This window comes from Vicugna pacos, chromosome 2 (assembly GCF_048564905.1).
Source record: "Vicugna pacos chromosome 2, VicPac4, whole genome shotgun sequence".
Lineage (NCBI taxonomy): Eukaryota > Metazoa > Chordata > Mammalia > Artiodactyla > Camelidae > Vicugna > Vicugna pacos.
In genome coordinates, this window is record NC_132988.1 from 19,274,772 (window position 1) to 19,409,041 (window position 134,270).

Sequence of the window (134,270 nt, forward strand, 5' to 3'; positions counted from 1 at the left end):
TCCAGGGTACTCTGCCAGATGCTGGAACTAGAACAAGGGACACAGGACCTACAGATTCAAGAAAAGGGACCATGCAGGATAACAAATGAACCAGTGTGTGTAAATACTGCAGGAGCTTCAAGGATGATGAATGAAGAGATTGTCCAGGAAAGCACGAGGTGTCATGAAGAAAAGTGTTCTCAGAGGTTGATCAATTCATGCTAAAGAGCATATGAAGCTGGATTTTAGGCTGAGTTTCCTTTTCTCCTTCCTGTGTTAGCAAGGACTTCCATACAGGGGGTAACCTGAAGCTAAGATATGATACAGGAGATTACCTATCTATCTATACCTAAAAAGTGGCTTCTGCTTCCCAAGACTGCCTGAGAGAGGTTACTTTCCTCTGCACTGCAATATTCACTTGGTACTTATTGATCTGACAAATATTTACTGTCAACCGTGCCCCAAGCACTCAGTGGCAAATGAGATAGCCACAGGCAGGGCAGGCCTGCTTAGCGCTTATAGTCCAGTGGGGACACAAAAATGGCTGCAATGCAATATGCTAAGTCCTATGACAAGGGAGGAACAGTGTACACTGTGAGAGCAGAGCAGGGACCTCTGATGTAGATGGAGGAAGTCAGGGAAGGCTTCCTGGAGGAAGTACTATTAAACTGAGATCCTAAGCAGAATAGAAGCAGGCCACGTACTTCACACAAGTGTGTCCCAGGCAGTGGTAACACAGCACAGAGGAAAAGATTCAAACAGGAGTTCATTTTTGTATATACAATTTTGGAGCTTGCTGTTTTCCACTTACCTATTTTCTCCTGAGTCTCCATATCAACTCTTTTTGAAAACATGATTTTAATAGCTGCCTAAAAGTCCATTGTGAGGATAATGCCTAATTTATTTACCCATTTTCAAAGGGAAATTGCATTTTTAAGGCTCATGCTAGTTGCTGTCCAGTTAAAATATAAAATCATGTGGAATATTCTTTATTGCTCATATTAATATCCCAAAGGTCTCCTTTATTTGGCTATCTGTTGAGAAAAATGAGTGCAGCCCAAGCTGATATCCCCCTGCAGCAAATACTGAATTTAAGCAAGCTATTGGTTTACTAAATATAGGTTACATTTGACTATCTGTAAATTTTGCTACAGTTACCTTGCATGCATTGGCAGGACCTTCAGAGGAGCTCCCCGATTCTGAGGCTTGAAGATCTTGCACTGTCTCTCAAAATGCCCCTCTGTGACCCCTCAGTCTCCTCCAAGTCTGCATCTCAGCTCCCCATCCAGCCTTCCATCTCAGGCTCCCCTTCTCTGAGATGTTAACCAACATTTATCTCCATCTTTTCCCCAGTAAATTTTTTTTCCTCTGTGACTCAATTTCCTAAAGCTGCAAAGATCATTTTCAGAAACAGTTCTTTTTAAAACCATATTTGGGTAAAAATGTAAATATAACATATTTCACAAATAAGCTAACGTCGCAAATTGATTTTCTGGGCCAAGCAGGGAAGACTTTCAAAAACAAGTCTTAGAGAAAGTAAGAAGTTTTAGGTGGAGTAGCCAAACACCATTTGAGCTGCTTGAGGTAGAATTCAATTGTTTTTGCTCTGCCTCCCTTTCAAACTGATCTTCCTCAGATGCCCATACCTCTCATCTTGACCTGCTTTGCAACAAGGTTTTGGGTTTGTCTGTCTGTCTGGTGTTTTGAGTGTTCACCTGTATTGCCTTGGCGTTCATTCCCACTTATGTAGTGAGGTGTGTTTCGAGAGAAACCACTCTAGCTGTGTGGGCACTAGCTGTTCAGTTCAAACTCTGTTTTGGATTAAATATTTCTTGCGTCTCATGAATTCTTACATCGCTGCATGACTTGCCATGAGGTGGAGAGTGTCTTCAGCCCTTAGAGCCCTCCGATGGTAATTACAGTTTTCACATACATTTATTTCTTACGGAGGAAGTCACGTTCACTCTGGCCCATAAGGATCTCCACGTGAAAAACGAGAAGGTTCCTAGCTCCGCAATTGCGCCCTCAGCCTGGCCCTCATCCCAGGCCTTCGGTCTGTCTCTTGGCTGTCCAGCCGGGCAGCTCCTGGCTGCTGCTGGGAGAGGTGATCAGACAGGCTGACTGGCCCTGGCTGGTTATCAACAAGGGAAAGAAGATGCCAGGCTGCTGAAAAACAGGACACTTCCTCTCATCCGGCAGCTGGCTCCTTGGTTCCCAGGACACAGCCATACAATAAGACGTTTTATCTTCCACAACGGCTGCATAATCCCAAGGACATACCCCAGTATCCCTTTCTTTCTTCTCTCTTTTCCTGCCAAAGTTTCTGTCTTAGGGCTGCGCTCCGTGGGAGGACGAGCCCATAGCAGAAGATGGCTGGCAGCATCAGAAGGGAGATCATGGTGTCAGAGCCTTCCAGTAAAAGAACCAACTGGGAGCTGGAGCTGTCTCAACCCGCTCCCTGGCTGACGGCTCCCTACTCGAGTGTTTTTGTTGTTTTGTTTTGTTGCTGTTTTTTCATCTCTTTCTGAGCAATAAAGCAGTTTTGTGTGTTTCTCTGTCTGTGTGTGTGTTTTCACTTTGTCCCTCTGCCCCTACTGAGAATTCCTTCTCAATCAGCAGGCAAGGACCCAGCTGTCTGGTGGGCTTTCCAATCTGAGGGTCCCTCTTTCTGCTAACACTACTGCCTCACTATGCCCACTTGAAGGAGATTTAGCATGAAAACTGTGGGTGTGCCTGCACGCGGGACATCTCACAGAAGTGGCCGGACTTGTCTGCAAACAGAATTTCCTGCCAAGTGACTCTGCCTGTTCCCAGGGGAAACATTGCTTGCAAACAGGGATGTTTACCAGTTCCTCAAAAGGAACAGGCCTGGGGGCGGGAGGGTCTGGATGTAGTTAAGGAAGCTTAGCACTCTTAAGATAAGGAATAAGTAAGAAGACTGTCTTAGATGTAGTGCGCATGCGTCAATTTAAAAAATGTTTACTCACTGTGCTTGACAAGGATTGCTCTTTTGTGTAGAGGATATAAAAATAAAGGAAACCGGATCTCGGGAGACATTTTGCACCACAGCAGCTCTGGGATTCATTTCATCGGCAACACCCACTGAATTTATGCAAAGTAAATTTAACATGTAGCTACCAGTTCCCTGAAGTGAAGATTGGACTGGACCCTTTCATAATCTTCATTAAGCAGATACCCACGTATCTTTATTGACAGGCGTTTCACAATTTTGCATAATTCAAAAATGCCGCCCAGCCTATCAGCTGATGCCTGGAGAAAGTGGAACTGAAAGATAACAGCGTGCAGGCTGAGGTCACAGATGCCACTTCAGTCGTCCCTGGTGGTCTTCTGGCACTGACCTTAGCAAGCCAGCTCATGAGATCAGGATGCAGAGGAAAATAATCATTGCACTACTACTGTCAGGTAAGTGGAATTTTTTTTAAGTGTGATGCTATTACATGGGATATAGGATTATAGGTCAAAAGAGCAACATTTTAGTCCTATCTTACTTAAATGAATGTATAAATGAGTAGTATCTCAGATCCCAGTTTGGTGGATGGATTTTTACTGGGACTCAGCTGGTAAGGTAGAGAAAATGACACAAGGGGGCCCAGTAACTGCGGCTGAATCACAATTTTCCAGTATGAGAAGCATGCTTCTGTTCCCTAGCTAGACTTAAAAGAATTTTATCAAATATTATGGGAAACATCTCTGCTGTGAAGGAATGTGTTGCTCTGTTGGTGTTTCAATGAGTTTAACTTGTAAATTAAAGAGTCATTAAGGAAGGTGATGGTGGATGTACAGTCCTCAGTTTTCAAGAAATTCCGCCCCCCCCAAATTATAATTTCCTCCTTCTGCCAAAAATGTACAAGCCGCAAGCATGAACTCTGAATCCACGGGGGGGTTGTTTCCCACTTTGTGGTCCACTTCGTGAGGTGTGATGCAGTAAAAAAGGAAGAAAGAAAGAAAGAGCTCTTATTGGCTTAGGTGTTATGTGGTTTGGGGAGAAATCGAAATCAATTCATTAAAATAAAGAAATAACATAGGTGCATTAAGAAGTTGTATCAGATTAGCATTATTCTTGACCTCTTCCTGAGAATGTCATGGTTAACGTCTTCTTAAATGCAGTGTTTATGTGTCAGAAATACTAGTGCCCAGCACGCAGATCAGGAGCAGGCCATTACTTGGAATGTCTCTAGCCCCGCAGACGTGGCTGTCACTCGAGTTAGAGCAAGTCTCAAGGATCTGCTGCTGGATGGGGGAGGGAGCCAGCATTTTCTAAGATACATGAGCAGGTAAAAAGAGTGTCATGGTTAAAGCACAGATGTGAAAGACAGGCAGAACTAGGGTCAAACCTGGCTTCACATCGGAGAGCCCGGGGAACAAGGAGGCAAACGACCTACCCTTTCTTTGCCTCAGTGTCCTTGTCTGTAAAATGCAGATCATGCTGGTACCTGCCTCCTAGGAATCACATAAAGACTAAAGAAAGTAATTACCGTGAAGTACTTACTCCAGCGCCCAGCACATAGTAAAGTGGTAAATGAGTATTTAGCTATGATAATAATTACAAACTAGGAAACAAACCTGGGTACGTGATAGTGATTTCTCAGAAGTCAGGGAGAATGGAAAATTATGGGAAAATAACAATGTTGCTCTAATTTTTTTTTAAGTAGCAAAATATGAAAACATTAAGTTGAAGAAAAGAAAACATGTGGAAGGAATGCAGCCTAGTAGTTAAATATAATCAAATATCTGTAGAGCTGTCACACAGAAAAGACCAGAGGCATTCGCTGTTTTGTTCCAGAGGGCAAAGGGCAAATACTCTCTCATATTAGACACATTACCTATTGGTGGTGGGGGAAGCACGATATTTGGAAAGGACTCCTGGAAAAGAAAGAAATTCGTGAAACCAGTGCTCAAGCCGATAGTGGATTAAGGCCTTAAATGAGACTCCACCAGAAGGTCGCTGAACCCAAGTGACTTTGACGCCTGCCTTAGTCTCCAGTGCCAAGGCTGTCATCGTCCTTACATCTGAAATCCTCAGAGAAACCCTCTTAATGTGACTACTTTACAGAATAACAGAAAGATGTTGGGAAACATTCCCCACCCCTCGCCCCTTACTCACTAGTTGAGGAGACGAACCTGCAAAGTATGAGGAAGGAAAAAAAAAAGATTGTTTTGCTTGCTCCAGTAATCCTTAAGGATAAAGCCACTATTTCTAATTCTACATGTATCAGATGTCATCCTCCCAATGGGCAGTAAGGTTTTCGAAATGATTTGATTCCTGCTTCCTGAATTCATTCACTCACTGGTTCATTCAGTGACTACGTGTGGAGTGCCAAGCACAGAGGCCAGCGCAGTCAGACGTGCGGGCTCCCGCTCAGGACGCGGGTGCCATCAGGGCAGGTGGGGGCAGGCAGTGCTAGGGAACACAGACGTTAAACAGGACTTTTTTTAAACAAAGGTAATAAATGCTGTTTATGACTTCTTTAAATTTTCATAGTGATCCAACATAGTAATAACTTCTGAACTTCAAAAAACCAAGTCCATTTACATTTGGTGTAGTATCGGTCACCAAAATGACGGGGGAAGGAAACCTGATGACTGTGAGAATGTGCAGAGGTTTTCATTAAGGCAATATTGACCGAGACGACCATTTGACTAGGTGACCATCTGTCACCTCAAATGCCTCACAACTCTGGAATGCTCCTTGTGACAAACGTGTCAGCGCACAGTGTTTCCTAAATTATTGATCATTAAAATGAGAACAGACAGTGAAAAATAACATGAAGAAAATTAAACCAGGGAAGGCGATGAACATAAGGCAGGAGGCTGATGGAGAGAAGGGCGGCAGGAAATTTTTCTCTGAGTTAGTGACAACGATGATGAGAGTTGAACAGTGAGAGGAGGCCAACCCTGCGAAATCAGGGGGAAGGGTGCTGGAGGGAGAGGGGAGGGAGAGGACGGAAGTTCTGAGACAGGAGAAAATATAGGGCGTTCAAGGAAAAGCAAAAGCTTTAATTTGAAAATCGGATTCTGATGCTAGGAAGTTCTTGGAGAGAGTTCTGCCTAGATAGACCATGAATTACCCTGGGGTTCTCACTACACACACCTGCAGGCACACCAGGCTGAACAGCACATGCTTAGAATGACTGAGAAAGTGGGCATCTCCTTTTTCTTCAGCGATCCAAGAAGAGAAGCTTTCTCTCCATTTAGCTGTTGCAGGAATGAGTTCTGAACTGGATTTCGGGGACCACGACACTCTAAATTTCTTAAAGTGAAACCCGTGTCTTCATGTATGCATCCCCTGCACTGCTGGGTACCTAGTCGGCACTCAATTAATAACAGTTGCAGAAATGACCAATGAGCAGAATTCTGCTGCAGACTAGTTTAACTGTGGGCAATTGACCCCCATGAGCCTCAGATTCCTCCTGCCTATTTAATAAAACACAGAATAAATAGATGGCATCGAAAATCCCTTTCATCTCTAAACTTCAGTGACACCTCAAGGTCAGCCTGAGATGATCTGTAGATTAGTTATCACACCTACAAAGCTCTAGCTTAGGGTGAAATTGGGTTTTTAGAGAGAAATGAACACTCCACTATGAACTCCTGGAGAAGAATTTCTAAGAGGGGAAAGAAGAGACTGTATCTTGAAATTGACTCACACTGATTTGAATTTGGGAAGTTGAATTTAACATTCTTGCTATGGATTTTTTTTCCTTTGCTTTCTAGAGGATTCTTGAAAACATCTATGATTCTATTGGAGATGCACATTTTAAATAATTTCCCTAAATATCTTTATAGGTTATATTTTTACTGCATCTCCTCAAAACAGCCCTAACACTGGAAGTCCAGGTAAGTTACCAACAAAAGCAGATGGATAATAGATTTCCAGCCATTATTATCATATCCATATATTTAATAAGTACTTATCTGTGTGGTTTTCTGTAATAAACGAACTAAATCAAAACTAAAGCAAAAATACAGAAGAGAAACATCCCAAGGTTATCTCTCAGTGTTGGGATTGGAGGTAATTTTTTTTTCCTGCTTTTTAATACTTTCTAAATTTTCTGTGAAAATAATCATAAAATATAATTAGGAAAAGTTTAAAAAATCTTTAAGCATACACAATCTCTGCTTTCTAAGATGTCTCTATCATTAAGCAATGCTGACAAACATTAACAGAGGAAAACCTAGATTCCAGCATATTTATTGCATTGTGCTTATTACAACTCAAATAACTTGGTTGTGATATATACTGAAACTGATTTCAGGGACCTGATAGAGAAAAGAGAATTGATAGTAAATATGTGAGATAACCCACACTTGATATTTTCCCATTTTCTGTTTTTTTTAATTGAAATATAGTTGATTTAAAATATTATGTTACTTTCAAGTGTACAACATAGTGATTCAATATTTTTACAGATTTTACTCCATTTATAGTTATTATAAAATATTGGCTATATTCCCTGTCCTGTACAATATGTCCTTGTAGCTTATTTATTTCATACAGAGTAGTTCATACTTCTTAATCCCCTACCTCTATTTTGCCCCTCCCCACTTCCCTCTCCCTACTAGTAACCACTAGTTTGCTCTCTATATCTGTGAGTCTATTTCTGTTTTGTTTTATTCATTCATTTTATTTTTCAGATTCCACATATGAGGGATAATATACAGTGTCTGTCCCTGTTTGACTTATTTCACTAAGCATACCCTTTAGGTCCATTCACATTGTTACAAATGACAGAGTTTCATTCTTTTTTATGACTGAGTAATATTCCAGTGTATGTGTATATGTGTGTGTGTGTGTGTGTGTATCTCATCTTCTTTATCCAGTCATCTGTTGATGGACACTTAGATTGCTTGCTCATCTTGGCAATTGTAAATAGTGCTGTTATGAACACTGAGGTGCATGTATCTTTTCAAATTTGTGTTTTCATTTTCTTTGGATATATACCCAGGAGTGGAATTGCTGGGTCATATGGCAATTCTATTTTTAGTTTATTAAGGAACTTCCATACTGTTTTCCACAATGGCTGCAGCACAAATTTACATTCCCACCAACGGTCTACAAGGTTTCCATTTTCTCCATAGCCTTACCAATATTTATTATTTGGGGACTGTTTTTTTAGGAATTTTATTTTATTTTTTTAATTGAAGTATAGTCCGTTTACAATGTATCAATTTGTGGTGTGCAGCATAATGTTTCAGTCATACATATACATACATATATTTCTTTTCATATTCTTTTTCATTATATGTTACTATAAGATATTGAATATAGTTCTCTGTGCTATACAGAAGAAACTTGTTGTTTATCTACTTTATAAATAGCAGTTAATATCTGCAAATCTCAAACTCTCAATTTATCCCTTCCTACCCCCTTTCCCCCCTGGTAACCATAAGTTTGTTTACTATGTCTGTGAGCCTGTTTCTGTTTTATAGATAAGTTCATTAGTGTCTTCTTTTTGCTTTTTTTGATTCCACATATGAGTGATATCATATGGTATTTTTCTTTCTTTTTCTGGCTTACTTCACTTAGAATGATGATCTCCAGGTCCATCCACGTTGCTGCAAATGGCATTATTTTATTGTTTTTTATGGCTGAGCAGTATTCCATTATTTAAATATACCACAGCTTCTATATCCAGTCAACTGTTGATGGACATTTCAGTTGTTTCCATGTCTTGGCTATTGTATATAGTGCTGCTATGAACATTGGGGTGCATGTATCTTTCAAATTAGAGTTCCCTCCAGATATATGCCCAGGAGTGGGATTGCTGGCTTGTCATACAGTAAGTCTGTTTTTACTTTTTTGAGGACTCTCCATACTGTTTTCCACATTCTTATAGATGTGAGGTAATATCTCATTGTGGTTTTGATTTGCATGTCTTTCATGATTAGCAACGTTCAGCATCTTTTCATGTGCTTATTGGCCATCAGTATGTCTTCTTTGAAAAAGGCCCATTTTCCATCTTTTAGAATACTTATTTCTGTTATGATACAGTAACTAACCCTCAAGTCCCTGGCTGCCACACTCCAGTAGCTAAGGGTATCAGAAAAGCGGCACCATCTAGGATGCTTTATTCACTGAGAGACTCCTATGACATCATGGGAGTCAGGCAGTGTTCGTCCTATATCTGTCTCAGAAAAGTAAATGACTTCAAAAACATTGCAAGCCCCAAACCATAAAACATTCTTCTGTCAGTCACCAAGCACCATACCAACTCTCAGTGCAAAAGTGCAGGAGAAGAGTTCTGACCTCATCTTGTCTAGAGCCTTGTCTCCCTTGATATTTTAGATCAGAGAGTTCTTTCATCATTTAAGGGTCTTGGCACCCGTGCCGAAAATCAGTTACCACAGATACAGGTTCATTTCTAGACTCTCAATTCTATTCCTTGATTCTTAGAGCAATACCACACTGTTTTGATTACCATTGCTTTGTAGTAAGTTTTGGAATTGTAAGGTGTAGATCATCCATCTTTGCACTTTTTTAAGGTTATTTTGGCTATTCGGGGTCCCTAGCAATTCCATATAAATTTTAAGGTCAATTTTTCTCTTCGTGTAAACATTTATATAAATAAATAAATATATATATAATTCATTTAACGCAGTCAATAACTCTGTAAGATAGACAATTATTATTCCCATTTTATGAATTATGAAACAAAGGTACAGAGGGATTAAGTAAACTGCCCAAGGTCTCAGCTCGCAGTTATGAAATTATTTTGAAGCCAGGCCGTCTGGCTCTGGAGTCCGTGCATTTCATCAACACGTTGTAATGCCTTATTTGTCCTACACGTTGATGTTCGCAGCTTGGCGCATCCTCTCTCTGCCAACATTGTCACTCAGCGTTCTGCTTGTGCTTTCACTAAAGTGCAGTCTGTAGTGAAGGCTGGTGGTCTGTCTTCTTTTGGTGCCGCTAATGAACACTAAATTTATGACTATTATGTTAACTTTTTTGCTGTTTTTTCTCTGGGCTAAATAACCTTTTCATCTAGGGCTCTCCCTTTGATATAGCCACTCATTTCTCAGTCACGGTTGTGTTTAAAAATCAAAATGAAAGAAAAGAAACCCAAAGCACAAAACATGAACGCAGTGCCTCTATAGAAGGCAGGCGAGAAGACGGATTGTGGCAGCGACATTGGGTCTTGCCAGGAAAAACACTGCACAAATTTGCCTCTCAGTGTCCTCCCTGTTCCATCAGGTACAGATCTCAAAACATCTTGTCAAGCAATTCAGCAACATCACTTCAAAATGAGTGTACAGAAATGCTGGAACACATGATAAAGTTTATCCTCACTAATTTATTACCAAAAGAACTATACATCAATCACTTGTGATTGCAAAGCAGATACTTTTCAGATTCTAATTATTTTTTTTTTTGCTTCCTTGATTTATCACAATTGGAGAAAACCATTTAAAACTTCTCACTGCTATTGTAATTCTGTCAATTTCTTCTTTTGCTTTATATTTCATTTTGCTCTATTATTGAGATATAATGGCTTGGTCAGTCCATAGTTAAATTTAAGAATTATTATGTCATGTATCCTTTAACAATATAAATTGAATTAATTGTCTGTCTTTTTATTGTCTTTGCCTTTAATTCTACTTTGTCTTATATTAAAATTGTGATTTCTGGTTTTATTTATTTTTATTTTTCAAGTATACCTTTGCACTCTTTTTTTAACATGTCACATTCTTTTGTTTTATTTGTACTCCTTGTGATCTAGTGCATTTTTGTTGGATTTTTTTTTCCTGTTTTGATTCAATCTAAATGTCCTTATCCTTTAATACAGAAATTTAATTCATAGGCATTTATGGATTCACAACTGACATTTAGTTTATTTTCTGTTATTTTCATTCCATACTTTATTAAATTTCTTATTTCTGATCTTTTAATGTACATGCTATAGTTTATTTGCCCATATCCTCTTATATGTTTGGAAGGTATATATCATACTTGTAATTATCCCATTAGCTAACTTTATGCTTTTGAAAGCATTTGTTCTTAGAACTCCCAAACCATTTTAATGGCATTGCACACATAGAAATTCGAACTGCTTTTATAGACCCTGTATAAGCTGGAAAAGGCTATTGGAGTATGAAGCTAACTGGCCAACAGCTCGTGGGTGCCTTGAATGAATTTCAGTTGTGTCATGGGGGGGGCTACTGATTCCCACACCCCTCTCGAGGCCAGGTACTCAGGTAGGGTACAGCCATGGCTGTCAAGCAGCAGGACATTCAAGGATGGTTAAGGCATAGTGAGTGTACATTGCAATTCATTGCACACAGACACAAACACACAAACAGACATATGTATGAGACAAAATTCCACAAAATAATAACTGTCCTTACTGTGTGTGATGCACTTTGATGTAGTCTCTTCTATTGTATACAATTTGATTTTTTAACACCAGTGACAACTGTGTGACTGATTTCATAGCCCATTAATGCAGGAACTCACTATCTTGACTACATGCTGGAATCATCTGAAGGACTCTAAAAAGTACTGATGACTGAGTTCCACATCCAGAGATTCCAAATATACCCAATCAGGGGCCAAATCCAACCCACCACCTGGCTCTGTATAGCCTGAAAATTAAGAATGCTTTTTACAATTCTAAGTGCGTAAAAAAATCAAAAGAGTAATAATGGTTTGTGACATGTGGATAGTCTATGAAATTAAAATTTGAGTGTCCATAAATAACTATTGGAATACAGCTGTACTCATTCACTAGTACGTTGGCTGACGTATTGTCTATGGCTGCTGTGGCACTGTGACAATGGAATTAGAGAGCTGTAACAGAGACTGTCCTGCAAAGCCTAAATTTTTATTCATTCTCCCTTTCCAGAAAAAAAAAAGTTGACCAACTCTTGCATTAAGGGATCTCAAACCCAGATTTCCACCAGAGCCACTCCACTTTGCTTCATACACTGAGGAGCTCACCCTTGGAAAATGCATGGAGGGAAAACAAATGTGGGGGAGATGGGGCTTTCTAAGACAAAACCCCAAGAAATAGCATCATTTCGTATGGAAAATTGTGACTGTTATTATTTCTCAAGCAAATCAGGCTAATACCCATTTGTTTCACGAATAAGTTTCAACTCAAGATAAGGGTGATATAAGAACCTTTGAAAATGAAAAAAAAAAGATCTTAAAAGCCACGAAAATGAAGTTTCTACATGTTTATCTAGTCTGGAGCAATGGTTCTTGTTGCTGGCAGCACATTAGACACCAGTGCCTGGGAACTGCAGATGGTTCGAATGGGCAGTCAAGAGTGAGGACCCTGATTTAGCTCCTGTTGTTCCTATTTGTCATGGTCCAGCCAGTGATGGGAAGTATCAGTGGTGTGAGAACTTTGGGATAAAGCTTTCATTTTTAATTAGAATTTTTCTCATCCACTCTAACTTCCTTAACTCCAAATCTAATGTGTACAGGAAGTTTAGCTGCAGAAATGTCAATATCTTAAAATAAAGCCGGCACACCTAAAGTATGTGAAATCCCCTTTAGTTCTGAGGATTTATGGTAAGCAAGAGTAACTGGATTGGAAGATGCTTGGCTGGAAAAAGTGAGATTTCAGTTCACAAACTGTTACTAACCGGAAACATCTGTTCTTCCATAACCTAGATCTGACACTACAGGTCACTTTACCACTGTATGTTAGAGAAATAACCCTCCCACCATCAGGTTATGTACAAGATGGATTATTATTTTTGCATCTCTGCAGTTGGCCAAAATTCCTGTTAGTGAAGGCTTGCTTGAGAGTTAGTTTCATAATTTGGTGAGAATTTAATCTTCTCTTAGTGAAACTTACTTGATGCTCTCAGTCTTTTTATTCTGCATAGATTGTGGTAGGACTTGACAGTTCTGCAGTCAGAGAGATGGGAATTCAGAATCAGCTCTGCCATTTATCAGCTGCGTGATCTTAGGCAAGTGAGGCAATGTTTCTCATCTTTGTTTTTCACATGATAATTAATATTTAATAATATTCCCTTGGGTAACTGTTTTGAAGGTGTCAAGAGAGAATGCCTAGAGTTAGTAGATACACATGTTAACTAGGAATATTATTACCTTCAACATAGAAATGGCTATGATTTGGGGAGAGTAAGTACCTTAGAGGACATCTGTTCCATTACTCTCATATTAGAAGCAAGAAACTTCTAATGACTTACTCAGATTCCTAACCAGTTAGCGGCTAAACCAGGACTAGAACTCTGATCACCTTTCTCATTGGAACAATAGACAACAATATCCCTTGCTTTCCATCTGTCCAGGCTGAAGAATGCACAGTGGCTGGGGTTATGGGCTGGTTCTTCTCTCTCTTACTGCTGGCTCAGTGATGGTTTGGATGAGGATGACTGGAAGCTGGGCAGTACAGAGCCAGGCTATAAAGTTCAGGGTTCCATGTCCTTCTAGGCCAAAGCAGCTCCAAAGCAGACTCATCAAGGAGCAGTTCTCTACCAAGTTAAGGAAGGCAGAGGTGTGACCAACTGGCTGCTGGGAACTGCCGAAGCATGCAACTTGTGAGCAGAAACGGGTCATCACATTTGACATCTGGCCCACGAACCGCACCAGCTAATATGCTGTGTCCTTCTTTAAGAGCTATTGATGGGACTTCACACAAAGTGTTGAGGGCTATTCAAAACACTGAACTCAAATGTTATCCCATCAACTGCTTTATCCTTAGAAAGTTCAACTTTTCTAAATTCCAACTGGCTACTCTGGCTTACTAAAACCTTCCCAAAAAGGAAAAGTGAATGACAACAGATGGGATGGACATCTAACTATACTATTATAAATTGACCCAGATGGAATCTGTGAGTCCTTTGGTTCAAGGGCAAAACTGAGTATTTCTTTTAATGTATTGCTTTTTAACAGTAACTTTCTCTAAACATCTTTTGGAATAGGCAAGAGCCCTGTTTATACAGTCATTCTGTAGAAAACAATACAGGCTGACAGAAAAGAAATTGAGTTGGAAGTCAGCATATGTGAGGTTTTTCCCAGTTTTCCCACAAATTAGCAGTGCAGAACTTCCACACATGCATTTATTGATCAGTTTTCACTGGTCATCACAACGCCAAAAAACTATTGCACTTATCTGTGAAATTCCTTCTATTTTAAAGAATGGTCTTGCCAGATAGAAACTAAAAGAGTTCAGCAATAGTAAACCTATGCTAAAAGAAATATTGAAAGATCTGTTCTAAATAGACAAGAAGCAGAGAGCTATACAAATGAGAAAACCATAAGTGGAAATGGGATAACTATAATGAGTTACAAGAGAATAAACATGAAAATGTTAAAAAAAAAAGGACATCAAAATTATAAAAGGTGAGACAGGGGAGCAAGAAAATACAGATTTTTTTCCTCTCTCTTCTTTTTTTTTCTTTTTTCTTTTTTCTTTCTTTTCTTTTTTTTTTTTTCTCATTCTTTTTAGGATGTGTTTGAGCCTACATGACTACCAGTCTAAAGCAAACAGATATAGTAAGGGGTTAACATACCTGAAAAACAAGGTAACCACAAATCAAAAACACACAGTAGAGTCACACACACAAAAAAGAAACCAAGCTAATACAAAAGAAAACTATCAAACCAGAAAAATACCATATGATATCACTTATATGTGGAATCTAAAAAAAAAAAAAAAGACAAACGAATTTATTTACAAAACAGAAACAGACTCACAGACAAAGAAAACAAACTTATGGTTACCGGGGGTGGGGAAGGGAGTGGGAAGGGATAAATTGGGAGTTTAAGATTTGCAGATACTAATTAACATATATAAAATAGGTAAACAACAAGCTCATACTGTATAGCACAGGGAATGATATTCAGTATCTTGTAGTAACCTACGGTGAAAAAGAATATGAAAGTGAATATATGTATGTTCATGTATGACTGAAGAATTGTGCTGTACACCAGAAATTGACACAGCATTGTAAACTGACTCTAGCTCAATAAAAATATATATTTAAGAGTTAAAAAAAACAATTTACACTTAGAAAATTTAGTTTTCTGACCTGGAAACTATGAAGGCTTTTCCTATGCAGAGTGTACCCTCGTAAGAGTTTGCTTTTGTAAGATAAGACTTCTATCAACTGCAAGTCAGGAGGGAACCGAACTGAAACTCACAGCTGCGTGAGCTGACCTTATCACAGCGTGACAGGAGCTCGGCTAATGGGAATTTGGGCAATTTCCAAAAACTGCAGGGTATTTGTCCAACACTGCATCTTGCATTCATCCTAATGACACTCCCCGTAAGAAATGCCAGCTGTTTGGGAGAGCCATGTGGTTTAGTGGCTAGAGCACAGAGGAGAGTGCTAGGAGACTGGACCTCTACTCCCTATTGTGTCCCTATCATGTCCTCACCCACAAGTCACCCCGCCTCCTCCGAACACCGGGAACAGCGGCAGGGGCCCTGTCGTGCTCCCTCTTACAACGCCCAGGCATCTCAGGCTGGTAGCGTTTCCGTGAGCTCCTGTGAGGTCAGAGCAGTGAGGATGAGAGACCAAAGAGGTGAATGTTCTGAAACAATTCATGTTACACAAGTATGAGATGATACACCATGCAAATTTGGAATATTTAATATTCTGGGCGGTGTATTGACTAATTTGTTCCCCATTCCCAAATCTAAAATTATGGGATTCAGTTCAAGTCACAAATACGTACTTTGCCAAGTACCAAAGCAAATGCCATTTCAGTATCTTGGGACTGAAAACAATTTTTTAACCAGGAGTCTGAGGCCTTCCCAAACCTTCCCTTCCATTCCATTTTGTGTTAATTTGCCACCTGAACATTAAACTCTTGTCAGTTAGCTGCCCCTCAGCCTCCACATAAATGCACACTCTCTTTCTTTCTCCGTATTTTATCCCATGCTATTCCTTTACCTTAATTCCTCCTCCTCCACATTTCCACCAAAAACTCTACCTATCCTTCAAGTTTCAGCCAGTGATTCACCGCAAGAAGGTGTGGGGTAGGGACTCCAGTGTAAGTTTTCAGAGCCCAGTGCAGCTAAGGAAATGTGCAGGGTTGGCTCAAGGCCCATCTCTGTTCCAGGCTGGTCAGATGCTGGATACATCTTCCATGATATCTCAAGTTAAATGTGCGTCTCTTGGGCAGAGAGGTGGAGTTTTTCAGGTATAGTCTGGATGTGTTCCCACAAGAGAAGTGGGGAATTAAGAAAAGGACCCTCATATCAGTATTGCTAGAGCAGAAAACAGTTTTTCTCGGTGGTTACAGCAAGAAGACACTGAGGGCTAAGAGATAATGGAAGAACTGCAATAAATTGTAAAAATTTGTGTAAAAAGTCATCAAAATGAAGACTGCATTATTATTATAAAAATTCTAGTTCACAGGATGTTTGGGAGTCTCAAGGAATTTAGTTGTCTTTTTTGTGTGTACCATGCACCCTAATGTTCACCAACTAATATGCTAAAACACGAAGGAAATCTTGCTGACAAGATCTCAACCAGGCAGAAACTTAGGAAGTGGGCATATTATTGCAAGGCAGCAGAATTAGGTTTCAGTCTGTCTCATACCAGCTGTGTTAAACTGAGCGAATCATCCAATTTTCACAATATCAAATTTCTTCTTTGTAAAGTAAGGAAGTTGGAGTAGATGTTCCAAGAGACCTTGTATGGTAATATGTAAAATTCAAAATACATTTTGAATTAATTAGGATAATATTTAGATTGACCTTTACTCAGGGAACAATGCAGACAAGCTGAAAGCTGATTTAGCTACAGAAAGGGAGGGGCCCAGAGCATAAGAGGACAGAAAGCAGAAGAGAGACCCCTCTGTAATCCAGGCCCTAAGAGGTTCAGGAAAACTGCGTCCATTGCTTAATGGTAACATATTTGCTCAGATGGCCCAGTGGAAGATTCTGTTGTAAAAAGCCCTGTTTAAAATAAGCTTAGTCACAGAAATTTTGCAACTCTGCATTACTGAACATGTCCCCAGATGTCTATTAGCTGATTAGGGTCTTAGGAACCTGGGAGCGTCAGATAGACATGAGGGCTATCAATGTAGCATTAGAACATTCTTGGTGCTTGCTAGGGATATGTTTTGTGGAGCTTGGGGTTCCTTACCTTGGATTTTGAAAGTAGCTTAAGCATCTGAGGATGTAGAAAGAGACATTTCTTTTGTTTTTCCTGAGTGACATCTTCCAACCAGGGGTTGGTTTATTTAATTTGAGGTGCTCGATAAGCTTCTTTAAATTCTTTAATTGTGAATCTATTTTAGAATAACCAGCATGTTCTTTAAATGCAATTAAATCCTAGAAAATATAAAAGCTTATCTGAGTGATCAGAGCCTGTGTCCTTTCAAACTGACACTGGGAACTCTGAAGCCTCTGAGCATTCCTCATACCACTCACCAAGCACAGGTATTAATCCCTATTGAAATACTTCTACAAGGTTATGTATTTTTTCAGAATATGGAAGAAAAACTAACTATGACAAAGGCCATTTTACAGATTAGCTACCGAAATTAGATGGTTAAGGAAATGATGTTAAAAATATTTTTTATCAAGTTATTCTTAGATCATTTATTTACTTACTATAAATAAGTATTTATTTACTTACTGTGCTGGTGGTTTTAGGTGACCGTGTTATGAAATTGTATCAGACAATTAAATCTGGAGAATTAAAGCAAGTATTTCTAAGATCATAAGTGGAAAATTTCAGCCTCAAATCAGTTTGGCAACCAACCATTTTTTACAGAATATGCCGCTCACAGATGGGACTTGGCTAAAGTCTGCACAATTTGTTTGAAATTGCAAGGACTGTGACTGTGTTACTCTAAACAACGCATTGCCTTCAATATTAGATATTCCTGAGTTCTGACTTCAATTTAGAGCCTTGGGACTTCTGCCTCTACTTCTTCGGAACAAAATTTCCACTACATGCTCCTCCCCACTGAGGAATAGCGGCTGGAAAAGAAAGAATTCTATCTATTTGCTAGAGGGTTAAAATTATTTTGATAAAGTTCGAAACTCTTTTTAATGAGCTCTCTCTACCTAAGCATTTTCTCCTTTCGATAGCAAAAAAGTTACATAGATTTTGCTTATCCCTTGAAAATACTGTTTTCCCCCTTCTCTGACCTTGTTTGAAATTAAAAGCATTAAAGTGCCAGTTTTAAGAGATGTTAGATCCTACTGTTGGGTCTTTGCCGTCTTTTTTACAACTTGCTATAATTTTCTGTCCCTTTAAGCCCTTAATCTACAGGCCTTCTGCACCAAAGGCAAGGCCTACAAGTGATAAGGACTCTCTAAGGAGGAGTGCCTCGTGTGCCAAAGGACTGCTTATCTTGGTCTCTGTCGAACACAAGATGGGATCCTCTTATTAAGAGTTCTGGGCATGTCTCCCCCACCCCTCCACATCATCCTTCATGCTATTGACAGTGATCTTCCCAAAATGAAAATCTGGCTCAAACCCTTCATTGTCCTTCTACCACCTTAAAGTCCAAAGTCCACACCATGGCCCCATAACACATCATTTCACTATTTCCTCTGCTTCTCACATCACATGCTGCAACCACATAGATAGTTGCAATTCCCCCAACTTGTGATGATACCTCAAGTTCCAGGACATCGCTGACCCTGCTGACTCTGTACCTAAATGTCCACAGAGTTGGTGGGATGAAATCCTAGACTTCTTTCAAGGTGAGTTCAGAGAACCCCTCCATGAGGTCTTTCCACCTCCTTCCTTTTCAGATAGAATTGACCACTGTCTCCTCTGTGCCCCTACTCCCCTAAAGTACTTCGTTACACTTAGATTACATTTTCTCCCTCTTTACTAAGCTGGAATCTCTTCGATGGAAAGACCATGAATTATTTATTAATTTATTGTATTCCTAGTACAAAGTAGGCATGCCAAAACACTCTTTTGTAAATGAACACACAAGTGAATAAATACCCAAGGTGCCAAGTAACCATCAAGGCCTACAGAACACATCTGGATTCTAAATGGTCAGTCATTAAGATTTCATTGAGACTTTGCCACCATGCCAAGCACTGGGGACTTTGTGGAGTGTTTAGTCTAACTCTAAGTTAGGGAGGTCAGAGAAGACCTCCCAATTAAAATGGCTTTGAACTGAGACCTAAATAGCAGATAGTGAGCCAAGATGGGGCCACAGGAGGATATTCCTGCCTAAACAATTCGAGGGTAAACTGAGTAGGTGACAGCTGGTAGAAAGACACAGGTCTCGGTACACTGTCCTTAAGTAGACTGATCAGATGTGCCCAAGACATTTTCCGTTCTTTGTGGATTCTCCAGGAAACCGTGTTTAGCCGAGGAGTCAAGGTTATGCAGTCCCTGGGAAGTGTCTGCAGGTGCCCTTCTACTCTCATGCCATCATACTTGGATGCCAGTTCCTTCACTAGAAGGTCTCAAAGGAATAAGCAGAGACACATCCAGAGAGTTTAGTGCACTGATGTTTATGTCAGAATGGTTTATAACTCTCATAAAAATAAAGTAACATGAATGCTGAAGAGGTTGATAAACTACAATATTCATATAATGGAATACTATGCAGCCATCAAAAATCTTGTAATAGAAGAGTATTCAAAATATAGGATGTATGTTCATGGTGTATATTTTTAAACACTATTTACATATTGATACATATTTAAACACAATGATTCCATATTTAGATGCAACAGCTAAAAGTTCAGATCGCTATATACCAAAATGTTTAAAGTGTCTGTCTCTGAAGGGGGTGGGTCTAGCTCAGTGGTAGAGTGCATATCTAGCATGCACAAGGTCCTAAGTTCAATCCCCAGTACTTACATTAGAAAAATTAAAAAAGAATCTAAGGGATATATTCTACAATGTCTTTCTCTGGGTAGTGGAATGAAAGATGGTTTTTATATTTTTATTTGACCTTTCTTATATTTCCCAATTTTAATTTGTTGAATCTATATTGCTTTCACAATTAAAAAATCTTATTTAGTTGATAAAATTTTATAAAGTAATTTATAAATTTTAAATGTATAAAACTTATTTTAAAATAAATACATAATTGCTTAATCATAAAAATCAATATATTATATATTGAGTTTTTTTAAATACAGGAGAATACATATCCAGTATTCATATTTGTGTGCATATATATTTGTGGTAAAGAATAATCATGACCTAGAATTCATTACATCACTTGCTTATCTGGATCCTCAGCCAGTAATCAGAGACCGGAGCCAGCATTTCCTACAATTCTATTACAACTCTGAAATTCTACTTTTGAAAGAGAGAAAAGAAGTACACTGGGGGGACCTTAGAATTGACTCACCCTCTATCCAGCTAGAAGAAAATCGAATCTAATAGTGTCTTTGTTTTCATTTTTCCTGTGGAAGTAAGACTGTACCCAGGAGGTGGAGGCAGGGAGGCATGGGGCAGAACTTTAGTGTTTGTGTAACGGCCGTGAGTTTCCATCTTTCTTTAACATGGACAGATTTCCAGTTATATAAAATGCAATGCAAATACAGCTTCAAGTCTCCCCCTTTATGCAAATGACTACAGCCAACGTGAATGTAATATTCATTACATGCCAAGTACTATACTAACCGGAATGTGTGTGGGTGAATATATCCACACATGTATACTTATTAAACTCATTCAGTCCTCACAGTGACATTTTGAGGCAGGTAGTACCTTTTTATAAATGAGGAAATCAAGGCCCACTTTCCTCATCTGTCGGGCCCTGCAATGTAGAATTTCTGGACCTGCCACTGGAAGAGAGGTGAGATCACTGTGTCTTTTGTTAGATGCTCTTTTATCCACTCATCACCTCATTCTTAATCCCTTTCTTAATTTCTCTTTTATACCATTTCGCTTTCCGGGAACTTCTCAACAGCAACCACTCCTACTGGAGGTCCTGCAGCTCCAACTCCAACTCCAGGCCTGACACAAGTGCCCCAAGGTTTGTTCAAATTTTAAAATAGTTGCTCTGGAGTCATTGTTATGATGCAAATCTATTGAATGCGACCTGTCACTGTTGGGAAACTGTGACAAAGACTGAGAAATGGAAGTGAAGTAGACAAGAGTCCCTCCTCTAGAGGAATTCTCACTTCTGGAAAGGCTCACAGAAATAATACTGTAGGTTAAAGAAATTAAAACAATCCAGCAGACCACAAAAATGATGAATGTAACCATGAAATGGTGGCAGATAAAAGGGACCTGGTAGAGCAGTGGTGAGGAGAGCCTGTGGTCAAATCCAGCTGGACTCAGCCCTGGGCTTAGCCCTGCCCCCGCTGCTGACTCCGCATGAGCTGAACCCTGAGTTCCCCAAAGGGCATCTGTCTTCTTAATTTGAAAATGGGGCTCATTATACTTATCCCGTAGTGTTTCTCTAAAGATTAAATGAGAAATTGTGTGTAAAATTGCTTGGCTCCAAGCCTGACACATCAGAAGTGCCTATTAAAGTACAAGCCAAGCTGAGTGCTGAGATAAGGGTGGTCAGGCAGCATCTCTTTCTCTGGTTATTTTTCTAGGGAAAAGAAGATGGCTTTATTAGAGCTGCTTAAATGTAGAAGGGAGAGGGTCTTTTGTCAGTGGGGTTTAAGCAGAAGGATCCTCTGGATTTAAAATAAAGCCTCAAAGAAGACTAAGCGTGCTACTGGATCATTAGCTAATAGAAACACTGAGAAAATGCCCTGAGGTAAATGGAAGCGATGGATTTTAAGAACAGAGACCAAGGGAGGGAAATCAGCCTAAGTGCTTAGAACTCATTATTAGGCTTCTGGGTCCAATTACACAATCTAATTTTCAAAGTGATTTCAGTGTGAAGCCGACATGACAGTGTCAAACCAGAAAGCATTTATGGGCCAACTACAAACACACATGCCCTGAATCTCATAAATGATCACGGGCATGGTGGACCACTGTAGTAAGTGTTTTCATGCATTATTGAATTTTATCCTCGTAGAGACAGAATCATCTTCATTTGCCCAAGAGAATACTAAAGCACAGAGAAATTAAGTCACTTGTCCAAGGCCACACAACTAGTAAGAGGCAGACAAGTGCCTGAAGCCGATTCTGTCTTGATCCAGAGCTCGTACACCAGCCGCAACTATCACCTGCCACAAAGATCAAGAAGACAAGCCCAATTCACGTCTGTGCATACCTGCTGAAGAACGACCAAACATAACGGAGTCCTTGACTGTGTCATGCAATATACTGTAACATGTTATTTGTAATCATTAAATTCAAGAAAATTGTGTAGCAATAGTAGTAACGGGGCTTCTTGACATAAATGGCATTCAGAGACAGCAGAAAAAGAAATGTAAGATGTGACTGATAAGGGAGAAGTTAACTCTAGCAGAGCATTAAGGCAATGGTACTAGAAACTTCTGCAGGATGGGAACCTAGTGGGACTGCTGGCAAACACTCCGCTAAGACACAGTGAGGGCTTGAATTCTGATAGTGGCTGTGGCATAGATTTGGAAAATTGACAGCAACAGGACCTCTTTTGGGGTTGGACTGATGTCCATGTGGAGTGATGGCTCAGTCTGTCTCCTTTCTGCTCACCATTTTATGTTTTTGAAAAAATGCACAGCTTCTAGTGGAAGTCAACAGCTCTTCCAACCTTCTCATACCCTTCCCTTTAGTTAGTGAGATGGTTTGCTAATTTCTGATTCATGAGAACTCGCTGGATAGTTGAAAGTAGATACTGGAATTACTAAAGTTAAGACTGACACATTCCCCCCATAATTTTTACCGGCTAACTGTTGAATGCTGAACAACAGCGCTCCAAACACAGTTAAGGAAAAGAAACCCACTGAGCAGTCTAATGCCAAAACGGTATTTTTAAAAATATGACTTATGTTTTCTGACTTTATTTTGAAATTTTGTCTTTTTAGAAGCAGGGCCACAATATGAACCCCCATTCTCAGCACCAGGTATGTTAGTATTTGACATGGAATGATGATCATTGCATTTTAAATTGCGTATTGCTAGTTTCAAATGCCTATGTAAATAAGAAGCACCAATTTTATTTTTTATGTTTATTTTCTTTCTTTTTTTGCTGTTTTTTTCATTTTTATTGAGGTATAGTTAATGTATAATATTATATAATGTACAATATTATATAAGTTACAATATTATATATAGTGAGTCACAAGTTTAAAGGTTATACTCCATTTATAGTTTTTGTGAACTATTGGCTATATTCCCATGCTGTACAATATATCCTTGTAGTCTCTTTCACACAAAATAGTTTGTACCTCTTATCCCCTAGCCCTGTATTACACCCTCTCTTCCTTCTCCCCACTGGTAACCACCAGTTTATTTTAAAAACAAAAGAGTACATGTTATTGACTTTTGTCATACAAAATTGTAAAAGTAAACAAAATATGTTCTTTTTAAAATTACAATAGGTATTTCTAATTTCCTTAAACATTTGAAAACACCAACACATAACTTAATTCTCATTTTTTTAAAAATTAGATATTTTTTAGCTTGCTAACCAACCGTGGGTACATGGGAAAAGTCTAAGAGCTTATAAAACAATTGAACGTCTCCCTTCGCTACTATAAAGAAAGCAATTAATTGGCAGCACATCCAGAATAAATATAGACCATTCATGCCTCAATCCAGATTCATTTTTGGCCCCATACTATCACTTTGGGGCTATCTTCTCAACCTGCTATAACTGGGGGCTGTGGCTCCCTTCTTAGGTGTTGCGCTGGTTCATTTACACGCTTCTTTACTCTTCCGTATTTCTAAGCCTCCCCTCACACTTGGCCTGTGCCCATACTTCATACCATAATAAATGAATTGTACAACTGAATCATTATCTCACAAATTAAAGCTAAGTGGAGAGAAAGGTTGGGCAATACGAGTGAGAGGAAAAGCTACTTTTACTTTTTTGTATCAGTAAAAAGGCTTTTAAATATAAATCAGTCAAATAAATATGCTACTAATATGTGAGAGGGTCTCTAATTTAAATTGTGTTTCACTCCCAACATGGAAAAGATTTTTAGTGATTTTATTATAGACTATGTGTAAAGATACGGTGGAAGGAGCAGAGGCTTAGACTACAGGTGACCTGGACAGTAGTTACCAGTGTGCTTCTAACTAGTTGTCCCACCTCGGATAAGTAACTCAAACCCATTAGGCTTCCTCATTTCTGAACTGCTTATACCAGTTTCCTTCCAAATTGCTGATTCTACGATCTGTCCAATACCCCTTTACACATCGAGACATTATTTTCTCCCATACCTTTGAAACACTGAAAGAGTTCGTGGTTTTTCTCACGTTGGCGTAAAAGGTCCACACAGCTCTCATCCGTAATTACACTTGGGAGACCCTGTAAAGAACATGGGGGTTGGAACTGAAGCCCCTGGGTCTTGGTTCTGTCAGTAGTTTTGTAGCCTCGGACAAAAGATTTTACCACTTTAAGTTCCAGTTTCCCACATGGTTACTGTGAAAAATCTAATTTTTAAAAAGATAAAATATACATAAAAGTTTACTAATGTACTTTCTATTAAAAAGGCAAAGCGATATTACCCTGACTTTGCCTGTTTTATTTGTCAACTGTTATGCAGTCCTTTATTTCACATTTTTATATTTTGCTGCTTTCTTTTTCTCCCGCAGTAATAACAGTCATTGTTTTTGCGGTGATGGCTGGTATCATTGGAATTATCCTCCTAAGTTTTTACTTATCGGTAAACATAAAGGTGAGGATTCAGCTTTTAATTCTGCTGTAAGTACTGGTGTGAGTAGCTCTAGGAGGGTTTACTCCTCTGGGTTTAACTAAACTCAAACAGAAACAAAACTGCATGAAACTACATCATTGCCCATGAGCCCATGGCATATGCAGAGATGCTTACAACATTTCAGGGTTGGTTTCTCTGTTCATACCCAATTCTGGTGCTTAGGAACAGGGACCTGTGCTGATGCCCAAGGACAAAAGCCCCCCTTCCTGTAAGGAAGAGGGCAGGTCTGACCCTGAAGCCCAGTAAGGGGCAACCTTAGGCTTTTTGTTTTTCTTGCTTTTATTCCCCTTTTTTTGTTGGCCTTGTGCTGGGTTTGTTTACAAAAGATGTATTTTGTTTAACCAAATATTAAAAATGTAAAATTCTGTACATAAAAACAAACCTTCCACCTTTTTCTGCTGGACACACAGAAGTGACTGAGTTACTCCAGCAGAAATTTTTCTTTTTAGCATTTGCCCTATTAAAAAACCACAAATAAAAATCGATCCCCATTTTCCAGTGAAAGGTCCTTCAAAAGCTTTGTCTAACTTAATTTAGTATTTTTTAAAGGATATGGATGAAATGGCCAAGTTTCTAGTTATAGTATCTAGTTTATTTAATTTGTATATGAAAAATTACTTAAAATAACATATTTATGCATGTTTAAAACATTTGCCTTATTCTCATATTTCCTAAGACAAATTTTTCAAACTCCACCTATGAACTTTCCAGCATTAACGATTTTTTTAATCACTAAAGCTAATTTCAAGTCTGTATGATAGCATTCCAAAGCACACAACCTTCACTATAACCTATTTAAGACAATTCAGATGCCACATTTGTGTGTTTATAATGCTAATAATTGGAACTATTGTTATAGATCATTAGGTGCCTCGTCTCAAAAGAATGATGTGGTTCTCACCCACCCTCTACTGTTTCTCTCTCTTTGTGCTCTCCACATTGTAACCACTGTATGTATTCTTTTAAAAAGGCTTGTTTAGAGAGGCAACACTGTAATGGCAGGTCTATAACAAGTTGATAGTAAACCTACATTAAGTTCTTCTGTCCTTTTCGTTTTTAACTATTTCTATTAGGTGAGTTTTATGAACATCCAAACCTGTGTTTGGTTAGCATTACTCCATGTAAATGTATTTTCTCTAAGTAATACTTTCTTAATAGAAGTAATTGACAGTGTCTTCTCTAATATGAGAGATTCTGTAAGGACTTGAATAAAAGATGACTCCTCTTGTTGGCAATTTGAACATTGGGGAAAAAGTTATCTCCTTGTATTTGGTATAGATGGCAAACTGTTGTCTTCTCCCTTGGTTGATGACCTAAAATCTAAAAAAGTCAATGACATCTCTTGGTAAAAGTCAGAGAAAATCTTCTATATGGACATAGAAGAATTGGGTCATGGTCAATATGACTAAGAAAATGTATCTTTAAAAAAAAATTCTATTTGAGCTTTCCACTACAGCAGGGAAATATGACAGAGTCAATGTCTAGGGGAATAATATACCTATGGAAATAAGAAATACTATTAGAAATACAAATAAAAGTTTAAATTAAAGTTTGTAAATATCTGTGAAATAGTCATTTCTTCCACAAAAGACCTCTACAAAGTGAATTTTAATCAAAACAAACTTAAGCCAAAAAAAATTTTTTCTTAATTTGAGGAATTTTTATTTACTGTCTAAGTTTAGAAAATTGTAGCATTAACATTTTTTCTGGTTTTAATTCGTAGCGAAGAGCATCTGTCAGACCATCTCAACCCTCCCGGATATAGGTGTGCTTCTTTTAACTTCTGTAGAGACAGACAGACCAGGTCAGTGTTAATATTTTTACTGCCTTTTGCCTTTTTGGAAGGGAAATAAATTAACAATTTATTTCTTTCTGAGTTGGGAAGGGTGCACTTAGTTAGAATTCATTTATATTCTATTTCATCAATGCCTCCTCTGTAAGATTTTATTCTTTATATGAATGTTTATCTGCAGCATAATGAAACTCCCCCTTAGGCATAAAATATCTTTTAAAAAAGAAAAAGTAAAACAAATACCATAAGTAAAAGCAAAAACTAAGTTCTTTTATGTACTTTTTATTTTCCCAAGTGCAAAGTTGTGTACAGGAGACCCTACAGTGGATAGAGTTAAACAGCCCCAAATCTGGAGCTAGACCCAGATTTGAATCCACACTCCAACACTTAGCAGCTGTGTAACTTGACCAGCTCTTCATGTGGAGATAACAATGGTTAATGTGGAGAGAATTTCACGTGGACACAATGATGGTGTTCACTTCATCGAGTTTCATGAGGATTAAATGAAGCACCAGCATCTAGAGCAGTTTCATCCCATAGCAAGTGCTCCTGCCTGTCAGCTGTCACAGATACGACAGGCCCTGCACAAACGGCCAGTTGCTTGGCTCCGTTTTCGTTTCCTCTCCCAGGCGCGAAGTGGGTAAGACAACATGGGGAAAACAGCAGATACGTTCTGTTCATCGAAAACAGGACTGACTCACTATTTTTCAAAAAGAGCACTCACTGCCACCTTGAAGTGAGAGGGTTTTTTTTTACATTTAAAAACATCTGGATGTTAGGGCTCTCTTGCAGAAAACAAATGTAAACTCGAACAATGCTGCATCGCAACCGCTAGCGTGACAGCAATTCGTAAGAGCTAGTAGCAGTTGCTGTCTCTGCTATGTGTTTAAATACCTAGCCAATTTCATTACCTATGGCCTCTGGTATAATCTCACTGATCAAGTATACAGTTCCTTTAAACTCTGCATGAGGCATAAAACCCAAGTGACGTCTAATTTGGGAGATGTCCGCCAAGAACAAGTCTCTGTGGAATGGGCTTTAAATGCTCAAGCAAAATGGAACTGATCCTGCCTTGTACAAAATCGATTAAAGTTCTTCCCATGGTCATCAAAAACCATGACAGATCTCAGGTGCTGTAAATTTCCATATTCCAGTTTTAACCCTAGACTTAGCACCCATCTTCAAAGGACTTGCTAGGTTTTTTAGACTTTGGGATCACAAAAAATAGAGTTTCAAATATCCGCCTCGGTTACGTAAGCTATATACATAGAACTAGCCCCATCACAGTATCTTGTGGGTTCTTAAATCTCAATGATGATGATTCTGTAATTGTTTAGTCCTAGGAAGTAAATGCTCTATAGAGTGAATGGCATACATGTCATTCTCAGCTAAAGGGATTAATAAAACCCAATCTGCAGATACTTAAAACAATAAAAGTTTTGAGTCATTTACCAGATTCACTTCACTTACTAAGGTTACCTTGGCATAGGACTTGCAGCTGGAATAAATATCTGTTAAGTATTTATCTACATTCTGCATCATTTCAAAAAAAAATGTGTTGAAGCTGTTTTTAAAATGGAGCAATTACCAGCTGAAGCCTAATTTTTTGTTACTTAAATTTCTATATGCTTTTAACTACTGATTTATTTTGATGACAAATTTAGTGCTTAGTTTGGTTTGGTTTTTTTTATACAATCTTGAGCCTCTCTGTGGCATAACCCACAAAAGTTTGAGACAATTTAACCCATTAAAATATCCTTGTTAGTTGAAGTACAGCAAACATTTACCAAATGCTTACTTTAAGCTGGGTACCACACTCACATTAGATACACCGATTGGAATCTCTGTCCTTTAGAAGCTGAGAGTCTAGTCGCAGAACAGACAGACTGTGGTCATTGCAGGGAACAAGTTTTAAGGTAGTAGAGACATCTGCATCTAAAAAAGACTGGGGCAGGTAGCAAAGGCTTCTGGAGATGAAATCACCGGAGGTCAGTCTTACAGGACAGATGGAGGTTTCTGGGGGCGAGCCAGTTCCAGGCAAAAGAGCAGCTTGAACAAAAGGATAAAAGAAGACAGAATACGATGCACTCAAGAAACTGGGTGCATTTCCACATTCACAAGATTAACGCCTCAGTTCTCTGTTCACATCTCAAATATATGTCAAGGCAGTGAAAAGTCAGATGAACCAAATTTTAAGCTCATTTCATGTCTCCATATTTGTGCCAATGAAGTTATTAAATGTGACTTAGTAAATTAGTGAAATGGGTTATAAAATCCGGCCCCACCTCACAGGAAATTTTGGGAAACACATATGATTGCTATAACATGCTTTAGCCCTAGTTTTGTAGAATACTGCTCTAAAGTAATTTACAAGTCAAAAGCAGTCAGAGATTAGAGTGATCTGCCCCTTCAACAAGAACCAGAGATGTGAGGGTATAAAGAACGGATCGCTTTAACCTCCTTGAACTTGCACATGATTCATGGTTGGGGGGAAATGAGAAAAAGGGGGTCTGAGTCAGCTGCCCACAGTGGCAGCCACATGTGACCCCTGCCAGCCCACTTCTTATGGGAGAATTTGAGGATGCACGGCTCCTGTAATTCCCCAGCAGAAGAATGCTGTGGGGAATGTTCTGCTTCTATAACAGCAAAGGCTCTCCCCATCCCTTCACGCACCCTTGGCAGTAACATAAACCTAACCTACTGGCCAAGAAAGGTAGAGCATCGGATTTGGTCGGAAAGACCAGCCCCTGCCCTTCCATCCCATGCTAGAATCAGAGAGGATTCTCGCAGGGAGTTTCTGCACAGACTTGCCCTTGCTTATGTCCAAGGGAAAAAAAAAAGTTATTCCTGAAAGAGATTACGGACTAAGAAGCTTGTCTTAAATTCAAACACACATATGTAATAACTCAACTGACTTATCACTGACTGCCTCCCCTACAAAATTCTCTGTTAGTTTCTCATGTTTGCAGAAACTAGAAACAGAGGAATTATGTTTGTTCCCTACCTAAGGCTTTTGGAATAGATTTCTAAGACATTTTTTCATTACACATAACTCTAATAGAGCTAACCTGAAAAGAAATTCCTTTCAGTTCCTAATAATTGTATTCAAGGACAACTCTTAAGAATGTAGAATCCTGAAATTTATTTTATGCATTAATTTCCTGTGGTATTTAAATATAACTATGTTTTATACTACAGTTTTGTATTTTTTTCTCTCTCTCTCTATAATCCTTCTACAGAATTGATGAGAATCTGCTCACCAAACCAAGTTTTGGAAAAACTCAAAGACAAAAGACTTCAGTCAAATATGTGAAATTCAGTCAAGTGAAAAATGAACACATAAAAAACCAACAAATTGTTTACTTTCCTACGTTGTATGAGTTCAGGATAAAAATTTCATCATAATGAGTCTGGTGATAAATACTTCCTTTTACGCTTACTTTTGTGTGTTAGCATAATTTTCATAATCCATTGATTTAGAATTCTGATACAAAACTTTAGTTGGCTTCATCTGCCATTCTTTAAGACTGACTTATTCTACTGTATTTTAATGATTCTGCTGTCAAATGAAAGGCTCATAATATCTACATAAAATCTAAGTTCTCTTCTCGTTCTAAACTTCTGAGTCTATTTTCATTGTTTTGATTAAATTAGGGGCACAGCAAAATGCTATTATTTCCCTCATTGCTGAACAGGCAAGGTATGGTATTACACGAATGATGACGATGTTTTAGTCACACTAATAAAGCTTGTGCTTGGAAATGCCTTGCATACATACATACATATGTACACATACATACATACATACATACATGTATGTGTACATATATGGAAAGACTAGGACATAGATATAAATATATAAAATGATACCCACATTCATACTTTAGTGCAAAAATCAAGTTTTTCGCATTAAAAAAGTGAGATGTTACCTACATATAAATGGCTTATTTAAATGAACCTATCTAACAGAAGGGCATTAACTTGCCCAAGGCACTGACCGATGCACTGTACTCCACTGGAAGAGTTATTTATGTCAGTAGGCAGAGTATCCTGAGAAAGAATTGATAACTTTTCCTTGCGAAAGAAACTTCTTCATAACTTTGTAAATGCAACAAGATGTGCAAATTTGCCATGCAGGTAAATATGTTAAAAGGCTACTCTTCATTCTCAATTAAATTCCTTAATCCGTCCAGTTCTTGTTTCTCTTATTAATAAAGTTTTGGAAATTGGTTTAAATAATCCAAAACTCTGGATACAAGACACTAAGGCTTTGTGACTATACAGTTATCACTCATTTATAGTAAAACTTGAAAAGCAATATAAAAACAAACCACCTTCTTGCGATGTTCTATTTCCAAATGAATAAAAATCCATATGGCTTTCCATTGCTGTGTGATAAGTAAGTAACGTTGTGTACATAATGGGCTTGGCAATTTAAATTTATTTTTAATAAATATTTTAAAAATCTAAACTTTAACTTACTTGTATGTTCAGAGTATTCTTGTACTAAACTGATTATTTAAAAGTAAAGAATAAGAACAATATACTTCTGTTTGTATATATTTTTTAAAAGTAGCTTTAACAGTATTATTGGGTTAATTTAATCAAATGAATAACCCAAGCATCAAGGCAATTTTAAATGTACTTTTTCGATAGAAATAAAAGGTTGAACCAAGAGAGAAGATGAGACAAGCTTTGTCTCCAAAGTAATTTACAAGTCAAAAACAGTAAGCGATTAGAGTGACTGTCTCATCTCTACCAAAGCAAGAGAGGTCAGAGAATAACTAAAATATGAATGGCTTTAACCTCCCTGAACTTGTCCTCAATTTCTCTGTACTTCTATCAATGGACTTTTCACATTTAAATTTAATGTTTGTGGGAAGAATGGATCTTCACTCTTAACATTTTTACAATTAAATCATCATAAGATCAAAGTAAAGAAATCTTACTGATGAGGCCAACATGACCCTATGAATGGTTCACTTTGAATTTCTTAAACTTTCGGACTAGAGCAGGGAGTTAGGAGCGAAGCTGATTAGAAAGTATGTTTGTGTAGGTGTGAGCAAAGGGTCTACACCTGGGAGAAAATGATGGTGGCAGGGGAGAGACGTGCAAAGGGAGAACGTGGGGCGGCAAGGAAGGACGCGGTGAGAGGGGTACTTTAGTGATATCCATAATAGTATCTGAGGGAGAACTTCCGATTTATTAGAAACATTTGTCTTGGCAAATGTCACACAAGAAATGTCGCAAATTTCACACAAGAAACTCCTAACAGCCTAAGGTCATTTAAGCAAAGATCAGTACAAAACTCTACCCAACATCATGCATAGGCCTTTCATTGTGTCAACTCACTTCTAACATGTTTGCACCCTCAGCTGTATTTAGCTGGAATACGTCCACCGGCAACTGATAAAGAGATTTTCAGTCTCCAGCCTTAAACAAGTCCTCTGATTCTCACAGCGCTGGTACACAACTTCTTGCGTGTACTATGACCTAAGTTCCATCCCCGCCTTAACAGTGATTCACTAAGAGCAGGGACTTCCATTCATTTTTGTAATTCCTACGAGGCTCTGCAAAACCTGCTTCTTATTTCATGAAGCTTTTCTTCATATTTAACATGACATTATACAGTGATGTCATAAAGCTTTCATGTGGCATGGGATGGAAAGAGAATCAATTCTGGAGCCAGAGTCTGAACTCTTGCTTATTTATTCACATAACTACAGTTTCCTTATCTGTAATATGAGAATAAGAATAACTACCTTGTGAAAATGTCTTGAGATTTATTCGAAATGAGGTATGAGGGGTGCCCAGCACCAAGAGAGTGTTTGAAAAATAGAAGCTCTGATTAATATCACCTGTGACAGTTTTCTTCCTTGCTATCAGCAAGGCAGCAGAGTTCTGTAGCCAATCTGCTTTAAACATTCTGTGGAAATGTTTAGACTTTAAAGTAAAGGCTGTTCCTAGGTTTCTTTCTGCCATCTCATGTTTTGTTGTGCAAAGCAGAAAAGCCAATATTCCTTCTCTTTTGTACCTGGAATATTACAATATGCTTTTTCACTAAGTAGATGTACAAAAAAAGTCAGTTCCTTTTCAACATTTCAGTTCTCATTAGTAGCTTACAAATGTCCTTGAGATTAAACTGGAAAAGCAAGTCTGTTCTGAAGACAATAGGGTTAGAAAAATTTGATCTCAATGACAAAAGGAAGTAATCTACTGATTTTCATCCTTTTTTTTTTTTAAATATCCAACACAATGACTCATTGTGGGTACTTGTAGTTTGAAAAAGGCCCTCCCCTTTCATAATTCTGACTTGCCCTCTTTCCTCTCAGACAATTAGTTAGCAAGCATTTTGGAGATTCGGGGTGTTATGAAAGAAATTCTTGCCATTTGTGCTTAACAGCTAATAATGGAACCAATGTACAAATTAAGTATCGTGTAACTTTTAAGTGCCAGCTAAGAAGTATACAATCTACTGGAGAAATTTTCTTTAAAGTAAGACATCACTTTTTTTTTTTTCAATATCAAACGCTTTTAACCAACAGAAGTAACATAGCCTCTCTTCAGAATCACTAATTCCACTGACTTTTAAACCCAGAAAGTTTTGACCATTCTATGACATCTTCTCTTCAAAACGTTTTCCTCTAATTCCAGGTGCTTTCTGGAGTCATAAACCTTCCTAGACTGTCTCTTCTACTTAAGTGGCGTGGTTGTGATTGTAACAATTGTCTCATACTGTTGCCTGTATAAATGTAGATATTAGCATTATGCCTTCGATTTTACTGTCTTAGCAGAAACAAGGTTGAAATCTTCTTTTTTATTACTACAGCACCATAGGACAATTATGCATTCAATGAGTACTTTACTATTTAAATTTATTTTAAGCACAAATATCATGGATAATGATATGTTAATACGATATTTATTGAGCAATTACCACATGTCAGACATTGTTTTAAATGCTTTATCTTTACAAAACTCTTAAAAGGTAGGTACTAGTTTATTCTTACATTAAGCTGAAGAAACTAATGGACGGAGGGAATAAATGGCATTCCCAGCAGAATTCAGCATGTGAGTGGTAGAGGAAGTGTGGTCCCAGGGGACCAGTCCTGGAGTCCATTTTCCTAACTATGCAATGCTGCCTCTTAGGACTACTACTTCTGGAAACCGTGAGTATCCTGCTTCAGGTGAACTCTCTCTAGGAAAGACAGATAAAAGATTTGTTTCAATCTGATTGAAGGCATCAGAGAACTATCAAGGCAGTGAGGACTTAAGGATCCAAAGTCCCAAAAAGAAAGGAGGCTCTGAAATTTGAGACCTATGTTCAACATGATGTTTTCCCTCCATGCATCTGCCAATCCCAAAGTAGGATGTGAAATGCTAAGAAACTAAGCAGAACTTGTTGGTCTCCTGGGATTAGAGGTACAAACATTGCAATTCAAGACCCATCAAAGAGGGCCCTGGTCAACACAGGCTTTCTGTTATAGTCCCCAATTTATAGCCCAAGAGTAGGACAAACCAGAAGTAGACAAACCCTGACAAAGACTGATGGTTTGCTTTGTATCATCTCAATCCCAGATAAACTGAAGGTTATCTTCCTTACCTTAATTACCTGATAAACACTAATGTAAATCTTTTCTAGAGGACAATAACAAAATGCAGATCCTCAAATTATCGTCATGATTTTCACACACAATGCCCAACACTTAGTATTAAGAATAACCAGGTGTACAAAAAAGATAGAAAGGATTGAAGACCCAGACAAAAGCAAGACATAGATATGAGGCCATTGGAGATCTAGATATTAGAGTTCTCAGAAGACTTTAAAATAACTCTGACTGACTTATTCAAGAAGTCACATAACAAGATGGAGACTTTCAGAAGAGATCTTGAATATATATTTTTAAAATCACATGGAAATTTCAGAACTAAAAAAGTAATTAACTGAAATGATTAACTTGATAGAAAGGTTTAGTAGCATGTTAGCCTCAGCTGAATAGAGAAAACAGAAAACTGGATGGTAGATAGGAAGAAAATACTCGGACTGGAGTGTAGAGAGGCCAAAGTATGCAAGATGCAGGAAGGAATATAAGGAGCAGACAGCACACAGAGAAAACATCTCATGTACGTATAGCAGGAATCCTCGGAGGACTGGAGAGTGATAACGGGCAGAATTAATACTTAAATAGATAAAGGCTGAGAATTTTTTCAAAACTCTCAAGAGACATCAAGCCACACTTTCATGAAGTGCTATATCCACAAGAAGAAAAAATGCAATTATAAAAAAAATGAGAAACAAGAAGAAAAGTCTTAATAGTAGTCAGCAGGGGAAAAAATACACTACCTCTTACATGATCCTCATGTCAGTCAGGTACAGACTTGACATACTCTCTGATATCAGTACATACTTAAATCTGAATAATGTCTGGTTTATTTATCAGTTATTGTAATGTGTAGTCTCTGATACTCTCCATAACCATTTCCCTTGCATTAAAGCCTCTGGGTTTTTTTCTTCTGTATAGAAACTAACTCTAGGTTAACACATATGGATTTTTTTTTGATGGAATAAATAATGTTGCAATAGCAGATCACTCAAACATGATTGTGTATGTAGGTATTATCACCTGCTTTTATATGAGCAAAGAGGCAGCCTTTCAGAACTAGTCCTAATTTATCCTCTCAAAATGTAAAATATGTCATGTTGAAATTTGTATAATACAGAAGAGGAAAGATAAAGAGACCATTGTAACTATATTTTATAGGTTTATCTGCAAGGTACTATATTACTTATGTGCAAAAGACATAGCAGGTCCTGAAAACAGAAAATAAATCCAATTATGGGAAAAATAAATATAGTTAAATTTTTGTACCCTAGGTTATGACTATTAAATTTTACCAATATATTTATTATTTCCCAGTAACTTTTTTATGCTTGAAAAGAAATTAACAATAAAGAAGATTTCTTCTTCAATCTGCACTTAAAAGGTTAAAGAATAGGGGACCTTAAAATTGACAACTGGCTGAGTGGTCTTGAGTGAGATAAGAATGGTATAAAATGCTTGTGCACTGGGATCATAGCCAGGGAAGAAGTGAGAAGGAACTGAATGGGGCTAAGCCGGGAGTGACTGTGATACTAAACATGCACACAGACCTAAGAAGGAGCACTGGAAAGTGATACGGACCATCTAGCAGATCAAAAGCAGGGTAGCCTGGATGCACTGGGAGGCCCCATAATAAACATAAAGCCAGCACAAGGACAGCTGGAGAGAGAGAGAGAGACAGTGAGGAAGCCTTGGTCCTGATAAGCTCTGAATCCAGTTACGTCTAAGCCAACGCCATCTCTTCTTAGTAATGTGAGTTAAGCAATCAACTTTTTGCTTAAGCTAGTTTTGTATCGGGGTTTTCATCATGTATAATAGAAAGAGTCTTAGCTGACTAACAGAATATTAAAATAGATGATTAGACTGACACCCTACACCAACAAAGACCATAATCTGGGCTGACGTATGAGGCTTGAAACAGAATTTGCAAAGGAGACACCTTAAGATTACACGATTCTAAAGCTCTCAATGACAGCCAAGGGATAAAAGTGTGAGGAGGTGATTAAAGAGAATGGAGTGTGGAAAAGAGCTGTGGGCATGTCATCAACCCGACTCCTAAGGAGAAGGGGTGGGGAGTCTCTCCCTCCACTTCAAGACAAGAGCTTCAGAGGGTCTTGAGAGAGCCGGGATATGCCCTCAGAACATTACAGAAGTCTGACTCTCCCTTGGGAAATCCAAACAACAGATGCCCCCAGTCCTGCTCGGACAGTGCAGCAAGGAGAGGCAGTGAAGTGGGTACGACAAACATTCCTAGAATTGGTGGGGAGGGGGCAATGGGAGAATAGTAGATGAGGGCAAGTTTTGCAGAAGCCACAAAAGCACCTCCAAGAAAAAGATCCAAAGAGAAATCTCTGCCAAGAGTAGAATGCTTGGCCACTGTGAAGATGCTGGTCTAGTCAGAACTCTCCTACTCCCTTACCTAATTTTTCCCTGCCCGTGTTCCAGTGCGAGAGGGGTCAGAAACGCTGGGCAGCAAGAAGGAGGAAGAGGAGTAAAGCTCGAGGTGGGGTGGGGGAAAGGAGCTGACCGTCCCTTTTTCCTGATCCTAGGTGGGAGGAAGAGTAAAACCACCAATTTAAAATCAGAATAGAAATTTTGATTATTGCACTGGTATCAAAATTTTAACTACTAACTGGAGGACAGTTTGTATTATCTAATAGTGACCAGAAAGGTAATGGCGTCTACCCAGATTTTGACAGAGGAACAGTGGAAGAACCAGTTTCATAGAATACAGTTTAAAGGATACAGGAGAAATAACTAACCTTATTTTTAATTGTATCCTGTGAGTCTTGGTCATTCAATATGACCATTTTACTGACAGAATTATTAACGTGGCAAAGCCATTTGTTGATGAAAAGCAGATAAGGCATAATGAAAAAAAAAAACACCTATACATTGTCAGTTACTCTGTAAATTGACTCAGAAACAGTAGAAAAATGTATCCCCAAATTTACAAATTTGCCCATACATTTTGTTTCAGTATGTCCATTTTGAAGAAAGTACTCCAATAAAAAAAAAAAAGACTCAACCATAAAAAAGAATGGAATAATGCCATTCACAGCAACATGGATAGACCTAGAGATTATCATACTAGTGAAGCAAAGTAAGTTAGACAGAAAAAGACAAATGTATCATATGATATCATTTATATGTGGAATCTAAAAAAAAGACGATACAAATGAACTTATTTACAAAACAGAAAGAGACTCACAGACACAGAAAACAAACATACAGTTACCAAAGTGGAAAAGGAGGAGGGATAAATTAAGAGTTTGAGTTTAACAGATATACACTACTATATATAACATAGATAAACAACGAGGCCCTACTGTATAGCATGGGGAACTATATTCAATATCTTAGTAATAATCTATAATGAAAAATAATCTGAAAAAATATATATGTATAACTTTGCTGTACACTTGAACCTAACACAACACTGTAAATCAATCATACTTCAATAAATAAACCAAAAAAAGAGGAATCCATAATTTATTATTTTATAATTTATTTTATATACTCACAGCAGTGGCTAATAACAGAAAGAAAAAAGAAACTAAATGTCCAACAACTCAATATTGTCTATGTGTCACTTATAATTTACTTGTTAATATAGCAACAAAATAGACTGTCACATAGTCATGAAAAATTACAAGTATGTGGACTTTGTTCAACATGTCAAAATGTGTGTATAAATTACTTTTAAGTTAAAAGGTAGAAAACGTAGCATGTTTAAACTAAACAAAAGTATAAGTACATAAATTAACAAGTTCAGAAAAAAATGGGCAGCAACGTTCAATAGTTTCTTCCCTCTTCTTGTTGTTTAAGAACCAATGCCGCTAATTTAAAATGAAGTGGTACCAACACTACAGGTTCCTGCTGAGTATCTCTAAGCTAGAGCTCAATTTCAAAACTGAACACCAGAGACATTTTGGTACACATTCATTATCCATATCTCATGAAACATGTTTTTAGGGTGTGTTCAAAATGTACCATAACTGTACAAACAGTCCTTGAAAGCTGAAGGATAAATGCTTCAAAGAAAAGGCAAAACAGAAAGACTTCTGTTTCCCAATTCATCAATAGCTTAGTCTTTACACCTCAGGAGGAAGGTGATCTTATTTTTTTAATATGCTGTAGTCTTAAAAACTTTTTTTTTCATATTAAGACATATTACCAGTTTGTTGTAATGTTAGCAGCAGGTGTGTGTATGATCTTTCATCAGCTCAGCAAATTTTATATCATTCCAATCTTAGTTTAAAAGAATCAGGCTAATTTTCCCTCTTAGAAACAACAGCAATGTCCCCCAGCAGCAGAAAGTTGGGCGTCTTCAAACAAATCTGCTCCAGAACAGTGTTTATTTCTAGGTATCTAATGGCTACCTTGTATAGCAGTGATCATGGTTCTCACAGAGGCTTATAAAGAAAACCCAAGAGGAAAGCAAATGAAGCCCTCGTCTCTCTCCTGGGACAAAAGGTAGAGGAGTTTTCATTGTCCATTCCTGCTGAGATGTAATAGTTTCTGTTCACATCTAAAGCTAAACATGATCTCCTAAGAAGTAATAACCATGTAATAATTTTTAAAACCCTTTAATAATTTATTTTGATCTACTTACCTCGAGGTTTTCACAAAACTTCCAATATACTGGAGCCACCCTTTCCCAGGCGTTCTTCCCTTCCTCCTGTGTAAAACAGCTAGATGGCATGACGCTCCAGCATCCTGTGATTTGTCTCCATTCTCTTTCCAGTGTGTCAAGAGTGTCAAGGCCATGACAGAGCATTTTCACAAGCTCACTCCTTCATTGTGTCTAGAACAGAGCCCACCAAAATGACACGTTATGACATAGATGCCTCGTACCTCTTCTTGAAATCGAAACTAGAACAGATCAGGAGCTCACGTATTTTTTTTTCCTCAAGAATTCTACAGGGAGAAAGGGAAGTGAAAATAGTACTGTTTCCTGGTAGTTTAAAAACATCTCTTAAAGCAAAGTGATCAATGTTGATTGATAAAAATGGCTTCTCCCACAATTCCTCTATCAGGAATGGAAAATGAACTTGAATCCAAACTCTTTCTTTTGGTTTCTGACCCCATGGATAGCCCTCTTCTTGTGACTAGATGCATCTCTGTATCCTCAGGCCCTGATGTCATCATGATTCCAAACCAACCTAGCCTGTTCGCTGCCACCCATCTGAGTTTGAGTATTGTCACTGCTTGAGATTACTGCCACATTAGCCCATCCACTTGATCATACATGGTATTAATCAGTGCAGCTTAAGACCCAAAGGGTAGTGATGCTAACACATAGGAAGTGTATTTCTTGCTCAGGTAATGGTACAGAAATACTCCAGGTCTGTGGGGGAACAGAGCTTATCCTTCACAAAGTCATTCTGAAATGGAGCAGGACTCTATGGGGCCTTCCCAGGACAGACCCTCCCACCTCCACCATGTCCTCCACCTGACTCCTGTCCGTAGAAAAACTTCAGTCAAAGAATAAATTTAATCAGAGAAGTAAGAAGATACAGAAACAAAGGGAAATAGTCAAGCAAAACAAAATAATAATAGTTTGACCAGCAAGCAAAGCCAAAGACCTTTAGTTCCTCCTCAAGGGCTGTAGCTAGTGTTCTGGGCCACACCCTGAGCTGTCCTATAGATACCGAAGCTCCCACCAGGTGCAAGAAGTAACTACATGACGGCCACACTGCAGCCGTGACATGAGCTGCCACGATTCCAAGAGCTGGCCGCAAAGAAGTGAAAACAAACGGGCCCTGGAACTGAAGATTAACTGTACTTAAAACAATCAAGATGATGCTGATCAGATCGCTGCATGAGCAATTTCAAGGTGACTGTGAGAGCTAACTGTGCTGTTCTGCATGTAGCCACCCCCCCCCCGCTCTGCCTGTCACCCCTGAAACTACCCCTTAAAAGCTCTTGCCCACTGATCAACAGTGGTGCAGGGGGGAGGTAGGTAGCCTTTGGACAGGAGTCCGCCCCCACCCCCCTTCTCACCCCTGGTTGCTGGCCTCCAGAATAAAGCAAACTTTCCTTCCTACCAACATGTGCCTCTCTTTGTGTTGGCTTTCGAGCAGCGAGTGGCTGGAACTGTGGTTTCAGTAACAATTCATGAATCTAAGCCTAACGCACCTTTGTCACCTGCAACACATGGTTTTCAAAGTTGCCCTGGGCATCACTAGTCTAGTTCACCAGAAGAGGGAAACAGTAAAAAGGACCACAAACGGGAAGTTTAATCAGTAAGAACTAAAAGGGGGGGCATATCATCCCCACTCACATTCTGTTGATCAGTACTCACACGGCTCACTTAACTGCAAGGGAGTCTGGGAAAAGCCCAGTGCCCAGGACTAAGGGTACAATGGGTTTTACTGGACAGCTGACAGTCTCTGCCACAACCTCAGGCTTCTGGCCACGAGAACGCATGTACATCCTTATTCCCACACACAGAGCACACTTTCCTCTTCTCCACATTGTCACTGCATGTAGCTCAGTTTCCTCACCAGGTTGAAATGTAGTTCTTCACGGTCAGACAATCAAGGAACTAAGAAGACAAGTTACCTGCCCCTGCCGTGCCCCATACACGACGGTGGAGCTGGGCTAGGATATTAGCAATAAAAACCACCATCCAAAAAAGAAAAGAGATGAATGTGAAACAAATGTCAGTCACTGGTCCACAGCAATGAGAATTTGATGGGCAAGGACTGTGAAGTCCAGGCCGGAGAACACATGTCTGTTGTTCTCTGTGTACCTGGCTTCGCACTTGGAAAGGTTCTTCCTGGTGATGACATATCACAGCCACATTTGACGTGAGCGCTGAGATGTGTGCCCTCCTTGAGAGCTATGCAGACTTTGTAACACATTTTCTAATGGTCCCAGGTTGTTTCATAGAGGAAACGGGCAAAGGCTTTTTCAAGCCAGGCTCAGGGTTACTTTGGTAACAAAAATCCCTTAGAAACTTAAGTGACTTCTAGTTAATGCACTTTCAGTCAGCTCCATTTGTAACTGCACCCAAAGTTATTTTTGAGACATGATTCTAAATTTCTTAATTCCTTTGTGTACTTGCATTAATCCTTGCCTCTAACTTAGTGACAGCTCCTCTGAGATATCTTAAATCATGGGCTAAGATGAACAATACTCTTGATATAATCTTAGCCATAGGGCTGGATCCTTTTGGCTAATGAGAAGCATTGAGATGTCTTTTTCTTCTTTTCCAGTCTTATCTCCTATTGTTTCAGGTCCAGAAGCATTTGGTTTCTCCAACACAATGAGATCCTTAATTTCTTCTTAGAAATAAGCCAGTTCTTTCCTGAACTTATTCTTTTCTTATAACACATTGCTAAAAGCAATGTTTGATGGCAGAGGGAACAAAAAGTACCCACTGAGCTGAGAAGGCATCTTGAGACCGAAAAATGAGGCAGGCAGCTCCGTAGAATCAATGGATCAGTTTGTCACAGGGTTACTTACTCATGGGGTAGGACCAGGTGGACAATGATCTAGAATCGTTTGCAGCTGCACTCCACACTGCTGAGGGGCCATGGGGACAATTTACAGTTAACCTAGGGTATAGGGGGCAGGTGCTTGGAAACAGGATGTGAATTACTTAGTCAAGATTCATGAATGGGTAACTAGTCTTGTGGGAACCAGGAACAAGTCAGCAAAGGTTCTCATCATTGGGGACTAACAGAGTACAGAGGCCACTTGATCCTAAGGATTACTGACCAGTATCCATTAACCACAAGGCACCTGATGACAGAGAACTGATTTACCACACAGTACAGCTCTGGGGGAGGTCAGCAGAAGGACAGGAGAAACTGTAAGGGCTTGAGATGGCATCAGTTATGCTAAGAGCCATGCAAGCAGTAACAAACGGCAAATATCAAAACTTGGGCTCCTTCTAAACTACAGGTGCAGAAGGCACATTCCCTCTAAGTTTCTGTAGACAACACTCACCAAATAATCATCTCCTGACACGTAAACACTAATCCAATGCCATTTATTTCAGAGTTTTGCTATGGTAGCATCCCTACTTCTGTATTAGATAGCCGAAATGCTATAGCAGATGAGCCCAAAATTGAAGGGTTCAGCACTATTAAAGTTGGCAGTTTTGCTCATAGAAGTGTTCAGTGTGCTTTGGGGAGGGGAGAGGAGAGATTTCTGTTCCACACAGTCATGCAGGGATCTAGGCTTATAGTGCCTCTTCAGTCTGCAAAGTCATCTTTCCAATCACCTGGTGGCCAGGAAAAAGAATGGAGAGATGTTCATATGAGGTTTTTTGGGCCAGACTGGCAAATGGTACAAGGGGTAACCTTCACACACATGCCATTGGCCAGACTTAGTTGCATGACCAAAACTAAATGCCAGAGACTAAGGCCAGTTGTTTTAGCCACTATGTTCAGTAATACAGCATCTAATGCCAGTGATGGTTGGCATTCTTCTTGCTCCTTTTCTCACAGGGACTATGTCTGAACTTACATGTCTCCATTAAGAATGATGTTTCATTTCCTATAAGGTTTTAGTCTATAACCACCATTGTTTAAGAAAGCTCTTTTCTAGCTGTTACAAGATTTTTTTTTTCATCATCAGTAGTTACTGAACCCTACCAAGTACTTTTTCTTTTTCTGTGGCTCTTGAGAATTTGTAAATTTAAATCTTCCTTTGTCTTGGAATTATTATTTGAATACAACTGTCCTTGATTTCAAGCCCAAGTTTCTTCCACTACAAAAGGACCTGCCAACTACTAAGAAGAAGCTTCTGTGCAACACAGAAATGAGATTATGAATAGGAATGATTACACTAAAAGAGAAACCATGATGCACAGCACTAGTGAAGTACCACAAGTATTCCAGGAATTGAGACGGGGGAGAGCGATCATGTTCACTGCTGGGTTTCAGGGAAGACTCAAATGGTCAGAGATGAGACACCAAGTCAGGAAAACATGAGGCATACACACAAAAAAATAAGTTAGAACATACGGAGCATAAAATTAGGAGCCCTGGTTGGGAAAGTAGGCTGGGGACAGATCATAAGGCACACCTGATGAACCCTAATGCAAATCACACTTTCCAGGGCTAGAGTAAAAGTAGCCTTAGAGTTCAAGAAGGCATGCTGAACATGTGAGTTGATATTTTCTCCATCTGATAATGGTAAGGGATGAAAAACAAAATGAAAAGAACAGAAGAAAGAGTAACAGTAATGATAACAACAGATGGATATGTCAATAAGGACCTAGAAAGCGGAAAGCAAATTAGAGTGTTGACCCATGAAGTATGAAAGAGGGGAAATGTGATCAGTGCAGTAGGGTTGCCCCCTCCCCTTCCCCAGAGTGAATGAGCTCCGTGGGGGAGACCCAGACTGCCTGTGAGTGCTGCTTCCTAGGCCCGGAGATGAGCAGTGGGGAGAGGCTGGAAGAGAGAACTGCTGCAGAACAGCACAGTGGTTAAAAGCACAGGTCTACTGGCCAGGGCACATGGGTTTAAAGCCAGGTTCTGCCACTTACCAGTTGTGAGGCCTTGGATATGTTCTTCAATGTCTCTGGGACTCAGTTGTTCTTTTTCACAAAATGGGTTGATAATAAGAGGAGTATCTCCTCAAAAGACTGAGGTGAGGAATGGATGAGTTAATACATCGGAAACATTTTGAAGAGTGCCAGGTGCAATGTTTGCGATCAACTAATGTTGGCTGCCATGATTTTTATTATAGTCCAATGAAAAAACATTTGACTTCAAAAATTTTACATGTATTACCATGATGATTTGTTCTTTTCAGCCTTTTTTTTTTTTAATGTCAAACCCATTGCAGTGGGATAGTTGAGACAGAATGAAGGTATGAACATAGCCAAGAGCAGAGAATTTGCAAAATGGGAATGACGACTTCAGGCTGGACTCCGGGTGGCTGCCTAGAGGCAAATGAAATCACATACGAGGGGATGCAAACGAAATGTTGGAGAAAAACTAAGATTCACTCAGGAGGTGGGAAGGAATAAATTGGGAGTTCAAGATTTGCAGACACTAACTACTATATATAAGATAGACAAACAACAAGTTTCTACTGTACAGCACAGGGAATTATATTCAGTATCTTTTAGTAACCTATAATGAAAAGGAATATATGTATGTTCATGTATGACTGAAGCATTATGCTGTACACCAGAAACTGGCACACTGTAAACTGACTATACTTCAATCAAAAAAAATTAAAAAAAAAAAGTTACCACAGAGGGGGAAAAAAAAGATTCACTCAAATACCCCAGGTGCCTAGTGGCTAAAACTGCCCTGTGATTTAAAACAAGCAAAAGAGGAAGTTTTTCTACTGTGATCTCTTTGAGAGCAGGGACTAAGTTTAACTCAGATCTTTGTCTCTAACCAGAGTTTCTGACGGGCTTCCATTGGTATGAGTGGATCTTGATTATAAAGCACCTGCCAGGAGTGCAGAGTCTTCCAACAGTGAAGAGAATGGCAGGCAGAGGGGTGGGCACACACAGAGAAGGGCCTGACTTTTCAGTGACCTCCGGGGACGATGGCGCGTCCTGCTGAGAATGCTGGGTCACAAATCTCCCAGGGATACCATAAGGCCCACACTCCCAAGAAGGAAAGTCAAAACCACAGGCTCTAGTGTCACCATGTGCAGAACGCCCTCCCACCCCACACAGCAGCCGCCTTGACTGCCTTACTGAGGAGCTGGGGGAGGGGCATCCCAGGCTTCTTCTCTCCTGTCCTGAAAGGCAAGGGGTGGCAGGCCCTGGCCACCGGCCACATGCCTTTCTTTGATCAAGGGGAAGAAGACAGACACAAATCTGTGTTGTTCAGCATCAGCATACGAATAACTGTATACATACTGTGACCTCCCCAAGTGACCACCTCAAATGTCTAAAATCCAGAGCGCTCTGGAAGCCTCAGGATGCTGCTTAACAGTCACATCATGTTGTAATCTGTCAGGTTTGGTAACAAGGAATGGTGTTTGTTGTTATGTTTAAAAGATTACAGATAGACCCCATGATAAGAACTCCTGGTGTGTGTGTCAGTCTGTCTGTCTAGCTGAAGGTGTCATAACTAATTTTAGTTGTCTTCTTTTCACATTTTCCTACCTTCTAACTTTTCTATAATAAGCCTGTATTATATTTTTAAAGAAAAAGATACAATAAAAAGTCATTAACTTTTTCAAATTAAAAAAAAAATCAGGAGAGGGTATAGCTAAAGTGGCAGACTGCATGCCTAGCATGCATGAAGTCCTGGGTTCAACCCTCAGTACCTCCATGAAAAAAATAAATAAGTGAACCTAATTACCCACCTCTGCAAAAAAAAAAAAAAAAAGAAAAGAAAAGAAAAGAAAAGAAATCATGTCAAGACTGATGCTAAAACACATTTCCCTAGTGGAGAGAATACATTAATCTACATGGGGTTTTACTTAAGACTGATAAAAACAGTCTTCCAAATCTACAAGTTCCTTCATTCTGTTGCATATCTAACATGTTTCAGAGACTGTTTAATTGTGTCTCACTGAGAACTGTGACTCCCAGTTCAAATCAGAGACAAGAATTTCACTTCCACAGCAGAGATCCAAAAAGTTCCTCCCTACAGATGGGTTTTGGGAATAGAATTTGAGATGATGAACTTTGTTGAGTGGTTCCTATTTTTCTGAGCTTGGCTTTGAACTTATCTGCCCCTTACAGTCATTCTTAGAATTGATCTCATGCTTAGGTCAATCATTCTGCAATGAAGAATACAATTTCCCAAAGTCCATTTTTCCAAGTTTTATGACCTGAGTTCAACTTGAGTTCACATTATTAGTTGATGAACATCTCTCAATGGAGCTTATTAACTAGCACTGCTGTCTCAGTTTGGGTCTCTTCCAAATGGTTTTGCCAAATGCTATCAGGGCACCATACGTTAGGGAATTTGTTATTTCAGCCTCTACTTAAGTTACTCAGAGGACGTCCTTGACCTTTCTCATGGCTCTTCTCTCTTGCGGGTGATGTGCTCTGAGGAAAACAAAGTAATTTTTAGACCTTTTCTTTCAACTGAAGTTGAGTAATTATTTCAAATATTGCCAACCATACGAAAATTAGTTCCATTCTCAGCTAAAAGGTATTATCTTTAAATCAAAAGCAATCAGTTTAATGTCTTACTTAACCTAAATCAATTAAATTATTTCTAGTTCTACTAAAGAGTAAAGGTGCTGAATATTTTAATTTCTTTACGTCAAAGTACCCCCATCCACAGGCATTTTGAAATTAAGGAAAAGGGGCACTGAAAAGTGAACAACATCATTTATAACTTACTGAAAAGCATAGGTGAGATTATCTGTATCAGCCTCATGTTTTGTCTTCCAGCCTCTACTCACATTTCTTGTACTCTCTCCGTCACAAAGCAATGAGAGTAATCTTTCTAAAACATAAGTTAGATCATATACTCTCCCTACTTAAAATCTCCAATGGGCCTCCCATCACACCAGAGTAAAACCCCCACTTCTTAGCACGCTTTCAAGGACCTAACCTGTCTACATGGCCAGCCTTACCTTCCCTCCCTCACCCACTCTCCAACCCTCTTTCTTGTTTATGAGGCTCCAGCCAAATCCTGTTCCTGAAACTCCAACACACTTCACTTGCTCCTTTCTCAGGAACTTTATTCTTTTTTTTTTTTCTCCTTTTTCTCTCTTACCTTTGTTGGGCTGCCTCTTATAATCATTCCTGTCTCACATCTTCAAAGAAGATTGTTGGTGATTTTGTTTGTTTGTTTGCTTTGTTTACAACGATATCCCCAAACCTGAGTACAGTGAGTGGAATATGGAAAAACTCAGTAAAATGTTGTTGAATGAAATAGGTCTCCCAGCCTAGCCGAGGTAAAGCAGTTTCCTCTCTCTCCCGGACTCCACTCAACTCCATCTCATTTCTTTCCTTTATTTTCTTCCTAGCACTCAGTTCCTAGGACTATGCTCTTCATTTGTTAACTGGTTACTGAGAAGTCTCACTTCAATAGGGTAAAAAAGATTCCATCTTTTATTCACATACACTATATGGAATATGCCTTTCTTATTCCTTAATGTCATCACGGAGAGATAAACGTTCTAGTCTCTTTTGCTATCAAAACTCTTCCAGTTTCAAAATGCTAATCTTGTTCCTAATTCGAAGCTCTGTGGCTACCCTCCTCCTTCTAGGCTTTAACTCCTCTGGGGTTGGAAGTAGAGATCAGAAAGCAGGAAGAGGACATCTTTTGACTTAAAGTAGGTGGTCGTGGTCATGTGCTTAACGGTGGCAGTGGCTGAGCTGGCTTACACAGTCTGGCCACCAGTGGACTCTGGGAGTCAAAGTTCAATTCTGGGCTTCTCAAAGTCAGAGAGGGGGATTCATGCCAGCTTTGCCTCTTCTATTCTTGTTCAATTCTCATCACCAAGTTCTTAAACCAAGGCTCTTACTCTTGGTGTCCCCTGGCTTGGAGGCTAGTACCTTACACCTTCTTGTGTAAGGTACTAGCAGGGTAATTCTTCAGCCACTTTCCACTTGATATTTTGGATATTCTAGCATCTTTACACACCAAATGAATGGTGTTCAGATGCTCAACTACTGCCTTCTCTGACCCCACTGTTCAGCCTCAATTCTCCTCCCCCACTCATGTAGGAATAGGAGCACACTGGTGAAATGCTGCCCAAACAGCCTTCCAGCGTTAAACAGAATGTTAGTCTCACCCACATTTTTGCAAGCATCCCCAATTTTTCTTTCAGTTTCCCTTTCTCTTTTCCCACTTAGATTTCTGCGAATGGAGAGCACCCTTCTCCCATCCACCATGGGGTGAAGTGGGAATCACGGCTGGCCATACATTCCCACCAGGTCCCTGACAAGGAATTCCTAGTGAATCTCTCCCATCCACTTTCCTCACTTGTATACCCCGATCTGGTAGAAGGTCTGGTTCTATAAACTCTATGAAAGCGCTGAGAGGAGGTCCACCACCAACAGTGAGCAGCAACTCAATAGTTCTCTGAAGAGTGAGGTGATCCTCAGTTTTTCTTATTCTTGGTTGTGGATCTGAGTGCACAACTACAAGAAAATAGGGATAGTCTCAGCGAACCTCTTAGCATTAGCTTACCCACTTATTACATGCCACTTACACGCCCACAGATACCAGCATGTACACTTTTGAGGGAAATTACTCTGGGGGCCTCTATGTGCCTAGAAGAATGAGACAGAGGGAGATATCACTTAAAAATATCTGTAGCATGACTGACAGACTGACTAGAAAGTTTCAAATACTTTCTTAATACATATAAAATGTGCTAGAGCAATGATCACGTCTTATAAAAACATTTAATACTTCAATGTTGCATTTCAAAGCATCTAAATTGGCCAAAACTCATTATACCTTCTGACCAACAAACTTCTATTCAAATTTTTAGGCACATATATTTCAAAATTGCACTAATTTACTTTCAGCCTCATTCATGTTTTAAAATGCAAATGAAAACAACAGTATCGTCCAGACGCTCCAAAATGCCCATTCATTTACCCTCTTTATAAATTCTAATAAGTATTAAAACCTTAAAAGGCAGACATATGCTGTTATATATTGATTACTTCTTCCTATCTTATACCCTACACACACACATCTATAGGAACTTTTTTCTGTAAGACTGATATATTTCCTCTATCATTTATACTGTTTGTACTAGTATCATTTATACAAGAGAATTGCAGACAAGCTGGAAATAAAGTTACACAAAGAAAAGCAAGAAAAACATTTGGGTAGGTCAATGGTAGAATAAAAGAAAATAAATGACTGCAGACAATACAAAGAAAAATTACTAAGAGCAAAATGACTCTGAAAGACAATTTCTAAAGGGATGAGTAGCAAGACCTCAGCGTTTGCCTGTGTCATCCCACCACAGGAACACTGATTAAAGCAATTGATGGGAGGTGGAGATGGAGTTTTATGGCAGATAGAGGGGACCCCGTGGTGTACACACTGTCCCCAAGCAAGAAAGCATCATCCTAACAGATTCATCCTCCTCAGATACCATGAAATGTTTAGTGATTTATTCTATCACCTTCACAAGTGTGAAAAAAAAAGGCAATTAGTGTGTTTATATATCAAGTACATGGGACTGTTTGCTAGAGGCAACCACAGTTCTTCTTTTTTTGTAAAGAGCTATTTCTATGTCTCTGAGTCTGTTTTTGTTTTGTAAATAATTCAATAGCATTATTTTTTAGATTCCACAGGCAAGTGGTATTGTGTAATATGTCTTTCTCTGTCTGAATTACTTTACTTAGTAAGATATTCTCTAGGTCCATCCATGTTGCAGCAAATGAACTATATATAAAGTAAATGAACAATAAGGACCTGCTGTACAGCACAGGGAACTATAGTCAATATCTTGTAATAACCTATAATGGAAAAGAATCTGAAAAAATATATATATGTATAACTGAATCACTCTGCTATATACCTGAAACTAACACAATATTGTAAATCAACTACACTTCAATTTAAAAGAAGAGCTACGTGCAGTTTAGTGAAAGGAAGGGAATGGCAGTTATTATACCATTTTACTTGTTTAGTGGTAAATACTAAAGAAAGTGCCATGAGCTTGTAAGAAGCCAAAACAATTGCATAAAAGGTAAAAATCACAGTCCATTTTTGTATCAGTTCCTGGTTGATTTCCAACAAAACAGTTGCTCCCAATCCCAAATTCACTATTCACATCACTCACCTAATAAAAAGGGGTAAAATGATACATCATTTGGAAACACCAAACATAAGCAGACTATTTAAAAACAGATGAACAAAAAGAATAATTTTAAGGAGTTCTTCAAAAAGTCAAGCATGTCAAGAGAAGCTGGCAGTTTAAGAAAACATTCACAAATTCCTTCTATTTGAAATATGTTTAAATGAACCAAAAGAATAAATAAAAGTATTTTTTAAAAGTTAATAGCGTCCTAAATTAGAAAATAACCCCAATTTCACACTAGAAATCTGTAGAATATCTGCTTTGGACCAAATGGAGAGAGGGCACTGGAGTTGGCATAACATATCTACCTAAGGGCACAGGGCAGAGCTGCAAGAAGTACACAGAGGAATTTGGAAGGGTCCTACTTCTATATTTTATTCACTTGTGCTGCTTAAGAAAGAAGCATGACCTTGTGAAGAAAACTGTGAAGCTACTCAGGAATCTAGGGGAGAGCTCTTAAATCATGGCAGGGCTATGTCTGGTCCTTGGAAAGGAGGCTGTAATGTCACAAAGAGATTGATTCTCCTCCAGATCAACCTATAAATGCAATGCAGTTAAAATATCAGTGATATTGGGAGGGAAGGGTATAAATAGCTCAGCGGTAGAGCCCATGCTTAGCATGCATGAGGTCCCCCAGGTTCAATCCCCAGTACCTCCATTAAATAAATAAATAAATAACCCTAATTACCTCCCCCTTCCCCCTAAAAATTAATGATATATTTTGGAACATGACAAGCAATAACCATTGACATTTGTTGAAAACTACTATATGCCAGGCAGGGTTCTGTGCATTTTACAAAACAATTCAATTAATTCTCACAATAACTCTGCCAGGTATATTAATTCCCATTTTACAGATGACAAAACAGGCACATGGAGCCTACGTAATTTTCCAAGAATATAAGTATGCAGCAGAGTCAGAATTTAAATCAGAGCAGCCTGACTCCACAGCCTGCACAGATAACCACTGTGTTCTACTGTCCCTCTGACAAAATTACTATAAAGTTTAGTAGGCAGTGGTTCTCAAAGAGGCCAATTTCCCCTCAGCCCTGGAGACTTTCAGCAATGTTTGGAGACATTCTTGGTTGTCTCAGCTGATGGGGTGGTGTTACTGGCATTTAGTGGGTTGAGGTCAGGGATGCTGCTAAACATCTACAGTGCACAGGACAGGCCCCCTCAACAAATAATCATCCAGCCCAAAATGCCAGCAGTGCTGAGGGTAAGAAACCCCAATCTAGAAGAATGAATGTGTGGAAATAGCCAGGAAAATCCTGAAAATGAAAACTAACGAATGGGAACTTCTCTGGCCAGGTATCATAACATAATAAAAAGCTATGTTAACTAAATGTTAATCAAAAGAGCATAGTGTAGGTAAAGAAACAGATATTCAGATAAATGGAATGTAACAGAGACTATAACTCATGTATAGACCCAAATGTATGTAATAATTCAGTGCATAAGGAGAATGGCTTTCAACAATAAGAGATAGATTGTTTTTTATATTCAGAAAACTTGTTAGAATCCCCAGGAAGGAAAATAATGGATCTCTATTAATTATTCTTTACCACATAATACATTTAATATGATTAAGATGTAAAAAAGAAACCAGAAAAACACTAAAAGAAAACATGGATTGAGTCTTTCAGTATGAGCAATAAAAGACACCGTTTTGCAAACACACAGAAATTCTCTATAAATATAGCAAACCTACTTTTACTGGGGTTGGGGGAGACTAAGGATGGAGGATGTTGATACCTAGTGACTTAGATTTTAATATAACTTTATATAAATAAATACATTTTATTTGTTGAATATAAACACATATATATACTATAACTTTGGAAAATGTCACATACTGTTTAAAAGAAAAATCTTCCAAACAAAAGGACATAAAGAAGTTGAAAGTAAAGGGACACAACTGAAAAAAAAGCTGGTGACTCTCTGGGACACTGGAAAATTCTCTCTTGATCCAGGTGGTGGGCGCATACATGGCTGTGTACTTAAGAAAAATTTCATTGAGCTCAATCCTTAAGATTAGCGCCCTCCAGGCTCTTTGCTGTATGCATATTAAATCTCAATAAAAAAGTAAACAGACTGTAAAAAATATAAAAAGCTGGTGCAGCTATATCAATATCAGACAAAATCGACTTGTGGATAAAGCTTTTTCAGAGATAAAGAGGACCATCACATGATGATAAAATGAATTCTCTAGGAAGTTATAACAATGATTAAATAGCTTCCTAGAATATAAAGCAACAAATAGGAAAACATTGAACACCTGAAAACATTCATCACTTTAGAAAGACTAAAAGTTAATTAAATACGAACTCAAGAAAGTTAGAAAAACAGAAAGAAAAAGCAAAAGAAAGTAGAAGGAAGAAATAATAAAGAGCAGAACTTATTAAATAGAAGGTGAAGTGAGCTGCCTCACACAGCTGGAGGGAAGATGGAGAAACAGAGGTGAGATTTATTCTCCTGCATGAGACAACAATACTAAACAAACAAGCCAACAAACAAAATATAGGAAACAATGATTTTCAGACCCTGGACACAGGGTGGCATCAAGATACTGACCCCCAAGCGAGAGGAAACCTGAAGAGCTTCCAGACATCCTGCAGGGTCTCCCAGAGATTAGGAGACAGAGCTGAGTCCAAGGAAAGCTGAGGGGGCTGGAGTTCTCAGGGCAGAGGGTCTTGAAGAAAAACCTGCACAAAGAGCTCTAGAAATGTGCAGAGTGATCTTCATTTAAGCACTGATCAGCACGTGCATTTGAGAACACTGTGCATATGTTAAAAACTTTTCTAACATAATGACCAATTTAAAAGTCTGGAGCCTCCTCTGGGTCTTAATTTTGTCATTTAGAATATAAGGTGGGAGTGGGGTGACTCTAAGTGTCACCACTAAAATGCCATGACCTTTCTGGAAGCTGTTTCTTTAAATGGATCCCTTTTTGTCCTTTGGGGGGGCATATACATTAGTATTTTTTGCTCCTAATTCAGGGGAAAGAAGTAGAAGCTCAGCCTCTCCCAGGATGCCTTTCATGGCCATCCTGCAGCTCCCTCCACCACCATAGGTAATTCTGGATACCATTAAATTCTTCCAGTCCTGAGAGGAAAAGTGAGCCTTAGCAGAGCATTGGCAAAGCTTTGTTTCTCCTGGAAACAAAAGTGTTTAAAGCAGGAGGCATAAATGAAAGGGCACAGTAAACGTAGATAGCATTTTCAATAACTTAACTTTCTTTTGCCCTGTTTTTCACTCAGAGCAGTAAACCCAGAGGTCACAATGCAGACTTTTTCTAAGTATTTTTCTTCAGAAAAGTAAGAAAACACAGGAACAAGGGAGAAATTTCGGATGGTAAGATACTAATTCATTTTGCCTTTAATTAATTTTGTCACTATCATCAGTGGCAAATGTGAAAATCTCAAGAATACATGAGAATATGGATGAAGAAAAACTCAAGAGTTTTATTTCATTTTCCTGACTCTGATTTCCAGCCTGTTTAAAAGTGACCCTATCAAAGAAAAGGAAAAGTTGTTCATGTAGATACAGTATTTTTATAGATGAAACTTTGAAAAAATTGCTGTGAACATGAAGAGTAGACAAAAATTTAGAAAGATCTCTTTAGAAAGCTGACTTTTTGAGTGCATTTTTATATTTCAAATACCACCCCTGAGCCAAGGGATGGACATGGAAATAGGGAAGCCAGCAGAATTTCCATTTTCCTGCCCACAATGACACATTACTGTTTATATCCCAGTGTTCTTGGAACAGTGTTAACCAAAAAAAGAGTGGAATTGCGTCTAAAGAACATGTAGAGTCAAACCTGCTTTAGAGGCAGCTTTTTAAGTAAGTCATCTTGGGGAGAAGGGAAAGAGATGGACTTGAGAACTGAAGCAGTACCTTAGCTCAGGATCTGTGATGCTAGAGGAAAGAGCTGTGCCCTCCCAGGTGACGAGTCAGCCCTTTCAGAGAGTCCCCATTGTTACACCTCAAACTTGCAGCTGCTCTCATCAAAGATCACTCTGTGGGGCAGGTTTCACCTGTATCTCTTTTATGCTCAGAGCCCATCTTTAGCCAAGAAAACCTCTCCCATGACTGATTTGCTGTAGAAATGTGTGTTTTCTGCTTAGGAGGCTGATTTTTGTAGACCCTCCTAGATTTAACCCATCTTACAATTGAAAAGGTCGCTGAACGCAACGAGCCTTCCTTTGCAGAATCACTTAACTTAGCTCACCTGTTTTGACCAGCTGAGTTCTAACACATCGCCATTCTGCCCCAATTCAAAGTGAGCTTCGTTTTGACTTTGCTTCACATACCCATCCTTCCCCATCTAGCTGGTTTCGTGATGGTCTGGTTTAGTGACTTTGCTTTCACACTTTCTTTCCCTGTGCTTTGACTACACCAGACCACAGCTCACACTGTATTTTAGTAGCCTGTTTTATTTGTCAGTCTCCTCAACGCAACAGCTTTGAAACCAGAGACTGATTCACCTTCTCACCTCTGTATGCACAGCATCTCCCACGGTAATGGGCATACATTGGGCACTTACAGATACTCACTGTGTGATTGAATGAATATATGAATTGGTTAATTAGTTAATTAATACTGTAGTAAAATGTTATGAAAGACATTTGTATTGCTTTCTAAAAGTAAAGCTTGCAGGTACCTGGTGAAAAATACTATTGCTATCATTACTACTAATTATGATAACTGTAAGTGGAAAAGCAATAAATGGGCATAGGAATTAACTGAGAATAATCTAAACATGAAGGCCCAAATTCTTTCCCCCAGGAATACTCTTCCCCCAGATATGTACTTGGTTTCTCCTCCATGTTTTCAAATGTACCCTCAGTGAATATTCCATGATTACCTTTAAAGAACATAGAACAAAAGAATGAATTGATTTTTCACTGAATGTTTTCAATCAATCCATGTCAGCTGGTAACTTAAAAGGGCTGCTGAGTAATAATCACCAAAAAATATTCTGAAATTGAATGAGTGGGATATGGTCTGACAGATTATTAAGTTAATAAAACCTTTATCTCTAAAGTAGCCCTACAAGTAACTGAAATTCTAGAATGCTTGAAATAAAAAGATTTTGAAAGGACTTTCAATATCCAGGCAAAACCATACCTAAATCAAGCTAGTGGTATGGCCTGCTTATTAATTTGGGCCAGGGATAATATTCAAAACATTTAATTACTGGGACCACACAGTACCGATCAATCAGAACGAATACTGGCCAACAACATAACAGTGCAGGCCCGCTAAGTATCAACACTGGTTCTAGATAAAATTATAAAATGAGTTAGACAATAAGAGGCCATTTTCTTATCTTCCCCCCCAAACCCTAAATATAAATGCTTGAAAAGGCAAGATCACATGTTCTTTAACTGGTCACACTAAGTAATGTTCTAATATCAATGCTGTAAACCACTGGGGCATTTCTGGTCTGAGGGCAAGTTTTGCTTGGACTGAAGAGCATCTGTTTAATGTGAAGTAACTGACAATTTTGCAATAAGTAGACTTCCCGGAAAATGATTTGGTTTCTCCTGAGATATCAAAGATCTATAAATAACAACCCCACAACCCCTCTGGACAACAGTGATGAGCAGCTGCTCCCTTCAGAAAGGGCATCCTCCCATGTGGATGCAGTCAGCACCAGCTTTGGTTTACACTTTTAAGTAACCTGCTCTGTGCCTTGAGTGTGACGCTTGAGTCTGGAAGCTGTTTCGAGTTCAGTTAGCCAAACAGCAGAGAGCAGCCTCAAGCTTCCTGTGAGTGTTAGTCACCTAATTAGAGTTCCTCTACCCTATGTTTCCTGCCACAAAGCAAACAAATGGTTGTCATAAGAACAGTTTCAAAGATAAATGACTTGGAAATGAATATAAATAGTATGGACAGGCTGTCCACAAAAGTGGGATAGAGAGTATTGTATAATTTACCAAAGAATAATGTTTTCTGTGTCATCTCCTTACAATTTATCACAACGCCTTTTTGCAAGGAGTTATTATTCCAAACATAGTACCCTTAAATTGCAGTAAGAATTGGGTTTCAGATGAATGATTTCATGTCTCCTAAAATTTCAATAAAAATTCAGACTTGCTTTATCTTGTTAATAAAGACCTTGGTTTAGCTGTATTTAACTAGAGTGTTACAGAGACAAAGCAATTAGTGTGCTTTGAATCCTTTTTTTGTCTCAGAAACACACATTTGTAAAATCCTCAAACTGTAATCCAAACTATTTCTCTCAACAATAAGTTTAAAAAACTCCAACTGCAAGTGCTTAAGCACAGTCGATTAATATTGACCAAAGAATGTACGGAAGAGGAATGCAAAGTCTAGTCAATATCTAGTCATGTCAAATAAAACTCATTTTCTTTTTTCCAATAGGATCACAAGGTTGGTGGATCAGGGGAACGTGACCACGAAGTACATCTATGAATAACAGGTCTATTTTCCTTTATCTTCTTGTAGACAGATGGAGGAATATGGGCTAAACAAAATCACTGTTAGAAGGATTTTTATCTTTTTCTTAAAACTGGCTCTTTCTCCAAGGATTTCTTTCTTATTTTGTCGTACCATCATTTACCACCAAACATCCAAGCTAGAAATTTTGGCATCATCCTGATTCCTTTTTCTCCTTCTTCACCCACATTCAATATTCTACTGTTTCTCAAACCCAATCTCTTTTCCTCATCCTCATTGCTGCTTCTCTGACAAGTCCTCCTACTGCAATAGCTTTCTAAGTGTTCTTGCCCTCCCAACTCTTCCTTTTAAGGCCACCAGTTTGATTATTTAAAATAACAGTCACACCATGGCACTACTCCACATAAAACTCACTGATGACTCCCCATCCGAAGCCCTCACGATCTTAGGTTGTAATATAATGAAATTCAAGATCTAGGATGTAGGCAGTGAAAGTGCCACTCTGTTCTTCAGGGAAAGATCACACAAGATATGGGAAAACTAGACAGAAACTAGAATCACCAAGAACCACATAACCCATTCATATGAATCTGGAGATGTTTTATGTGGAAAAGTCTCTGAGTGTATTGAGCAATATGGAAATAATCAGAAGACAGTAGATTTGTTCTTCAAGGCTGAAGAAATGGAAATGAAGATCTGAATACAATAGAGAATCAAATTTTGATAATTACAAGAAACAACTTTTAATGCTTTGAATTAAACAAGATTATCCAAAGAAAGTGATGCATTTCCCACCCCTGAAAGTATTCCAACATAGACTGGACAATTTACTTGTCTGATCACGGTATTGTAAAAACGGTCCATGTCTCTAATAATTCAACTATGTGAACTTCAAAGTCCTTCAAATCCCAATATGCTGTGATTAACTTTCCAAAATTATAAGGTAGAAAATACTTTTCTATTATAAGATTTACTGTATCAAAATACTGGCAACCACTGGCTTACCTGTAATAAAACAATTTCTCTCTGATCCTTTTTGGCCAACCACACCCATCTTCCAATTACCTGCATCAATATTTTTAACAATCATTTTTTTCTTTTTTCTTTTGTCAAAGTGTAACTGACATACAATATTATATTATTTTCAGGTGTACAACATAGTGATTCAACATTTATATACACTCTAGTAACCATCTGTCACCAAAGTTATTACAGTATTGTTTGGGAATATTCCATATGTTGTAGGTTACATCCCCATGACTTACTTACTTTATAACTGGAAGCTTGTCCCTATTAATCACTTTCACCTATTTTGTCTAATCCCCAATTCCCCTCCCTTCGTCTATCACCACCTTGTTCTCTGTAACTGAAGGTCTGTTTCTGTTTTGTTTTGCTTGTTCATTTGTTTCTGTTTTTTTTTTAGGTTCCACATGTAAGTGAAATCATACAGTATTTGTCTTTCTCTGATTTATTTCATTTAACATAATACTCTCTAGATCCATCCATGTTGTTGTAAATGGCAAGATTTTATTCTTTTTTACGACAATATTCCACTCTCTCTCTATATATATAAATATATATAAATTTTATGACTAATACTCCACTCTCTATATATACATATACCTCTCACATCTTCTTTGTCCATTCATTTATCAGTGGACACTTGGGTTGCTTCTGTATCTTGCCAATTGTAAATAATACTGCTACGAAGCTAGATGTGTATATATCTTTTTGAATTAATGTTTTCATTTTCTTCAGATAAATACTCGGAGTGGAATTACTGGATTATATGGTAGTTCTATTTTTAATTTTTTGAGGAACCTCCATATTGTCTTCCATAGTAGCTGTACCAATTTACATTCCCACTGACAGTGTTTGAGGGTTCCCTTTCCTCCACATCTCCCCAATGCTTACTTGTCTTTTTGATAACAGCCATTCAGACAGATGTGAGGTGATATCTCATTGTCGTTTTGATCTGTATTTCCCTGGTGGTTAGTGATGGTTGAGCCCCTTTTCACGTGCCTGTTGGCCATCTGTATCTCTTCCTTGGAAAAAGGTCTATTCAGTTTCTTTGCTTATTTTTTAATCAAATTGCTTTTTTGATATTGAATTGCATGAGCCTTCACTTCAGAAATTTAGACAGAGGGGAGTTTCTTCTCACTACACTTAAGGATGAAATATCAATAAATTACCCTCAGTGTTTTTCCCAAAACGCTCGATTACATATGGACTCTGATGGAATGTTAATATCAGGTAAAGTCAGGGGGAAAAAGTTCAGTGATGGTCACAGAGCATGAAGAAATATCATTAATCTATTCTCCACTCTAAGTTCTGTTAATCAGCTTCCCTTGAATCTTGGATGCATAATAACTGTCATTTCCATCTCTTCTGGAAATGGCTAGGTATGTTTTAAAATTGTATGGCTCATTTCGTGGTCTTTCTAACAGCAGTGACAATATTCTGTGGAATATCAAAGTGTTCACTGAAACCCTTCAGTGATTATGCCCATCAGTTATAAATGAAATACCCTACTAGGCACCCTGACTATGTAAGGCCACTAAAGCTTCTCCAGCCAGCCCCACAAGAAAGCTCTCCCTCTCGGAGTGGAGGGTAAGTTTGAGTACCTTTCTTGAGGCCTCTGGAAGAAGCTGTACTCGGCAAACTGAAAAGAAAAAAAAAAAACCAATTGTATCATTTGTTTTTAAATACTGATGTCCCGAGGGGTTAAAAAATACCAGTCTCCAAGCCACATTTTCCCTGCGGTAAATTTTATCTACTGCCCTGCAGAGTTCTCTCCTCTTGCTAATGCATCACTTTAAATAACTTCCACAGCTCACAGCTTGCTGAGGCCATGCTTTTAAGCCATCTGTTGTTCCATTGTAGATGGACTCTTGTGATTATTTAAAATTAGTTTAAATTATACTTTCAATAGCATTTATAGAGACCCAGGATTAGAAGAATTCATTTCTGTCTTGTTCCTCTTGCCTACATCCTACATTATTCACCCTGAACAGATGGAGCAGGAGGCAGAGCAGGAAAGCAGAAGGAGAATCCGCAGTTCTCTTGAGCCAAGCCATCCATGGGTAAAAAGCACCTGGTTTTGATTCTCCACTAGGACAAGCTGCCTGCCAATCATTCTCATTCTCACTTTCTACCTGTGATCCTATTCCACAGTTTCTGTATTTCCTGGAAAAACGACACACAAAAGAAATTTGCCCAAACCTAACATGTTTTCAGTGTCCACAAGCTGGAGTTCTGTGCTCAAGTCACCACCACAGGTTTTCTCTCAGACACTGACCTCAGAGGACAGGGCCTGGGTCTACCTCATCCATCACCATCTCCTGGTTCTTACTTAACTACAGACACAAATGCTTCCAAACTGCAATTTCCCTTTTATGTTTTTTTTTTTTCATTTTAATTCTCTGTTCTTGTTACTTCTATTCTAAACGGGAACCAAGTGGCCAAAAATAATAAAATTTAATTTTAAAATGAAATAATTTTTTAAATCAAAAGTTATAAAAAGAAAAAAAGTAAGAAAAGAAGTAACAGTTAACATCAAGGAAGACTTCTTAAGCACCTCTAAGCGCTTCAGGAATTCTAAAGGTCAGTATATATGCAAATGTCTGGCTCATTAACAAGAAGGCACAGGAGTAGCAAAACCAAGAATTTGACCAATGAGTGAAGCAATGGGCAGTGGTTGGCTATTGTGGTCTCTACTAAATTCTCAAGAACTCCACCGCATCCTCGTTCATCAGCATGGCACGTATCTGTCCCGGACCGATGGCCACGGCTCCAGAAAGCTGGCCAAAGCTTTTTAAATTCTGAGACCTCTGATAAAACCGTGACCAGATAGTATTTTTAAGATTCAACCTATGTTTATTTTTCTCCCTTCCATTCAGGCAGACATGCATGCAGTCATGTATTTCTTGCCTCCAAGGAGTAAACTAATAGAAAAAAAGAGCAGAATTTAACCCAAATTTCTCTGCCCTTTGGATTCCAAACATACCAGTTCCAGGGAAGGAAGGCTACATCATGACAATAAAATATTTTTAAGAAGCAGGAGGGAGAGTGCCAACAGCCCCATCAGAAAAGTTCTCCAGGGCTGCAGGAAGTGAGAAGATGGGGGACTGCTGCTTGCTTTCTGCAGACAAGGAAGTGGGGAGATCACAGGGGAAATGGCTCTGGTGCCCCTTGGAAACTGAGACCACATCATGGGTGTAGCAGAGAGCCAGCGCACCTTGAGGGCTGTGCTGAGACACAGATGAGGTGTCTAACTGCTCGCCCGTGTGGGTAAATGACTCAATGACCAGAAGGCATGCCCTGAATTCTTAGCACTGTACCAGTTTTTTACAACTGTGACATGAATTCCTGGGAGATAGGAAAACCACTCAAAGACTGCCATTAAAACTTCTTGCCTTCCTGAATGTACAGAGGCCCAAATAAGACTTATGCTGAATTACAGAAAAATAAAGAAGCTCTTCCTCTCCACCTGCAGTGTTCCTCAAGCCGGGTAGATGGGGATTCGTGATTTTGCTTTAATCAGCACATAGCCATGTGAGGCTGCACCACAGTTCCTGAAGTTTCAAGACCTCTTTGCTTCCCATCTGAAAATCCATCCCTGCCACTCATGTTTCTCCCTAGCTCCACAAAGAATAGAGGCAGTTCTACATTTTTCAGCTATTTAATCACAAGGCACCTTTTCCATTTGGGATTTGCAAACACTTAACCTGTTTTAATGAGACCTTTTGGACAACGATCCCCATCTCAGCTGTGGGGCCTTGATTTTTTCCTTAGAATGTGGTTCCTGCAAAACACACAGTGAGCTACTTTCATTATCCTCTATTTTATACCCTTCACATTCCCACATGCTTCACAAATTACTGTCCAAACTACATCTGCAACTTTGAATAGGTGAGAAAAATATCTTCTAAGGCAAGTTCTCTGTAGACATTTCTGTACAGCAACCAGAGGTTAATTTCAGCATGTGACTTAGCCACATGAGTGAGTGACTACAGCATAAAGAGAATTAATCTTAGTCTGCTTTTATTGTTTGAGAGCAAGGCTGGTCAATACCTACTGTAGAGTTTCATGGGTTCAATCAATGTCTCCATGTTTTCCTCTCCCTCTTACAATGGGACCTGATGTTTTTACTTTATCAATTACTGAACAAATTCTGACAACAAGGAATTTTACTCCAAACCACAACTGACCATCCATTTTAGTTCTTCCCCCACTCAGAGACTCAGAGCAAGTTAAGATCACTGCCTCTTGCCTGTGCCATTGCCTTGTTGATGGCATCTTCACAATGGAAAGTCATCTACTTGCCTGGCACACAGTATGTGCTCCATAAATGTGCATTAATAACAGTAGGCTTTGTTGGTATGAGAGTAATGGAAAGTCAGAACAAGGATAGAAGGGTTGATCCCGGAGTCTGGGTCAGGAAATAGATTGCCGCCATGAGGCAAGACAAGACTAAGACGAGATGAGACGGCATAGATTCTGCAGAAGTAAATGGCAGGATGGAAAGGAAAAGCTGGTGAGAGGAAGGGAGCCAGATACACAAGGACAGGAGCCCCAGGAGAAGATCTAGAGGGTGATAAAGATCCCCTGCATACAGCAAATATGTAGAAGGGGACAAATCTAAAAAGAAGAAATGGGAGCAATGAAATTAAACAAAAAGCAGAGAGCAGGGGGCGCAGGAAGCTCAGCATTGCTTTAGCTGGCATATTGGTTTCAGAGGAAATTATCATCTATTATTTCTGTCCTTTGAAACTTTAATCTATTAACCAATTATTCAGTTTTTATTTTTGTGAAGTCTTAAGTGGGTCCACACTGAAGGCATAATGCCTTCCCATTGGTGGACAGAGGAAGGGAAATAGTTATTTTATGACTGGCAGAAGTGGCGAAGGCAATGCTGTCTCCAAGACCACCTACTGCAGCTGAAAATTGCATCTGGTAGCCAAATAGTTCCTCACCCTCTGTGTTAATCTTTTGAACAAGTTCAACTCAAAGACTGAATTATGCTACCCCTAGGAGTGTTAAAAAGATTAATGACCTTAATATCTGTAGAGTTCTTTGAAGGTTAAAAAGTACAAGTACAGTTTTTTAAAGCCAGCATTTAATTTGTGTAACTAAAATATACTGTAATGTTTCATTCAGACAAGCCTTTGAGGAAGAAAGAAACATGCACAAATTACACTGATTTATGTCCCTGTGCTGCTCCTGATTGGGAAAGTGATTTGTTACATGACCTTGAAAAGACAGAAGACGCCAGAAAGGGGGTGGTGAGGAGAGAGAGCAAGTAAGGAAAGTGACATATTTTGAAATCACAGCTCTCCCAGGAGCACAGCCAGGGACTGTAAGACAGATTCGGACAGTTTGCCTCTGTGAACACTTTTGCCTCTTTTTAAGGCATCACGTCCTCACGTACCCCCATCCCTGGCAACCTGGAAACACTCCATTTTCTGTACCCCAGACCCTGGGTCAACTATCTGGAACTGCTCCAACTCCAACTACTTAAAATTCAAAAGTCCCACTTTTTTACCAACACCTCCTGTCCTGCCATTTCTTTCTTCCCGTTCCTGCCATCGTATCTGTTCTTCCACCAGGGAGATGTTTGCTTTCTCACTGTCAGCCCTCCTGGTATCAACTCCTTTTTTCCTGCCTGGTCAGTCAGTCTCTTCAACTGCACCATAAGCTCCCGCACTACCCCCCCCCCCCGCCCTCATCCAGTCAACCCAGTCCTGGGTGAATCTAGTCACTTCTTAGTCTGTGTCCACAAGACACCCCACTTTGCTTCTACCAATTAAATCAAATAAGATAAAGTAAAATAAAATAAGTAAGATAGCATAAGATAAAACAGAATAGGATGAAGTAAAACAGCACTGTATTTATTGGCCTCGGATATAAATAGTGGCTTCACTTGGACTCTTGGTCTAATTGTACTCAGAACTCTCTCCGTCTGGCTGACATTTGTATTCTTTGGGTTAACGGTTCCAACACTTCACCCCTCTTAAATTCTCTGCTCCATTCCCGCTTTTAATTTTCCTCCAATGATCTTGCTCACACTTCACACAGAAAAGAGACCGGGAGTCAAGCCCTTCTCCAATTTCTCTTTCCTTCTCCTCTAGATTTAACATATACAGATTCATGACCTTTTCTCTTAAAGACAAAGTGGCTCCCCCACTTCCTAGACTATCCACAATATTTAATCCTACGTCTACATTTCTGACTTCACGATACTACGAGCTCTTCTTTCCCTGGGTAATATTGACCCTTCTCTCTTTTAGAGAAAAAAAATTGCACTGGAACACCACTGACTAAATCATATTACCAAGAAGGGAAAACATATCACGGGGAATTTTTTTAAAATATGAGACCTACTGCACTTTAAGAATAACAGCGAGCATTTGCTGAGCAGTTACTATGTTTCAGGTGGTCTAGTAAGTGCTTATATTCATATCTCACTTGATCCCCCCACAACTCTTTCCAGAAAAATTCTGTCAATACTATTATTTAAAAATGACTTAGTAATGAACCACCACAACAATATCTGGGGGACTATTGCTGCAAAGTGATAATGTCAGATCGATAGCATTGGAATTATCTCCAAAGTATACATACTCATTACTCATATCTTCATCCAGTCATTGGTTAAACTGCAAGGCCAAAAAGCATATGTGAGTATATTTTAGGTGTTCACTTCCACTGTTTTAAAAATATTAAATATATTACTAATTCTGATATTTTCTGTACAGATCTATACTGGACAGAAGAACTCTGAAAATACCTAGAGACAGAAGGCTGTCTCTGAAAGCTACATTGTAAGTCCCAGGAGCTTGTCACAGAGAAGCTGCCTGTCTTCTGGCTATGGTGGGACCGGGACTTGCATCTTGATGGTGTCCTTTTGACACGTGGTGTACAAGTCAAAAAGTTACCTGAAATCTCCCTCTTACCCACACAAAAGCAATCTCTTTGTCATACAGAATGAGGAGCTGGGAGGATTTCTGCGGTTTCCCTGTTCTAATAAACCTGAAAAGTTCTAAAAAGAGCCACGTTGTATCTGGGTGTTGTTATGGATTGAAGTGTGTCCCATCACCCAAATTCCTATGTTGAAGCCCCTACTCCCAGTATCTTAGAATGTGATCTTATTTAGAAATAAGGTTATTGCAGATGCACTTAGTTAAAAGAAGGTCACAGTAGGGTAGGATGGGCCCCATCCAACATGAACTGTGTCTTTATAAGACTTGGACACAGACAGCAGATACACACAGGGAGAACACATGTGAAGGTGAAAGTAGAGATTCTGGTCACACAGCAGAAGCTAAGGAACACCAAAGATGGCCAACAGGTCACCAGAAACTAGGAGAGAGGCATGGAATAGATTCTCCCTCATATGCCGCAGAGTAACCAACCTTGATCTTAGACTTCAAGCCTCCAGAACTGTGAGACAATAGATCTCTGTTGTCTAAATCATTTGGTCTGTGGCAACTCATTACAGCAGCTCTTGTAAATAGATGCAGGTGTCTTTAAGGGTCAAAGATACCTGTTGATGCAAAGAGCTTCAATATCCAAAGTGGAATGCTTCTTAAAAATGAAGTAGAGAAAACATAAAGATGTCTTCCCTAATGTTTCTTTCTTTCATTGTAGTTTTATATTTTTTTTCAAAATACTTAATATGTAGCCTCTTTCAGATTACTCCACTATCTGCCGCTCTTGGAGTGCTTTTCTAAGAGGAAATATTTGTGGACTTGCTGATTCTTCCTTATGGTGTTCTTTTCACTGTCTCGTTCATAATGTTTTTTTATGAGTTCATGTCCAGGGGGTTTATGTTGGTCTCCAGGAATCCAGTTTGCCCTGAGATGTGGAAGTTCTCCTACAAAAAGTCTCTTTCAGAGCCCATCCTGACTCTGAGTTCCTTCTATGCTTATGGCATCCAAGGATTTCTCTTTCTTTTTGTCGTTTGTCCGTGATCATTTTTGTTGATGTTGTTTGCTATTTTATCCAGCATTTTCAAATGGTTTCAGCAGGTGTGGGCCCCTTCTGCATCAGCTTATTCGGCCAATTGCCCAGAATTTCAATTTCATAGACTCTCAAGAACATGCAGATAATAATATTAATAAAAATAATAAAAGAATAATCATTTGTCTTCCATTTTATCACTTATCCCAAATATTTTTGTCTCTTTCTCACACCTACCAAAAGTAAAGTGATAGAAGCTCTTTGACACTTCAACTGGACCAAGCCTTTTGTATCTCTTGATATCATAAAAAAAAACAGAAAATTATATAGCAGTTCCTGAAAATCATCCTAGAAAAATTCATATATTTATAAGTTTGCTAAAATGCAAACTTTGCAAGACCAAAAAAGGGGATTGTAGTAGTGTCAGATGCTTTGAAACACTTGGCATATATTTCCAACTCAAACTTCCAAGACTGAAGGAAACTCTGCCTTTCATTTGTCCTACCGAGTGTCAAGAAGATTAGCGATCACTATTCTGACAAAGGCTTGTGTAACAGGAACGCTAGTTTGAAACTGGACAGTGATATCTGCTCCTGACACAAGGCTGTGTTCACTGTTGGCCTTCAGGATTGGCTTTAGTCACACAGAGCAAACAGTCAGCTGTTTGAAACAAAAAAATTTGCAAAAGCTTATTTGTATAAGGAGTCTGGTTTTGGATAAAAGAAGGTGGTGAAGATTTTAGAAAAGGACTGGAAATGCAAGCAGGGGAAATAGAAGAAGATTCTGCTGAGGCTGACTGGAAGGACTATGTGCGAGTCAGGGTATAAGCTTAGTTAGGCTCCCAAAGGATACAGTGGGAAACCCAATCGAGAAGGTAAAACAAGCACCTGCGCACCTTGAGGGCTGATGGCTTTGGGAACCTCAGACAACAGTCTGCATAGTGCTGATCCTGTTATCCCAAGGCGAGCACAGGAAACACAGCAGCAATGAGGTCATGCAGTTTCTCAGCCAGAGCATCAGCAAGGAGGTGGAAGCAAAGATTGGAGCAAACAAACCACCTATGGTGACCGAGGCCGGCAGACCAGTTTGTGCTAGAGGGCTCTCTTGGTGACACTGTGTCCCCTCCTTCTGACTGAGGCCTTATTCTCAGACCAAGAGTATGTGCCTATAGCTTCTTTTAAAATAAACCCTTTCTCAGGAGACCTCTCATCCTTCAAGAAGACAGTAGACTATCTCCTCCAGACTATGTCTGCATCCTGAGATAAGCACAGCTTCAACTCAAGCTGAAATCACATCATTTATATTTAATCTATATTTCCTTATAATTAATGTTCCACATCTTTCTAGACTCTGTTACAAAAATCATATTCAGGAATTCCTAGGAATGGGAACCAAAGAATTCAACGATTCTGTTCTAGGCCCTAGTAAAGGGTTGGTGGCTCTGGCCATCAGCATTTATGACCCAGCCAGGGATGAGAAAAATCACAAAATTCCTAGGTCTTACTTTTCCCTGAGGAGAAAGACTGTTCTGAGCTTGCTGAAGTCTCCCTTGACTACTTTCACCTCCACCCTAGACATTACTCCTCCCCCGACATTAACTACTTCCAGGAAAACTTTTCCCTAAGTCTGTCAGACCAATCACACTATGCCCCAGCCCCCCAACCTTGGTCTTCTGCCTAAAATACTAACAGTATAAGGATCTGCCTGATTTGGATCAGTTTTGCCTTCTTCTGACAGACAAGGCACCTAGGAAAGCCTGGAGAACCATCCAGTGCATTCCAACCTTTCCTTAGCTCTCACTTTCTGAGCTAGACTGTGGGAAACAAAAAAAGCAGAAGAGTCTGGCCTCAATGCCACGTGTCACTTACCCAAGATACAGAGATAAGATACGTACAATGGGGAGATTTTCTTGAGGTTGTCACCTCCCTGCAGCCCAAATCACCTCCTTCACCTCTGACTGCTCACCAAGAGAGCCTTTCCTGTGGCTGCAGGTTTAACACAGGCACTGGCACGGCAGCCCTCTCACTTGTGCTTTTGTATTAAGCCTCTGAAAGCATCTTTCCTGAGAATGAAAGCTAAAATTTCCTTTTTGTTTGCTTTGATACCAGTAAGTGTTTGATGTAAGATGAAAGATGCTGAAAAGCTAGAAGGACTTGGTCAATGCTTTCAAGGAAAGACCAAGGAAAAATTTCTTTTCTTGATAGGGTGACTTTTACATAATGAAGAATGTAGTCTGTGAAGTTGTTCTGGGACCATGTGACATTAGTAGCTGCAACCCAACCACATTTCAACATCCTAGTGAAAGACATGGTCTCCTGTTGCTACAGGTGGTCTTGACTTATTAGATTTGAAAGTAATAAACTGTATAATAAATCCACAAAAAGCCTCATGACTTTAAACCAAATATGCAAATTCTGTAATATAAACGTTAGACTCTTAAACCTTATAAAATCGTTAAGTGTAAGGGTGTAAAGGAATATTCAACAACTAGAACATTGAAAAATATTCTTCACAAAGAGAGTTTTAAATTTTAGGTAAGAAAATATAAAGAAGGAATCATACATATAAAAACCTGAGTGACTACTATATGGCTCATTTTACAATGTTAAAGGTAGTTCTGTTTAATATATTGCAGTTGGAATAAAGAGGTATTTTTCTTTTAGTAGTCAGATTAAATATCGTAATACAGAAATGGTGCAATGCAGCTATTCCTGACAGTTCACAAATGATTACTGTGACATTCTGAAAGGTTGTACCTGCAAAAATTTCTCAGGTAACAAAAAACCTGACTTTCTTGCTTAGGATAAAGTGATGGATTCTGATAAGAACCAGGAATCCTTGTGTTTCCTAGTATTTAAACATATTCTTTTAACTATCATGGAAACAAACTGAGGATTCTTGAGTCTGTCCTGTGGGTAAAAAAAACCTCAATAGTGAATACACAGAGGCTGTGGTATTTCAATTGTCTACAGTTTCACAAAACAAATAATAAAATATGAAATATGTAAAAAATATTTATCTCAATATGAAATGTTTTTAGTACACCACTCATCACATAACAGAAATTCAATAAATATTCATCCTTTCCTTCATTTCTATTTTTATTCCTCAGATGTTCTAGTATTAGGAAAAATCAAAGATATCATTTCAACCCAAAGGATAAAATAAGAAATTCAACAAAGCAGGATAAGGAAATGACCAGCATTTTTCCACTACCTGGAATAGATTTGCGCAAACCAATCCTCCCATGGAAAACAACTGTAAAATCAGATACTCCATTAGGAATATCCATGTGAAAGCATCAGAGAATTAATAGGGCAGCAGGACTGTGGGGCCAAGATCCTGGAAGAAAAGGGGTACAGAGAGGTGAGGCTGACATTTAATTCCACTTTTCCTTAAGGCATTTTCCAGCTCCTAAAGAGCAGACTAAAGATGAAGACACTGAGCAAATGTTCTAGGAGTTTTATGAGGCTGGGGAATAAAATTGAAGTCAGGCACAATATGAAGCAGACAAAATATCCCAGGATGTCCACTGGAACCTGAGTGAGTTTCATCTTAGGAGTAAAGAGTGAACCAGAAACAAAATGACTGTCAAAAAGATTCAAGCCCTTCTAATCAATTCAATTCCAGATTGGATTACATTATCTGCCCCTACCCTTTCAACTAGAAGAAAATTAAACCCTCTAGAAGTAACACCATTTAGAGCCTGAAAGTATCTCTAAAATGTTTCACACACAGTATCCTGAATTCAACAACAACAAAAAAATGGTCAGGCAAACCAAAAAACAAAACCAAATCCCACCCCTCTCCAAAAAAAATTCAAACAAAAGAAACAACCTATAGGAGATCTAGATCTTGAAAAAAATCAGACAGGGACTTTTAAATTACCGTGATTAATATGCTCAAGAACTTTGTAGATAGCATGAAAAATTTGAGGGGAACTGAATATTTTAGAAAAGAATCAAATAGAACTGAAAATTATAATAAGTGCAATTTAGACATCAATAGATGGGATTAACAGCTAAGGAAGAGGTTAGAAAATAAATCAGAAAAAAAATATTCCAGAATAAAGTACAAGAAGAAAACAAACAAACAAAAAGATGAGAAATCACAGAATATAGCATACAGGATATTGTGAAAAGATCTAAAGTACACGTACTTGGAGTCCCAGAAGGACAGGTAATAGAGAATGGAGCAAAAGCAGTATGTAAAGAGTAGCTGAAAAATTTTCCAAAATGATAAATAAAAGACACCAAGTCACAGATTCATGAAATGTTATAGTGCCCAACTAGGAAACGTCAAAGAAAACCACATTTAGATATATAAAAGGGAAGATACTGAAGAAGACAAAGAAATAATAGACAGTGGAAGGAAGGGGAAAAATTACTTGTAAGGGAATAAACTGATTTCACAATGGAAATACTGGAAGCCAGATGACAACAAATGACATTCTCAAAATGATAAAAAAAAATAACTGGTAGCCTAGAAGTCTGTATCTGACAAAAATATTCCCCAAAACACAGGTTAAATTAAAACATTTTCATACAAGTAAAAACTAAGAGTATGTTACCAGTAGGTCTGCACCAAAAGAAATGCTAAAAGTTCTTTAAGCAGAAAAAATGACTCCAAACAAAAGCATGGGAATACAAAATGAATAAATAAATGCACAAACAGCAATAGAAAGAATTAATCTAGATAAATAGTAAGTGTACAAAATGATAATATATTAAGGAATTTATAGAACAAAATACATACAGGACTAACACATATGACAACAATAAAAGAAAAATGGACAGGAGGTGGAAAACTAAGTTAAATCTTTCTACATTCCTTAGATTGTCCAAAATTAGTAAAATCACTGATTTATTTTAGACATCAATAAGCCAGGAATGCATGTATAATCTCTGGGTTAATAACTAAAATAATAATAAAAGAATGTTTAGGAAAATGAAAAGAAAAATACATAAGCTAAAAGAAGGCAAGAAAGGAGAGAAAAAGATACATACAATGACAAATTTTGAAGGACTGAAATGGGCAAAATCAGTTAGAAACCAATAAAAAATATAATTTGAAAATCTCTCAAATATTTATAAATTAAGCAATATTCTTCTAAAAATCCCAGAGCTAAAGGAAGAAATTCCAGTGAATGTTAGGATATATATTGAACTGAATGATAATAAAAGAACTACATATCTAAACCTGTAAAATGCAACTACAGATGTACTTTGAAGGAAAACAATAAACTTTAATGTATACAAGAAAACAAAAAGGCTAAAAATTAATGATTTACATACCTACCTAAAGAAGGTTAAGAAAATAATAGGATATTAGACCCCAATAAATTAGAAAGAAAGAATAACAAAGGCACAAAGAGAAATTAACAAACTGGAAAAAAAAAACATGCAATGAAGAGCAATAAAAGCCAAAATTGTTCCTTGAAAATACAAATGAAATGTATGACCCTTGGCAAAATTCATTTTAAAAACCCAGGAATGGTACAGATTATCTATACAAAGAATAATAAAGGAACACTTCTATAAATTCTACACATATTAAAAAGATAAAGAAGAGCTGATGAACAATTTTGTGCTAATAAATTTGGAAACTTTAATAAAATGGATCAATTACTAGAAAAATACATCTTATCAAAACTGACCCATACAAAGAATAGATAATTGGAATAATCCTAAACTATTAATGATTTAGAATTTGTAGTTAAAATTTTGCCACAAAGAAAACTCCAGGGCCATATATGTTCACCAGTGAATTTTTCCAAAGATTAAAGACAGAAATAACACCAAATGTACACAATCTGTTCCAAAGAATAGAAGAGGGAACACTCTCCAATTCATTTCATGAATCCAAGACACTGATGAGTATGTTATAAAAAAGGAAACTTTTACTCAAATGTTCTAAACAAGTATTAGCAACCTACTCCATTGATACATAAAAAGAATAATTTGTCACAACCAAGAAGGTTTTATTCTACATATAGAACTTTAAATTTCAATCAATATACATTATTCACTATTTTCACAAAGTAAAGGGTAAAATACCATTATCTCGATGCAGAAAAAATATTTTTGATAATTCAACAAACATTTTCCATAAAAATAACTCCTAACTAGTAGTAGAAAGGAACTTCATTAATATGATAAAGAGTCTTTTAAAAAACCTATGATAAATATGTTCCATGGTGAAATACTGAAAGCTTTCTCCCTGACATTGGAAAAGAGATAGGTGCTCTTTATCAAGACTTTTATTTAACATTAACAGGAAGTAGATCCCAACAAGTATAATATGACAAGAAAAACAAAATTTATAAGAATTAGGAAGAAAAGCTGTCATTCTTCAGAGATGATATTATCAACCAATGCAAATTAATCTCTAGATAAATATTAGAATTAATAAGTGAATTTAGAAAAGTCACAGAGTTTAAGCTCTAAACATAAAAATCTACTGTATATCTGTATGCCAACAATAAGCAATTAAAAATTAAAATTTTCAATTATTCCATTAAATATCTAACAATAAATTAATAAACATGTGTAAACCTCTACACAGAAAACTATGAAACATTATTTAGAGACATTTTAAAAAACCTAAATAAATGGAGGGCATGTAATATTATAAAGATGTCCGTTATCTTTCAGTTGCTTTATAGAATCCATGCAATCCCGATTATAGTCCCAGGAGGATTTTTCATAGAAATCAATAAATTGACTATAAAATTTAAATGAAAATTCAAATAGCCAAAAACAACCCAGACAATATTGAAGAAGAAAAACAAACTCAGAGGACCTACATTACCAGATATCAAGATGTACCATAAAGGTACAGTAATTAAGACAGTGTGGAATCAAAGTAAAGATGGACACGTAAACCAATGTATTAGAAAAGAATTAAGAAACAGACTCATACATATAAGAACACTTGATTTATGGAAAGGTACTACTCTAAGCAATGGAAAAATGGAGCAACTGGAACTCTCATTCATTGCTAACGGGAATATAAATTGGTAGAATCACTTCAGACAATTGTTTGCCAGTATCTACTAACGCTGTACATGTGTATATCTTACAGCAATTCCATTTGCAGATATAAACCTGACAAAAGTACTTACAGCTGTGAACCAAAGAACATTTACAAGAATGCTTATAACAGTATTATTCTCGGTAGTTCCAAGCTGAGGACAATCCAACTGTCTATCAGTACAGTACATAAATTGTGGTATATTTATTCAATGAAATACTATATGGCAATGAAAATTAATGGCTTACTTACTATTACACACAATATGGATGAATCTCTCAAAAGTATTAAATTAAAGAAGCCAGAAACAAAACAATATATTCCATTCCAGTAAGATTCCATTTATTAGAAAGTATAAAGTCAAAAGTAATTTATAGAGATAAACTTCAAGAGAAGGGTCACTCTGGGTGAAGGAAGGAGCACTAACTGGCAGGAGGCATGAGGAGGTTTCCAGGGGTGTGTGAATGTTTTTGTCCTGAGTGATGGTTATACAGGTGTGTACATTCTGCATTAATGCAGTGATTTGTACAACTGGGACTTTTGCACTTTACTGCATGTAGATTATATTTCAATAAAACAATATTAGTAAAAAATAAAAAGAAATGACTCACATAGAAGGTATAACATAAAGTCTTTTAAATAATCAGGTTACTAAGATAAACTTAATGCTTCATCCACTTTTGAAAAGTTTTCCAACATGAGCTGGAACTTTTGTATTGACTGAGTTGAGGCTTTATATTAGAGCATTACACTAGAGCATTGTTTCATCACTTCTTTGCTATCCCCAAGGAAACAGGAGTGTGGAGTTATAGAACAAACTGCATTCATCAGCCAATAAACTGTTTCAGTGATTTTTAGTGCAGTTAGGGCACAAATGGACTCACATATTCCCTGTTGTTTTTTCATTTTCCATGGATGGAATTTGTCAAGAAATTTCTTCTGCTCTCTAATGCTAGCCAGAAAATGCAGCCATTGTAAAGGTGGTCAGAATTTTAAAAGAATGTGCTCAGAAATATACAGATTTTTCAAAAGGACAAGTCAATATTAAGGAAGTATAATTTGAAAAATTGTTTTGGAAAGACACTGTGGATAAATTCTCTAAACCTTTCAGGACTTTTTAAAGTTAGGGTGGGGAAATTGAATACATTCTAAATTATTCCCTGGAACAGATAAATTCTTTGGGGGGAAAAAAACAAGCACACACAAAAACCACCATGTCGTCCCTTCAGTTTTATTCTACACCTGAAACAGGGTAGTCATCAGTTAGATCCATTAAACTTTAACTTGCTTATTAAATAATGAACTGTAACTTGCCTTCACTGATCAAACTCAAGCTTGTTTAGTTTTCACAAAAACTTACACGTCCTCCAAGCATCAGTAGCCTAAAATAGTAATGATGTTTGCCCCAGTAATTCTTCAGAAACATGGAGAAAGCTGTGTTCAGTTTGAGCCCAAGCCCGTTAAGACTAGTGAGGACCACTGACCCTCCCACTAGGCATGCGCAGTCCGATTGGTGACCTTTTGACATTAGAGGGTCCAAAACTCTACGCTGGTGCCGCCATTTTCTAAACACACATATAGCTTAGTTGCGCCTGCACACAACAACAATGACATCACCTTTTCTTATTTCCAATCACCATTTCCCACGCTCCCTACACCTCAGACTCTGCTTATCCCATAAATATCTCAGCCTCTCGCCTTCCAGGAGGTGGATTTAATACTTCTTCTCCCGTCTTGCTTTGGCTGCCTCCTGAATAAATCTTTACTCTGCTGCAAACCTAGGCATCTCAGGGTTTGACAAATGAACCCCGGTTGGTAACAGACCTACTTTGGCGCTTAATTTTTTTTATTAATAAAAAAATTTTTTTTAAATTTAATGCCAGCTTCCAAGGAAGTAAGAATATGTGTGTCACTGTTACACACTGGTTCTGTTTAAAACCCTTCCAGATGGGCGCTTAGCTGACTGATTTATCTCAGATCCAAGCTTTCTGAGAGGCCCACATGCTCACTTCTTCGTGTGGCCTCCAGAAACCTTCCTGCAACCTAGAAAGATTGATTTGTGGCTGATGAGCTTTCCCATTCTCAAGAGTCACCTGACGGATTTCACAGTTAGGTGAATAAATTCAGAAGTGGGGATACCCAGGCACCTAAGAAAACGGCGCATCCAGCCTGCTCCTTGCCATCCAAGTCCACACCCACGCTAACCAGAAGCCACCCCCATGGCGAGGGACCAGAATGGAACCTGGGAGATGGGGAGTCACGACAACTTTGAAGGCTACATGAAGCCCTGGGTACTGATTTTGCCACCCACAAGATCGCCGTCCGTCTGACTCGGACGAAGATCACCGAGCCAGACCGCGGTAAGTTCAAGGCGAAAACCAACAGCACGTTCTGCAACTATGACTTGTATTTCACGGTCAGGGTGGAGTTTGGCAAGTACACAAAGGGCCTGGACAACCGGAATATTAAGACGCTGGGCATCTGGGAAGGTGACGCCCTCGTGTGCGCTCAGAAGGGGGAAAGGAGAGCCGCGGGGGGAAGCAGCGGGTCGCGTGGGACAAGCCGTACCTGGAGCTGACGTGCGGCAGGGATCCGTCAGGTGTTCAAGAAGCAATGGCGGCGAGGGCGCCTAGTGAGCATGCGCCGCGCCCTCCGCGCCAGCCGTTCGCTGGCTTTGGGACGCCGCCGCCGGGACCCTCCCGCTCCTGACAGAGCCCGTTAAGGCATCCGGATGGGTTTTAAACCGAACGGGTGAGTAACAGTGACATAGTCTTCCTTCCTTGGAAGCTAGTAGCATTGAACAAAAAAACCCAAAATGTTTTAAAATTTATTTTTAAAGGGAAGTTTGTAATGTTTATAGAATTATTCATTTAGCAATTGCAAAATCAGGTACGATAGAATCAACTAAAGGCATAGTAAATGTATTCTCAGCCTGTCAGTATATGAAGTCTGTTAGTTTTTTTGTTGTTGTTGTTGTTGTTGTTTTGCTTCAGCTAGGTTTTGGGGGACACATATTTTATGTAGCCTCGCTCACAGGAGTCTCCTGGAGCTAAAATATATAATGATTTGTGACCTTTTCCGTTGGTTTGTGGAACAAGATTACAAAGCCAACTCTTCAGAATTTTTTGTCAGCACAAGTCAGTTCTATGTTAGAAAAACATAATGGATTCAATTCCTTCCACTATGGCAATGAAGGAAATTTAACAGAGTGTAAACGTGATTGTCTACCCGACACAAATAGAAGAAAACCCTCTTTGACCGCTTTCTTGAATCTCCCGTCAAAATAGCTTTAAATGCTACACAAAGCTGCAAGAATTGATGCTCCCAGGACTCTAATCCTGTCGGAGTCATTGTTTCTTTACAGAGGGTTCAGAAAAGTAAAGATGGTTGAATTTCCACCGCAGGCCCTACCCATCTCTTTACTCTTCGTTTGCTGTGTATCTGAATTTGCCCTTGAACCCAGGGCTGCTCTGTCACAGCACCTGGGCTGGAGCCGGAAGGTCTTCCCCAGTTATTTCAAATTTTCTGCATACTTTGTTGGAGTTAATGATAACCACAGATATCATCCTAGTCCTAAGGAGCTGCTTCTTACTGTATTTACACATGAACCCAGCTCATGGAGATTTGGAAGAACTGCTTAATATCCTTAAGCCTCGGTTTCTTCCTCTATAATATGGGCATAATATTACATATTTCATAATGCCGGAGAATTAAATGAGCTAATGCTATACTTATTACACCCCTTTGTCTCAATAGTTTAATAAAATAAATGTTCAAAGAATTGAAAACTGCTTCCCTAAAAGACTACAGTTCTCCCACTATGGAATTTTTTTTTTTTCAGTGACTTTCTAGGACGCTGCCAATTAGTGTGTCCTTTGTCACATGACCATTTTGTTTCCAATTCTCTAGTAGTTGTCCGTACAAAATCCTGAATTTCCAAAGCTTCAGAAGTATAGTGTTGAGATGATTGGAGTGATTATGAAAAGAGAGTTACAGGGCCACTAATAAAAAGTTCAAAATAAATAACTAGAAAAAAAAGGTACATAATTAGAATTTTCCTCTTTCTCCTAACCTGTATTTCTAACTTCTAGATATTCCCTTTTAGTTATCATACTGTTAATGAAGTGAACTTTCAGATAATCAGAGAGTTTACCTCATTTTACAAAAAATAAATTTTAATAAAAATGACAAACTATTTTGCTGCTAGGAATAATTTACATATTAATTAGCAAGTATTATATTCAAGTCTTTTGCCATCATTCATGCTACAAAACATTTTTAACTCAATGCACACAATATACAACGCTTTACAATAATTATCCAATTTTAATAGGGAATAAATGATGTGTAAGTTTCTGAACTATTACCCTTAAAGCAAAACTGTATCAATAGCCAAACTATGCAAGAGTTAGCTCAGCTTCAACACTGCACCCACTGACTGTGGTGGTTTTAAGAAGAGATTCAGACAGTGAGCTAATTTCACTCTTCACCTCAGTGTCACTTGATTGGTCCCAAGCTTGCCTAATTAATGATAACTCACACTGAATCCCATCGCTCATTCGGGACCCTTCATTAACTTCAATCTCCTATTCAACCTCAACTTCCTTTGGTTTTCTCTATATAATTTCTTCATCATCTACTTTCCTAATCCCTCTCTCATTTTTTCATCAGCTGCCCGTTATCCATGGAAGGGACCTAATTTCCCTTGCATTCAAATTCTCTTCAAAAGGCCCCAAAGAACCAGTATTCCCTGTCTCATTCTTGAAGTTTCATGTGGATCACTGGACAATAGAACTCTGAGGCTGGAGCATTCATAATCCTAGTTGTTCTTGCAGAGTGACTAAGGTGTGTGATACTCGTGGAGGAGGATCCTTTTATTTTTCAGAGTTTTCAGAAAAGACCATCTAGCAATATCAGTACCAAATTGATATTTTGGAACGTGATAGTTGAAATAAAAGCATCTCTGCTGCCAGAGACACTAGTTCGAATCCTCACTTGGCCATTGGTTATTTTATTTTTCAGATTTTAGTTGCCCTATTTGTAAAGTAAGGAAACTAGAATATGTGGTCTCTTTTAGCTTTAAAATTCTGTGCTCAAAATTTGAATTTATGGATTGACTATAAATCAAAATGATTTAATGTTTTAAATATTATTCAAGCCCTGTTAAATTTCTCAAAGTCTTTATTCTTTTATTAATCCCATCTCTGCCCATATCAATATGGAAAAGCCATGCCTACACTAGATGTATAATTTCATCATGCCTATTTCAAAACATATTTCTCCTACACAAGTCAGAGCACACAATATTCAGTCTGAATTCCTGGTTCACAGAGCACATACTGTAGTCATTTCATAGTCTTTTAAAATAATTGTGCTCTGAAACAATCAAGCACAGCCATGGCAAGGTTAACGTAAAATCTTAAAGCAAAACAGCCCATTTCCTTTGTAAATAAGTCTATTGTGGAATTGGTAGTCAAAACAAGGAAGTGTGAAGATTGATTTAGGTGTTTCCCAGGCCAGCGGTTTGCTAAGTGTAATCAATAATCAACCAGTATATACTTCTAAACATTCTTCAAGCAATAGGTTTACAAGCACCTGCCAAGAGGCAAAACTGGAGTTAAATTTTCACTCCTATCAAAGATGTAAAACCAAAAGCCTCACAATAAGATCTGACTTATAGTCTGAAATCAGAAACACCAGAATACCATGTTTGACATTTAGGTAAAGTAAGATTCTAGGTTGGCTAAGAAGATAATGAACATACAGAGAAGAAAATGTGCATTAAAATAATACTTGTTTTTTGTTTGAAATGGTGAGATCCTGTGGTTCTTAGATGAGATTAAGAATTTATCTTTGCATCTCAAACTCTAAGTCTGTTTCCTAGATGGTCTTAACTTTAAGGAAACATCTCCTGTTGTAAGGAAACAAATTTGTAGTGAGAAACCACAGTTTATAAAGATCCAAACTTTAGGCAAAACCATGGAGACAGTGAAAAGATGAATGGTTGCCAGGGGTCAAAGGGGAGGAAGCAGTGGAGCACAGGTTTTAGGGCCATATAACTAACTACTCTGTAGGATACTATAATGGTGGATCCATGTCATTATACATTTGCCCAAACCCACAGAACTTAAAATGCAAAGACCAAATCCTAATGTAAACTGTGGTCTGTGGGTGATAATAATGTCTCAGTGTAGGCTCATCAGTTGTAGCAAATGGAGCAAATTCTGGTGGAGGATATTGATAATGGGGGAGGCTATGTGCCTTGGCATTTATCTCTGTACCTTCCTCTCAATTTTATTGTGAACCTAAAACTGCTCTGAAAATTAAAGTCTATTAAAAATAAAAAATAAAAATTCAAACTTAAATCACTTTAACAAAACCTCTGAACTTCTTTATCTCACTCTCTTGAGCTGGTAAGTGACTTGATTGCATTAAAAACATATATAACAACTGAAATTTTAATGCAGAGCAACCAATATAGCTAAAGAATGAGTTTTATTAATTGGTGTGGCTTCCTTTGTGTGACATTATAACTGTAAATAAAGATATCTTCAGATGTAAGTAAAATCTTTATAAGTATTAAAATATTAAATATAAAAAGGAAAATAAGATAAACGTTACTCCTTCAAAAATTTTTAAACTGCAATTTTAATTCTTCTTGGTGAGTAACCCTCTAGAATCATCAAATTAATTTCAGATACATTCAATGCTTGATAGATTGTATTTGACAGTTTATTCAGAGAAAGTCAAGGTCTTGACGTTTCAGTTTTTTATCCATTTACATACAGCCTGAAATGTCTTTTTAGAGTGAAACATTGATTAAAAATAACCAAAGCGTAAGGATTCAATTCCATTCATTCATATCAAGAGCTACAGCTTCTCTCATTTGTAAAATTAAGTCAGGCACTCAACAGATCCATTTGGCTTGTATTGTATGTAACATCGTGAGCACAACGTAAGAATGTGTTCATTAACTGGCTCTTTCAAATATTTAATTCTCTGAGCAGAGAAGGATTCTACATCATGTCTTCCAAGAACACTTGAAGAAAAGATGTATGCTAATAAATAAATAATAGCAAAACTTCAAGATACACTTAAAAGTCAAATACAAGTAAAACTTTCTGAACAGGTAGAGAATTGCCAAAGACTGTAGTCCTGCCATAGCAAATGGATAATTGTCCGTGTTGGCTGAAATCTCTTACTACATAATTGGCCCTTAGGGAATTCTATTCATGCTGTTTTGTTGTCTTGCTTTTGATGTCATGTCCAAGAAATCATTGACAAATCATTGTCAAACTTCACAAATACTGTGAAATTTTTTCCTTGTTTTCTTCTAGGAGTTTTATAGTTTTAGGTTTTACATTTAAGTCTTTTCATCCATTTTGAGGTAATTTTTGTAAATGGTGTCAGTTTCGTTACTTTGCATGTAGGTAAGTGTTGGTGAGGATGTAAAGAAATTGGAAATCTGTGCACTGTTGATGGAAAAGGAAAATGGTGCAGTCACTGTGGAAAACAGTATTGAGGTTCCTCAAAAAATAAAAAATAGAATTAGCATATGATCCAGCAATTCCACTTCTGGGTGTATATCCAAAAGAATTGAAAGCAAGGCCTCAAGGAAATACTTACACACTCAAGTTCATAGCAGCGCTATTCACAACAGCTCAGAAGTAGAAGCAACCCAGGTGCCCATCAACAAAGGAATAAATACACAAAATGTGGTGCATACATGCAATGGGATATATTCAGCCTTAATAGGGAAAGAAATATTGTCACTTGCTACAACATGGGTAAACCTTGAGGTGAAATAAATCAGTTACAAAAAGACAAATACTGTGTGACTCTACTTACATGTGGTGTATAAAGTAGCCATATCCACTGAGACAGAAAATAGGTTGGTTATTGCCAGGGGCTGAGGAGGGATGGGAGAAATGGGGATTTTGTTTGTTTGTTTGTTTAATAAGTACAGAATTTAATATAGTTTTGCAAGATGATGTACTAGAGGTCTGTTGCACAACAGTGTGAATAAACCTAACTACTGTACCCTTTAAGTGGTTAAGATGATAAATTTTATATGTTTTTTACAACAATTAAAATTAATTTTAAATGTATCATATAGAAATACAAGTAATTGTGTAATGTAGCTACTCAAATTTTAAAAGATCAAAACAAAACTTATTACCATAGTGTATCAATTTGTGATTTTTGAAAAGGAAGAGTATATTTTAGAAAATTTAGTAAGGAATAAAGAAAAAGTTCTGTCACTTTACAAGATTTAGAAACTCAAACTTTTCTTGAATCTCCTTGAATTGTCTGTTTCAAATTGTGTGCTACCATCTATTTCAGTTACTAACAAAGTAATAGTATGATGTTAATGATGCATTGGGTAGCTTTTGGAAAGGTCTTATTCTTCCATACAGCATATTAAACATTTGATAATTATTTCATTGGATTTCTTTATACAAGAATAAACCAGAATCATACTAGCTCCTAGGAATGATTAGGCTAATTTTCCTGGTTCAAAGTCATGGATGCTGGCCTTGGATAGCCTGAGTTAGGGTCCCTCCTTAGTGGTAAGATTTTAAGTATATTAATTTTGCTTCACCTCACCTTCATTATCTGTACAGGGGGGATAGCTTTCTTAGTATTAAAGTAAATAAGATAATGCATGGGATGCTCTTAGCAGAGTGATTTGGATTATATTAAGAGATATTTTGGGAAATGGGAAATTACTGGCTGAAACTGATGGGTTTCAGATACACACTTGCATGAATGGCAGATGATAAGCACCCGCAAGTATAGCAACATGACAGTGATTCAACTGTAATTCACTTTTGGGGGGCTGCTTTCAACTGTGCCTTAAAACATGGTGGTCATCTACAGCAATGAGATCACAAAGGAACGCTTGATACAGAAGAACTCTCAAAACCGAGGTTGTATTATTAGTGAGGACATGTGAGGTTCTGAATTCCCAGTGAGATGATTGCTTCTCCTGATTTGGTCGATTTTGTCATGTAGATGTAACAGGCATCAGGACGTAACAGGAGGTTGATATGGTTTGGGAAAATTGCGTTCAAAGTGTTATTTTCATATAAAAGGATGACAAATACTAGATGCCAATGTAACCTTAAATGTCTTTTGGAATCTAAGTGTCTGCTTTTACATGCCCTTCAAATTGGGTAGAGGGGGTTGCATTTTTGCAGGATTTTATTTCTCTGATGGGAGAGAAAGTATAAAACTGGGTTGCTTTGTGGTGTGAAACTCACCCAGGTGGGTGAGGGTGGGAATAGCCAGTTAAGTGCTTACACTAGTTTGCTGCTCTTTACTAAAATGGCAGTCAATGAGGATATTGGTGGAAAGAACTAAGGTCACTGTCGTATGTCACAGGAATTTTTTTAAATGTATTGTTAACATATATATTTAAGCAGTATTCCCAGCAGGATAGTGATAAAAGCAGTGCAGTTCCTTTGACTTGGCTCTGATGAGGATCTATATCCAAGGATTACAGGAACTGATGTATCTGGGATTTGGGGCATTCCCTCAGTCCGTATCAATTGTTTTACCATGATCAGAAGGCCAGATATAAAATACACATAATGATTTTGAGCCTTTGCATGATTTATTCTTCTGGTGAATGTGGTTTTATTTCTACAGCATAGAGATTTAAATACTCTATGACATCCATCATTTGATCTTCCATTATCATTATAATTTATTATTCTTAGTCATGAGGTAGTCAGTGGCGAGTCACTTTTCAAAGTAATGAATGAGAACTTCCAGTTCTTTGGGTTATTTTGAAACTTTAGGTCTTTATACATTGTTAATTCAAAAACCATGGGTTGATTAGAAAAACAGATGACTCGGCAAAGCTGATTTTTTCTGACCTTGTTCACTCAGTCGATCAATGTTTGTGAAGTACACCTACACTCACACTCTCCCTTAAAGGTCTCTGTGTCCTCATCCCTAGGATCTGTGACTATGTTATGCGACGTGGCAGAAGGGAAAAGGTTGCATGATGGAATGAAGTGAGCTGACTCTGAGGTGGGAAGATCAGCCTGGATTACCAGGTAAGCCCAGTATCATCACAAGGGTCCTTAAACGGGGACAAGGGAGGCAGAAGAGGGAGAATCAGAGAGACAGCTGCATGAGAAGAACTTGGCTTAAATAAAGGAAGGGGCCACAAGCCAAGCTATGTGAGTGGCCTCCAAAACCTACAAAAGACAAGAAATTAATCTCCCCTAGATCCTCCAGAAGGAGTCCTGCCAACACCTTAATTTCAGCACAGGGAGACCCATTTTGGATTTCTGGCCTCCAGATATGTAAGATAATAAATTCGTACATTTTGTTTGTGTTAATCTGTTACAGCAATAGGAGAAAATGAGTACAGTCAACAAATATTTATTGAGCACCTGCTATGGACGCAGGGATGTAGGGTCGGCCCCTTGGTGTTTCAGCAAAAACAATAAGGGCCGTTTTCAGAGTGGGATCTTTCAGGAGGGGCTGAGGAGACTGAGAGGAAATGTGAGGCATCTCTAGGGGATACCACGTAGGTCTGGGACCCAGTGTCTTTAAGGTTCTTTCCATCTCCTTTTATCTTTCTCGCGCTTTCAGGAGTTGCTTTTCTCTCTCAGGAAACTCGCATTTTCTGCCAAGAAATGTGTTTCATGGAAATAGTTGTCTTTACAAAAGTAAATGAAGTCAAAAGTAAGGAATGTAGGCATCCAAGTGATTAGATGTGGTCTTCGGTTGTCTAGCATCTTTCAAATAAATGGAAAATGGATTTCCTGTCATTCGACAGCATTTTATTTTCACTCTGAAGGATCAGAGAAAGTGAGTTCCACAGACTTTTACTCAAGCTGCTCCCTGGGAGTATGAGATGGACCCATCTGACTGCTCGTAGGTCCTCCAGTGAATAAGGAATGCTCCCGCGCTTGGCCAAGGAAAATGTTTGTGGAAACTGCAGGAAAGACTGAAGGTTCACAGGAAGCTCCCTGAAATGGGACTTTATTAAATAGACGACAAGGGAAAGCTGAAAACCACCTTCTACTCATCACGCAACACCATCCGTCACACTCTTCCATAAGCTGTATCTTTATGTCCTACTATAAACCTGGCTTTACACGCCTTTATTTTTGGTTATCCTTGTCTGCAACTTCAAGTTTTGGGTTGACTGGTTTGTTTTTCTTTTTCTGTCCTTTTGGGGTTTGTTTTTAAAGGGTAGAACTCTTAGTGATATTTTGTTTGGTTTTTTTTTTTTTTGGTCTCCTACCTTTTTTTTTATTGAAGTACAGTTGATTTACAATGTTGTGTTAGTTCCAAGTGTACAGCAGAGTGATTCAGTTATATATATATATAACTTCTCTTATTCTTTTCCATTATGGGTTATTACAAGATGTTGAATATAGTTCCACGTGCTATACAGTAGGTCCTTGTTGTTTATATGTTTTATATGAAATAATCTTATGCACGATGTAAAAAAATATAAATCTCTCCCTCTGCTGTAGGGCACTAATTTTTCTTGTGTATGCATGTGTGTGTGTTCCCATTAGTCTTCCTTTACCTTCTGTTAAATGCTGATATAAATGTGTCTTCCAATTTGTGGTGACAGCATTAATCCAGATTTCCTCTTTCGTGGCTCTGAAAAGGAGTTAGGTCTTGCTTTTTCACTTAATGCAAAGTAAAACTCAAATATTGAGCAGTAATTCTTTATTTTTCTCATCCTCCTTCTGGGAAAATAGGAAATTAAGGGTATCCCAGTAGAGCAACTTGGTACTGATGAGTGGCACTTTGTCTTATCAAGAGGTAGTTTGAGGCTCACTTGATTTTACTCGAGGACCACAGCTGATGAACTGAAGGTAAATGCCAGCACATCCACAGGCTGCTGTTCAGAACACACGACCCAGACACCTTGCTGCTTCTCAGATGCCTAAAGGAGATGAACCACAGGCCTGTGACGCCTTCATCATTTATACTGAGAATATGTCAAGCCTTATCTGCAACTGCCAGCCTGTTTCCTTGTTTTAAATCAAGCTCTCAGGCCTTTGGGGAAAACATTCAACCTTGACATAACTGGCCTGAAGAATTGTCACTTCCATTTTAACAGCCAGACTGCTTTTTGTAGTCTGTGTGTATTCTCAATATCTGCTTTGAGTGAAAAAAGAGAAATGGGGCCTTTATTTAAGAGATAAACAAACATAGTTCATTTGGGTCAGAATGCTGTTTTAAGAACAACTGCCCTTGCAACGTGATTCCACAAAACTGCCCAAACCACGGCATTCAACCCCAGAAAGGAAGTGTGTCCTGCTGATGCATTACATATAAACCTGTAGATAAAGAAACGCATCTCAAACAACAAGGACCTACTATGCAGCACTATATTCAATATCTTGTAATAATCTGTAATGGAAAAGAATCTGAAAATATATGTATGTATAACTGAATCACTTTGCTGTACACCTGAAACTAACACAATATTGTAAATGGACCATACTTCAATTTAAAAAAGAAAAAAGAACTCATCTCAGTTTCGGACTGTGCATAACCTGCCTGTGGTTTCTCTGCATGCCCTACTGCAACAACCAGCCTGAAAACAGAAGGCAGCAACAGAACGCAGAAACATTTTTAAGGGAAGTCTGCAATTTGGGGGAAAATTTAGGATAAGTAAAGCATAAGGACAAAGTCAGAGGAATTGGGAGAAACGTTGCAACATCGACTATACTAGACGTGAACCCTCAGGCCCCTTCAAATTCCAGCCTCGCACAAGTGCTCGCACTGTGATTCAATATTCATTCAGTTACTTTAAACTTCAATTTCACAGCCCATAGAAGCTTCTGTGTCAATCTGTGAACTTTGGCATAACTAGAGGGAGGCTTCTGAGCTCTGCCCAGCTCCCCCACTTTTCACTCCTTACACTCCCACCTTCCACACTCCCACCTCCCACTCTCCTACCCCATTGGTCAGGCAGTCTTAGGAAAATTCACTGTAGGTTCCCAGGGCCACAGAAATCCCTACTTCAATGTAGAGTGACCAGTGCTATTTACAAGAGCCAAGACATGGAAGCAACCTAAATGTCCATCACTACTCAGCCATAAAAAAGAATAAAGATAATGCCATTTGCAGCAATGTGGATGGATCTGGAAATGATCATGCTAAGTGAAGTAAGTCAGACAGAGAAAGACAAATGTCATAGATATCACTTATATGTGAATCTAAAAAAAGTGATACAAATGAACTTATTTATGAAACAGAAACAGACTCACAGACATAGAAAACAAACTCATGGTTACCAGGGGGTAAGCGGGGAGGGATAGATTGGGAGTTTGGAATTAGCAGATACACACTACTATGTAAAAAATAAACAACAAGATCCTGCTGTAAAGCACAGGGAACTATATTCAGTACCTTGTAACAACCTATAATAAATAAAAAAGACTCTGAAAAAGAATATATATATAAATGTATAACTGAATCACTATGCTGTACACAAGAAACTAACCCAACATTGTAAATCAATTATACTTCAATTTAAAAAAAAAAACAGAGTGACCAGGGCTTATCATTCATTTATTCAGCAAATATTTGTCAAGAGTCTGCTCTGTGGCAGACCCTATTTCAGATTCTGGGGATCCAGATTTAAAAGTCAAAATTCTTAGTCAAAAATTCTTCCCTTTCAGAGTTTGCATCTAGTGAGGTAGTTTGTATATACTATGTTAGATGGTCATGAGTGCACCAGAAAATAGTAAGAGAAGTGAGAAAAAGGTTGTCTTGGGCTGGTTACAAGTAAAATGCCACTGAAAGAGTGATGTTTGATGTCTTAAAAGAGGCATGAACGAAAAAATTATGGAGGGAGAAAGCTTTCCAGGTGGAATGAGCATCAAGGTGCAAAGATTCCGAGGTCTGACTTGTTTAAGGAGCAGCAAAAAGGTAGAATGAGTGCAGGGAGGAGTTGAAGAAACAAGATCAAAGAGGTAAGAAGGACTAGTCATGTGGGTTCTTGTTGGCTGGTTTTCTTAGTAAGATGGATAACTATTAAAGGACTCCAGGCAAAGAACTGTTTTTTTTTTAAACTGGAGTATACAAATATGGTTTACAATGTTGTGTTAATTTCTGGTGTACAGCATAGTGACTCAGTTATACATATACATACATATATTTACTGACTGACTATATACTTGGCTCTGTTTTTTGATTTGATTGTGTGCTTTCAAATCAACCAATCTGATCTGATTGATACTTAGAAAACACTAGACAGTGATTGCAGAAGACATTTTCTACAAGTATACATGCAACATTTACCAAAATGGAGCATATACTGAGCCATATTATAAATCTTAATGAATTTAAAAAATCAATATCTAAGAAAATTAAAAGGCAAACCACAGAAACCAAGAAAATTAAAAGGCAGAGCAGTAGAAATAAATGCCATTTGGCATAACTAAACAAGTGCAAAGTGGATACTGCCAAGGAAGAGGACTCAGGGAAGGAAAGAGATGTGGCAGGAGACATATGTATCTATATATCTATGTATCTATTATGTCCTTATATACAAATATGTAATTGTGTTATTTTATGTGTATTATTTTGATAAAGATAAAAGTTAAATATAAACTATATCAAAAGTAAAATCTATTAATGTTTTAATAGATAAAGTAGGAAAATATAACTCTCAATCAATACTAATATCTTCTGCTTCAAAAATAATCTTTTTTCCCCCCACTTTGGCAATTCTTTTTTTTTTTATTGAGGTCTAGTCAGTTTACAATGTTGTGTCAATTTCTGGTGTACAGCATAATTTTTTAGTCATACATGAATATACATATATTCATTTTCATATTCTTTTTCACCGTGAGCTACTACAAGATATTGAATATATTTCCCTGTGCTATAGAGTATAAACTTCTTTATTTATTTTATATATACCTGTCAGTATCTGCAAATCTCGAACTCCTAGCTTATCCCTTTCCACCCTCCTCCCCCCTGGCAGCCACAAGTCTGTATTCTATGTCTGTGGGTCTGTTTCTGTTTTATATATAAGTTCATTTGTCTTTTTTTTTTTTTTAGATTCCACATATGAGTGATATCATATGGTATTTTTCTTTCTCTTTCTGGCTTACTTCATTTAAAATGACATTCTCCAGGGACATTCATGTTGCTGCAAATAGCATTATGCTGTCATTTTTATGGCTGAATAGTATTCCATTGTATAAATATACCACATCTTCTTTATCCAGTCATCTGTTGATGGACATTTAGGTTGTTTCCATGTCTTGACTATTGTGAATAGTGCTGATATGAACATTGGGGTGCAGATGTCTTTTTGAATTAGAGTTCTTTCTGGATATATGCCCAGGAGTGGGATTGCTGGGTCATATGGTAAGTCTGTTTTTAGTCATTTGAGGAATCGCCGTACTCTTCTCCACAGTGGCTGCACCAAACTGCATTCCCACCAACAATGTAGGAGGGTTCCCTTTTCTCTACACCCTCTCCAGCATTTATCATTTGTGGGCTTTTGAATGATGGCCATTCTGACTAGTGTGAGGTGATACCTCATAGTATTGATTTACATTTCTCTGATAATTAGTGATATTGAGCATTTTTTCATGTGCCTATTGGTTATTTGTATGTCTTCACTGGAGAATTGCTTGCTTAGGTCTTCTGCCCATTTTTGGATTGGGTTGTTTGTTTTTTTCTTATTAAGTTGTATGAGCTGTTTATATATTCTGGAGATCAAGCACTTGTCAGTTTCATCTTTTTCAAAATTTTCTCCCATTCCGCAGGTTGTCATTTTGTTTTGCTTATGGTTTCCTTTGCTGTGCAAAAGCTTATAAGTTTAATTAGGCCCCTTTTATTTCTGTTACTTGGGTAGACTGCCCTAGGAGAATATTGCTGAGATGTATGTCAGATAATGTTTTGCCTATGTTTTCTTTTAAGAGGTTTATTGTGTCTTGCCTTATGTTTAAGTTTTTGATCCATTTTGAGTTTATTTTTGTGTATGATGTGAGGAAGTGTTCTAACTTCATTGATTTACATGCTGCTGTCCAGTTTTCCCAAGACAATTTGCTGAAGAGACTTCTTTATTCCATTGTAATAATCTTAATAAATTAGAGAAGAAAACACATTAACTTGTTAAAGAATCTTTACATTACTTTAATCATTGACACTGTGCTTCAAGGTAAAATGTTAGAGGCAGTATTATTAAAGCAAGATACTATATCCACTATCATTAACATTTAACATTGTTCTATAAATTCTAACTAATGTTCTATGGAAATGAAATATTAAAGAAACATGCATAATTCTCATTATTTTAGTTGATATAATCACCTACATGCAAAATTTACAATCTTAAATGAAAAATAGCAGTTTTAAGATTTCTCTGAAGGGAAGAGTACAGATTTTTTTTAAACTTTTGGTATCTGTATTCTAAATGTTTATAATGAAAAGCATTCTTATATAATTTAAAGTATGTTAAAAATATAAATATCAAATATTTGCCTGAAGCACAAAAGTGAGAACATCTCTGTGTATACATTTAGAATTTAAATTTTTTCATATTCTACTCAAGTGTAAGTTCTAAGGATAAAAATGTTAAAGAAGTATTTACCAGAAGTATGTGTTTTACCCATTTTCTGGAACAAAACAACTGTTACATACATAAATATTAAATTCCACTCATAAGTTGAAAACTGATTGTAATTTTAGAGAATCTCCCCATGATGGCAAAACACTAAAATATAAATTAGTCATAGATAAGTGAAGATAATCACCTTATATTTTAAGGACACAATCAATCTTAAAAGATTACAGAGGTAAGATGCTCCAAGTATATCTTAAGTTCAGTGAATTTTGCCTCTGTAGTTCAATGTATGTTATTCTGCATTCCTTCAAAATTCATCCTCATTTAGACATCTGAATTAATGTGAGTAAAAGAGACATTTGTTATTCTGATTCCTTCTATTTCCCTTTCACCCCACGAACATAATATAACCATCTTTCATTCCCTTCAGACAAAGCAGTTTAACAAATTAATAATGTGTCCTTAGTGACATCAAATTTAAAGTAGTTGGCAGTACTTGAGGAACTTTGAGCCAGTGTGGCAAGGCTAATGAGTGATGCCATGCTGGTGTTCAATGACATCTTTTATCTATAATAATTAGTCTGTCAGGGCATACTATGACCTTTATAATTCTACCCCGTGAAAATAAATCAGACTATTGTCCAATTTAGAAAAAATCTATAAAAAGTTTCATAGAAGTGTATCTTGTAAGGTGGTGGTATAGTGATAAGATTAGCTGCCTTCCAAGTATATCTTGCCACTGTAATAGTGATCAATTGTATTTTAAAAACAATATTCAAGAAACAAATTAAATGACCAGCTATGTAATATTTCTCTAGAAACTGGAGATCAGGTTTCAAGACATGGATGTTTTGTCTCTGGATCAATTTTTTTTTAACCTCTTTTAAAATCTTCCATTAGAAAATCCTTAATGGAATTTTTTTTCCTGTTAGTCCATTTCAAATCCTCTTTGTAACTCAAATGATTATCATTTAGTTATTGAGCTGTATGGTAACTTCTAACACAGGACTATTGTCTTATTCTTTGTAATGCATCTTTCTGAAACAAACAGAAATTTACACAAGCCTTCAGTAAGCTTTTATTAAAGTCTTTTTTCATATATTTATTATTTATTTTTAATTTTAAGACACCATATTGATAATAAAGCTAACCATTAGAAAAACTCTTACAGAAGTATTTTATAGCATTTCCCTTCAAACCTTATGTCTCCACTCCGTAGACCTCGGGTCTTTTAGTGTAGATTCATGGATATACCTCAGAAGGCTCAAGATCACTCTGAAAATTTGGAGCAGTAGGCATATTTATGAACAAACAAGTCCCTAATTTTCTTCAGTTCTAAAAATACAGTTGATCTTGAAATGTGAAGATAAATTTTTTTTTGCCAAAGGGATGGGCTTTATTTTTATTTATTCTGTATTGACATTTTCTGACTCCCTAGAATTATAATTTTGATCATTTCTATAATTTTACTATTATTCTTTTACAAGGACAATTTGATTGTATGCTCAGTAATTTCCTATAATGTACGATAGTCTTTTAGATAAAATGACATAGTGTTTTTATAACTCTTTCTTTACAACTGTTAAGCTGTTTGTTTATATTTATCTGTATTTACATGAGACTTTCTAATTAAGCAAAACTTTTGGTTATTACCATGTACAATACATATTCAAATCAGAGCGTACTACAATGGTTAGTCGTTTTAGTAGACATTGGTTTGTACCTTTCATTCAAAGCATGAATACTGCTCATATCACCCTTGAAAGATGATCATTTTTAACCTCTATCTAGATGTTTCTAGTGAAGGGAACTCCTACATTTTAAATTGATCCAATATATTGTTGGTAGTTATTAGGAAGTTATCCCCTCTATAGAATTCACATTAAGGAATTTAAATTTTATCCAAAGAGTGAAAGGAAAGCATTAAAAGGATTTGTGTTTTAAAATACTCACTAAAGTGCAAAGAATGAAATAGAGCTTTAAAAAATCAGTTAAGAAGCTGTTACAGATACTCAGGGAAAATTTCTTGATGGTGAGCTAGATAAGGTTGGCATAGAAATAAAAATTTTAGAGGTTTTTTAGGAGGTAAAAAGAAACAGTACTTAGTGGCTGTTTGGATTAGAGGGAAAGACAGATGAGAAGAATGACACCCAGGCTTCCAACCGGACAGTGAGACCTTTCAATGAAATAAGAACTCAGAAAGATGAGTAGATTTGGAGGATCATGTTGCATTTGTGGTGGCTTTAGGACACTATGAAGCTCAGGCAAGGAATCCAGACTAAAAGATATATTTTCAGACTCTTGAGAATAAAGCTGTATTATAAGGATATAAATAAAAAGCCATAAAAATGGATGAGATTGTCAAAAACAAAAGGACAAGTGACCCAACTTTAAAAAGGATGAAGAACGTGAATAGACATTTCCCCAAAGATGAAAGACAAATGATCAATAGTCACATGGAAAGATGTTCAATATCGTTAGCCATCAGGAAAAAGCAAATCAAAATGACAAAGAGATACCATTTCACACTCACTAAGCTGGTTATAATCATAAAGACAGAAAATGACAAGTGTTGGCAAGAGTGAAGAGGAATTGGACTCCTTGTACACTACCAGTGAAATTGTATAGCCTCTTTGGAAAACAGTTTTGGCTGGGCCTCAAAAAGTCAAACATAGATTTACCGTTGAGCATAGCAATGCCACTTCTAGATACATACTCAAGAGAAACAATAATATGCCAACACAAAAACATATACGCCAGGGTTCATAGCAGCATCATTCCTAATAGCCAAAAAGTAGAAACAACCTGAAGAAGGGATAAATAAAATGTGGCACATAATTACAATGAAATATCATTCAGCAATAAAAAGGAATGAAATACTGATACAAGCTACAACATAGCTGAACCTTGAAAACATCCTGCCGAGTGAAAGAAGATGGTCACAAAGGACCACGTTATTATATGATTCCACTTATATGAAATATCCAAAATAGGCAAGTTTTTAGAGACAGAAAGTGGTTAATAGTTGGGTATGGTGATGAGGAGGAGTAACTGACTGCTAATAGAGACTGAGTTTCTTTGGAAAGTGATGAAAAGTGTTTTGAAATTGATGGTGGTGATGGTTGTACCATGTTGTGAATGTACAAAACCACTGAGCTGTACACTTTAAGTGGATGAATTGTATAATATGTAAACTATATATCGACTTTTTAAAACTGGATGAGATTGCTTTGAGAAAATGTACACAGTAAAACAATAGGAAAGCCTAGCACAGAACACCAAAGAGCAAAGGTGTTTCAGAATGGAAGGAAGGGGAGCCCACAGTAGAGACCAAGCAGAGGAGATTAAAAAGCCAAGGACAGAGGCAGCTGTCAGGAGAGCGCAGAAGCCAGTTCCTGGGAAGCCAATTGCTAAATAGTCAGGAATGGTGGGTGTATTTAAGGCCGTGGAAGGCATTTATACAAAAGAAATTGGTAACACTACAAATCAGGGCTTTACTTTCCGGAGAGCTGGTTTACCAGCACACCACACACTGCTGATTTAAGTGGTGCAGAAGTGCCAAGTATTATTTGAATCATTTTATGCAGGATTTTACATAAGTCCTCACACCTACCCTAAGAGATAGGTACTGTTATTATTATTAACTACAAGAAAACTGAATCCCAAAGATGTTGAGTGTCTTACTCAAGGTCATGCAGCTAATCAGTGTCTGAGCCAAGAGCTGAGCCCAGACAGTCTGGCTTCAGAGACCTGAAACACATGGAGAGTGCAGTGTCTTGGATGCCAAGGAATGACAGTGCTTCCAGAAAAGGGTAATCATCAGTAATGCCAAATACTGCTGAAAGGTCAAATAATTAAATAAAAACTTGTAAGTGTTCACTGGATTTAGCAAAAAATGAGTCACCGGTGACCTTGGCAAGAGCATTTTCAGTGGAATAAAAAAATGTCTATTTCTATTAAATGAGAAAGAACAAAGGATTCACAAATTGTGCTACCTCTTCAATGACTTCTTTCAGCAATGTTGGGAGCTACCAATACTCTCGATTGGAGTGGAGGCAGTCAAGAAAGACGAGAGAGGCATGAAGCCCACAGCAACACCAGGGAGGTCACTGTTATTGGAAAAAATCTGAAATGAGTAGAAACAAAAACAGGCTACAGACGTAGTTTTCATGAGGAATGCACTTATAATGAGGAACTAGCAGTGTTAAAGACTCAGATAAACAATCTGAACCCACATTTAAAGCCATGATCATCATGTCTTTAAAGGGAGACTACTCATCATATGTTTGTGAAAACAAATGTTATCCATTATCTTTGAAAAAATCTGTATTTATATCAATAGATATGTAGATAGACACATTTAATTTACTCATTTTTTAAAATGGAAAAATAAACTGACCCTTGTTTTTAATGTGTACCTGACCCCTTGCATCATATACACTCTTGTTCCCAAATTAAATTAAAATTTCCATGTGCCAATAATGAAAGAAATACTGAATACCTATGGAAATATATAAAATTATGTATTATATATGTTACATATAACACATGTAATAAAGTATATATTCATTAGTTATAAATACCAAAAATGATGCTGAAACAGAGAAATCATAAGCTCTTAGAACCATGATAGGCAAAATTTTAGATATCCTTTATGTGGTATGTACAAGCAAATCAGCAGCCTTCAAAAATTTTCATCTTCTTTGGTCTAGTAATACCAGTATTGGAAATATATCCAAGAGGAAGTAATCTGAAATGCCAAAAGTAAATTTTGGGGGAAAACAATTGTAAAAATTTGCAGGAATGTAAATGCTAGGCATTTTCATTTGACCCATAAGACATCGTCAACTTCTTTCCAGCCTACTCTGTGCAAGGAGCAGTTGACCTGTTCAGATCGCATCAAAGGAGTCCTGCTCTGGTTTCCAGTTAGGTCTGGTCAATGGGAGGCACAGACAGGGAAACAATCAGGAGATGGGAGAAGAGTAAAATTGGGATAGTCTCTACCATGAATCTCTGCTCTTTGGATCTCCAAGAGTTGGCTGGTTTTCTGTACCCCTCTCCCCAAAGCCTTAACTCCAAAGAGGCAGCTCACTCCATACTACATCTGCTCTCTCCAGTTCTCTTTCCCTCCACACGCATTATTGCTAATACTCCAGGGTATTATGCCATCCCTTCCTTGCTTCCCTAAACCCTGCCCATACTACTGTAAATTATTCCTCTATAAAAGTCTTCAGATGGGGATATAGAGCAACAGAACTCTCATTCATTTGGCAGTTTCATACAAAGCTAAGCATAACCTTACCACACAATCCAGCAATCACACTTCTAGGTGTTTACTCAACTAATTTGAAATTTTGTGTCTAGATAAAAACCAGCACATAAATGTTTATGGCAGCTTTCTTTACACAGTTGACCTTTGAACAACATGGGTTAAAGGCACCAATTCCACGTATGGTAGAAAATCTCTAACTTTTGATTTCCCTCAAACTTACATGTATTATATACTGTATTCTTTTTAAGTTATATTTATATATATATTATTGAAGTTTAGTCAGTTTACAATGTTGTGCAATTTCTGGTGTACAGCACAACAGTTCAATCATATAGGAACATACTTTTTTCTTCATAATCTCTTTCACCATAAGTTACTACAAGATATTGAATATAGTTCCCTGTGCTATACAGTATAAACTTGTTTATACTGTATTCTTACAATAAAGTTAGCTAGAGGTAAGAAAATGTTACTAAGAAAATCATAAGGAAGAGAAAATACATTTATAATACTGCATTGATTGATACTGTAAGTTTATGTCATCGGTTTACAAGATGAATCATCTATCAGTACCTACATAAATATTGTCTTATATGATACAAAACACTATACATATTACACATATTACTAACACTAAACATCAGAAGCGAAAAGATAATGTAAAAAAGAAATTCATTTTTATTTATAAATATAACACATCACGCATTGGTCGCCTACTGTCTTACCTGTTATTCTAGTTTTACGATTTCAGAATTCTGGGATAGCTGAGGAAAGCTACGTTTATTCAGGAGGAAGCACCCCTGCCAACCCCTTGATTTGGGATTTCCCAGCCTCCAGAACTGTGAGAAAATGAATTTCTGTTGTTTCAGCCTTCTGTCTGTGGTATTTTGTCACGGCAGCCCTATCTAATCAATACACTGCATCACTGTTAAGATTTAAGTCTCATTTCTCGCTGCATCTTTTTCAATCTTATTCTCTACATTGTGTGATTTTATAGTTTCTACTAATAATTATTTGTTCCTGAAAATGGTACCACTGTGAAAATAATTTATGTCTTAATCTGATATTACCTCAATTAAAAACATCGAAAAAATTGGTTTTAATTGAAATTTATTGATGCTAAAAAATAATTGAATTTGTTCCACAGATAAATTTATGTGGATAAATGTGAAAATTTACACATAATCTCAAAACAGATAAACAAACAAACAAAATACCACATAGAGAAAGAATGCACATTAGAATCACCTGGGAAATTCTCAAAATGATTGATACCTAAGTCTAACCCCAAAGTACTGGTTTAAAAGTCTGGCATGCAGTCTGGTCACCAGAATGATAAAATCTCAGCCAAGTAATTCTAAGGCCCAGCATGTGGCAGAATAAACTATTCGTTAAATCTGCAAAAAGCTTTAAAGATGTCAGTTGAATCCTTTCTTTGATAATTTAATCTACATTTTATGTGACACTATAAATGTAACATGATTCTGTGACTGCTTCCCTCTGTCTCATCTGTTTGTTGAAATAAAGATGTTCCAGAGTAATTCTTTAAGTTTTACCTTAATAAGACTAATTTTAATAAACATTCTAGCTGTTTGGTGTAAAAATTTTAATGCTGATGCACTATAAGAAAAATGAATTTTTCACTCTTGAAATGCTAGTCTCTCATGTAGATAATTTAGGATGTTCATATAAAAATATGTTTAGAAAGGTGAAATACATTCACCTTCTCAGTTGCTGGTAGATCTTTTTGAATTGAATACTAGAAAACATGATTTGGGTGGAAATATATCTCAGAATTACATTCTGTTTTACCTGCAGAACCTGGGGGTGGAAATATTAACATTTACCATATAATCCTGAAATAGATATGGTTATTTAATGCTATCAAAGTCTATATTATTAGTGTTTTTGTTTTTGTATGTTAAATATGATCATTTAAGTTACTGGTTTTGCTTTATAAAATTTTAATATGTCAAACTGTTTCTAATCAGATACTTTTAACTTACTGTGATGTTCTGGGTTTTTGTTATTAAATAGTGATTTTATTGCCAATTTATTAAACAAATGTAGCAAGTTTATCATTCTTGGAGACAAATAAGTATAATTTAGATTCTTTTTTACCTCTCTAACTTCATTCCTTACATTTTGGTTTCATGTTTTAGTGTAGCTCCATGTCTTTAGCATTATAGTTAACGATTAATTGATGCATGTAAGTTCAGAGAAATGTTGAGGTGATTTAAAAGGATTAAATAAGGAACATTCAGGACCTGATCATATATACTTAAAATCTGATATAAAAAATGTGAATTAAGTAGAAATATCCATGCTAGAAGGGCTTCTGTTGTTGTTTTGTTTTGTCTTGCTTTGTTTTTAAGTGTATGTTTTATTTTGGGGGTCAAAAGGGAGGCAATTATTTATATGGAAGGAAATTATACCTTTGGGATAAATAAGTAGATATCAAGTATCAAAAATTACTGTGTCGAGTTTAGTAGTCATAGTTAACTTTGCTTTAAAAATTAGCCTGACAAGCTTTGCGTTTTGGTCATAAAACTGCCCGTGTACAAAATTAGCTTAATGGATCCACATATTCAGAATATGCAGCCACAGATTTATTCTCTGAGAAATCTTATGGGAAGTTTCATGTATTATTCCAGATGAATTATATTATCAGACAAGTGCTTTAAAATACTTGGATTATTTCAAGATGTTTAAAGCTAATAATATAAGTTAAAACAGTCAAAGGCCGTTTTTAATGGCAAATTCTTGTTACATAAATAGAATATTAAAGGCTGTTTGTATCTATATCAATGTGAGACCAAGATTTGTTTTCTATCTCCCCAATTTTATAAACATCCAGTTTTTCTTTTATAAACTATATTACTCTGAAGTCAATTGAATTTTGCCTAATCAATTAGATGAATAAAACCCTAAGCAATTAATATATTTTACAGTGTTAGGGTAAAACTGAAATGTGTTCTTGGTACAATTTTCACATATGGTTGGAATATTTTTATAGAACCATCAAGAGTATGTAATACTCTAGGTTTTTTAGCTTACCAACTTCTTAAAGTACAACAATTGTATCTTGGAGAACTGTGGGAGGAAAGATCTTTTTAAAATCTTACTCCGTAGTCTTACCTCAGATCATTTGAATAGAGATTCACTGAGCCATTGCTGGTAGACTATGCACAGCTGTAGAGAGATTTGTGTAAAAGTGAATGTAACAGGGAATTAGTGCTCTCACTTTTTATTTTTATTTTGGATATAGTGATGCCTTTTTTTATTGAAGTATAGTCAGTTTACAATGTTGTGTTAATTTCTGGTGTTCAGCATCATGTTTCAGTCATACATGGACATACGTATATTCCCTTTCATATTCTTTTTCATTGTAGGTTACTACAAGATACTAAATACAGTTGCCTGTGCTATTTACTGTAAACTTGTTGTTTATCTATTTTATGTATAGTAGTTAGTTTCTACAAATCTATTGCCCTTACTGTTCGAGATTTGGGGTGTTTTTGGTGTTGAGATGTTGTTACTTTCTTTACAGGTTTTGGGATTGTGGTGTAAGTTTGTAATAGGATTCCAAATTGCTTCTCTTTATATTGACCATTTAAGAGATTCTAAAGGAAGGGAAGTCTCAGCAGTGTTTTTAAAATAGCCTTCTAGGTTGTCTGCTGGCTTGCTGAGGTATCTGTTGCCTTTTTATGTTAAGCAAAAGAACTTGAAAGTTTTATCTAATAATTCAACTGCCAGTATGCCAAATTTGTAAATACGAAAATGGCTATTAGAAGTGTCATTCATGCATATTCAGTGGTAGTCAGCAGTAGATGTTTTAACAAGCAAAATTCAACAATTTTTTTCTCTTTTTTCCTTACATACTTGTCTGCTCTTACCTGAGTAGTGATATTTGATTTTTTTTTTCTCCTAACCCCAAGCTTCACCATTTGCTGGTGGCAAATCAGAGAGATGTGGTAGCAAGTAATTATCTGAGATCAATATTAGCACATTACTCATCCCCTAGGTCTCCCTGGAATGTATATAAAAGTATAGATTAAAATGTGTAAATTAGTGTTAATTTTACCTTGCATGTGAGAGGGTGCTGAGAGGGTGTATTGTTTCACATTCTCTTTCCTCCTGTAGAAATTTGTGTGTCAGGAAATGTTCTCGCTCTTTGGTTTTGGACTGGTCGTGATGTTGTATGTTGTACTCTGTAGTTTAGCTCTATTTGCGTGAAGCACATTTCTAGCTGATCTCTTCTTAAAAGAATACACTGCTACCTTCTGGATTTTTCTGAACAAGTGTAATAGGGAAGAACAAATCTAACTCCATGTTAATCTGTTCCTTTAGCTCTGAACCTGTGCTCTGTTTCCAGTGGTGAGTCGTGCTGGTTCTTCATCTTTTGTGATAGAATGTTGCCTATGGCCTAAAACTTACAGAAGAGCCCATTCTCAAGGCTCTGACCTTTAAGGGTGTAACACTTCCCCATTTGTATAGAGATAAAAAGTTGCACGTCTTGCTGGAGGTTTACAGGAACATCATAACCTGACCTAGGTGGGCAGCTGCAAGAACAAAGGAGTCTGACACCAAGAAGTTTGCAACAACTAACCACACTCCTTCTCTTTTTAGTAGAAAAGGAGTCTGAATTCTGACGTGGGTAAGATGGTTCTTTAGGATGCTATTACCCTGTCTTCTCTGTCTGCTGGTTTTCCCAATAAAGTCATTATTCCTTGCCACAACAGCTCATCTCCCAATTTATTGATGTGGCGGGGTGAGCAATTTGGACTCAATCACACCAGTGCTTTCATTTTCTCATCCTGCAAATTGCAGTTCTTTTCTGGGATCATGAAAGTCTTAGTTCTTCTGGGAGCCTTGGATTTCAAGGTCGGAGATTTAGTCCACTGGCTGGACAGGAAGTGAACAGACGGTTTGGAGCCAGATAGAGTCTGACCTGAATGTGCTCCTCACTGGCTGGCAATTCATGCTTGTTCTCCCGGGCTTTGCTTCCTCCTGATCTTTCCACGTATCTAGAAACAACTTCCTGTGGCCTAACCTGTTAGACACCAGATGGGTTTAGGACTGTATGCTCAGATCAGAAGAGGCATTCAATACATATTTGTTGAATATAGCCTATTCAACAAATTATCTTAAAAATTTCAACTTCTTGCTCAGGTGGAATTCTAACACGTGAGGAATAACTGCTGCTAGAAAACTTTTTTTTTCACTTGCCCCAACTTTATTAAAGAAAAAGCAACGACGGTAATCTCTGGAACATAGTCAGTTTTCTGGGATTCTTCCCTCAAAAACATGACATTTCCAAACACATGCCAAAGTGTCCCTGGTTCCCAGCTGTACTAAGTAGGTGAGAAGCTGAAATCTTAAAACATTCATCTGCAACTTTCCCCAGTCTGTGGTCTGTCTTTGGATTGGCAATAATCACCTGAACAGCTACTATGGCTTTGTTAATTTTTGTCTGTAGTTCTCTGAGCTCTTTTATATGCGGCAATCGCAGAATCTGAGCAGCATCGTTAAGAACTGCATCTCCTGTGTCAAAACCAAGAATATGCTTATCTAAAGCAACAGACAGGCCGCCTTTTGTTTGATTTGCTTTAGCAACTGCATCCTGTGTCAGGCACTCCTGGACCAAAATGCGAATTGCCTTAAGCATTACCAGGTAATCATGACTCTAATCTGAGGGTTAGCCAAAGCAGTTACACCAGCCTTAAAATCAGGATTATTTATATCCAAATTGATCAATGGCTCTGCATTTTTAGCTGCACTGTCAGCATTTTTTGTATTATCAGGTACCAAGTCCTTGTATTTTTCAGCATTGCCTCCATATTCAAGTCTAACAGCTAAACCAAGAAGCCAGTCGATTGCTTCTTGTCAATCTTAAATCTTGAAAGGACAGTTAACAGCTCTGAGATACTTTTCAAAGAACTTAGGCCAGTCACTGCTATGGATGTTTCGTAGATTACCTCTGCCTTCAATCTTGTAGTGTCTGATTTTCTGGTCTTCAAGTCAAACAATAAAGTTTTAAATTCTGCTTCATCTTTGCAGTTTAAGCCGGCAGGGTTGTGGTAGTCGAGGGCCGTCAGCTTGCGACCGAACATGGTCCCGGCAGCTCTGTCTTCGGCCGGGAGAGGAGAGGCCTAGAAAACTTTAAAAAGCAAAAAAGAAGCCAAAGCCAAATCCTATATTAAACTTTTAAATGTTTAATATTTAATAATATTTCTTATCCGGGTGCCATACTGTATTATAATGGCATAGTTTCCCCCCTTCAAGAAATATGTGGGGAAAATAAGACAACCTAATTATCATCAGTTCTCCTTTTAGTTTTGTGATTATATAATATTCACCATTCTAATTTAGCATACATTATCACCTCTTTCAATTCTAGTCATGAATAAACATATTTCAAGGTGTACCATGGAATGTAGGACAGATTTTAATATGCTATTTTAAGGTATACATATATATCCACTTGGCATTGCATTGTGTTTCTCTCCTTTCAAATTCTTTGGTGCTAACATTTCTTTCTTAGTTAGGGACTGTTTGTTCAGTTACTGTCAATCAACAGAACTCGACTTCCGGGCAAGATGGCGGAGTAGAAGGACGCTTGTAAGTCACCCTCTCCCACAAATACACCAAGACCCACATCTACAGACCCACTCAGCCAACCAGAGCACCTGCGGAACTCCAACAGATCATCGCCCTCTTCAAAAGATAAAGACGCCAAAAATCTGGTAGGAGAAAAGGAAAAAAGAAAGAACAAAAGGCAAAGCAGCGCGGGTCGGGTCCCGCGGGGAGGGAGCGGCAAAGGAGGACTGGCGCTCGCTCGCTGGGTCTCCCCTCTCCAACTGAGAGGCCAGCGGGACGGAGGGGGAGCCTCCGAGGCTCGGATCTGTACAGAGCAGCCCTTGTCTGACAGAACTAAGTTAAACGGGCACAGAGCGTCCCCCCGACACCCAGCCTGAGACGCGGGCCGGCAGCGGCGGGCAGGGCCAGGCTGCACAAGCCGGGTGGAGGACGGGGGCGGCTGCACGGAGGCAGCTCCGGGGGACTGCAAGGGGCTGGGCGCTGTGGCTGTGGGTGTACAGGACAGAACAACCTGGGCCCTCCATAAAACAGCAAGGTTGATGTGCTCTCGGGGGAAGGGTGCATACCCCCATCTCTGAAAACCCGCGGAAACTTTTCAGGGGAAGAGGGGCGGGGCCCAGGCAGAACCGCCATATTCTCCGGCGCTTAACACCCAGGCGGGGGCAGAGGCGAAACCTGCGTCCGCACCAAAGGGCTTAGCAGCCTCAAGGGCCAGACTGAGACGGGCCTACAGCCTGGGGAAGATAGGATCCTTCCATTCTGGTCCCCCAGAGAACTTGCTCCACAAAGACAAACAAGCAGCTGGGTCTTGGCTCGGAGCAGGGACGAGGCTGCCCCTCGGTCTTCCCCGAGCCCACCCGCGGAGCGCGACCAGGGCGGAGCGCCGGCGCAGAGCGCGGAGCCACACAGAACAGTGAAGCTACCAGCGGCGCAGGCAGGGGGAGAGGCCCCTCGCCTGACGGGCAGGAACACAACCCGTGACCGAGGTGCTGGGAAGGGGCACGACCCGCCCTCCTGCCTGGCCAGTCTGCAACATCTGACTGCGGCATCCGGAGGGGCAGTGACCCGCCCGCCCGCAGCAGAGGAGAGCTGCATCTGACCCCGTGTTAGGAGGAGGCGCGATCTGCTTGCCGACAGGTGCTGGGAGCAGCACAGAAGAGGGCGCCAACGGAGGGCCTATGAAAACAAGCTGAGCTTCCAAAACAGGACGAAGACAGGAGGACATCACATTAAAAGCACACACACTCCAGGAGAACACCGACAACCCCCTTTTTTTGTTTGTTTGTTTGTTTTTTTGTTTTTGTTTTTTTTTTAATCTGTTTTTACCTGTTCTATTTTCAATTACTCTCTTAATTTTTACTTCTTAATTCATTTCTATTTCTCTTGGGTTTTGATGTCCTGTTATTGATTAGACACAGGCTTCAAACACATATATTCATCTCCCCACCCCCCCTTTTTTTTTTTTAAGGTTTTAAAAGGACGTCTCCACCCGATTAATACTCTGCTTCAACCCGCTCTTCTATTATTCATTATACATTGTTTTCAAACTCTCTTTCTCCCTTCTTTTAAAAATCTTTCTCTCTCTCTTATTTTTTCTTTTTTTCTTTTTTTTCTTTTTTCTTTTTTTTCCTAAGTTCTATTCCTAAATAGGCATTAGATAGATAAAATCCTTAAGATCCAAAATAGACAACTGATACTCCATAAACCACAGTGCCAGAGAGGTATGAGCAAGATGAAGAAGCAGAGAAACCTTTCCCAATTAAAAGAACAAGAGGAATCCCCTGAAAGAAAGCTCAATGAAATAGACATCGATAGCCTACTAGATCAAGATTTCAAAAATGGAGTGATCAAATTGCTGAAGGAATTAAAAGAGATAATGCTTAGAGAAATAAAATATGTCAAAAATGAAATTGAAGCTATAAAGAAGAGCCAAGCAAAATGGGAAAACTCATTGACAGAGATGAGGAATGATCTAACAGCTGTGCAAAGCCGACTAGTTAATGCAGAGGAACAAATTAGTGATCTAGAAGACAGGGCAACAGAAAGCACCCATTCAGAAGAAATACAAGATAAGCAAATAAAAAATAATGATAATAGCATAAGGGATCTATGGGATAATATAAAGCGTCCCAATCTTCGCATAATAGGGGTCCCAGAAGGGGAAGAAGGATCAAAGGGGATTGAAAAGGTTTTTGAAGAAATCATGACTGAAAACTTCCCAAACTTAAAGAAGGAATCAGATTTACAAGTACAGGAAGCTTAGAGGGTCCCAAACAGGAAGAACCCAAATAGACCCACAACAAGACATATCATAATCAAGATGGCCAGAGTCAAGGATAAAGAAATGATTCTAAAGGCAGCAAGAGAAAAGCAAAGAGTGAATTACAAGGGAACCCCCATAAGGCGCTCAGCTGATTTCTCTACACAAACACTACAGGCCAGAAGGGAGTGGCAAGATATATTCAAAGCCCTGAATGAAAAAAAGATGCAGCCTAGGATACTTTATCCAGCAAAGCTATCCTTTAGGATAGAAGGAGAAATAAAGAGTTTCACAGACAAAAAAAAAGCTGCAGGAGTTTAGCAACTCTAAGCCCATGCTAAAAGAAATGTTGAAAGGGCTATTCTAAATAGAAAAGCAGCAGGATGCTACAGAAATGAGAAACGTACAACTGGAAAGGTGATAACTCATGAATTACAAATAAAGAAAACACGAAATTATAAAAGAAGACATACAAATCACTGAGAGTGGGAGAGGGAGGCAGGGAAATATAGAATTTTTTTTTCTTTCTTTTTTTAAATTTTTTTTAACAGTAGGATGGGTTTGAGATCAGGTTATTTATTAAAAACGGGTATAGGTTAATAGATTTACAAAAAAGGGTAACCACAAGTCAAAAATTTACAAGGGAGTCACAAAAATTAAATAAAATCCATGATAATACAAAGGAAAATTACCAAACCACAAAAGGAAGAAGAAAGGAACAAAGAGGATATACCAATTCAACTGCAAAGATAAGTTCAAAATGGCAATAAACACACATCTATCATTAATTACTGTAAATGTTAATGGACTAAATGCTCCAGTCAAAAGACATAGAGTGGCAGAGTGGATAATAAAGCAAGAACCTTCAATATGCTGCATACAAGAGACCCACTTTAGGGAGAAGGACACATATAGATTGAGAGTGAAAGGATGGAAAAGGATATTCCATGCAAATGGAAAAGCCAAAAAAGCAGGTGTTGCAGTACTGATTTCAGACAAAACAGACTTTAAAACAAAGGCCATAAAGAAAGATAAAGAGGGACATTTTATAATGATTAAAGGAGTGATACAAGATGAAGACATTACACTCGTTAATATATATGCACCCAATATAGGAGCACCTAAGTACATACAAGAATTACTAACAGAGATAAAGGGCGATATTGATGGGAATACAATCATAGTTGGAGATTTTAACACTGCATTAACATCACTAGACAGATCTTCCAGACAGAAAATAAACAAGGCAACAGAGAAATTAAATACTACAATAGAAAAACTAGACTTGCTGGATATTTTCAGAGCATTACACCCCCCAAAAATAGAATTTACATTCTTTTCAAGTGCACATGGAACATTTTCCAGGATCGATCATGTACTTGGACACAAAAGAAACCTCAACAAATTTAAGAAAATAGAAATTATCTCAAGCGTCTTTACTGACCACAATGCCATGAAACTGGAAATCAACAACAGAGAAACAAAGGAGAAAAAAAGAAAAGCAGGGAGATTAAACAATATGTTATTGAAAAAACAATGGCTCAATGAGGAAATCAAAGCTGAAATTAAAAAATACCTTAAGACAAATGATAATGAAAGCACAACCACTCAAAACCTATGGGACACAGCAAAGGCAGTGCTAAGAGGGAAGTTTATAGCGATACAGGCCTTCCTCAAAAAAGAAGAACAATCTCAAATAAACAAGTTAACCCACCACCTGAATCAATTAGAAAAAGAACAACAAAAAGCCCCAAAAAGCAGCAGAAAGAAGGAAATAATAAAGATCAGAGAGGAATTAAATACAATAGAGATTAACAAGACTATAGAAAAAATCAACCAAACCAAAAGCTGTTTTTTTGAAAAAGTAAATAAAATCGACAAACCTCTGGCCAAACTCACAAAGAAGAAAAAAGAGAGAGCACAAATTAGCAAAATAAGAAAGGAAAATGGAGAAATTACAACAAACAAAATAGAAATACAGAATATCATACGAGAATATTATGAAAAACTATATGGAACCAAACTGGATAACCTAGAGGAGATGGACAAGTTTCTGGAAACATACTGTCCACCAAAACTGAATCAAGAAGAAACTGAACACTTGAACAATCAGATCACTAGAAAGGAAATAGAAATAGCAATTAAAAACCTCCCTACAAATAAAAGTCCAGGACCGGATGGCTTCACCGGGGAATACTACCAAACATACAAAGAAGAACTCATACCAGTCCTTCTCAAACTCTTCCAGACGATTGAAAAGGAGGGAATACTCCCAAACTCATTCTATGAAGCCACCATCACCCTGATATCAAAACCAGGCAAGGACACTACAAAAAAAGAGAATTATAGGCCAATATCACTGATGAACATAGAAGCCAAAATCCTCACCAAAATTTTAGCAAATAGAATCCAACAACACATAAAAAAGATTATACATCATGACCAAGTGGGGTTCATCCCAGGGGCACAAGGCTGGTTCAACATACGCAAATCAATCAATGTAATACATCACATCAACAAGAGAAAGGACAAAAACCACATGATCATCTCAATCGATGCAGAAAAAGCATTTGATAAAATTCAACACCCATTTATGATAAAAACTCTCGCCAAAGTGGGTATAGAGGGAACATATCTCCACATAATAAAAGCTATATATGACAAACCTATAGCCAGCATAGTTCTCAATGGTGAAAAACTCAAAAGCTTCCCACTAAAATCTGGGACAAGACAAGGATGCCCACTATCACCACTCCTATTCAATATAGTCCTGGAAGTCCTAGCCACAGCAATCAGGCAAGAGAAAGAAATAAAAGGGATCCAAATTGAAAAAGAAGAGGTAAAAGTGTCATTATATGCTGACGACATGTTACTATATATAGAAAACCCTGAAAGGTCCACAAAAAAGCTACTAGAGCTGATCGAAGAATTCAGCAAGGTAGCAGGTTACAAAATTAATGTTCAAAAATCAGTTGCCTTTCTTTACACTAACGATAAATCAACAGAAAAAGAAAGTAAAGAAACAATCCCCTTTAAAATAGCACCCAAAGTAATAAAATATCTGGGAATAAATCTAACCAAGGAGGTGAAAGAATTATACACAGAAAACTATAAACCATTGATGAAGGAAATTAAAGAAGACTTTAAAAAATGGAAAGATATTCCATGCTCTTGGATTGGAAGAATCAATATTGTTAAAATGGTCACACTGCCCAAGGCAATCTACAGATTTAATGCAATCCCTATCCAATTACCCAGGACATATTTCACAGAACTAGAACAAATCATACTAAAATTTATATGGAACCATCAAAGACCTAGAATTGCTAAAGCATTACTGAAGAGAAAGAAAGAGGCTGGAGGAATAACTCTCCCAGACTTCAGACAATACTATAGAGCTACAGTCATCAAGACAGCATGGTATTGGTACCAAAACAGACATATAGAGCAATGGAACAGAATAGAGAGCCCAGAAGTGAACCCACAAACTTTTGGTCAACTCATCTTCGACAAAGGAGGCAAGAACATACAATGGAATAAAGACAGTCTCTTCAGCAAATGGTGTTGGGAAAACTGGACAGCAGCATGTAAAACAATGAAGCTAGAACACACCCTTACACCATATACAAAAATCAACTCAAAATGGATTAAGGACTTAAACATAAGACAAGATACAATAAACCTCCTAGAGGAAAACATAGGCAAAACATTATCTGACATACATTTCAAAAATTTTCTCCTAGAAGAAGTAAAAGCAAGAATAAACAAATGGGGCCTAATGAAACTTACAAGCTTCTGCAGAGCAAAGGAAACCAGAAATAAAACAAGAAGAAAACCTACGGAATGGGAGAAAATTTTTGCAAGTGAAACCGACAAAGGCTTGATCTCCAAAATATATAAGCAGCTCATACAACTCAATAAGAAAAAAATAAACAACCCAATCCAAAAATGGGCAGAAGACCTAAACAAGCAACTCTCCAAGGAAGACATACAAATGATCAAAAAGCACATGAAAAAATGTTCAATATCACTAATTATCAGAGAAATGCAAATCAAAACTACAATGAGGTATCACCTCACACCAGTCAGAATGGCCGTCATTCAAAAATCCAAAAATGGCAAATGCTGGAGAGGCTGTGGAGAAAGGGGAACCCTCCTACACTGCTGGTGGGAATGCAGTTTGGTGCAGCCACTATGGAAAACAGTGTGGAGATTCCTCAAAAGACTAGGAATAGACTTACCATATGACCCAGGAATCCCACTCCTGGGCTTGTACCCAGAAGGAAATCTACTTCAGGATGACACCTGCACCCCAATGTTCATAGCAGCACTATTTACAATAGCCAAAACATGGAAACAACCTAAATGTCCATCAACAGGTGACTGGATAAAGAAGAGGTGGTATATTTATACAATGGAATACTACTCAGCCATAAAAACCGACAACATAATGCCATTTGCAGCAACATGGATGATCCTGGAGAATGTCATTCTAAGTGAAGTAAGCCAGAAAGAGAAAGAAAAATACCATATGAGATCGCTCATATGTGGAATCTAAAAAACAAAAACAAACAAAAACAAAGCATAAATACAGGACAGAAATAGACTCATGGACAGAGAATACAGACTTGTGGTTACCGGGGGGGGGGGGGGGTAGAGGGTAGGAAGGGATAGACTGGGATTTCAAAATTGTAGAATAGATAAACAAGATTACACTGTATAGCACAGGGAAATATACACAAAATGTTATGATAAATCACAGAGAAAAAAATGTGACAATGAGTGTGTATATGTCCATGAATGACTGAAAAATTGTGCTGAACACTGGAATTTGACACAACACTGTAAAATGATTATGAATCAATAAAAAATGTAAAAAAAATCAACAGAACTCAATGAATTAAATTTAAGCAAAAGAAAAAAACGTAAGACTGTCTCATGAAACTCAATGGTAGGAGAAACAATCAGGTCTCACAAAAAACTGGAACCAGGGACTGAAAGTTAATAAACGAGGTTATTTTCTCTCTCTCTCCTGGGGTCACAGAACCCTCGATTTCTATTGACACTTCATATATGCCACATTTCTCTCTCTCCCTCTCCGTCTCTCCCTCTCTCCCTCTCTCTCACTTTCTTTGTTTTAGTGTGCTCATGATTGCCGAGACCCAGTTTTAAATAGTCTCTCTAATTAAAAGTCCAACAGAAATTAACTGAAGTCCCTGTCTTCCAACTCCTAGGAAAGAGATCTTTACTGACCTACTTTGAATGTGATGTCCATACCTGTTCCAATAAGCTGCAGCCAGTGTGAATGAACTCAGATGACCTAGGATGAAGGGAGTGTGTGCAGGTCATCTAGGAGGGTGTTATTATGTTGATTTTAAAAGAGCATACCCCTATTTGTAATACAGATATAAGCCTGCAAGCATGTGTGTCCTCTCTCTTTCTGTGATTACCCGTAAAGAAGCCAGCATACTGCTGCTTCTTGACCACTTGTCCAAGTACTGATTCTTGACTTTTTTAGAAGTGAAGAAATCTGGGAGGGGGATATAAGATGATATAAGAAAAGTCCAGTTGTCTGGGATGCAATGAGGAAGGTCAGTATTGTATCTGACCCTCCACCTAGCCCCAGTGACTCATCTATCAGTGGTGAGTCACACACAGAGCATATGAACAACCCTGCCTCATTTTTGCCATCTTTCTGTCTCCAGACTTTCCTTGCAAACTTATCCGTGCCTGTTAAGCAATTCCTAGTATTAAACAAAGGCAAATTCTCTTCTTCACAAGCCAGCAGAGAGAGATGCATTAGTGCTTTGTTTGGTATGTAAAAAATTAATTTGGACTAATCAGAGATCAGAGCTGAGACAAATCTTAGCAGATGCCCTGCTTCCCATATTCATAGAGACCTTTGATGGCTGGCTGACTTGGAAAAGTACGTTCTTTGTTTCAGTGTTGTTGTTACTGTTGTCTGTTTCCTCAGGGCTGTTTCTTCACTGATAAATGGTGGTGATAATAATCATAACTACTTAACGGTGCTGCTGAAAAATTTTAGAACAGTCCCTAAAATATGTTAAGCACTTAATAAATGTTAGCTGTTATTATCTTTGACACAGATAAAGCAGTACTGAAAAAGCAGTACTGAAAAGAAAAATCCATTACCTTAAAGACTTGTATTAATAAGCAAAAAAATGATTCAGTTTCATTACTGGTAATTGGTCTGTTCATATTTTCTATTTCTTCCTGGTTCAGTCTTGGGAGATTGTGCCTTTCTAAGAATTTGTCCTTTTCTTCTAGGTTATCCATTTTATTGACGTGTAGTTGTAGTGGTCTCCTATGATCCTTTGTACTTCTGTGGTGTCCGTTGTAACTTCTCCTTTTTCATTTCTCATTTTATTAATTTGGGCCCTCTCCTTTTTATTCTTGATAGTTCTGATTAAAGGTTTATCAATTTTGTTTATCTTATCAAGGAACCAGCTTTTCGTTTCATTGATCTTTTCTATTTTGTTTTTAGTCTCAGTTTCATTTATTTCTGCTCTGATCTTTATGATTTCTTTCCTTCTGCTAACTTTGGGTTTTGTTTGTTCTTTCTTCTTCCATTGCTTTAGGTGTAAGGAGGTTAGGTTGTTTATTTGAGATTTTTATTTTTTCTTGAGATAATGCTCTAAACTTCCCTCTTAGAACTGTTTTTGCTGCATCTCATAGGTTTTGGATCATCATGTTTTCATTTAAAAAAAATTTTTTAAAGGGCCACATTATGGACACTGAAAAAAATAATAATAAATTTTATACTTAAAAAAATAAGCTACAAAAAATTAAAAACAAATTAAAAATTGAACTCAAAAGGTTAGAAAAACTTAAAAAATGAATTTAAGGACAGGAATTAGAAAATCAAAGGGAGAAAACAGGAAAAGGTAGAGCCAATTAAATATATCCAACAACTGATTTCTTGGAGAGGAAGTTAACAAAATAGATAAACTATTAGATAATCTAATCAAGAAAAGGGAGCACAAAATTAAAAAGACAAGATATCAAAAACAATAGGTATAAACAAAATTACAATATTATTGAAAATAATGTTCTCAATTCTAAGAAAAAAAAATTGAAAACCTGCATGCATGACTATTTTCTGAGAAAATATAAATTACCAAAATTAATTCCAGAAATATAAAAAATCTAAACAGATAAATTACCATCAAAAATAGAGAAATTTGTCAGAGCAGCCATTCCCTCAAATAAAGCAATATAATTAAATAATTTCATAGTAGTATTTTACCAGATATTTTAGAAACTAAAATCCCAATGTTCTTAAACTATTCTAGAGTACAGAAAAAGGATCCTTTTAGATTATTGTTACAAAATGATAACACTGATACTAAAAACCATCATGATCACATAAAAAATTATAAACTACACTCACTTATGAATATAGAAGCAAAATTCCAAATAAAATATTACCAAATATATTCCATCAGAAATTCAAGGTGATCCACTGTAAGAAAATCTTATAACTAAGAGTAGTTGATTAAAAGAGAAAAATCGTATTATCAACTCTATAGATGCTGAAAAAGAACTTGATAAATTCAATATCCAGTATTGTTAAAAAAGCAAAGGTACAGATCTTAAAATAGGAACAAATGGATTCTTCCTAAACATGATAGCATTGGTCAGCACCTTGCTCAATGGAAAACATTTAAAACTGTAGTTAGGAATAAGACAAAGAGCCTCACTATCACCAATAACATGACAATGCGATAAACACAGAAAATACATAATCAGCATAAAAATTGGAGGGGAGCAGATAAAATTATCATTTGTGTAGATAATATGATAGTACATGTAGAAAATATCAGAAATTCATCTAAGAAAACTATTCCAAATAATAAGACAAGTTGGTACAGTGGCGGAGAAAAAGTAAATATACAGAAGTTAATTGCCTGTACATACATAAACAGCCACCAGATATATGATGTAAAATAGGTTAAGATACACTGTATTCAATAACAACAACAAAAATACCTGGGAAAGTAGTTAACAAGGAAAATACAAAATTTATATCAAGAGTACTTCATAATGTAAGGGACAAAAATAAGAAAAACAAAACAAATGGAAAGAAGAATACATGGAAATTCAAATCACATGCTAGCAAAACAAACTAGTGAATATAAGAAAAAAGAAACAGACTTATAACAGAGAAGAACAAACCCGACTCCATCTTGGATCCATTCCTTTAGCTCTAACCTCTATGCTCCGTTGTCTGTGCTTAGTCATGTTGGCTCTGCCCCTTTTATAAAAGAATGTCGCCTATAGCCTGAAAAATACAGGATAGCCCATTCTCAGGTCTCTGACCTTTAAAGCTATGACACTTCTCCATTCATGTAGAGATTAATTAAGAGTTGCAGAACAGAAAATAACAACTGTCTTGTTAGAGGTTTACAGGAACATTGTGACCAGATCTATGTGGACAGCTGGAAAAATAAAGAAGGGATTCTGGCACCAAGAAGTGTGCAACAACCAGCCACATCCCTGCCCTTTTTAGTATAAAAGAAGCCTAAATTCTAGCTTGGGTAAGATGGTTCTTTCAGACACTAGTTCACCATCTTCTCAGTCTGCTGGTTTTCCAAATAAAGTCACTATTCCTTGCCCCAGTGCCTCATCTCTTAATTTATTGGCCTGTCGTGCAGCAAGCAGTATGAGCTTGGACTCAGCAACCGACTCACAGATGGTAGAGAACAAACTAGTGGTAACATATAGGAAGAAGGAAGTGGGAGGGGCAAGATAGGGATAGGGAATTAAGAGGTGCAACCTATAATGCATAAAATCAATAATCTGCAAGGATATATTGTATACCACAGGGGCTATAGCCAGTATTTTATCCTAACTGTAGATGGAATAGAACCTTTAAAAATTATAAATCACTATGTTGTACACCTAAAACTAATTTAATATTGTACATCAGCTATACTCAATGGAAAAATCACATGCTTGTGTCAGAAGGCCTAATGTCGTATATATAAATTAATAATAATTCAACATTATCTCAATAACAAATAGCATCATGATTCTTTTGGAAAGTGAGTGCGTGATTATGCCATGCATATAAAAATAAACAAAGAAGAATAGCCAAATACTGGAATGCATTATGACCCAATCAGATATTAAAATACACAATAAAGATGCTATAATTAAAGCAGTGCAGTGATGTAAAATGGTGATACAGGCACAGATGGAGCAATGGAAGAGAACTAACAGTCCAGATACAGATCCGAAGGGATAGGGAAGTTTAGGAGATGCTAAAAGTCGCCTTTTAAATTAAGCTATTCAACAAGTGGTGTTTGAACAACTGAATGGCCACCTTGAAAAAAACAATTAACTTTTATTTCTATTTTATATACACCACCAAAATAAATGCCAGACTGATGGAAGATCTAAATGAATAAAATATGGAATTATAAAAACACAAGGAACAAATGGGAGAATTTTTTTTAACCTCAGAGCGGAGTACTTTAAATTCAATCTTAAGATCAAATTGTATCATCAGATGTCATGTTACCTACTTGGAGCAAGTTGCTTAGCCCCTTAACGGAGTCCATATTAATGCTGCTGTAAAATACCGTTATGGAGACTGTCTGCCACATCTCTCACTGTAACTCCGCTGTGAAAAAATTCCTTCTAAGTTTTTCCTTCTAAGAAGAGCTCTGCTTCTTCTGAGGAACTCATGCATCAAGCTTTCCACATAAGAAACATCAATTCTGTGTCACTTTTTCTTTTGGCTACCTTGAAACTCCCAGTTAAATTTGAAACCCAAATCATTGTTATGACTAAGATTCTTACTGTCTTTTTCTTTGTCCCAATTTTCTCTTTATAGTTCATTATTATATATCCTTGAGTCATTACTGTGAGCCACCTCACATCCACTATTAATATCCCAAAAGGCAAGGTATTAATAAATACAAATAGCACATCAAAGTATCTCATCTGATCCTCAGAAATGCCTGGTGTGGGGTGGATAGTATTGCAACTTTTTATCTCTGTTTGAATGGAAAAGTGTTATACCCTAAAGGTCAGAGCCTTGAAAAAGGGCTGTCCTGTATATTTCAGGATATAGGTAACACTCTATTACAAAAGGTGCAGAACCAGCATGACTAAGCACAGGAAACTGTGCACAGGATTAGCACTAAAGGGACAGATCTAATATGGAGTCAGATTTGTTCTTCCCTATTACATAGACTGTTCTTTTTTCTCGAAGTGAGCTTTCTCTCCCCTCCAGGCAAATGTCTGCAGAGCTTTAAAACCTTTCTTCATGCTTCCAGGGAGAACCAGAGGTCCTCTTAGGGGTCCGGGCAGGACAGCAGTCACCCCTCAGTCACAACGCTCCTCCCTGTGGGTTATGTTTGTTTCTTTTAGTAGAACAATGACAGATGGATAAAGTGAGTTCCCACATATACATTATTTTCATATAATATATTTATTCTTTGTCCATAATCTTTTTCCTTCCAATAGGGAGCTAGAGTCAATTATTATGTGTTCTCAGAGTTAACTGCTGAGTTCTGCAGTTTATGATGAAAAAGTCAGATCTGGGAAGATCTGACTATCCAGTGGTATTTAAAAACAAACACTAAGGGAGGAGAGTATGGTTCAAGTGGTAGAGCGCAGGCTTATCACGCACAAGGTCCTAGGTTAGATCCTCGGTACCTCCTCTAAAAAATAAATAAATAAACCTAATTACCTCCCCACTCCCCCACCAAAAAAAAAAAAGCCAACTATAAAGTTAAACTTGGATTTAAATAAAATAAAAACAAACAAACACTAGTTTTAACACTGAAGAATGATAAAGTAGTGCTTACTGCTAAATTGTCAGTACCGTGTGAGGAGGGACCTTTGACTTAGCTGGCATTATTTTTTGTCTTCTCATTTCCTGCTGGTATATCTCAAATACATAGAACCACAGGGTAAGGACTCAATGAATCCTTGTTGAATTAACAAATGTTGATGAGAAAGTGGATTATTACTTCTTGATTCAACCTGAATGACTACTGTTTCCGAAAGATTTAAATGTTTTCCTATTGAGTGGAACCCCCTTGCTAATGACAGATTTTAAAACCATTGCCTTTTATACACAAAATGAATCATTGAATTTATATCTTGATGTTGAATAGTGTAATTGTGATTTACATACTTGAGTGTTCAGAAATTTAATTCTTGGTCTAAATAACTCGGTAAAATACTGCTTGATTACTTTCACATGTGTTTGCAGGACCGTTTCATTCAACCAACAAATATATATTGAAGCCTGATCTGAGTCAGGTGTTGTTCTGGGAGTTGCACGTGTAAGCATAAAGGTTAAGAGCACAGACTGAATTGAGACTGTCTGATTCCAGTACTGACTCTGCCATTAACTAGCTGTGTAACCTGGGGCACGTTAAGTTCTCTACACCTCAGTTTCCTCATCAAAAAAATGGGAATAAAAATAGAATAGACATCTTAGAATTGTTATAAGGTTTAAATGAGTTCATCTTTACAGAGTCCTTGGAACAATCCCTGGCAAATAGTAGGTACTATGTAAGTGCTTGTTAAATACAACATTAAAAATCAAAAGCTCTGCTACAGTATAGCTTCCATCATAGTGGGGATGAAACGTCTGGGAAAGTCAATAAATGGATAAGCAAGTAAATACACATTTTGTCCAGTGATGGTAAATGTTATATAATAAAATAAAGTGGGGAACGGAGAGTGATAGGGTCAGCCTAGGAACTGCTTTTTCAGGTGGAGTAGACAGATAGTCTCTCTGATAAGATGAGGGATGAGTAAGGTGAAGAACTGAGCCATGAGGAGTTTAAGAACAATCACCCTTAAACAATTCCAGGTTCCATTCTTTGAAGGTCATTATTAGTCATGTTCTCAGTCTGATTTGTGCGTGGTGCAATCTATCATTACAAGAGAGATACTCATTATAATGCTTTACTCAAAGTCTAAATATAGGAATTAATTTGGAAACACTAAAAACAATCACCCTAACATCTATTCTCAGATTTGTATTGTCTTAAAAGTCGGGTATAGATTCTTCTGTTCCACAAGTATCAGAGGTGTCACATTACTGTAATGACATCTTGGCTGCCAGGGAACCAAACCTCACAACTTCGTTTTGGGGAGGTTATTTTCTTTTAAGCTCTTGGTGAGGGGGGAAACACTTTTTCCATCATTGTAGATTCCTCTGGCTTCTGAATAATTACCAGAAATAGTTCTTCTTTCCTAAATGACACCCACGAGTACTCTCATGTTCAACAAAAGCTTACAGATAGAACAGCAGCGCCTGGTAAGAGTCGCCTCCATCACGCTGATTCAGTCGGGGTCCTGGGGCTCCCTTGTGGCTGAAAGAACCATTTTGGGAAGAGTGCATATGCTGCCTCATTTCCTACCAGAAAATGATCCAGCCTCAAGGAGAACAGGACTCACCTTCTCTCCCATTCTGCTTTTCAATTTTGTGAATTAATATTTAAGAATTTTAGTCGTGGGATTATGGAGAGTGGTAAAAATAAAAGGAAAAAAGGGGTGGGGGGCCGAGAAAAGTAAATAGAAAATTCCTTTTTATATCAGCTAAGTGTTCATCCTCTAAACCAGGGTTTCTCAGTCTCAGCACTGTTGCCATTTTGAGTCAGTAATCTTTGGTGTGGGAGCTGTCCTATGCATTGTGGGATGTTCAGCAGCACTCTGGGCTTTTACACTAAATGCCAGTAGCATCCCCTCCCATCCCCTCATCCCCACCCATGTGATAACCAGAAATGTCTCTAGACACTGCCAAATGTCCCATTGGAGGAAAATCGTCCCTGCTTAAGAACCACTGCTCTAAACCTACTCTAATAGCACTTTTTGAACAAATTATTAATAATTTAAATTTAATCGTGTAGATATATATATATATGTAAGCATTCATGTATGTATGAGAATTATCTCAGAGAACTTTAAGCCAGTAATCCTAATTAACTAAACCAGTAGATTTCAAAATTTTTCCTCAAATTGTATTTTATTTATTTACTTATACTCCTATCTCTCCCTTCCACGATTAGTTCCCCAAATCCCTGTGTCCCACAGTAAATCACAAACAGAGTCTATGACAACCAATAAACAGCTGAACTCTTACCATGACTCTTGTTTTGACTAATTCTAATGTGAAAGTAAAAGAAATGATGCATAAAGTACCCAAAATATTTTAACTGATTTTAGTCAATAGCATCAATTTCTACCAGCACCTTAATGAAAGTGTTTTTAAAATTGCTAGGTTGAAAGATTTTCACATCATGTACTATGAGACTTTTATTGTGATTTGTTTCAGGTACTGAATCGAAAACTAAAGGATATATGAGCTGGGAAGTGGGGAGTCAAGGGCATAAATAATCAGCCGCTGAATCATACATACAAGCTTTTCTTTCCAGGAATAGGCAATAAATAAAAGCTAGAGAAACACAATAATGCATCCATAAATACTGTGTGTGTTCTCTGTGTTCTGTTCTCTTCCCTGTGAATCGTAAAATTTGTTCTGAGGAGCCCAGGTTGTGTGGACATAATCACACCCTTTAGACTAAGAGACGTGTGAGGACAGAGAAAAATATTTCAGCAGCCTGAGAGAAAAAAATCCAAAACTTTAGGGCTCAGTCCCCTGCCCAGGAGGCTGGCAAACCTCATGCAAAAGAGAGGCTACAAATTGCAAAAAGTAATTCTGCTTTTGTAAAGTTTGTGCCGGAGCTGACCCTGCTTCATACCTCCCCTACCTCTCTGCCCACTCTGTGTCTAACCCCAGCTTGTGAAGGAATCCTGCTGTTTATTTTAGCTTGGAAATTTCCAGCATCGATTTCTTGGTTGAGCTGCTTCTCCAGTCTTCAGCCCACAACTTTGCCTCTTAGCTCACAGTCATTCTTCCCAGAAGTGCTCTTATTATCTCAAATAATGGGGATCCAATGAGAAAGGGAAGAAGGGTCTACCTGGGAAGGTTAACATTGAATAATTACAATACAGAGGGACGAGTATTGTGAAAAGGAAATTATGGGAGGTCTTGTGGCTTGAACTATCCCCCCCAAAAGATATATTGAACTTCTAACCCCCAGTACCTATGAATGCCACCTTATTTGGAAATAGTCTTTCCAGATATAATCAAATTCCTTGTAGTCATTAAGGTGAGCGCTAATCCAATATGATCGGCATCCTTATAAGAAAAGGAAAACACTATCTAAACACAGAGATGCAGAGACACAGAGAGAAGGCCACCTGATGACAGAGGCAGAGGTTGGAGTGATGCAGCAAAAGCCAAGGAACGCCAGTGATGCTGGCCACTTCTAGAAGACAGGACGAGGCAAGGAAGGACTCCACCCAGAGCCTCAGAGAGAGCCCTGCTGACACCTTGGTTTTGACTTTCTAGCTTCCAGAACTGTGAGAAAATAAATTTCTGTTGTTTTAAGTCACCCAGTTTGTGGTGTGCTGTTATGGCAGCCCCAGGACACTAGGACAGGGGTTACAGGAGCATAGAGCACTGGGGGTGACTCTCATCTGCAGTTCAGGCAAAAATCCCAAAGAATTTATATTTAAGCTGAAATCTGAAGAATGAGTAAGCATCTACTAGGAGAGAAGAGGAGGGGGAACTCTTCAGACAATAGGCATGGTGTGTGGAAAGGCCTGAAGGCAAGAAAACCAAGATCTCATTAAATGACGAAAAAAAATTAACATGACTGATGGCCAAATGTGACTGGAAGGATGGGCAGAGATGAGTCTGGAAATGGCACTGGATCCAAGTCAGGGAAGCCTCCAAATGACGTGTTGAAGAATTTCCACTTTATCCTGAAGAAGATGAGAAAGCATTGAAAATATCTGAGTAGAGAAGTGGTATCCTGAGGAATTGTGTTTGATTTAATCAAATAGTCCAGCCACAGCATGAAGAACAGACTGGATGGGAGCAAGACCCCAGGAGAGGAGGACAGTTAGCTACAGCAGTATTTATGTGAGCTATGGTGGTGGCCCAAGCTAGGGTGGTAGTTACAGGATGAAAATGAATGGCCAAGTTTAAAGAATTAAGAGATATCTGGAGGACTGAGTCCATAAGAGTTGATGACTGACTGATATATGGAAATGAAGAAAAGGGAAGAGGACTTATTGATGAATCCAGACTTTCTGCCTGGTTGAGACAGTGGATGATGGCACCATTTACTGAGAAAGAAAGAACACAAAAGGGGGAGCATGATGTCCTTACTGACTTTGATGTGCTTGTGGAAATTCTAAGAGGAGGTGTCTATAACGCAGTTTAGATGAATTGGGCTCAGGAAAGGGGGTTAGAGTGTAAATATAGATTTGGGACTCATTAGCATCGAGCTGAGAACTGCAGCTATGGAAAAGGATAAAGTAGACGAGAGAGAAGATGTAGTGTGAGAAGAAAAGAATACCAAGAACAGACACAGAAGACACCAACTTTTAGTGGCATGCAAATAAATATGGAACTGAGAAAGGACTCGGCGGTGCTGTACACCTGAAACTAACATTCTAAATCAACTACACTTCAATTAAAAAATTTTTTTAATAATTCATATTGGTTGGTCAAAGGGCAAGAGGAGAAGAGGTTAGAACATGATGTCCTAGAAGATAAAGAAGCATTTCCAGAATGAGTCACAGTGTCAAATAATTCACAGATCAAGATTGTCAAAGTCACTAAAATTGTCAATGTGGCGCTAAAGAGTTTTCAGAGGCAGAATGGAGGCTAAGATTTCAGTGGATGGAGGAATCAGAGAGAAGTGAAATACATGAATTCTTTTTAAAAATTTGTAGTGGTGGCAGAAGGCTACTGATGGAGCTTAGCTCAGAAAAGATGCAGGATTGATACACACTTTCAACGTAAAAGAGGTGGTAGAGTCTTTGCTGGTAGGAAGGAGAGAACAGTATTGATGGGGCATCACTGATAACAGGAGATACAAAGTAGAAGTGATGGTTTAGGAAGGAAATTTTCAGAGAAGAGAGAGTTGGGGATTTAGACCGCATGCAGAACAATCATCCCATCCTCTGAGACAAGAGGAAAGGAGGTGAGGGAGCTAAGGGAGGTTTGGGATAAGATTTCCAGATTTATAATAAAGGGAAACTACTTAGTGTTCCTAGACTCTGAGCCGGTTGAGGAAACTTGATGGGAACTTGGATTCTCTCCCTCGGGGACAGGGTGCAGGTGTTCTAGGAGTGAAAAGTAGTATGTAGATAAATACTTAGTCAGAAGAGCTGCTTGTCCCCTAGTATCCATTTTCTTCTTCCTTTTAGTAATAGAAGCTGGAAATAGGTATACCATCTAGAGATTACTTTTCTCTCTTTTCTTTCCATATAACCAGGTTCAAATTAATGAGGTATGAGAGGAACTACTGTGTGCAACTTCTGAGTCATCTATTTAACTAAAATGCTTCTTGCTCTGAACTCTCTCTTTCGCCTTCCTAAGGTCAGGAGGATGTACGGAGAGGTGAATTAGTCTAAAATATTCAGACAAGGACACACTATAGTGAATGGCAAAGCAATAAGGTGAGACATTGTGTCCATGGAGCTTGGCTGTGGATGAAACTCTTGTTTTTCTTAGTAAGATGGGTGGACGTGGTTCAATTCTATTTGGACATTTTAAGTAATTCAGAGGAACAGAACTCATGAACAAATAGCTGAGAAAGGAAATAGTTTTTGTTTAAGTTAGGGTTAGACTTACCGCTATAACAAACAGATCTCAATATTCCACACTTTATATGATAAAACTATGTTTCCTGATCACATAACAGTCTGATCTCTGGGTATGTCTGATCAGATAACTCTCCTCCCTGCAGCAGCAGGGACACAGAGTCCTTTTCATCTTGTGTTCTCTTCTTCAACATTGGGTTTTCAGGGTCACTATGGGGATCATTTCCATTCCTGCCACCTAGAAGTGGAAAGAGCACGGAGGATTGTGTTTCAGAAGTGTCAGTGACTCAGCCAGGACACAGCACATTCACTTCCGTGCACATCCGATTGGCAGAACTGAGTCAAAGAGCCTTACCTGACTGCAAGGAAAGCTGTGGAAGAGGCCCAGGGGGAGAGAACAAGCATGGTGATCTCTTCTACCAAGTGAGCATAAAGTAACTATTGAAACCCTGTAGCCTTGTATCTATCTCCTGGAATCTAGATCTTTTCGTCCCTGTTGCCCCGCAGGTGCTTTGCATCCTCCACCCCTTTTAATGACAGGCATTAAAAAAAGCAGATGCAAAGAATTGTTTTTATTAATAGAGCTTTAAATTTTCTCATGAGATCTGTATAAAAATGTCATGATCATTTTACCACATATTCTCCCAAACCCGTGTCCTTTCCTATTCTGTGTCACCAGTCATCCCCAACCGGTTTCATTGCCCTCAGAATTTAAAGTTACAGCAGTAGCCAGGAAGCCACTCTATTCATGTTACCAGATTTTGTGATAATCCCAGAAATTTTAAGACTTACTCCCAATGTAGGGTATGAGACAGGCATGTAAGCAGACTGTACAATGTGATAAATGCTACAATAGAATTATGTGCAAGGTGAAACAATAAAGTAGAAGGAGGAACTCCTAAATTAGGCAAAGAGGTGAGATGAATTCACAGATGAGAAAAAGGCTTTAGCTAAGCTTCAGAGGATGAAGATAGCTCACTAAGAGAGAAAGAATGTGTGAAGGGATGGAGACACGGTCAGATAATAGCAAGAAGTTCAGTTTGTCTGGACCAAAGAGTAAATGGGATGCATTACAGTAGAAGAGACAGTCGAGAGGTCACATTCGGATTATGAAAATGGTATGCATAGACTGAAGATCTTTGTTTTCTTCCTTTGTAAATTTGGGATGCTCTTAAAGGATAATTGCATAAATAGTTAGCATATGGTGGCTAAGCTGGACAGTCTGAGACCGGAGACAGGAAGACAACCCAGAAATTTCTTCAACTGTCTAATTGAGAAATCATGGTGGATTGCATTAAGGTGGTGCCAGAGAGGAAGAAATAGGAAATATACTGAGTATGTAGAGTATGAAACATGGTGAGAATTGGTGATAAGTCTTAAGAAAGAGGACTTTGACATTGAGCCCGGGGTGTCTGGCTTAGGTTCCTAGAAGAGAATGTAATGAAAGGAATATAATGAAGGAAGCAGCTATCCCATCTTCCAAGGAGAAGAGCAGGTATGATGGCTTCAACATGGCTAGACTGAGTTTGAGGTGTGTAGAAGAATATCACCATCTGGAGATTCTCAGAGGAGATTTTATAGAATAGATCCATTCAAATATTCCCATTTCTCTGAGCCTTTGAGTCCTTCCTCAACACTGTGCCAAGGCAACTGTGGCATCTCCACCTCGTTTAATGTGGGCTGTTGTTTCTTCCAAACTCAGGAGCCATACTAGCAATGTAAGAATGGTTCCAGGAGCCCTTGCCAGAGCGTCATAATCTAAGTCATTGGAGGATGACATATATCAATGAATTCATCCTTATCCAGCCTTACCTTCTGCCTCCACGCCCCAGTCCAGCTTCCTCAATATCCATTTCCACACCCCTGTCTGGGGATTACTGTTCTCCAGCACATCTCCCCTGATGTTTCTATCCCAAGTCTCAGAGTCCCATCACTTTCCCATCAGGGTCTAGCTTTGGCTTAGGAGACTTGTCAAGGCTACAAATTCAGTTCATCCTTTCTGATATTCTCAGTTTTTCCTTTCTGAATTCAGGTCCAAGGCCAGGGTTTATAAGAAACTTAAGAGACATAAGAACCAAATGCAACGAGTAGTTCTTGATTGGATTCTGAAGAAAACAGTTGTAAAAGACATTTTGGAAAAAAAATATAAAAATACAAATAAGGACTGTGTGCTAAGTAGTACATATGATGGGGTTCTCGGCGGGGGTTTGTTTGGTGTGATGGCAGTGGTGTGACTGTGCAAGAAGGAGTCCTTGTCTTTGAAGATGCAGGCTGTGGCATTCAGAGGTAGAGCATGGTGACGTATGTGGTTTCCTTTGGAATGCTTCAGGAAAAAAAATAATGAAGCAAGTATGGCAGAACATCAACTTTTGTTATATCCAAGTGTTGTAGATATGGGTGTCCATTATAGTATTCTCTCCACATTTCTGCATCTTTGAAATTTTTTATAATAATAAGTAAGAAAAAGTTTTATAGAGGAAGGAGAAGCTTATACAGGTGTGATGAGTCAAGATGAGGAAACGACCAGGAATCTCACAGTAGAAACCTTTAGGATGGAATGCTCCCAGAAGTGGTCCCAGAAGTGATGCCAAAACTGTCTCTCCGCTTCTTGGAGGATGACATACTGGGCAGCCTGCAAAGGGCTCTCCCCACTTACATGCAGAGGGAGGAAAGATTCCCTACTATAGGAGTCAATGCTCTGAAATGCTGTTTCAAAAGAAAATCAAACAAAATAAGAATATATCTGCTCCTAAAATATAACACTTGCTTTCTCCCCTCCTACACAAATATTTCATTTTAAATGAGCAATTAACTCTACAAACTACCAAAATACCACACAAACTCTTTCTACAATTCCTCCTTGTATCTTAGAATACTTTTAATCCTTGGAATGAAGTCCAAAACAGAATCACTTCATACTAAATTCAATTTTGAGATTCTACTGTACAGAGAGAAAAGTATTGCTCACATTGCTATTAGGACGCATAATTTGTTCCAGGAGTCCCACCTCTGGGTATACATCCAAAGGAAACAAAGTCATTATCTTGAAGAGATATCTGTACTCCCATATTCACTGCCGCATTATTCTCAATAGCCAAGGTATAGAAACAATGTAAGTCTCCATCAACAGATGAATGAATGAAGAAAATGTTATATGTATATATATATAACAAAAATATATATATAATGACATATTTTTCAGCCTTTAAAAAAAGAAGGATGTCCTGCCATTTGTGATGACATAGAATAACTTGGAGGGCATTATGCTAAGTGAAATAAGACAAATAGACAAATATTGAATGTTATGACTTATATGTGGAATCTAAAAGGGAAAGAAAGAAAAAAGTCAAATCTAGAAACTGAGAGTAGAATTGTGGCTGCTAGGGGCTTGGGGGTGGGAGTGGGGGTGAAATACAGAGAGGCTGGTAAAAGGGTACAAACTTTCAGGTGTAAAAGAGTAAGGTTTGAAGATCTAATGTGTAACATGGTGACTATAGTTGATAATACTGTATTATGTAATTGAAATTTGTCAAGAGAGTGAAACTTAAATGTTCTCATCAAAAAAAGAAAAAAAGCATGAGGCAATGGATACGTTAACTCGATGCTGGGAAACTTTGCACAGTGTATTCATATATCAAATCATCACTTTGTACACTTTAAATACATTACCGTTTTATTTTATTTGTCAACTACATTTCAACAAAGCTGAAGGGGAAAACAGGAACATAGTTTGTTGGTCAGATTAAATCAATCAGATAAATTATTTTCCTTCCACAAGTTACCTCTGTCTTTGAACTTGAGACTTTTTGAGTTTCAGATTCCAGCATCTTAATTACCATAAGTAGATTTCCAGGGGCTTAGACCATGAAGTCACAGAATTCCTAAAATATTGAGTGGTGTTCTGTCTAATGTGCTATATGCTTGACATCTTCACCTTGTAACAATTTAAACATCCATATGAAACTTCTGTATTCTCATTTTTCATCTCATGGTGAAATATGCTCTTTCTATGTCTTCCCAAAGATTTAAATTATTTTCCTATAACACACTGAGGAGACAATTCTGATACAATTTCTCCTTCGGCAGACCCTAAATATATAATTTCTCTTACTTGCTTCCAATTCTGGAAAACTTAGTTTTTGTTCTTTTTAAGTAGTAAGTACAAGTCTCCTCCCAACATAGAGTGAACATTTGAACCCATTTTGCTTTTTCAAATAGAAAAACTGAGGCAAAGACCACATTACCTTCTTAATTATTAGCACAGTCATTACTTTCTTAATTATTAACATAATCATTACCTTTGGATGAACTAAAACATTTTAGCTCCCCTGAAGACTTGAAAATTTTGAGTTTATGTTTTAAAAAACTGTTTCTGAATTTTAAAAATCAGAAAGGATTGGACTGTTGCCTACAGTCCTGGAGCTGTGTAAAATTTCAGTGCCAGACATGGGTAACCCAGAGGCGAGTAAATTCTCCTTATATAATCCAATGTTCAAATGCTGGCATGTAAACTGGATCTTTTGTTATCTATAAGAGTAGAAGGCATATGGTAAAGACAGCCTTTCAGAGCCCTTTATGTCTCATTTCAGGAATACAACACATCTCATTCCAAAAATCCAGAGCTCAACAGTAAAAACCCACCACAGATGTTACCTGTTGGGGAGAGGGGTGAGGATGGGGGCAGACTGTAAGGGAGAAGTCAGTTACTTGAGGGAAGCCAAGAGCACCATGAGAAACAGAGAAACTCCCAACAGCCGGGTCAAGTCAGAGGACAGAGGGCAGCACAAGAGGACAGAGGTGGGTGTGGAGTAGGGAACACGGGACAGGATGCAGAAAACAGGGCTCCAGGTCTGGCTGTTATTTACATGATAGGGGAATTCATGTATTACAAATAGCTCTCACATAGATGGCTTTATTCAGACCTTATCGTGGGCAGGCAGGCATTATTAACTACATATTGCCCTCAGTGGTACAGAGACTCAGAAGCAGGCCATGAGCTGTGGCCCTTCCCTAAAGGAACAGAACTTACAAGCAGAGTCCAGATCTTCCCACCACAAGCCCAGGCTCTTCCCAGGACCTCCGATTTGGACTCAACTGTCAAAACCAGAGGCACTGAACTTCACGGCAACTGTGACAACTTCTCTTACTTACCAGTACAAATTTTAGATGTTTCATCAGTTTAGGATCCTGTTTGTTTCTTTATTCTGCTTGGAAGGAAATCTGATTCCAACAGATACACAGCTGTAAATGATAACAATTTTTTTAATAGCTCCCCTTGCAATTTCAGGAAAACTCCAATTATACAAAGATAGCAGGAAAAGCTTTTTTTCCAATAACTGCCCAAAAATGAGATCAGCTGGCAGAACAAAGTATAGCCTCCCTGCTATCATTGATTGTCTCCAACAGTGAAGGTACAGAATTCAATTTAATGTGCCTGTTTTTAAATAGTGTCTGTGTGTGTACACACACACGTATGTAGATACCTATATAGATATATAGCGATACATATAAATATAATGACAAAATTAGAATTTGGAAAACAAGGTATTATGCTATGTCTGTGCCACCAAGGTTTGCTCTGAGTCTTTGAAGAAACAATGGAGGAAATAATCAGATGACTTGATCAGCGGGAAATGGATTGTACAAAAAGGCTGTGACAGACGTTTACCATGCTGTAGAATTGGCCTTAGATAGTGATACTCTTGTGTCTGCACTTTTATGAATGAATGAGTAAACAAATGAGTTCATTCATTTTTATTTGAAGAAATCAATCCAGAAATATTTACTGAGTAAATTTTGCTTGCAAAAAGCCCCGTGCTGTGAACTTGAGGGCTATAAAGACACTGTCTAAATAGAAGTTAAGGATGAAGTATGAACAGGAATAGATAAGCCACCTTACAGAGAAGTGAATGATTCATCCCTTGAGAGGAGTCTGAACCATAAGTAGTCAAGGGCTTTCGAAGTCACTTCCATTCCAGGGCTCAGGAAGAGCTTTGTTATAGTGGGGGTTCCGCTGGCCTTTGACAGACAACTAAATTGAAACAGGACTCAGAAAAATGGAAGACAGGACTTGCAGGCAGAGCAGCTAACCCAAACCACTTCACAGGAAAAAAGTTAGTAATTTTTTAAGGCAGGCTACAGCCTTTGGTGGGAGGGTGCGTTATCTCACAGACTGCAGAGTTTGAACTTTATCTGAGAGGTAAGAGGGAGCCACAGGAAGCTTTGAGGGAAGAGGGAAGTAGTAGTTGTGCAAGATGATTAGAGACTTGGAAAATAAGGTACTAGTCCAGGTATGCAGTGACAAAATCTGACAGAGAGCAGGTGCGGGGTGGGGGGAAGGGAAAGGCAAGTGAAGCGAGGAAGAAAATGAGGTAATCACCAGCCAGAACGCTGAATAGACTCTGCGCCCCTAGAGGACAGAGATTGTATTGTATTCATCACACTACCTGACACTTCACAAGCTCTGGGTATTTGCGGAGTGAATACAGAAGGCAAGGGACGGGAAGGATTTTAATTATTGCACTTTTGAACGTGGGCCACTTAGAAGAAAGTGGCGCTGTTCACTAAAATGGGAAAATTGGTGGTGAGAAAATTCTGATAAACAAACAACTAAAATGAAATGTGATGATGATGTGGAACTGGAGTATCTCTGCTCTTTGGTTCCTCTTAAACACCCCTGATCTGTAACTGACCTACAAAATTATTTTTTTAGGTCCTGTTAGCAGTTCTGCAACAACAGGAGTCATTCCTTTGTTCATGATCGTTGTCTTCTTTCCTAAGTTCCTTGCACGCATTAAAAACTGTGACTCTATGAAGTAATTAAGATGGGGGGGGGGAATGGACTGATTGTGTTTTGCCTGAAACTGCAGCATGAAAAAGGCCCAGTAGGTGGGCGTGCTGTCTGGCCATGCTAAACATCCAAGGAGATAAAAGATAACCCCTGGCAAGGTTCCACAGACCTCAGATTTTAAGGACCTGCATTTTTGCCAAACATGAAATGTATCTGGGATGCCTCGGGCAGTATCACAGGTACAGAGAAGTGGTTAAACTGTGATTCAGTGAGTCCTACTCATGGATTTAACCATTTTAAAGCCCAAACAAGATTTTTTATTGCAAGAAACAGATTATTTAGTTGGAGAATCATTCTCTCAGCTGTTCATCATTTTTTATGAAGGCTTCTGTGGGTCTTTTTTTTTTTTTTTTGCATAAAAGGACATTCTCTATGTCTGCCAAGTTTGGAAATGTTATCCAATTCTCTCTCATAGAGATCACAGTTTGCAAACTTAGCTCGCAAATTCAAATAACTATGTAATTACCAACCACATCTTTAATTTAGAGCATCTGACACTATAAGGCATGCCAGTGAAAGTAATGGTATCGAACACCATAAATGTCTTGAGAACAAATAAACCAATAAAAATGTTACTCAAGATAATGTGTGCAGTAAGAAAACTCACAGGGAATTTATGTCTGCTTAAAACATCTATTCAAAATTTGCTTTTACAACTACTTTAAATGAATAATAAACATGTTACATTACTAAAAATAAACCCATTCAACAATAACAACAGAAAGCAGCTGGTGTGATGGGCTGTTCTTCCACTGCAGCTGCTGTGTGTTATTAAAATTTTACATTTTGCAAGCGATATAAAAGCAGTCTAGACTTTTAAAAATGCTATATTCAGAATGACTGAAAAATTGTGCTGAACACTGGAATTTGACACAACACTGTAAAATGATTATGAATCAATAAAAAATGTAAAAAAAATGCTATATTCATTGGGACTACTTTAGAATTTTCTCTCATAACTCAGAATTATAATTTTTTCAACTTGAAAACATAAATTTTCATCCCTATATTGCAGTGTTTGTGTTGTAATGTCTATGCTTTCAAATATATGAAATGGATGTGGTCAAAAGCTTAATAAACTTCATATACTACATATTTTCATCTGTTTACAAGACTTTTGTTCAAGAAGTCCCAAAGAGGAAAATAGACACAATTTTCCAAGTACAAACTGTATTTGTTCTTCTGCATATTAAAGAATAAAGCAAAACCTAGAAAAATCTATACATAAAATACTGTATCATTATGTGAACTATGACAGCTGAACATAAACTTGGGAATGATTCAGTTAAACAGTCTAAATGTATCAGGTCCTGGGGAACACGAGTAAATGAAAAGCCACTTCTGGTCCCAAATGGAAGGAATAAGCATGGAAACCAACAAGATGCTGGGAGTCTTGGATGCCTAGATGTCAGGCACTTTCCCCACTTCATTTCATTTAATTCTCAGTCTGGGTGGTTTGTCCTGATGCCTTCATCCCCTCTCCTGCCATGAGTCCTCTCTGCTCTTCTGTGATGTCTTCCCCTACAGTGATCCATCCCTGTTTCCCTTTCCTCTCTCTTTTCCTTCCCCTACAACATCCTAATTTTTTCCCTATGTATCCTCCAGAATAGAATAATAATAATAGGATAATAATGAGTGGTTATTGGTTTAAGCAGATGCCCTGCATACAAAATTAAAGATTAATCCACGGAGGACCAACACTATGGAGTCCACTCCTGGCTTCAACATCCCTTCTGCATCACAGCCCACCAAGGTTGAGAACTGGGTGCCTGGGGTGGGGGGGGGGGTGCTTCTTTGCCATTCCTACTATGGGGTCAGAGGAGACAGCTCTATACCAATGGTCATTTCTTATGATCTCTATTTAAAATGAAACTAAATGTGTATGAGATCCTTTCTCCCTGACCCATGCTACACTATACACCCTGGTGTGCTGAATATTCCCATAGTGCCTAAAACACGGACATCTTCCAAAAGTCTTCTGTCTTAGCAGGCAAAAGACACTTTGTGAAACAACACTGTGTCCTTTCTAGATGAAAACCATGCTTGAGTATAAAGCATGCACTTTATATTTTCCCAGCAGAGACTGACATGTAGTCTCTCCTTTGTCTTATGTCCCAGTGGCTTAATTAATCCATGCCATCTGCCCAAGCCTCTAAGTATTTGAGTTTAGAGCTCCTTTAGATTCCCCAGCCACACTCTGATCACACCTGTTAACCTTGTCACTCCCCTCAAAATTATAATTAGCAATTGACTTCAATGATTCAAAAATGAATGTCTCTTAAGCAAAATTTCCAAAGTGACTCCAAAGTGCACACACCCATCCTTGAGTGGGGAAGGGAAGAATGAGAGATCTTGTTACCTGCTGAGACTTCAAGAAACCTTACCTACTGGTCTAAGGAAGGGTAGCCTGCCTTCAGCAAATCCAACATGTCTCACCCTTGCTAAAGAAGAGCGTGCAAACACAGCCACATATGCAGATTTAATCTCATTTGATCATCCCGCCACTCTTAGAATCTTCTTTTAAAAATGACTTTGATAAGCCAATTATTAATTCGTCTTTAACAAATGACTAAGTTTATTTCCATTGGAATCTCTGATAGAAAATACTTAATAAAATGTGTTCAAGTTTACTGAATGTATTTGAAAGTCAAAATTAAATAAATTCACAACCTTAAAAATAATCTGAACATCAGAATTAAAATCTCCTGTGTAACCAAGGGAGACCCTATGAGACCTTCCCAGGGCAGACCTCTCGCCCATATCCTCTACTGTAGCTCCTCCCTGAAGTACCCAATAATAGCATCTCATGCATATTTCCTGAGTTTCTCAGATGCTGAAAACCACCACCAAATGGAAGAAATTAACTACTTGATGATCACGAGCAAGTGGCTCCCAGACCTTCTGACACCTAAGGATCAATCACCATCAACCAATCAAAACCTGATCACATACCCTGGGCTGCCCCGCCCTCAGCTGGCCTTTAAAAAGCCTCAGCTGAAACCCTTTAGGGAGTTCAGGTATTTGGGGCACTAGCCGCTCCTCCTTGTTCAGCCGAGCAACAGACCTTTCTCTGTTCCAGACTTCAATGTTTTCGAATAGTTTGGTCTCACTGTGTGTTAGGCACACAAATTTACGTTCGGTACAATGTTGGCAAAGCCAGCCTAAGAGTTTATGCCCATGGAGATGGAAGGGACTGCCCCTTCCCTGGGTCCCAGCAGCTGCCAGAGCTCCCTTCCCTCAGGAGAACCAGCAGTCACAGGCCGGCGGCCCTGGTGCGAGGCTGTTTGGAGCTGAGACACACCGGAGCTGCAGTCCACATTCGCTGTCACTTGGGGGTGAGTGGCTCCAGCTTGCTCAGGCTGGGTATTCTCTCCACTCCATCTGGGCTCATCTGCTTGCAGGAGGTTAGCTGTCCTGGGCTCATTGTGAGCCACTCTGAGTCTGTTCTCTTTCGAGAGCTGGGGAAATCTGTTTGGAGGCCTCCATCTGGGAGCGGAAGAGGAATTTTTAGACTACACCTCCTCTGACTCTGCGGCTGACCGTAGCTTATCGGTTGTTTGTGTTTTTGTGGGACCATGTTTGTTGTTTGTATGTGCAGGTGTATCAGGACTTGTGTTGGCTGGTGAGACGTCTTTGGTGAGTAACAGGGCTCGCGGTAACGATGCCAGGGTATCCTTCCCTAACGCTTTGGCTTCACCTGCCATGGAGTTTTGGTTGGAATTTTCCCTTTCTAGCCTTGGTCTTTCATTCAGCTTCATCTCTGATGGGGCGCTGGTTGGGGTTTACCCCTTTTGGACTCATGAGGCATTGGTTAGGAATCTCCCTTTTGGGGCTACAGAACTGTGACCCTGAAAGACTGTTTTGGATCGTTGTTTGCTTGACATTTGATAACATCAGCTGTAAACAATTAAGTACAGATGATCAGGGCTCTGTTCCATTTTATAGTCCTCCTAGGGCGTATTTGCAAAACCAGATCTTTAGCTATGCTCCCATAAATGAAAGAAAATGATATTTTTTATTGTAACACTGTGTGGGCTCAGTACCCCCTGAGATCTGGAGAACAGTGGTCCCTAACGTCTCTGCTCTTATATCAAAATGGGCCTTTTGCAGTTTGGCTTTTACCCTTGGCAGGGAGCGGGGTGAAGTGTCTGGGTACCTGAGCCCAAATCTTGTTATTGTCCCAGTTTTGTGGAAAGTGAGGCATGTGAATGTGAGCGAATGACATACATACTATTGTCTATTACTGTGAGTTCTTTAAACTGAAGTGGATACATGGGAACTGGGGAAAAAATTCCTGAAAATAGCCAAGATGGTTGGGTTTTGTAAAAGCAGTTAGAGGAGGAATTAGCATTTCTCTTCTGTGCCTTTGGGATGTAGGTGATATATCTGGCTTCTCAAGGAAAAAAAGAGGTTTTTTTAAAACTCCAGTGGAAAACTGAGAGATCTCTGGTTCTGCCTGTCTTTACATTAAAAAAAAATTGACTTGTAAATAAACTCTATTTGACTTAAAAGTAAGTGCTTACAAATTAAATACTTCTAAGTGTAAAAGAAGCTAGTCAGAACAAATTTTGGGTTCATGTGATCTGGGAAATGCTCAATACTGAATTGATATCTTTAATAAGCTAGCTTAAACTTGTTGGTATAATCAATACAGACATGTCTTTTATTGTACCTATGTTTACAGAAGGTTAATAAGTTTATGTTTCTGTTGCAGAGTTTGTCAGCAGAAAGAAAAAAAAATTAACTTGGTATGATGAAACTCCTATAAGTGAATTAAATGCAAATGGGATAACAGCTTTTGAGTGAACTGTTTAGAAATGATTATGTTTTAGGAATGTCTACTTAAAAAGATCTCTCCAGACATTCGGTAACTTGAAATTTTAGAGTTATGTTAAACTGGGTTAAATGATGGAAGTTTATTGAACAGTTGAATAGCTAGGCCATCCCCAAACAAATTAAGATACTGAAACATTCACTGGAGGTTGAGATTTTTGACAATTGAGGGTTCTAATTTAGATGTGTAATCAAAGCTACTGAAAATGATGGAGGAAATATTTCAGTGTGTTTCAAAGTAGGATGTGTTTTTTGAGTTTAAAAAAAAAAGATATGAGTAATGGAATTGTCTTTTGTTAAAGGAAAAGAAGGTGATATGGTCCTGGAGCTGGTTGTTTCTACGTGGGAGAAAATGAAGTACGGGCTAATAATGGATACAGAAAGTTGTAGAAGGTTTGTAGAGAGGGAGCCTAAAAAAGGAATTCCATGCATGGTTGGGCTGAGATAAGATTAAAATTAGGTAAATGGACTTTGTTTTTGAAAGTAGTCTGGTGCAGGACTAGATTTGGTTCCTCTCTCTTAAGAGAACAAGGTTACTTATAATACTTCTGACAACAGATTGTGTGAAACGTTTTGATATTTTTTTGACAAACTTTCTATTCTAATGAAAGTTCTTTTAACTTCAGCTAGCTTTGGGATGCTTCAGGGCCCCTTGAGGCATCTCAGAGAAAAATATTAAACGAATTAGGACTGGTTGGTATGTTGAATTGTATGGGAAGCATTGGCAAATGAGTGATAAGCCTCCTTGGATTATACAGTATGAATAAATGTTGTCAGTGTGAACATTCTAGAAATTATATAAAGTTTCTGAAATTTAGATGTGTCCAGGTATAATGCTGTAGTCATAATTCTGGTTGTTCTCTTGAAATGTTGTACATCACAGCAGCTTGATTAAGCTTCTTTGTCAAAACGGTTGTAATCAGATCTTTTACCTTACATTTTTGGGTCTTTCGTCATTCATAGACAGTTAAGCTGATGCTTTGCAGAACTGCTTTATCTTCCAGAAGATTCATAAAAGGAATTTTTTTTTGACAAGTACAGGTTTCTTTTAAATCTTACTGCTGAGCTGGGTAAGATATTTAAGAAACATAATGAAAACTCTGATTTCATAAAACTGTTAGTTAAAAAGATTGATTGCATAGGATTGAGTGAACTGATGAATATGGTTATAATATTTTGAGTGTTTGAAGTATGACGGGCTTTTATTCTGTTTTCTAATTGAACTTCTTGCCGGATGTTTCTATTGATACTGCCCCTGATGTTTAGGATAGAAAGAGAATTCTCTATGAAAATGAATATATGTATGTATATGCATGACTGGGACATTGTGCTGTACACCAGAAACTGACACATTGTAACTGACTGTACTTCAATTTAAAAAAAGAAAGAAAGAATTCTCTAATGGAGTTGTCACTGTATAACTACTCATGATGTATAACAATGCTTGCTCTAAGTCTACTGCTAAAAGCACATGTATGGTGCTTTTGTAACAACTGGGTATAAGTGATAAAATGTATGGCCTATATAGTGTCTCCCCATTAAAGTACCTCTGAGCCTTTTCATGATATCTGACTAGATTTCCCCTAATATGGACAATTAGGCAAATATAGAGGAGGCCTAAGACCAAGATACATGATCTAAACCTGGGGCAGGAGCTATCACCTCAGCATCAATGGACAGATATTTTGATCATCAATGCTTTCTACTGAAAGATTTGTAATCAATGTGGGAAATGATGGGGGAATCTGCACATATCAAGTTACGGGAAATAGTCATTCTGGCTTATGCATGGTTTGACTTAAACTTAACTGACCACCAAGTAGCCTGTTTTCTGGCCCTTCGGACATGCATTGTACATCTGCTTTGGCCTTGAAGAGGGGAATGCATTTAAAAGTCAAAATGGAGTAGCTGTGGTTCAGACATCCAAGGTAAAACTAGGTAGCCATTGTGAACATGATTTCAGACACATTCCTGAGTTGTTGAGAGCTTGAATTTTCTTAGCTGTGTCATACCTGAGATGCCACCAGCCATTCTCAAAGCATTGTCCCCTGGCAGATGGCAGCTGCAAACTTATGACCTCAGGGTATCCTCTGGTAACTATTAAATTTTTAGACAATAAAATTGCTTTAGACATTAGGAGAAAAAAGAAATATGTGGTGGCCAGAAGCTCATATGCATATGTTAACACCACATCCAAAGTTAAAACCTACTCAGATAAAAGTAGACAACTGGCTACAAGTCTCCCCTAAAGTGCCAGGTCCAGACTGGTTTTCAGGTTTTAATTCTCTTGAATTCCTCAGGGAATGAGATCTTAATCATACAAGACTTGGATCCAGGACTTGGAACTTGGGACTATTTCCAAATCTGATTCCATTCCCTCAATCAAAGTAGGACTGTGCCCCGTTTCAGCAGGAAGGAGTCAGAGTGGTCATCTCCCCATTCCCTGAAAGATTTTGGGAGCGATGAAACAGGATTGGCAATTGAAACTGAGTTCCTCTGCCAAGTTGATGATTAACCTCTATCCAGAATATTATCCTCCTTCTTGTCCAACACGTGTTCTTAAGCTTGAGGAGTATCAAAGAAAGGGGGGAGCTGTAACCCAGTAGGACCCTATAGAGCCTTCCTGAGAAGACCCCTCCCCCACATCCTCTGCTGTAGCACCTCCCTGAAGTACCCTGATGATAGTATCTCATGCATATTTCCTGAGTTTCTCAGATACTAAGAAACCACCACCAAATGGAAGAAATTAACTACTTGATGATCGTGAGCATGTAGCCCCGATATGATCTGGTGGTAAGGATTGATCACCATCAACCAATCAGAATTTGCACAGCTGATCTCATGCCCTGAGATGCCCCTCCCTCAAATGACCTTTAAAAATGCTCAGCTGAAACCCTTTGAGGAGTTCAGGGTTTAGGGGGCATGAGTCACCTGTTCTTGCTAAGCTAGCAATAAACCTTTCTCTGCTTCAATCT

The 134,270-nt window shown here is 38.0% G+C and overlaps 1 protein-coding gene, 2 long non-coding RNA genes and 1 pseudogene across 6 annotated transcripts; 2 read left to right on the plus strand and 2 right to left on the minus strand.

Annotated features, from left to right (window-relative positions):
• The first annotated feature begins 2,903 nt into the window (after positions 1 to 2,903).
• On the plus strand, positions 2,904 to 31,036 carry GYPA (glycophorin A (MNS blood group)). 2 transcript variants are annotated; one of them, XM_072976422.1, is made up of 8 exons: positions 2,904 to 3,096; positions 3,196 to 3,402; positions 6,787 to 6,837; positions 20,837 to 20,902; positions 22,842 to 22,880; positions 24,577 to 24,659; positions 26,422 to 26,502; positions 29,730 to 31,036. In XM_072976422.1, exons 2-7 carry the CDS (start codon positions 3,366 to 3,368, stop codon positions 26,461 to 26,463), a joined length of 318 nt encoding a protein of 105 aa, XP_072832523.1. In that variant the 5' UTR covers positions 2,904 to 3,096; positions 3,196 to 3,365; the 3' UTR covers positions 26,464 to 26,502; positions 29,730 to 31,036. The 2 variants fall into 2 exon arrangements, with proteins under 2 accessions (XP_072832523.1, XP_072832512.1); XM_072976411.1 differs by having other exon boundaries at positions 2,904 to 3,402.
• On the minus strand, positions 26,355 to 74,858 carry LOC116286062 (uncharacterized). 2 transcript variants are annotated; one of them, XR_012080075.1, is made up of 4 exons: positions 74,805 to 74,858; positions 38,707 to 38,898; positions 28,312 to 28,539; positions 26,355 to 26,481 (listed from the first exon to the last, which is right to left on the minus strand). It is a non-coding gene; the product is annotated as an uncharacterized lncRNA (long non-coding RNA). The 2 variants fall into 2 exon arrangements; XR_012080069.1 differs by lacking the exons at positions 26,355 to 26,481; positions 28,312 to 28,539 and adding an exon at positions 33,397 to 33,688.
• LOC140701157 (uncharacterized) lies at positions 74,835 to 120,064 on the plus strand. 2 transcript variants are annotated; one of them, XR_012080066.1, is made up of 3 exons: positions 74,835 to 74,987; positions 82,201 to 82,300; positions 100,626 to 101,525. It is a non-coding gene; the product is annotated as an uncharacterized lncRNA (long non-coding RNA). The 2 variants fall into 2 exon arrangements; XR_012080064.1 differs by lacking the exon at positions 100,626 to 101,525 and adding an exon at positions 119,818 to 120,064 and having other exon boundaries at positions 74,844 to 74,987.
• On the minus strand, positions 99,381 to 100,194 carry LOC102535853 (RNA transcription, translation and transport factor protein pseudogene; annotated as a pseudogene).
• Positions 120,065 to 134,270: the final 14,206 nt, after the last annotated feature.

Bases quoted from the DNA above. Each gene is read 5' to 3' on its own strand.
- GYPA (XM_072976411.1), top strand. From the start codon at position 3,366: ATGCAGAGGAAAATAATCATTGCACTACTACTGTCAG. The intron at 20,903-22,841 runs GTTTGTTCAAAT...TTGTCTTTTTAG, and splicing joins CCTGACACAAGTGCCCCAAG to AAGCAGGGCCACAATATGAA. The intron at 24,660-26,421 runs GTGAGGATTCAG...TTTAATTCGTAG, and splicing joins ACTTATCGGTAAACATAAAG to CGAAGAGCATCTGTCAGACC.